This window comes from Argentina anserina, chromosome 2 (genome assembly GCF_933775445.1).
Source record: "Argentina anserina chromosome 2, drPotAnse1.1, whole genome shotgun sequence".
Classification (NCBI taxonomy): Eukaryota; Viridiplantae; Streptophyta; class Magnoliopsida; order Rosales; family Rosaceae; genus Argentina; species Argentina anserina.
The window spans coordinates 29,237,367-29,372,349 of NC_065873.1; the positions used below are offsets into that span (position 1 = coordinate 29,237,367).

Below are 134,983 nucleotides of genomic sequence, written 5' to 3' on the forward strand. Positions count from 1 at the left end.
TTGATCGAACATCAGGATGGATCTGCACAAAAAATAATTAAGTTCAAAGAAATCCACATATCAAGATGAGAATAATATTAATTAATTCTCAATATAAGAAAACAGATGAGATTCTTGAGAATAATATCATGGACAATTAGTCAATCAAAACGGTCGACGGGATTAGTCATCTTCTAAGCTAGATTAATCAGGCACCGTGTTACATATATGTTAAAGCTCCACGACCAAAACAAGACAAGAGAATCGATCAAATGCATGCACTTTGTCTACTTTAGGAATTGGCCACATATATATCTAGTTTAATTAATATTGTTAATGCATGGTACTTACTATTATAATGTTCAGCATGTGACAATATATACTGTATTTGATCACGCGCAAGATTAACTTTCCTGTGTTTATCTACTTTTCTGAATTGTGAGGACATAATCTAATCCTAACGATTCGATCTGCAGCACTGTAGATAAGCTATCGTAGTACATATATTACTTGCATTTGAGATCTTTTATCTATTATCTGTGTGATATTGCTGATCCAATTGACAAAAGCGCTTTTGTACAATCAGTTTCCCTTTTACACACGATTAATTTGGTGAAAGAGATTAGAAGAGTGTTGAGTACTATTCCAAGGACTTTGGAATTTTTTCAGCTGCTTCTTGAAGGTGGTCGGCACAGTTGCCAAAAGTTGCGAAGAGCACTAACGAACAGCTAGAGGTGTTTCATTACAAGCAAAGGCATATGAACAGTCGAACACAAAGCTAGAGCATTCATATGCTCGATCGTTCGATCGGTGCTCTTATCTCATCATATCGTCATGATAATCAAAGAAATTAAAGAGGTGAAGCAACTTGCGTTTGGTACCAACAAATTCCAGAGTTTTGGACCCCGATGTCCATCCGAAAAGCGTACATAGCTCACTAAAGCATACTTGCCACCGCCCCCTGCTAGCTACTTTTTTATCAGCTATGATAAGACATAAAATCTTCTATATAATACATATTCGGTTTCGTATGGAAAATGCACTAATATATTGTCATTTATTTAAAATGTATGTACTAAAATACAAGAATAGTCGGCTGGACAAGCTTGTTGCCTGTATAGACTATAGTCCAACTCAAATCCATCCTAGAGAAAACTACATGCTGAATTGCATGATTTTTTTTTTTTCATTTGGTGTGAGATCTGTAATATATCTTTGGAAAAGGAAAAAGAGTTCCAACAAAAACTGAAAAAAGAAATATCATGATCTTATTACTTTACCTTTCTGGCTTTCTCTGCTCCTCAATCCTCATTTACATGTTTCCATCCCATGCTTTCTGCTTCTCCTGGGCAACCACCACGTGATAGGTCTCCGACTTAGCCAGGTCTTGATCAGAGGAGTTAGGACCATTTTCCCTCTTGATTTTTCCGGTCGAATATCGTAAGGGACCATCCGTTTACACGGCCCAGGACTCGGGTAAAGATATTTGGCCCACCCATTTACAGAGATGAATCGATGGTAAATGTGCGGTTCCACCAAACAAAATTTAGGTGAACATAAATCAAATAGTATCAAAGTGGTTCGGGGGTCTCTAATTACAAACGGAAATAACTCCCAGATACATAGAGTACATTCAATGATACAACAACAACAGGCCTATATACAAAACTTTCAAGTCTTAAAACAACCACCTACACGCAGAGCTGAGGCTCACCGTAGCTTATAGCATATAAGGAAGCTATCGGAGAAGACGAAACCCACTGCTGCATGCTGCTTCAAGATTATTAGACGGGAAGCGATAAATATGAAGCTAGCCGGACAATAACCAAAATATTCACCTTTCCTATTCACACCAAAAACAGCTTCCAAGGCGTCTTTGCCGAAGCTAAGTATGTTTAGGAATACACTTCACCATTGCTTGTAACAGCTTCAGGATGGTATAGAAGCATTTCTCTCCACATCATCTCCCTTATCATCTCTTCTCCCAAGTCCTCGTCTATGTCAAGATCAATTGGTACCTCCGCCGGAGGGTTACCATTGGGATCATACAATTGAGACATGTAAGGGTGTTGGAGTGCTTCAGTCACACCGATCCTCTTTGATGGGTCGAAAACAAGCATCTTCTGCAGGAGATCGATAGCCAAAGGATCGGCATCGGGGTAAAGACGAGAGAAGGGTGTCCTAGGAGAATATGGGAGTGACTTGATGTACTTCTTCGCCTTTGGATTGTCTATAAATTCAATATCCTCCTCCCTCTGGCTGCCAAGGATGTTAATTATAAGTTTAAGTTGGTTGAGACATTCTGTGCCAGGGAAGATAGGCTTCCGGCCAAGAAGCTCAGCAAAGATGCACCCAACAGACCATACATCAATGGAAGTTCCATAGTTATCGCAGCACAGGAGGAGCTCTGGAGCCCTATACCAACGAGTGACAACATACTCGGTCATGAACTGGTCCTTCCCTTTGCTAGTACGTGCTAGCCCAAAATCACATATTTTCAGGTCACAGTTTGCGTTGATAAGAAGGTTGCCAGGCTTCAAATCACGATGGAGAATGTTTGCAGAATGGAGATACTTTAGGCCTCGAAGCAGCTGAAAATAGCACCTCATTTAGTACAGGTGAAAAATGTGAATGCAAGAACAGAAGACAATCTATCTAGTGGAGCTTTAGAAACCACTAAACTGGATATCAACCGCAGTTTAAGAATCAAGATCATGGCGGACAACTCTGATTCTATAGAAGGAAAGAAAATAAATAACAAGAAGATTCTATATTAGGAAAGAAAGTAAACAACAACAAGAGATTTTATACTAAAAGTGGAACAAAAGGCAGAGCAAAACAAACACAGTAGATGCACCATCCCACTTCCCTCTTAAGAACTTAAGAGTACCCCAATCAAACACTCAAAAACATGTCAGCAAATAAACTTCCTCCCTAGACTAATACATTAAACAGTTTCATTCTAAAGGACTGTTTCTGAACCATGTAAACAACCTAAATAATGGTTGATAATCACTGTGAAATAGTAAGCCCCCATTGAAGATCATGAATTTAATAGCCTCACATGAAAATGTCATATGTAATTGCTTTAAAACTAATTCAGAGATGCATTGAAGATTCATGACCTAATTTAACTACAAAGCCATCATTGCTAGTTGCAATCAACAATACACATAACAGCTGAAGATTTCGTAACTTACCGAAAAATAGTAATAACTTCACTAATAACAATAACAGACGTTGATGATAAGTACCTGAAACAGGAAATACTGGCAATGATCATTCGAAAGCGGCTGAGAAGATTTAATGATCTGATGAAGATCCGTATCCATGAGCTCATACACCAAATACACATCCTTGAAGCTGTTCCTCTGAATCGGCATCATCACATCTTTCAAAGCAATCACATTCTCATGCCTCAGATGCTGCAGCAGCTTCAATTCCCTCAATGTTCGCAAGGCATCGATCCGGTTCTCGAACGCATTGTTGATCTTCTTGATCGCGACTTTCTCGTTGGTCTCTCTGTTCACAGAAGAGCACACAATCCCGTAGGCTCCTCTCCCAATCGGCTTTATCGGCACGTATTTCGTGTCAATCTCAAACAGCGTCTGCCACATTGAGAAATAGTGCTTCCCTTCTGATCTCACCCCGTTTGGTGGCTCAACCGGAGTCGCCGCCATTTTCCTCAAATTCCGCACCCCGAAAACTAACTAACTAATTCCTGTTCATCATTCTTTCACCTGCTCCCCACAAATCACAATCAATCAAAATTGAGAACGAAAACTGATTTCAATTTTACAAAATAACCCAAAGATTACCTTCTTTTCTTTTCGCTCGCGTTCTCCCGTCAAACCGATACTCAGTCGAATCGATTACCCAGCCCCTAATTTCAAACCAATTTCGCGCCAGAATTGTCGCCGGAGGAGCTCTATCGAATTATGATTGGAATAACAAAGCTTGGGATCGAGTTGTGAAATATAGAGAAGCGTTTGAGATTCGTTATCTCGTCGCGATCAGAACCCAGAGAGGCGAGGAAGCTACTGAGACAAAAATTATGCGGATTTTTGTTTGTTTTCCTACCCTCATTATTATTTTTTTAATTTATTTTTAATTTCTCCAATTTGACGATGGATCTCACCGGATTTCGCTCTGGTTTAACGCGACTATTTTTAATCACCGGCGGGACCCAGCCCCAGAAAAACGACCCTACTCAATGCGTCGTTTCTTTAGTGACACCGTGACCCGTGACGTTTAAAACGTGGCGCAAAGTAGTTTCTGTTTACACTTGGCACTCTGAAAGGAGAAACCTGAGAATCTCGGAAGTGGAGAAATCTGCAAATAGAAAATTCGTCTGATCGGAAGAGTAACGATGATTTCTCACTTCTTTGTTCTATCGCAGAGAGGGGATAGTATCGTCTTCCGCGACTGTTAGTCCTTCTCTCACTCTTTTTTCCTATATTGGAGCTGATTTGAAGTTTTAGGGTTTTTTTGATAATGTGTGTTGAATTAATGTAGATCGCGGTGAAGTAGCCAAGGGGAGTGCGGAGGTTTTCTTCCGGAAGGTGAAGTTTTGGAAGGAGGATGGAGAGGGGGACGCGCCACCTGTCTTTGTAGGTATTTTCTCTGTTGATTAATTAGTTCGTATCGATCAGATGTACTGATGATTTAGTTACGGATGTAAATCGTTGTAGTTTAGTGTTTATGCTAATGGTTTTTGGTGGGGAAGGATGTGGGTGGTGTGCACTACTTTCACGTGAAGGAGGCTGGATTGTTCTTTGTTGCGACGACGAGAGGGAATGTGTCGCCTTCTCTGGTCCTGGAGCTTTTGAGGAGGACTGCGCGAGTCATTAAAGATTACCTTGGTGTTCTTAGCGAAGAATTGTTGCGGAAAAACTTTGTGCTTGTGTATGAGTTGCTGGACCAAGTAATTGTAAGTGTAATGGAGAAATGCAGCAGTGTCTACATGCAGCTACATGTTACCACTGTGACTCGCTAATCTAGCTGGTTAATTATTAACGGGTTTATCATGTGTGGCAGGATTTTGGTTATGTGCAAACAACTTCGACTGAGGTTTTGAAGTCGTACGTGTTCAATGAGCCAATTCCCGTTGATGCTGAACATTTAAAACCCCTTGGTCCTGCTGCGATTTTTATGGTAGTGTCTTTCAGGATTCAGTTCATTTATTAGCACAGTTTTCTTGGTCATTTCTATATTTTTTGTATGTGTGGATTAATTGCCTTGTCGAACTTGCATGTCTGCATTAGGCGAAAAGAATGCCTGTAACAACGATTGCAAAATCTGTTCTAGCAAATGAACGTGGTGGTAGGAAGAGAGAGGAAATTTTTGTGGACATAATTGAGAATCTGAGTGTCACGTTCAGTTCCAGTGTAAGTACCACTTGTGCATAATTTTATTTCTCCTCTTTGTTTGAATACTAGTACACATTGTTTCTAAGAGCTAGCTAGGACACCTTTTGAATGCTGTTGATTTTCTGTCACATGATAACTTTATCTTTTTTGAACCTTATTTCATAATTAATGCACGCACTCGATCAGAATTTAAAAGCAGTTATATTCGCTATGTTGTTCATCAGGGGTATATACTGACTTCCGAAATTGATGGTACCATTCAATTGAAGAGTTATCTGACAGGCAATCCAGACATCCGACTTGCTCTTAATGAGGAAGTGAGCATAGGAAGAGATGGAGGTTCAACTTGTGGTAAATCTGCGCATTAGATACTGCTTTTAGGATGTTCATAACCTTTCATTCTTATCATTCTTTTCAGAGTTTCCTGTTTTTGGTCTAACATGTGTGGATTAGAGATGATAGAACTGCTTAACACAAATCACCTACAGTGAAAACCAGAAAAAGTTTATCAACGTTTTCTAAACATATGAAAAAGATAGAAAATATACTAAAGCATAGCATGGACAGAGCTCGTCCCCATGACCCCAACAAGAAATATGCCTTAGTTTCACTATAATCTTCTTTAGCTGTTTTCTCTTATTATTGTTACGTGATTTTGGAGTGTCATATGTGGTTGATCCCCGTCTTTTCTTTCCTCTTTGTTCGGAAGGATATACTTTTAGCAGCACTGCCACATAATATCATTATGCTGCCTTTTTCAACAGATTATGGTAGTTCGTTTGGATCAGGACCTGTTGTACTTGATGATTGTAACTTCCATGAATCTGTACGCCTTGGTAATTTTGACGTGGACAGAACATTAACACTGGTGAGTTGGATTGAGAGGCAATGAAGTTGATAATCATATGCATTACTGCTGGAAGGTGGAGTCACTATATATATGTTTGATAATCTTGAAATCAATACTTTATACCTTTTTCTATGTAGGGTTCAACAGTTGGTGAATTTCCTGTCATGAATTACCGCATAACACAGGAATTTAAGCCTCCCTTTCGTATTAATGTGTTAATTGAAGAATCAGGGCCCCTTAAGGTGACTATATTACATACTCCTGTCTTTAAAATATTAATTAACATCCGGCTCATCTAACAGCTTGGTTGTTAAACTATTTTAGGCTGAAGTGACTATTAAAGTGCATGCTGAATTCCCATCGAGCATCATCGCAGATAAAATTATGGTACAGTTACCAGTGCCACCATATACAACTAGGTAAATTGGTTTCCTCTGCTTTTGAAAGATTTGAAACGTGTTCATACTTCATACTGTACAGGAATAGATTAAGTAGATAGGTTTCTTCTACGTACGTAGCAGAATGTGCTTTATGTTTCAATTTTCTTTCATTTGACCTAAAAGAATAAAGGTTTCTTGGTAATCTCTATCAGGTAGGCACATTGCTCGTAGTGATTCCAGTACGCTTGGCCTTTATCAACTCATCATTTTTGTCCTAATTAGTGATTGCTGTGAAATAACTTCAGGGTTAGTTCTGAGTTGGAACCTGGAACAGTTGGAAACACAACTGACTTCAAGGAAGCAAACAAGAGAATTGAATGGGGTTTAAAGAAGGTATGGATTTCTAGAAATTTACGTATACTGTATATTATAACTTCTATTAAGAGTTACGATGAAGCTTTAGTACATTAATCTCTGAATAATACCAGCATTCTCCCTTCCCCTGTCTCATATTTTTAGTTTTAGTATACATCTTCTTTACTATCCAAGATTAGTGACACATACATTACAATTGTAGATTGTTGGTGGATCTGAACATACTTTACATGCGAAACTGACATTTGCACAGAAATTACATGGTAAACTACTGTTTTCAGCCAGCAATAAGCTGTTTTCATTATATTTTTAAGTTTTATTGGTACAATATCTTTATGCAATTAATTAGTAAGAAAGACATAATTTGGTGAGTAAATGACACTTTGCTATGCTCATGTGTTGCGAATGTAGGTAATATTACCAAGGAAGCTGGACCTGTAAGCATGACTTTCACAATACCCATGTACAATGCTTCAAGGCTTCAGGTAAGATTGGTTCTGAACCTTGCAAAGATCTAAATTCCACTTATTGGCTTATTGCGTTGCACTTATAATAATAGCTTGAAACATCTTGAATGGTAGCCTCATTTCAGTTATTTGGAAGGCTCTAGATTCACTTGCCTTGGATTGATGACTTTTATGCAAGGTTCGAAAAAACGCTAGGCGGCTAGGCCGCCGCCTAAACAGTGCATATGCGGGTTTTGAATTATGAAATATTTATTTATTTTTATACATGTATTTAATACTATTTATATGATTTAAATATATAATAAGTAAAAAAGTGCTCAATATTAATGTTTAAAAATCAAAATAGTCTCAACTTATCCAAAGTTCATACCATAATATTAGAAATTTAGAACAAAAGGTAAATATTTTTTTACAATCACAAATGACATAACCCCAAATCCAAAAAAAAAAATTAAAAGTCAAACCGCCTAGACCCGCCTAATCACCAAACCGCCACGGATAACCGAATAGCCTAAAAACGCAACAGTGACACGCCGCCTAGCACCTAGGCACCGCCTAGATGGCATAGGCGGCCGTTTTTTAGAACAATGCTTTTAGGGAATAATCACCCGAGAGCTTGTTTGTTTTTATGAACGTGTACATGAAAAATGATTTGCCAAAATAGCTAACTAGAGGAGTTTATCTTGAATCAAACTGACAACATGTATCAGAATTACAAACTGGCATGTCAAAGATAAAATAATTTACAATTATGCGCTTTCAAGGGGGTTAATATGCTCTTTTCTCCATTTGCTTTGGTGCAGGTAAAATACTTGCATATATCAAAGAAGTCGAAGAACTACAATCCATATAGCTGGGTGAGATACATCACGCAGTCAAATTCCTATGTTGGCCGGTTATAATCTTCTTTCTTGTTCTCTTCTTTTATTGCTTTTATGACCATATACCACAGATTAACCCAATATTGATGTAGTTAAGCAAAACGATACTCTCGTTGTCTTTGTACTTTCATATTTGACTCACTAAGCATACTTTCTGCAATTTGATAGAACTTGAAAAATCCTTTAACATCTACAGTTGCCTTCTGTATTTGATTTGGATTTTCTTGCCCATTAGCCAAGTATAGCCTCTTTGGCAGTAAATGCTTTGGCCACTTAATTAAAGTACCATGCTTTGGCAGTAGTAAACTGATTACTTTGTGTTTGTGAGTACCATGCTTTGGCTGTAGTAAACTGATTACTTTGTGTTTGTGAGATGGCATTACCCCGTCTTTCTATGGAAAGATTTGAGTCACATTTGACAGTATCCAACTATCTAATTATTTTGAAAATGTGTCATGTGGAGTTCTTCTTTCTGTAGTTTTGTGCTGGAGATTAGGGTATATATACTATCAACTTTGATGGCTCCGAGGGGACTAGATTCCGTTTCAATCCTGAATGTAATTAGTTGAGATGAGGAATGGATTGGTCTCGTCTCATATTTCTTTAGCTTATCTTGGGATGCCCTTAATAGAAAGTGCCAATTACAAATGGCTAATCCTAATGAAAGTAAAGATTCAGCTGATCTAGACTGAGATATCCATGGAAAGTTTTTGCCGCCCTTGAATTCAAAGGCTTGATCATCTTTGACATGATCAATTTTCTACCCGTATATATATAACTTTAGGAATTGGATGCTAGTTCCATTACTCCCCCTTTTGTTTTTTTCCTGTCTCAGATCTTTAGCTTTTCCTTTCCCTAGTGATGAATACTAGTTATGTAGCTTTATTTTAATTTGACTAATTATTATCAACGGCAGGAATCAATGTCTTAATCATTTCAAAAGCAAAAGGTTTACTGGAGCTGGAATGATGGACTAAATCTGAACCATATATAATACATTGAGGGGTTGGAATAAAACTAGCCGCAGTTAAATACTCTCAAGTTGTTACCTATAAAAGATTAAAAGCAATCATCGAAAAATCGAGTAATTACTTTTATCAGAGCAGCCTGGGATGGATTACAATTCAATGCAGCAGAATTGAAATATCTCGAACGCCATGCTGATGATGATTCCAAGCATAAAGAGGATTCAGTTTGACATGGGATGGATTAGTGTATTATACACATGGAACCTGTAATCTTTGGGTTGGCAACAAGGTTCTTATATATAGATTATATTTATAATTAGGCTTCTGCAGCTGGACTACTGATACATCACGGTTTTACAAAAGCATTTAATTATGTCATATCAGAGTGGAGGAGAATTCTGATGCATTTGGAGAATGAGAATCTCTGTATAATCATCATCGGGAATTTGTTACATTGCAAAGACAGGAAATGGGGACGCTACTTTCTTTCCCGAGGATTTTGTTGGGTCCGGTTAACAATGAAATGATTCTCTTTTTCCATTCATGAGTGGAGCAGACACTGTTTGAAGAACTCGTAATAGAAGGAAAACGTTCAATACTCCACATAGATTTGACATATTTTCTCAAAAAAAAAAAACTCCACGTAGATATTAGCCAAGTGTTACACCCTTGAATATACCATAGGCTTATTAGCCTCGCTAGCAGTCAAATTAGCCTCGTTAGGCAACAAGAGCCAGGGTGATTAGTTTCACCTAGAGAGACAAGATGCGGAGAAGTTAGTCTCGCTGAACATACAGACAAGGGAAGCAGTAGTAGGGATATTAGCTTTGCTACAATAGCCAAGTAAGCACGGAGTCATGTGCCAAGTAATGCAATAGGTTGCATAGATATTAGCCTCGATAAATGCATGCATATTAGCCTCACTAAGCGATGACACCTATGCGACAATTATATGTGGAACATGATGCATGGAAGTTACAAAGTAAGTGGGTAGTTATCTATGCCTGCATACATGGGTAGTTACCAAGTAGTTGGTAGTTATTCACGTAGGATAAGGTCAGGTGGTTACTTTAAGTTGGAGTTGTCAACTTACATAATATACTGCTGCTTAAAAAGTAGTACATGTTTGAGATCCAAACTTAAGTAGTTTGTTCGGAGTTACTGTGGGTCTCAAACACATTTCCGTATGTAAATTTGTCTATGAATGAATGAGAGGTTGGGCATTGCCCGTAAATGTGTGTGTTGTTTATCATTGCACTAGAATAGCTTCGACTTCCACTTGAGTGATTGAGAGATTAAATACTTGAGTGTCTATACACCTTACTCTGAGAGTGTTAGGTTAGGCTGGCTTTGCTAGAGACCTATAGCGAGGCCCCATCACGGGTCCTTGAGTGTGCACACTCAACACTTAGTCAAAAACAAGATAAAAACTCCACTGTGCTAAATAGGACCGTGACACCAAGGAAGGTGGAACACTCCACATACATAGGTGCATGATCGAGCAAGTGATGTAAGTACGTAGCATTGATCATTGAAAGTTCGGATATGAGAGCTTCACACGTTCAACTAATCAAATTAATGACTCGCATTTTTCTTGTGTTCTGTCATACTCATTAAAGACATGGGGTAACCCAACTGCCCAAGTTGAATGAATGACAACCTAGCTGGTAGCTGATGATGCATGCAAGCCCCGGCCCCCAACCTCCAAACAGGAAGCACAAGGCTAGGCTTGTCTATCGCTAAGCTAAATCCAGCACTAACTTCTTCCTCTTCTGAGATTCTCTGTACCTTTAGCCTCTTCTTCTGTTTTATCTCCACGTTTAAAAATTTATCATGGAGGCTTGTCCCCCGGAAAGTTACCATTCATACTTCGATACTATACGTATTCCAAATTGTTTTTATACTTTCATAGTAGGACCGGACTCGGTGCTAACGGTTCGGTTTATGAGCACTAACTGAAAACTGATATTGAATTCTCGGTTTCATATTTTTTAAAACCGAAACCGAAACTGACAAATATATATATATAAAATGCGGTTTCGATTAACCTATAATTCGGTTTTGTTTCGGTTATAAAACCTAATATCCTTATTGACATTTCGTACTTAACTAATGAAAATAAAAAAAATTAAAAGTGAATGAGTAAGCTACAAGTTCAATACTTCAATTAAGTTACATTCAACAAATAAATAATCCATAACTCGAATATTAATCAAACAAAAATATTGTGATTTGCTGAAATACAACAAGTTAACCAAAATAAATATTAAACATCATGAGTTTCATCACAAGATGTCCAGATTTGTCTTAACATGAGGGCTAGTTGACAAAACCCTTAAGCACCACATTAGATCTTTGCATGCATGATTGTACACATACAAAAATCAAAATCACATATTACTTTGTATAAAATCACATATCTTTGCATGTATATATTTATTACCAAACATATTCTTTGCATAAACACCCGATTATATATGTTCATCAAATACAAGCTATAACCTTACCTCCTAATTCTCGGTTCGGTTCGGTTTCCACTAGTTTTCTAAAATCATATAACCGATAAACGGCACCAATTACTCAATTTGGTTTGGTTTTTGGCACCGACGCGGCGGTTCCGTCAAATTATGGTTTCTCAACTTTGATACGGTTCAATTATGGCCAGTTTCAAATTTGTTGGTGTCAAAAAATCCAACCCTACTTCATATTCGATTTACCTCGGAGTTGTACTTGATCAACGTAGGCAGCGTTATAATATTAGGTATTGCCTTTTGGGACAAACAAAAGGAATAGTTTTTTAGCCTAACCAAGCTAGCTGCCAATATGTGTGATCACCTTTTCCCTTCCGTTCCCTTTTGCTCTCTGCCACCAATTCATGGACAAATGAAGTTCTACGGAGATTTTGCTGATTTTGTCTATGAAACGTAGGAGGAATAAGCTAGGAGTGTAATTGTCCTGATTTTCTGTACCGTGATAATCAATATTTTATGATCGAGAATTCGAAAGACATAAATTACTTATCACAGTAAAATTACGATTTGATTCTTGAATGTGGTATGAGTATAAATTACCACAACTGTGGGCATATTACAAGAGCAATGCACGTGCCCTCTTACTATCTTCACCCAAAAAAAGGAATCTCATAGTACCACCGGCCCCCATATCCAACCGCAATTGTTGTTTCTCCACTCTACTTAGCCAGCCAGCTACTCCTTAGTACTTACCTTGTCTTTCAATCAATACCTCTCTCCCGTCTCTTATTTCTTTCTGCTTCAAATCTTCAAGCTTGAACAACACCACCGTCGTTCCAGATAAGCAGAGAGATCGATCGAAACTCATTAAGGATGTTAAACCCTCCAGAAGAACTACCAGATTGTTTATATGCAACACAACCAACACTAATCCGCCCAAACACGCCAACTCCCAAGCATTGCCTCACTCTCTCCAATCTCGATGACCAGAAGTTTCTCCGGTTCTCGATCAAGTATCTCTACCTCTTCAAATCTTCTATCAACTTAGACGCCATGAAATACGCCCTCTCTAAACTCCTGGTCCTCTACTACCCTCTGGCCGGGCGCTTGAGGTCCAGCCCCGACCGTGATCAAAAGCTCGAGGTCGACTGCAATGGAGAAGGTGCTGTGTTTGCTGAGGCCTTCATGGATATCACTGCTGACCAGTTTCTCGAGCTTTCCGATAAGCCTAACAGGTCTTGGAAGAAACTCTTGTACAGGGTCGAAGGAGGTCTCACTTTTTTGGATATTCCTCCTCTTGTTGTTCAGGTACTACTGCTACTAATCTACTCGATAACTCCCCCCATCTCTCTTCAATTTCCGGTTTATTCTCCTTATATCATTTCTGTGTTACAAACGTTCTTTATCCAAACCAAAAGAAAAGAAAGGGAAAAAAATGGCATTTTCAACGTTCCAACTTGTACTTTCTTCTTGTTCAAAACACAACTTGTACTTTCTTCTCTTCTATAGTTGATCGATGTTGGCTCATTCGCTAACCAGTTTTGAATCAAATGGCAAGCCAAAAAAAAATAAGGGAAAAAATAGAAATGTAACCCTGACATTTCACACTAGGACCACCCAATACAGGGTACTTTTGTCCTTTTAGAGGCAAAAATTTCAAAATTTTCCCGAATTACAGTCTAGTTTAATCAAACGGGGGTTGATATTTGTATTTTCTTTTCTCAACTAAGAAAAATTAGCAAGATCAGAAAAGAATAAAGAAAAAATAAAGAGCATTAACCTCAGGAACAAAAAAACTATACTTTATCAATCATTAATATTCTGCAAAAGTTGCATAACTTTGCCTGATTAACTATGACACTACATTACATTGCAAATAGAGAAGTGGCACATGTCCATTTATTCGTGTTGCTCTAAGATAGTGACCCGAGAGCCAAAGAGTACTAAGCGACCCCCCTACCCCTTTCATCGTACAAATGACATGTATTCATGCATGTTTCATTTCAATATTTATAGTTTTGATTACATCTAAATGAGAAAAATATAGGAAAGATATGTTATTCTTCTTTATTAGCAGCACACGATTTAATAAGCGATAAGTGGAATCGACTGTCACATAGATTGTAATTTAGACTCAAATAAACATGTTTTATTATAATGTGAGAATAAATAAAGAAATCAATGAGTAGACAAAAAAGAATATAAATCTCTCTCAAAGCGCTAAAATTGAATATAACTCAATAGAGTCAAATCAGTACGAGCATGCGTCACCTTATTGGTTACTAATTAAGAAGACTATGTTCGATCAACCATTTTTGGAAAATCTCCACTATTATTACTCATACTTTTATAATGAGTCAAAATAAAAATATACCGAAGGATAAAAAACATAAAATAGTAAAAGAAAAAGAAAATCACAAAAGATAAAAATGAAAGAGAATTATTGTGATTAGCACTATTTTAATGGGAAGTTGAATCCATGCAAATGCACGGGTAAAAGGTTAAAATGAACTGTGGGTTCAATTATATGATTGAGCAAGTTTATTATTATTATTTTTTTAATCATGATTGAGCAAGTTTATTTATTTTGTTGATATAGGTGAACTCAAATTAGCTCTAAACGGTCTTCATGCACTCGCGATCACGTGTGCTTGATGATCTCCGCTCCTTTAAAAAAACTTGATTATCTTATTTTGGATGTAGAATGTGTAGTTTAACATCATGCCATTCAACAAAAAACAAAGAGAAAAATAGAATTTAATAAATTCTGGACAATTGATAGTTAAAAAATTAACCAATCAAACACGTCAACTCTCGTTCTTGTTTTATAATAAAAGATTTTCTCTTTAAAGAAAAAAACCATAAAATCTGTTTTGCAGGTCACTAATCTCCGCTTTGGAGGAATGATCCTCTGCACCGCAATCAATCACTGCTTATGCGATGGCATCGGCACGTCACAGTTCTTAAAAGCATGGGCCCACCTAACAGCCAAACCAGATCTTCCTTCGCCAATCTCACCCGTCCACTCTCGCCACGTGTTGAGATCTCGAAACCCTCCAGAGGTAACCTTCTCTCACCCGCAGTTCACCGTAAATAAGGAAAACGCCCACGTGGACGTCCTCAGATTCCTCCAGTCCCAGCCGCTCGTCCCCACATCCTTAACCTTCACTCGCTCTCATATCCATCACCTCAACCGCCAGTGCTCGCCATCGCTAAAATGCACCGGTTTCGAAGCCCTAGCAGCCCACACGTGGCGTGCATGGGTTCGATCGCTGGACCTGTCACCTTCCCTCAACATAAAGCTCCTATTCTCCGTTAACGTCCGGCGGAGGCTGAAGCCGGAGACTCCACAGGGTTATTACGGTAACGGGTTTGTGCTAGGATGCGCACAAACCACCGTGAAGGACTTGGTCTCTGCTAACCTGCACCACGGCGTTAAGTTGGTCCAACAAGCTAAGGCAGAGCTCAGTGACGACTACGTGAGGTCTATGGTTGATTTGTTGGAGGACAAAGCGGTAAAAACAGATCTGTCGACGAGTTTGGTTATATCACAGTGGGCTAAGCTAGGGTTGGAGGAGTTGGATTTTGGAGAAGGGAAGGCACTTCACATGGGTCCGGTAACAAGTGATGTTTACTGCTTGTTTTTACCAGTTATCGGAGATGTAGGTGCGGTGAGAGTGCTGGTGTCGGTGCCGGAGAGAGTGGCGGAGAAGTTTGGATATTGCATGACTGAGTTTTTGGATAAAGAGTTCAACAATGGAGGTGAACATCATTCTATTAATGGATATCATGCAGCAGACAATGGAATTATGGAATATTAATTAGTGTTTGATGACTTCTTTTTCTTTCTCTAGTTCTGTTTCAATGCTCCCAGCCACTATATATATTTAAGTATCATAAAATGGCACGGGATCGAGCATCTCACCGTGACCTGAGTTTTTATTATTGTATCCTAATGACTGCAAATTTTTAATCTATTTGTTATTTTTCATAATTTACTTATTAACTAAAACCGATATATGAAGTATGATCGCTCCCATTCTCAGAGCCAGAGACCGATAGTGATCTTGTAAGCTAGAAGCATTTGTATCTGATTCTCCATTGTCCATGCATATATGGAAAATCATAATTAGATCCACTTAAATCGTCATCACTGTTGAAGATTGAATGTTCAATCCTTTCTGTCTTGTCTGGAAAGAGGCATTACTGCATTAGCCATTAGTCCATGACTGAGCGTAAGCATGAACACTTGCAAAACCCCGTGAATAACATGCTATATATGTAATACGTTATGTTATAGTTAGTAACCATTTAGATCTTTAATTAATCCGATAAAATCATAGAGTAAATGATTGTGCTAGCCGTGATCGATCGTTATCTCTACCTTGAGTGCTTGATCGGATCTACACTATCAGTAGCTAGAGCGATTCTCGATATAATATAATATAATATATATATATATATATATATTGATCTGAATCTTCTGATACGTCAACACTTGCACGTCTGCAACCGCACTCTTGGACGATAATGATATTCAAGTGGAAATGGCATTCATACACGTTCATCTATAGGTCTATATATAATGGAGTTAGATAAAGTTCCGGTCAGTTGCAAAAAATATATAGCAAAGCATATGGCCGGTATGCAAGATAGGTATAAGGCCACTAGTGCATTAGAGCAACATGGCACTGCTAGGTTTTCTTTATAGACCCACAAGAAACCTATATTAAAGTGTCGTCTCACAAGCTATGATGATTCAGATGTGAAAACTAGCTCTGTTGCTTCATATTGATTTATAAAACTTCCAACTATCCTCAACTCGCGATCGATCAAGTGATCGATCATATTGTGTGGCTGGTATATATGTTTCGCTTTCTTTGCTCTCAATGTCCAGAATCTGGTCGCTCTCGAATCTCTCCATGTTATATCACCTTTATAAACAAAGTAATGGAAACTAAACTAACCACGAGGAAATGTAGATGAACAATTGCATGAACATGAGGTGTTTCGCTATATAATCAAGTGATGGTTTCAGTACGGTGCATATGAATTTTATACATGTATTAAAGAATGTGAATTAGATCTTACCCACCACTATTGTTACACTATACATTCATCACTAGACTAATTAATTAAGCTTTGTGGAGAAAAATATATACCTATATAACAAGAAATAAAGTTCTTTTTTTAGGGGGTAAGAAGAAAGTTCTTTTGTAATCCTGAGTTAGCTACTTGTGAGTGGTGACATGACAATTTTGGTGATGAAGGAAAGCCGATAATTAGATAATTAAGAAAAGAAAAGGTGAGAATTCAGGAATCTCTGGTTTGGTGTCATGCACGCATGATGCATCTCCCTTTACTTCCGAAGAACTTATTTTCGTGACCAGAATCAATATAATTGCATCAGTTCAACTTACATATGTCTCCTTGATTTTTCAAGGTATTGCAGGGACTGTGATTGTTTCTTTGTTTGTTTCTTGAATAAAGTCTGCAGTCGGATCTTGGTTCGACAATTACTCGACTCGACGACAACCAAGTCTTGCCCTTCGTGGGCCTTAAATCGGAGTTCGTCTCCGTTTGTGCTTCATATGAGTTAAGGCTTGTCATGATGAGTTCAGGAGTTCATACGTTATGGCCAGTAAATTCTGCCACAATTCACGACATGTTATGTCTTCGATTTGCTTCTTTACTAATCTGAGTAAGGTACTCTGACGTTTTTCGTTTAGGGTATTTTTTTATTTGTTATGAACATAGATTCTAATCCAAAATCTTGTTTGGCTTGTTCCAAACTAAATCCCATGTATCATTGTTTCATGTTATATGAAAATAATGTTTATTTGATAAAAAAAAGTTATTTTTTTTATGACAAAATACTGGTCATTCCTTACACTTTTACAAGCTCAATAGTTTACTCCTTCAAATATCAATTTCAACTTATCACTCCTTATACTTTTTGAATTCGAGCAATTTGGTCTTTCCATCATCTCTCCATCCAATTTTGGTGTTAAGTTCCATTCAATTTACGTTTGTCAACCAACAACTTAACACCAAAATTGGATGAAAATATGATTAAAGTACCAAATTGCTCGATTTTAGAAAGTATAAGGAGTGATTAGTTGAAATTGAAACTTGAAGTAGTAAACTGTCGAGTTTGTGATGATATTCTATGGAGTGACCAACATTTTGTTTTTTTTGTTTTTTTGTTTTTTATCTCACGGAAACTATAGTACAAAGTTACCAATGACCAACTTTCTTGGTAACCAATTTTATCAAAAATAGAAACAATAGTACAATACTACTGTTTTGGTTAAAGTAAGTGAAAGCCGTGTAGTACCAGATTTGGCATAGTGGTTTCTTTAGAAGTGGGTGAGGGACTAATCAGTTGGCAATTAGAGGCCGTGTGTTGTATAACCATATGATATTGATTAAGTTGTTCTTTCAGTCGCATTTGGTAATAATTAAGGTGGTGTTACGCGTTAGTGGTCATCCAATAATGTATTAGTACGAAGACGATTTTGATATATCATCCATTATATGATAATCATTTGGTTCTGATGACTACCACAACTTCGTGATAATCATTTGGTCTTTATCTGTTGTATTTTGACACATGAATTTATTACACATAAATTATAATTTAATATATTTTTATTATATGTGAAATGACATTCATGAGTATTGATGATTTTAAATTAGAAATTCAGGTTTAAAGTTTAGAATTTAAGGTTTATGGTGTAGAGTTTTAGCGTTTAGAGTATTAGTGTACGGTATATAGTTTTAGAAAAAAAACTAAAATAACCTTTGACTAAATATTTAAAATATAATTTTTCTAATTAAATATTGCATGCCAAATTATAATTAAAATTGTAGACAACTAGACATTTCCACGTGGAATTACAATAGCTCTAAAAAATTTCTCAACCTGAAGGATATCGCACCATTTCCTAGTGAAGAATTTTGCACGCAGTAAAATTTATTTACTTACGACTCATTTGGTTCAAGGAAAAGAAGATTAAAAATATTGTTAGAATGGAAAAAGTCAACCATTTTGAGTTCCCTCCTTTTCTCTATACGGTTGCAAAGCATTTCTATCACAAACACAAAAATAAACAACTTCCAATTGATAATGTGTTCCACCTTCTGTCAGGTATTGGTGAATGCTATGTCCAATGCATGGGTCACTTGATTATTCAGAGTTAGGTTTCCTTATTTCTGATCTGTGTGTTTCTTAGTCGTGTACCTTTGGTTTCGTTACGGTTTGTTAAGAGGACTGCTAATAGAGCAGCTCCAATTGGCTCGGTTAGCTTCCTTTGATGCCTTTGGCTTCACATGAACTATACCTTCATATGTGGAATTCCATATATCGTCAGATTGCAATGATCTCCATCAATGAAGTCATTCACTCTTCTTAAAATATAAACTTCTAATTTCGTAGTCATTCCTTTCCGTGAATCAAATGAGACCTTAATGGAAAAAAAAAAAGTTCACTTAATCACATCTCTATACACTATTATTCATGCATCTCTCTAGACGTGTACTTGACATGTTAGGGAAGTCTCCCTATTGCTAAACACGAGAGAGACATAAATTAGGAAGAACAATTTCATGCTCTCAAAATGGCCCAAATCCTACGGCCCACTTGTACTACGCACTTTGCGTGCCTGCGAAGAAAAGAGACTCACTCCCCTAAAAAAAAAACAAAAAAGAGAGTCAACGCCGAGTCGGTCGTCGACTTCAAATTAAAAAGTTACCAAAGATATTTTGTTTCCCTTATCTCACCGCCCGACGGCGGAAGCTAGGGTTTTCCCAAATTCCTAATTCCCAATTGCGCCGCCTTCGAATCCGCTCCGTTCTTTTCACGTCTCCCCCACTTCAATTCGCTCCTTCTTCTTCCCGGAACTCACTGAAAGTCTAGAACTTTCTCAGCTCATCTGTACGGAATTCGATTTCTGGGTTTCTGAGAGGTCTCTGGTAATTCAATCAGCTGCGCAATTCGAATTTTCTGTCCGGTAAGTTTCGTTTTTGACTGAATCTTGGTGTTCTGAACTTGCATTGTTACTAAAGATTTGAATTTTCCAAGTGTAGTGTTTCCCTTTTCGATCATTACTGCTTGAGCTGTATAAATCAGACATCTGAATTGGGCTTTTACTGTTATGGTTTAGCTTTAAACTCTTTGATTTGGTCTTAGGTTGCTGAGTGTGTTCAATTGTTGGCTTGTTTTGTTTTGATTGAAGTTGCAGTGATGCTTATGTCAAATTGTCAATCTGAGTTTTGTATATGTGAGATTGGTGGGTTTTTCTGTTTTAGGGTCTAATGTGATGTTTTTTGAACTGATTGGATTGAGAAGGCGACTATGGGGAGGCCGGTGCCTGAGAACCCTTGTGGGCAAGGGATTGCAAAAGCTTCAACAAGCATGTGCATTACACATGAGGCTCAGTGCCCTGTGCGCAAGTGGTACTTTACGAAACAGGAAATCGAAGACTCTCCGTCCCGGAGAGATGGCATTAGCACCAAGAAAGAGTCACACTTGCGGAGTTTATACTGCTCGTTTCTTCAGGAGATTGGGATGAAGCTTAAAGTGTGAGTTTTTCAGATGCTTTGGTTTGGATGTTGATTGTATCGTAGGCCTTTTAGTTTTGAAAATTTAACGTTCTTCGATTATATACAATGGCTGCCCTCATTGATTTTAATAGAATGTCATCTATTCTCTGCTTGTATGTACTAGCTTTGCCTGGTTTAGTTGATTTGGACTTTTCAACTTCCAAGAATTGAATCAACTTCATTTACTATTTTCCCTTTTATGTAATGCATATTCTCATCATTTATTTCATTGCCATCTTATGCCATAAGTAATTAATGGCACATGTGATTGATATTACATCCTTCAGGCCCCAGCTGACAATATCATCTGCAATGATGTTGTGCCACCAGTTTTATATGCGTCAATCTCACGCTAAGAATGGGTGGCAGGTAAAGCTTTTGTATGTGAATAATGTTGATTTAAACTTTGTTTTCTATGCCTTGGGTGCACACAAAAATAACATTTGAGATTCCCCAATACTGTTTGCATTTTCTTTTAATATAGAGATGTCTTATTTAATTATGTGATAATATCTTCCAGACAGTGGCAACTGCGAGCATATTTCTTGCCTGCAAAGCAGAAGATACACCACGCTATCTGAATGATGTTGTTGTAGTTGCATATGAGATGGTGCACAAATTTGATTCAGCTGCGTTACACCGAATCAGACAAAAAGTATGTAGATATTCATTTGAGGCAATGTTTCATTGTAATCATTCTTGCTTAAATTCACCTCCCGATGTAGGGGTTTCTCAATAAGCAAAAGGAATTGATCCTAGTTGCTGAGAGACTTTTGCTGTCAACAATCGGCTATGATCTGGACATTCAGCTTCCGTACAAGATACTTGTTGCTGCCCTAAAGAAATTAGATCTTCTCCCTGATCTTGCTAAGGCAGCATGGAGTTTTGTGAATGATTGGTGAGGATACTTTCTTGTCCTTGTAGCAGAGCTATTTTTATGCCTGATGGAGATATAAGTTGGATTTTTATGTTTGTCTTTTGCATGACTATATATTTCTTATGTATGAATGGGTAGGCTCCGCACATCATTATGCTTGCAGTACAAGCCGCATTACATTGCAGCTGGTTCAGTTGCTCTTGCTGCTAATTTTCAAAAGGTGAAACTACCTAAGGAGAAGGGAAAAGTTTGGTGGCTTGAGTTTGATGTTACGCCGAAACAGTTAGATGGTTAGTGGCAATTTCTTTCTCCTTTTCTTCCATTTATTTCTTTCTGTTCGAGGATTTTCTGTTCATGTCATGTATTGATGTCTTTCTAAAATCTAGCTCAGGCCATATAAGAAACGTGGTTGATCTTTCCTTAGTGATAGTTTCCTAACATAGTATCCTCTTCTATATATGGTATAAGACTTAGGTTCTGTCGAGTAGTAAACTTATTGATCAGGCTTACTGTTCTTTTTGCATCTCTGAGTTTAAATTTGAGCAGATTTCGTATCTGATATTCATGTTGTGTCTTTGTTATTTGTCAGAGGTGATTCAGCGGATGCATAGCATGTTCAAGCCTCTACCGGCTAAAACTGGGATGGCCGTTCAGCCTGAAATTGTATCTAAAAAGTCAATTGATAGTAGCCCTCAATCATGTATATCAAGTGAAGCAATGGTAGACCAGCATCCTAGGCAAGGTGCCGCTGTGGATGATAGAGGATTAGGGGGAGAGTCTGTTATGTCTTCGAGTAGGCAAAATCTTGGAGGTGAGGACTCTGCTACTGCTGGTAAGGATGCTTTACCATGCCAGACAAATGATAGTAGTATTGTCAAGAATACTGGTGATGAGATCAAGCCAATAAAAGGGGAATTGGATGATCAGAGCTCATGCAAGATTCTTGAGGTTCCTAAAAGCTGTGGTAAGATCGATATTAACCGTATTCGAGAATTGAAGAGAAAAAGATGTGATAAAGGTGTAAATAAGAAGTTGGCAGGCTCCATACATGATGAGCTAGATCCTGAAGCCTGGATAGAAAGTGAGCTTGAAAATGGAGTTGAGCTTCAAGATGCATCTACAGAGAAGAAACAAAGGAAGGCTTGATGCATTTTATGTTGAGGAATGACGCGTTTGATGCTTGTAAACTACATTACGGCATCATCTTCCTATAGAGTGTAGCACATGTCATTAGATGGTACGTATTTCAAATTGCAATTACATTATAGCAGTAATTCTTTGCGATCATATTGCTCCTGGAAAAGTTCAGCCCTTGAATTGATGCAGGTCCTGTGTGTTTCTGATGTATGAATGATTATAAGTTCTTGTTCATAATCGTAATGCTCGAGTATACAAATGGGTTTTCAAATATGTCAACTTACTCGGAAGCTTATGTTGGGTTTGAATCTTCAGAGATACACGTTATATGCCCAAGGGGCATCACATAATTTCTGCTTATGCAGATTTAATAACCCATCTTCTGTTTCACTTGCTTAATTAATTCAGAGAGTTGTTGATTATTCTGGTATATATGAACTCTTGAGGCAGTTCCATTTATCGATGCAAATGCAGAAACAATTCTGGCACGATGAGTCGATGATGGTGCAGTTCGGGTTGCAAAAGAGGCAAAAAAAAAGGGCAGATTTTTGTTAGTGATTTGTTAATTTATATATGATTAAACTAGGAAGATGATGGAATCGCATAAAACAATGAATTGTATATGAGTTTGGTTAAGTGGTATGGGAAGCAATTAAAGAACAAGAACTATAGTGCGAGAGAACAGAGAGTTCGGCAGAGAAAAAAATATGTGGGAAAGTGAACAGAGAACAGAGAATAGTTATGTAACTTTACACAACCCTACTCTCTTTTATCAAACTATGAATTTTAGAGGCGTCAACCTAGGCCTTAGTGACAGTCCCACTTTCTGACGATGATGACCTCTAAAAGCAACTCTAAACTTTACAAGCTTTCAAGAATGATAAATTCATTTGTTCTTTCAATCTTTCTTTAAGCGGGACACCATGAATTTTAGACATCCGTTGACATTTCGCTCCAAAGACAAATGATGGTTAACAATGAAATTTCAACCATGAAATCAGTATTAAAACACAAGAAGCCACTGAAATTAGTACAAAAGAAGTAACAAAACAAGTTCAATGGAATGCTTAGCAGACTGAACATACATGATCTAGGGTTCGATGGAACTGAAAATTAACTAAACATAGAGGGAACGATCTCATCGATGTCGACAGTGAGCCTTGCACATATCTTGGCAGTCAATAGATAAATGCTGATAATAAGTGCTAACGGACATCAGATTCTGATCATCTTTTCAGATATGACTCATATGAGAATTACGCAGCAACAAAACAATCCGACTAACAAGCTGGATTTGGCAAGAAATAAACTATTACCAATAATCTGCTTAGACCTTCCCAATGTGATGGTACCAAACGCAGAGAAGGAAAGGAAATATGCAAAGAAAGGAGTAAACTTGATTAATTCATAGCTGCCTCTCAAAGGAGCAGGAGATTACAATATAAAGGCAACAACTTAGAAGAAGACAAACGACGTGGTTCTATCTGCATACAGCTCACAAGGCTAAGCCCAAACACTAGCATAGTAGCATACCACAAGGTGGGTGTACAGAGAAGATTTAGAGGGTGCAGAACGTAAGATAGGGTGAGTTGTGGGGTGGCTCCAACACAATGACTATCTAAATTCAACCTAATAGAACATTAATTGGATTCACAATAAGAAGCTGGACAAATAGATCAGAAGAAGTGCAGAAATTATAAAGAAAAGTACATACGCCAAACCTTAACATTTCTTCTTCTCGGAAGTCCCATCTCTTAGATGGTACCCTCTTAAAAATAAAATTATGAGGTGGTGCTTGCAGTTCAATAACGCCAAACTCCAATTCTCTTTGCACTTTTATAATTTTGACACCGGACTTCAGTTTTTTTTTGCACTTTTCTAACTGGAGCATGAGATATGCGAGCTTCAGCATCCCTAATCTGAACCGGTCCAGGCCTGCGTCTAAGTGCCACGCTCGTAGGAGATTGTACAAGAATTAAACTAAAATTACTAGACAGAGCATAACGAAGCATATATATTCAGAGTGATGATTGTGGCACCTCAGTGACCTCACTTTACAAATTGGCAGGAAAAACCGAAGTGTCAAAATTAATCAAACTCAAAAGGCATAAGGAGAGACCTGAATTCCGCCCAGTCATCCTTTGCACCTCCTGTTCATTGCTGATCGACAAGAGCTACTGCCAGTTCACTAACGTCATCCATATGTGCCTTTTGTTCCTCCAAGCCATCACCCAAATCAACCCCATCCAGCATCGCCATAGCTTCATTCAAATAAGACTCAACCGATTTCAGAGCCACGTCTCGGGTATTCAAACTGTGCAGCCTCTGGAAAACACGCGACATCTGACATCGCCAATACCACCTCCTCCATCCTCTCCTTGAGCGCGGCAAATACGAGCCCGCAGCCCTCAGTCTCCATCAAAGCCCTAACCCAACCTCTCCAAACCCTAATTACTGCCTCCCTGTACTTCCCTCCCGACGACAGCGCCAAAAACTTCACCGACAAGTTCGTCGCGACGGCGCAGTACGCCGCCTTCATGGAGTCCGTAACCAGAATCCCTAGGCCGCGGTCCAAAACCTCGATAGCCTCCAAGCACTCGAGCATGGTTTCGGAGACCGGACAGTCATTCAAGATTTCGGACTCGATAGAGCGGAGGAGAAGGGTCTTCTTCAACCGAGGACTTGACGACGAGGTCGACTTGACGGCAAGGACGTGCTTGGCGATCCTCCTCACCTTGTCACGCTCGCACCCTGAAACAGACGACATCGACAAGTCCATTCTTCACTGTGATTGAGAGAGAGGCGTCTCTCTCGCTATATATAAGGGTCTATACTTGGATCTGGGCTCACGTGAGTATATTGGATTTGGATCTAGTTTGGAAATCAAACGATCGAGTTGGGCTACTTATGTGACGAATCTTGTGTGTTCTTAAGAAAGGAAATTTATCCACTTTTTGCGGATATTTCAATTCCGGCCAAGGACGCGATAGGTTCAATCCGACTAATTCTTAACAATTAACAACAAGAGGAAACATTATTATATATACCCGGTATATAGTTCATGTGGCGTACCTATTTAATGTTATTAGTTCATTTTTACTGTGTTTGTTTTCAGTTTGTTACTCATATTTAAATAATATTTTTCACTTTCACCTCGTGCATGTTTACCACAACATTGAGTAATATGATTGGCTGAGTACACCACATGACAATGCCACGTGGTATTCCGGGTACACATAAGAATTACGACAATGCCCGAGCTGTCTCAATTACTGCACAGTGGGATTCATTGCAGCTCTAAAAATGGAGGGTAATTTAAACTCTTTTACTTTATATCATTTTAGTGATTTTACTAAGCAAGTATCAACACTGATCTCTAATGACTGTTCTTTCGTATCTTTGATTGTTTTGCAGACCTACACCGTGTGGATGGATTGCAGTAAAAGTTTTTCTTGTGAGAATGCAGACCTTCTACACTATTGTACGTGTACATGCATTGCTGCAGTAAGTGTTCTTTTAGATAATTAATAGCTTTACTGAAAAGAGCAACACAGAATTTCTGCTTGTATAGATTTAATAACCCCATCTTCTGTGTCGTCTGCTTAATTAATCACAAAGTTGTTGATAATTATTCTGGTATTAACTCTTGATCGAGGAAATTCCATGTATCGATGCAAATGCAGGAACATTTCCGGCAGGATGATAGTGCAGTTCTGGGTGCAAAAGAGGCAGATAATAGGCAGAGTTTTTATAGTGATTTGTTAATTTATATATGGTTAAGCTAGCTAGGAAGATGATGGAATCGCATAAAACAATGAATTGTATATATATAAGTTTGGTTCAATGGGATGTGAAGCAATTAAAGAACTATAGGTACAGCCAGCCCCTTAATTGGTGTTTGATTTCATGCTGAAACTTAACAAGCATATATTCTTCTGTTGCAGTTATTTGTCTCCTATCTCAACACTCCTTTGTTTATATCCTGCAACTTTAAGACCTCCTTTCAAGGGTTTTGCTATGAATTATTTGACCTAAAATGTACACTCAAGTGGTTAGCGTCGCCCAATAATGATCTATAAAAGATGGCCAATAATGATAAATAGTGCTCGCTTTTTAGGGTAATATATTACTTGTGTTATAACATATAGATCCTTTATGTTTACCATCACATCAATTAAAACTTTATTTCGAAAAGAGTAATGATATATTGCCCTTGGATGCAGCAATAAAGTTGTTTTAACATATAAATGGCGGGTTCAGTACATACCTGTATAACATACAGCAGAGTTTTGTAGACAAAAAGAAAGAGCATGTGAAATGCATGATGGGTATAGAGTAAAAGTTTTGGCATACAGGCGCGAACAACATATTTTTCCATAAATGGCTTAAAATCTATTTGACATTTTCACCAGCTTGTACAGAATGAGTAGATTATATACTTATAGAGAAAATATAAGAATGTTCAAGGCTTCAGGCTTCTTGCTAGCTAGCTAGGTTTAGCAATAATCAGTTTCAGTAACGAATTTGTTTCTACGGCTAATTAACCTGGAAATGTAAAGCTGATGGCTTTGGTTAGTGATTCGAATGTGAATCAAGATGGTTTTAATTCACTCATTGTACATTATCTATACAATTAATTAAGGAAACCTAATTTAACACTAAGATGTGTTCATCGTATTGTACGTACCAAACTACCGATCAAAACTACCAATTAATCTATTTAACAATAATTTGAACCAGTGTACGCTGTATTAATTAAATTAAGTTGGCATGGCTAAATGGCTAGGATGATAGAAATATTAGGGATTCAGGGTTGAGTGCCGAAGACTGAGTGTATGTCGACCTTAACGCTGACCGGCAAGGACTCCAAAAAATACAAAACCCTAATTTAAGCTTCTACTTAATTTAATTGTGATTGTGGACTCTAAAGTCGCAATTTGTTTTTATTAATTGATAAAAAAATGATGGGGGAAAAACACTAGAGTTCAATTCAATTATTGGTCATTTTGTGAAAACTGAAAACAATTTGCTTCGGATTCCTCTCCTTTCTCATTTCTATGACTCACATGCATTAAAGAAAGAGGGAATCAAGGTAGGGAAGAGATCATTCAACCGTGCTTGTTTCATCTATTGTACCAGAACTGAAAATTGTGATGGGATTTTTAAGCCCCTCCGAATTGTCATTATTGGACAAGAATGTGTAGTTGGCGTCTCGTTGATGATCACACAAATATGTGAAAGTTTTAATCCATCATGGATAAAATATATATATATGCAATATGCAATGACTCGATTCATGTTTAAATCCTACCCACATATCATCTTTTCGTACTGTTATATATCCATAAGTACATCCCACGTGTGTGTCTATATATATACAAAATTTATCAACTGCGGTCGTCCGTACGGTGCGGATTCGGCAATTCTGGCCGCATCGATGCGCAACGACGGCACCGACTAGTACAACCGCACTCCACTCCTCCCGATGTTCATGTCTGTGCCGGCCGGAGCTGCAGAGCCGGCCTACGGCGGCCGAAATCTCCACACGGTGCCCATAAATTTGAAATTTCGAGATTCCAACCGGCATAGGCAACAACGTCGGGAAGAGTGGAGTGTGGCTATGCTAGTCGTCGCCGTCGTTGTGCATCGCCGGTGGCCAGAATCGTCGAATTCACCATGTGCGGACGTCCGCAGCCGAGAAGCTCTATGTATATATATATATATATATATATATACAACTCTTTAGGTGCAGACATCTGTAACGTGCGGATTCCGCGATTCCAGTGACCAGCGGCGCGGAAGGTGTCGGTCGCACTCCCCCCTCCCGACGCTTCTGTTTGTGTCAGCCGGAGGTGTAGCGCCAGTCCATAACGGTAGGAATATGAAAATTTTCAGAATCTGCCCAAAAATTTCAAGATTTCGGCCACCGTAAGCAGGCATTACAGCTCCTACTGGCACATACAGGAGTGTCGGGAGAGGGAAGTGTGGCCGGCACCTTCCGCACCATCATCGCACGCCGCCGATCATTATAATATCTAAATCCCTACGGTGCTGACGTCCGCACCGAAACAGATTATATATGTGCGCGCGCAATATGCATGAGGCCATGATGAACTATGGATTTAGAACTAATTTACATATTGCATGTGCGCTGTCAGTTCTAGCTGCTTAATTAGCTAGCTATCAACACATTTGGATGAATTTGTACATGGAAATCTCTGAAGAATCATGAAAATAAATAATTATAGAAATTTTGGAAACCAGATGTAAAAGCAGCTTTAATGAAAATGAATCTTGGAAGATAGTAAGACTAGCAAATAAGGAAAAGGTGATCGACAAGCAAGTCGTGAAAGAAAGAAAGCAAGAGATGAAGAAAAGGAAAAGCTCACGATCGATAAAGAAGCAAAGCTTTAAACAAGAAGAAGAAAATAGTTTGAATCGAACAATACACAGGATCACAGATAAACAAATTCATGTATTGCAGTTAAAATTTGAATAGTAATAAGATCGAATTGGGGGCAAGCTGGGAGGCTAGCTAAAAAGGCAAAAGAGAAGCTAAAAGTAAAGTGAGGGGTTGCCCTTGCCCATGCTCTGATCTCACATTCCCCTTTTTCGTCTGATGTGAACTCTGTGGGGTTTATCAAATTATTATACATCACTCGCTTATATGTTTCTTTGATGATCCATAATGATCGACAATGACAACTTAATCATGCTCAAATTTATATTTAATTTCTCTATTTTTAACCCCGAACATGTTAAAAGAGGCTAGGGCCGGGTATATACATATGATCGATTTATGGAATAGGAAAGGGATTCTCGATCATACCCTCTTTCATTTTCTCGATCGATCCATATGAGAAGCAGAATACAACACGTTCACAGTATTCTCAATAGAGAGCGTCTTTTCCGATGTATATTTCTCGATCATAAGCATGAGAATAATCAATAATGGCATTGCATTCTAGTTAGAAAGAGACTGAGAAAACCCTAAACTGGTCTTGGAAAAAAGTAGCAGACAAGTCACAAGTGTAGTTACAGGGTGGACATCAAGCACAAAAATATGTCTAGCAAGAGGGTTACTGGATTGGAGGTTTGTTTGCCACTACTTATATGATTGGACAAGTAGATGAGATATCTTTTATCTTCTGTTGACATATAATTAAGAACTATTTTGAAAATTATCAAGTCTAATCTCACGTTTGCTTCAACAGGATCTAGGGCAAAAAAGAGTTTAAAACCGATTCACTCAACGTCTTTTTTCTGGATTAGGTCTTCATTAAGTACATATATAATACTGCATCGATATCTATGGATCTCTTTGATTTGTTCATCATAGATCTTTCTATCACCCCCTTAATTAACTTAGCTTGTTTGGAATCACAACGTACATCTTTGACCTAGCTATAGATTGTTATATCAGAATCGATCGAGTATATATTTGATTTAGAAATGATCGATGTGATGTTCATTTGTTATGGTTTAACCTACTCAGCTTCCATGCATACAAAAAAGGTGGCTTTAAAAAAATTAAAGATCGAGCATCGATCCATCGGATCAAAAGCTCATTAAAAGTCGACCAGATCACACAGATCAATCACCAGACCAGTCATGTAGGTTGACCAAGATAAGAAACAACTGTGCAGTCGTTGAACATATTATTGAAACTAGCTATATATATCTAGTTAGCTTCATCATACATATAAATGGAAGTCTATTAATCTTAGTTATAGACATATATATGCCGCAATAAGCTATGGGAACCAATTATATTACTGATCTATTATATATGAATTATCATGCAAGGTTGGGAAACCCTAATCTCATCAAGGTTATATGAATAGAAATTCATTATAACTACTAAAAATTAAGTTATGATTTCAGAATTCAGATGCACATATATATATGAAGCCAACTCTGTGTGTGAAGCATGGTCATTGGTCAAGGTGGTAGCTTGCTAGTTAATAACTTCTGATAGAACGAGTTCTAGGATGGGATCGAATCAAATGCAAAACTGGTGACTTTAGTTGTGAGTGTACGTGCGCATCTTAAACACCAAAAAGAGGAGGAGGGTGCAATCATCGTCCTCTTTTGTCCTCAATTGGCCTCTTGAAGATTACCATGGCCGTGTGAGTAAGACTTGCGCTTTTTTCTAATGGAAGTGATGTTCACCAATTAATCAACAGCAACATGCAACGATAGGTAAGATAGTTATGCCATAATCAAAATGTTCTCCTGGTATATGCACGCATGCATGCATGTATGGCTGAATGAACAATATTGAATCCTCGCACCTCCTAATTGTCCTAAGTCGCATTACAAAAACTGTAATTTTACCATGAAAAGAGCTGTAGTATCTCAGTAATCCGATATTAGTCTATTGTTACAAAACTCTTACTATTATAGCATTTCCATTTTGAAGTTTGAACATATATTTTGTAATTTTGTGATATTTCTTCTCACGATCGTATGTCTGGTTCTTCTAAATATATGATATTTCTTCTCACAATCTTATGTCTGGTTCTTCTGAATATATTGGAGGATGGTTGGGACTACCCAGATCTCTCCATTTGATCTCCTCATAAAAAGAAAACGTAAATAAATGAATAACTTCGATCATTACTGCAGATCGATCGACATATAGCTTCTATTTGGCATCGTGTAGATATATACTTACCGACCACCCCAAATGGGAGATCGATATATAACTCTCTCGACATGTGGGGTTTCAGAGAGAGAGAGAGAGAGAGAGGGAAATAAAATGAGAAAGAGAGCGTGGTGATTATCATTTGTCTTGTGAGGCGTTTGTTGACAGCCTTGGGATCGAAGGCAGAGCCTCACTTAATCATGACATAGTGGAATGAATATATATTCAAGTATATAATCATCTTCCTCTAATTGCAGCTTGCTTTAGTTACTTGCTAGCTAGCTACATATACCAGAGAGTGTGCATATCATATTATCATAAGAGAGAGAAACAAGAGCTGAAAAGATTAACAATTAAAGTCGATCTGATCGAAATAGAGAGATGTATGTTCCTTATATATATTGGACCGTATGGAAATGAATAAGAACAAGTAGCTCACGCTCTCTCTCTCTCTCTCTCTCTCTCTCTCTCTGAAAGTCTGCATCTTTCTTTCTTTTCAAGGTTTCTGCTTTAATTAATAAGATCGATGCGAACTTGAAAGAGAGTAAAGGGAAAACTCAGGAAAAGTGACTAGCTAAAAGCAGCAAGGTAAGGTATATATGTATATGTATGCGGCTGTCACCTGAGTACTTGGTTTTCCATCCATCTTTGATTTGAGTGAGAGAGATTTCAATTCCATGAGCATATTAAAGCTAGCTTTTATAGTTTGATTACCCTAATTAATCTTTCTTTGATCTTGGGATTTTCAAGCCTTTCAAAAACAAAAAACAGAAAATTATCTTTGCGCATATGGAGTCTGCAAATCTCCATCACCAGCTCCAAGAGAATCTTAGTCGTCTCGGGTCTTCTTCTTCCTCTTCTTTAGCTACTGCCCCATCTTACTATGGAGTTCGAATCAAGCATGCTTGGACCCAGCCTCCTACTAATACCACCAACACTGATTTGTAAATCTCTCTCTCTCTCTCTCTCTCTCTCTCTCTCTCTCATTATTGTAATTGTTTGTTTGAGCATTCAACAGTGGAAATTCTTTCTGAAAGTTTTTTTTTTGAGAGAATTCTTTCTGAAAGTATAGTTATGCTTGTATCAAAATAAATGCAAGTTAATTTAATTAATTCTTTTTTTAAATTAATCTTCTATTCCCCTATTATCCAATTTATGAACGACGTACTATTATCATTTTGAATTTACTATTATCCTTGTTGCTTCTCAGAATATGGTATTTCTGTAATGTTTGTGATAATTAGGTTCAAGGGTATGGATTCATAAAACCATGCTTCAACAATATCATGGAAAAATTGATGATGGGATAGTTATACCATATATCAAATGGAAATTAAGTAATCTAATTTTCCTAATTGATTGTTTGTGCAGGAGCAACCCATTAAATTCAAGCTTCAACGGTAGTAGTAGTAGCTCTATTAATATGGTACCTGATTTGGGTATTCACGGCTGGCCTCCTAGTAATAGTAATTTGAATAGAGCTGGAAGCAGTAGTAGTGTTAAGGAAGAGCTTTCATCATCTTCATCGGACTCAACCTTTCCAAAATTTACACAAATGCTGACCAGCCCCTCTACCACTAGTATTAACCTTGACGATGATGACTACCAGTTTTCTACTCCTACAAGCCTCAGCCTTATAAAGAATGAGCAGAAAGAAATGTTGATGAATGATCTCAGTGAAAAACTCTTGCTCAAGACCTTGTCCTCTTCGGGAATTAATCATTCATTAGCTGGGGATCATCTTCATCATCAATTTTACAGCTCAAATAACAACCATGTCCAGAACTATACCCACTTGATGCCTGGGAGAACAGGAGGGCAATACTTCAGCCAAATTTATCCAAGTATAAATATTTCCAACTTAAACCAACAGGCATCGCCGTCGTCAACAATCTCAAGCTGCAGCTCCTTAGACATGAACTTGCAGGCTATGGATCTTTTAGCTTCTTCGAGATTTAGTACTCATGAACCTTCTAATTCACATGAAGCCCTTGGCATATACAACAAGGAAGTTCGGCCTAATTTCTTTGGTCTTCAACAGATGCACCAGTCAAGAGCAGATCATCATCATAGTCTGCTATCTTGCGGTACCAATAGTAAGGTGAGTATCATATCTCCTTCTCCAGCTAGCTAGCTAGCTTCTTCTTCTCTTCCTCATGTCCAGAGGAAGTGAGCATCAACAACTGTTACCCTAGCCAAATGGAGATATCAGCATTATGTTATGAATTAAAATAATATTTTGTTCTTGCTGATTATGCAAGCCTGCAATAGTTTTTTTTTTTTTGAAATGGGAGCCTGCAATAGTATATGCGAGTGCTATTAGTTTAACTTTATGTTTTCAAGGCATATACTGTACTATTGCTAGTGCTGGCTAGCTATGTTTGTTAGCTAAAGTACGTGGCTTAATTCATTCATCTAAATATATTAAACTTAAAACGGAGAGGTTATGTATGTTAATTAAGCTTGCTAGCTAGGCAGTCTACACATGCATCTACTGAAAAAAAAACGTACTGTAACAATTTACTAAACTCGGGTCAATTTACTAAACACATTTATTAACATTAACATAATTGACCTTCTAAGTAATATGACTAATATCTGAGGGTATACGTAGATGGAGAAAATGAAAACATTATTCAATAAAACCCCTTTATTTGATCACTTAGTAATGTGGCTCCAAAAGAATATATATATATATATATATATAGCCTTCCCTTTTTGCAACATTGGGACTATAGCTTCAAACTTTATACATGCAATGTGTGTTGTTATAACTTATAACCCTGTAATTGTTCAGAGAACACTTTTCTTTCCGATCTCTTTTCTTTCTTGCTTTCAAAGACAGCTGATTTCTGTAATCGAAAGATAGAACTGATCATGTTCAATCTGTTTCTCTGTAAAGATATCTCCTTTTGAGTATGAAACCGCAGAAGTAAAGCGACCCGGCAGTTTGATAGAGCCAACGGCAACACAAGCAGCTGCATCTAAGAAATCGCGGTTAGAGTCACGCACTCCCTGCCCACCCCTTAAGGTAGCAATTGATTTATTATTTTTTCTGACGAACAGGTCATATACGTATTCGATCACTAAGACTTTAAACTCATCAATCTCTTCCCTGTTGTTTTGTATTTCAGGTTAGGAAGGAGAAACTAGGCGACAGAATTGCAACTCTTCAGCAATTGGTTGCACCCTTTGGCAAGGTAGCTAGCTAGCTTACTTAACTTTTTCAATTTATAAGGGTAAATCTTATACACATCAGTACGTGGATCTTAGCATCTGCATTTCTGTATGATACGAACAATAATTTGCTTTCGGAAAAACTAAATATCACCCCCGTATATAGTCAAGAAATCAAACCGTACGTGAAGGCCAGCCATCAAGATTCACTCTGTTAGATATTTTCACTAACTAACAAGAAAATTTGTATTTCTTTTGCAGACGGACACAGCATCCGTACTAATGGAGGCTATTGGATACATCAAGTTCCTTCAAAACCAGGTTGAGGTACTACTACTTTCACTTGCTTCCCAGTTCCCACCGATTACTATCGACATCTTGCATGCATATAAATCATACTTAGATTGTATGGCCATGATCTACTTGAGATATCAAATTTAGTTAATAATAATCATGCTTTTCTGAGGGAAACCCTACTATATACCCTACGTCAAGTACGTACCCTTTGATCTGGTTTGGTCAGTAGTACCTGTCGTCAAATTCTCATTGATCACGTACACTCGTGACAGTTCTTCCCTCCACTGTCCATAGGTTAATCCCTTTTGGCATAAAGATGTATATGCATGATTAGAAAGGAGATGATCAATAGGTCTAGTACGTTTCAATCACGAAATATGATTTGATTTCTCCTTTAGCTTGTACTGCTTTATACATAATTAGCTAAATAGTTTTGATTTTACACGTTTTGGTTTGTGCATGCAGACACTAAGCGTCCCATACATGAAATCATCACGCAACAAGTCCTCTAAAGCAATGTTGCAAGGGGTGAGTACGTAATTATTGATAAGATAATCTGACCATGATAAGTCTAATCAATCCTGTATATATCATAACCCTATCCCTTGCTAACTGATTGCTGATATATATATATATATATAGCCGAAGCATGTAAATATACGCTTCAGTGATAATGAAGTGTTTAATCGATCTAATATGGCATTAATTATTGTGCTGATCATTTTCAGAGTGTGGTAGAGATGAATGGCTCAGAGGGAAAGCGTGATCTGAGAAGTAGAGGGCTGTGTCTGGTGCCCTTGTCGTGCATGTCGTATGTCGCCGCAGGTACTGATGTCGCCGCCACCACTGCTGGTGTTACTGGAAGCGTTAACTGGCCAAACCCTAATTATGGTCATGGAGGAACTTGAAATAGGATTAGTCATGTTCTGAATTCTTTTTAATCGCTTATCTTTTAAGGTTATAATTGTAACCGCGGGTTGATGAAATCGATCAGCTCCAATATCCCTCTGCAAGGCCGCCTAGCTCTAAAGTATGCCATTTATGTTCAATAAGGCCTCTCAAGTTCAATGGAGCAAATTTTGTTGTCCTCTAAGCAGTCAGAACAGGGATGGAAGTTTGATCCATTAACCATTCATCGATGCATGTACTGTTGATTGTAGATCTTCTTATATATGCAGTTTTAATCTGATTTCAATCCGTTATAGCTAATATTATAGACACGATGTATGGATCGTATATGTCTCCGTATATGCCCATGCCCATGCCCATGCATACAGGCTATACAGCTAGTTAGTACGGTTGGCTAACGATGTACATGGCAACTGGCAAGATAGATGAGGTAGACGATCCATAAGATTATGGCAAGCCCAAAACCCCAATTCAATATGTATACGTACACTTTTAAGGAAAATTTGTTATTAACACACCTTATACATTTTTTATTACCTTTTTAATGCACTTTACTACTTTCGTTTGGTTTTTATTAGCTTAAATCATTAGTGGGGTGTGTGAATAACACCACACCCTAGAAGATATAAGTCATCTCTATAATTAAACAATCTATATCATTTTCTCACCCAACTAGCATGAAGTCATGAACTGATGAAGGTGATGGAATTCTTCTGGTTTCTATTCGTGCAAATTTAAAAATGGCTCATTCTTTCCTACTAATTAATGACATGATTCGTTGAATACTGGTTATATATACTGCAGTGGTCTCAACGGCTAGCTGAACCGTAATGTTTATCTAGTTAGCTAAGGAAACTCTTTCTTCTTCGCTCATTCTGCGCTCTCAGTAGTCGCTTCATCAATTGCATCAGCTCCAAGGTTTCTCCTCCCACTCAATTCCCCCATATCAAATCCGATCCTCACGATCTCCTCAGACGTTAGACTACCGGAAGCTTTGATAATCCGCGGGATTCCAGCGGTGATTGGTGAAACAAAGCGCTTCGGATCATCAAGGTATATGGCTCTAAGGACCGATTATGAATTTTTAAGTGGTTTCCAATAGGTGATCGTACTTAAATCATGATAGGAATTCAATATATCTGGATATGTGGTTTGATATTGACTTGTTAAACTAGCATGTCGGCATCAATCCAATTAAACAGGGGCCATGCCAACTATCGCAGAATCTGTTCCAGACTTCTAGTAGATGGGCGTGGTAGTAGGAAGAGAGAGGAGATTTTTGTGAACGTAATTGGGAAACCGAGTCACATTCAGTTCCACGGTGAGTACTACTTGTGCTTCATTTTTTTTCTTTCTCTTCTTTTTGATGAAATCCTTCATTAAATTTACCAGTTGTAAACATTGTTTCTAAGAGATTAATAGGAAAAACGAATTCAATATGTTGGAATGCTTCAATTGTTTTATTCGCCTCCAAAATAGGATGACTATAAAGATGTGCAAGCGGAGAAACTATGTCTTTACGTCACCTATACAAGGAAAGTATATATGTATCTATACAGTGATATTCAACAAAATTTCATGGACGGTGAGGGGAAAATTATTGAATATTATGACAGTCAAGGTGAAAGTAAATGCGAGCTCAATGCTCAATGCGGCATAAATGAGAGGGAAAGTAATCGCCAGATAATGATTGCAATCGTAACTGCCACATTAAGTGCGACTGTAACCGCTGTATTAAGTGCAACTACAACCGCCGTATTAAATGAAGTCATAACCGCAAACAAGTTAATGGAGACCACATGGTTTCAAGTTTCAACTATAAAAGGCATCAAAAGTTGCAAGGTAAGATATCCAATTCCATTTGTATTCGCTTCTCATATTAGAAAGAGACTGACTTGAGCGTCGTCGGAGAGTTTTCTGTAGGTACCCCCAACCTCCGACGGTTAATCCTTGAGTTTACATGATCCACGTACTTCTGTTCTAACCGAAACTTATTGGTGGGTGAAAGTCAATCCGGAATTTTCCCTTCCAACAGACGGTTTTTCATTTTCAAGAAATTTGGCCTGAAAATTTCAAAGTCAAGTGCTCTTGCATGATTCCTATTACATTAATTTTTTTTTTTTGAGAAATATCATAATGCAGTTATGTTGACTGCTATGTTGTTCATACAAGGATCTGTACTTACTTCTGCAATTAACGGTACCATTCAATTGAAGAGTTATCTGACAGGCAATCCAATCATTCGAATTGCTCTTAGTGAGGCACTGCGTATAGGAAGAGATGGAGGGTCAACTTATGGTAATACATAGGGTATTTAGTTTTATACCCATTTCTAGTACATGCTTTTAAAATAAACTCACATATCATTTAATTATATTTTTTTCTTAAATATTGTTGAATAAGATACACGATTGTCTTTCGTTTTAATAAAAATGACATATTACCACTATTTAATTATATTTTGGTGATTTAAGATTTCTATCTTGAAGGTAAATGTTTGTGAAATTTGAAAATTATTAGGTTGTTAATTTGTAATATCCTAGTCTTTATAACCTAAATTTAAGATATGTATGAATTTATGTGTTTAATCTAGTTAATAAGTATCTCTTTATTACAATCTAAGAATAAGAAAAATCTATTTATAAGGTTCACTTAGAATTCCTAGTATATATATCTATGATTCTCGCCTATAGAAATCTACCTTTTATTGAGGAAGACATTTATATAGAGGGAGTATAATATACCTCTTTATTAGATGTTATAGTGTACGTATATATATATGATTCTTGTCAAGAAAATTATATAATACCTCTTATAAAAGATTAATGTGATGATATATCTAACAAGAAGAAGAAAACAAAGATAATTCAACAAGAACGAGATGTGTATCTCATGATAAGAAACATTTACTGAATCAAGATCTTTTAGTACCTTATATACCTTCATATGTATTTCTCATAAAATCTTCATATGACTAGCTCCTATTACTTGAAAAATAAGAACTATGTAAAATTTTGCAAAATTGAATTGATAGAAGAAGAACAAGAAGTTGCAAAACTAAATTTTGTGATGAATATATATAAACACATTGATGTTAGCAACAAGAATTAAATACAATGAAATAATTATGGATGCAATTGATTTAATTCACATTCAAAATGGATGCAAAAACCTAATATTAGGAAAATTATTTAATATAGCTTTTTATATGTTAGAAGGGTAGATTAGACTTATAAAAAATGAGAATTAATAATAATAAATTATTCTGGGTGTAAAATAAAAGAAACAAAATGAGTGTGGGCTTAAATTCAAACTAGCCTTCTTGCACGTGCTACACATGTGTGGAATTCCGCGCTCGCGCGTACAAATTTGTGTTTTTATCGGGCCTAATGTGATTTTCTATTTTATACTTTATTTGGTGTATTAGACATCTTGTTAAACTACCCACATCTTATGGGTGTGCAAAAAGTAGATAGTTATCTATGTAGAAATGGTTCACAACTTATGGATGTGGAAAAAGTAAATAGTTATCTATGTGAAAAAGTTATTTATTTATATGAAGAAATAATATATTTTTTAATTTATTTAAATTTTGACTATAATATTCTTATTTGTTTGTTTGTTAGTGTTGATATACAAATGTCATTTTTATGTCCGTTCGTAATTTAGTGGTACATGAGTGCTGACTTTATAGTAGTAGAGATAACTGATATTTTATTGGGTTTAACTTTAATTTTCTCTAATATATACCGGACACCATATACTATATTGCTTTCAGGATATTATTGACCTCGTATGAATTAGATCGATCGATAAGATAGTACTGGTGGATAATATTGACGCTGCCTTTTCCAACAGATTATGATAAAAGGTTTGGATCACGACCGATTATACTTGATGATTCTCATTTCCATGAATCTGTACGTCTTGATAATTTGACGTTGACAGAACACTAACCCTAACACTGATGAGTGTGATTCAGACTTGATGAACATGAACTAGACATATGCAATACTACTGGCATGGAGGGTGGAGGCTATTTATCTGCTAATCTTGAAGCTAAACTGTATACCTCTTCGATCTTATATGTCCGTAGGGTTCAGCGGATGGTGAATTTTCTATCATGAATTACCACACAACTCAGGAATTAAAGCCTCCCTTTCGAATTAATGTGTCAATTGAAGAATCAGGACACTTTGAGGTGACTATATTCTACCCCTATATTAGAAATAGTAACATCTGCTTCAATTCATCAGTTCATCTAACTGCCTGTTATACTATCTTAGGCCGAAGTGACTATAAAAGTGCAGGCTGAATTCCAATCATGCTACGCTGCAGATAAAGTCATGCTGCAGCTACCAGTGCCACCATATACAACTAAGTATATTGTTTTCCTTTGATTTTGAAAGATTTGATACATGTTCATACTGTGATGAATAAAGATAGCTTTCTGCTAATTAAGTGGGAGAATGTATTTTATATATTTTTGTCATTAGGCAAAGGGCATAAAGATTTCTTCGTAGTCTTATCTGGTAGGCACCAAGAGCTAGCATCGTGATTCAACAGATCGAGTCTGTTAGTCTCTTTGACATATCATTTTTGGCTTAATTACTAATTACGGACGTATCATTGGCTGTCGAATAACGTCAGGGTTAATTTTGAGTTGGAACCTGGAGTAATTGGAAACACAACCGATTTCACGGAGACAAAAAGGATAATTGAACGGGGTTTGAAGAAGGTAAGGATTTACAAACTTTATCTCATGATTCTCATCCATTACAATGAAACTTATGTATATGAATCAAACTTCTGAATTATAACTTGGATTCACTCCTTGCCATATTTTACATACATTTTTAGTTTTAGTATAAATCTTCTTCGTTATCTTAACTTAGAGACTCATATACAATATAGTTGTAGATCGTTGGTGGATCTGAACATGCTCTACGAGCAATTCTGACATTTGCACCGGAATTATTACATGGTAATCTACTGTTTTGGGCCAGCATAAAACTGCTATAATATACATATATATGTTTGTTGAGGTACATTTTCGGATTTTCCTTGATGCACTTATAATTTATAATTGGTGATAATGATACTTTCGTTGCTCCTGTATTTTATATGTAAATAATACTACCAAGGAAGCTGGACCTGTGAACCTGACTTTCACAATTCCCATGTACAATGCTTCAAGGCTTCAGGTAAGATAATTGGTTCTGAACCTTGCAAAGACCTAAATTCCACAATTGCGTTGCGCTTATAATAATAGCTTGAAACATCTTGATCAGTAGCCTCCTTTCAATCATTCGATCGGAAAGGGGTTCATCTGCAGTATATTGTTGTATGTTATACATCAATGTTTTGAAGGCAAAAAGAAGGGGAACGTGAGATGCACGAGGGGCAGTGTGTGAAGTTTTGGCAAGAATTTGCTGTATGCATGGCATACAGCCGCGCACAGAAGAATTTTCCATCGGAAAGCTCTAGATTCATTTGCCTTGGATTGATGACTCTTAGGGCATCACCAACTAAGTCATCTAAAGCTAATGAAGCATAGAAAAAATTTCTACAATTAGGCGCTTTCTTTGATGTTAAATTGCTTTTTCTCCATTCGCTTTGGTTCAGGTAAAATACGTGCAATTATCAAAGACGTCGAAGAGCGATAATCCATATAGATGGGTGAGATACATCAGTCAAATTCCTATGTTGCTCAGTTATAACTTTAGTTCTTGTTTTGTTCTTTTTCTTGCTTCCATGACCATTGTCTATATAGTAAACCAAGACTGATGTAGTTAAAAATAAATATTGTGTCTTTGTCTTTGCCCTGTGTACAGTCATATTCGACTCAAATACGTACATTTGATTTATGGTTTGCTTTTCAAGAAGTCAAGTATAGTCTCTTTGGCAATGGATGTTGGTTCTGTTGCTTCATTTGCACTAATATCAACGGCAGGAATCAGTCTTATCACAGTGGGCTGGGTATATGTATTGGGCTTTCTATATGGTGCATGTTAGGACCCTGATATGAATCAGGGCGGACGCAAGTGCGTTCAGTCTTATGAAATCTTCCTAGTCGTGTGGGAATCACGTATAGGAAGAAGACGATTCTAGTGATAGGACCATGTTGATTTGATATTCTCTTTTCTGTTTTGTTTTCCATTTAACTTGTCTGCACGTACTTGAAATACCCTATAGCAAATGGACAATATTATAGCTGAACCATCCGGCCTATAAAGTATAAACATGGACCACTACTTACATATCAGTTCTTCATTCGTTCTCATATATATATATATATCGATTTTATTTCATGTTTATTAGACTCGATAATCCGAATTAAACAAGCTCATGCGTGCAATATTTGCGCTAAGTTTGTACTGTCATTTATATTTTGTTTTACATCTGTGTGAACTCCTTTGTATATAACTTTATGTTTCATATCATCTTCCTCTTCTATGTTCTTCTTACTAATTTATTTTGACGTTACTTCAAATTTCCTAGCATTATTGAACATGATAATTCCAGAAATTAAGCGTCATCAATGACTCGAATACATACAAAAAGGGGAGCAAAGGTCCATTCCCTCCATCCCCACATAAAATTAACGATTCTAAAATTAATATTAATTAACAGGTTCCTTTCATTCATTTATTTTTGTTTGTCTCCTTTTAAATATAACATTAACAAGCATCATGTAACTATCGGGCAACATTTTTTATGGTCGAATCCAGAACCCCAATTTAATTTGTAATTCCTGGTTGGTCATCTTTGTTTATGGTTCATAAGCAGGTAGAGAAGACCTATTCTTTGTACTTTTTATGTAATTCCTCATCATTTTAATATCTTTCTCACCTAACTAGCTAGCTTGAAGAAGTACGTACGTTGGATCCATTCTTCAATTCGTGCAAATTTTAAAATGGATTCTTTCAAATGGCTTGTTCTCTCATTAATTAATAGCATGATTACAGCTTTGTTATTAAATAATTGAAGCCAGAAGCCAGTGTTGGGATGGGATATTGGTTATAGTATAATTGAAGTGGACACGATCTAAATATATATATATATATATATATATATATATATTGCAATTGATGAAAACCATGCCGCTGTGTTTGAACAATATGCAAGCATACGAACAATGGAACACACCAGTGGAATGCTAGCTAGCAGATCACTTCAGGTCACGTCAAAACAATTCTGCTAGCTGTTTTGACATATCACCTTATATCATTCCTTGTGTTTTCATATGAGCAAAAGTTCAAACCTTCAAGTATTCGATAATGTTAATTATGTTTGGATAACTAGGTATTCCTTATCCGGTAAAGACCTATAATCATATAATCTACAGCCTGGTCGGTACATTCTAATGTTTAGTTTTAAACTATTTAAAGTTGAATATTAAACTCATATATTAACGATCTACGCATATAGTTGTTATCTCAACTAATACAAGTACAACGAGGTTATGCAAACACGAAGACGTAAATTAGCAATGTGCTCCAATCACGTTCCAACTACCAAAGTGTTAGCAAAGGGAACCCCATCAATAATTTCATCAATGAAAATCCACATCGAAATAGACAGAGGAACAAATAAAAAGTACAAAGTGCAAATCTAAAAAGTCCGTAGGAAAAAATATTATACGTACCCAATAAATAATATATTTTAATATTATTAATTTATTTTTACTGTATTTATTTCTACTCAATTATTTATATTTAAATAATATTTTTCTTTTATCCACATGTATATTTAACACACCATGGAAAATAATAGGATTAATTGGTTATATAGAATAATTACTTTATATTTAGAGGCAGAGGAAGAAAACAGAAATGTGATATTATTTAGAGAGAGAAGAAGAACCTTATCCAGATTTTCCAAATCATCCTGGCGAAACATCACACGTGGCGCCAATCCACGCATCCTGATCCCGTCGACCGCCGGCGTGTTATTCTGAGGTCATTAAAAAGAGGGAAGCCGCTACTTGCACACAGACTCTCAGACCCTGTATTATCCACTCCCCCCACTCAAATACCACACCTACCCCTCCTCAATTACCACATAGTCCACCCACCCCGAGGGGCACAACCGTAATGCGATACGTTTGATTCAGGGTGTCCCGCAACTACTAGTAAAACCAGTGTTCCTTATATTTATAGGATCTTTCTGACTTTTATCACATTCCTGTCTCTCTTATACCACTTTGTACAGAAAAGGGAATCTCTTATCTTCTTTCTTCATCTCTCATTCCTCGCTGTCCGAATTTCCTTCAGCTCTTTCATTTGCTTCAGCTACAAGCTTTCTCCGATCCCTACTCTATTTTCCTCAGATCAACTCCGATCGTTCCGATCTCACAATCGGTGGTTGCCGGAAGCACGGTGATCGGCGGACGAAATCGGCGAGGCTCCGGCGGTGATCGGTGATACAAAGCGCTTCTGCTCATAAAGGTATAGCGCTTTTCTGAGGCATGAGGACTGAATTTGAACTCTGATTTGGTTTCGTATTTGTGATCGTATATGATTCGTATCAATTGATATCTTGAGGACTGAATTCGAACTCTGATTTGGTTTCGTTTTTGTGATCGTATATGATTCGTATCAGTGATATATAGAAGTCGAAAGATTTTAAGATTATTTGAGAATCTTAGTGCTGTTAATTTTTCGAGTAACTAGTACAAGTGAGAGTGGACGTAATTTGAATTCACCGGTGAAATAGCTAATTAACATCCATATCGCTATGAGTAGATACACAATTGATATTTATCATGATAATTTAATAGCAATAAATTAACAGTGAATTTGATATTTTTTGTTGCGGTGAATTTGTAGGATTTTGCGATGGGGACTATGCAAGGGCCAGTGATTTGCCCGACGGTGAGCGCGAAGCAAGCCGGTTCTTACACTATGCCGATGGTAGGCCCTTTGTTGAAGGTCAGGCTTCTTAGAAGCGAGCTGTGGGGGTTTAAGGCAATCAGTGGTTGCAGCACTAAGGCAGGCTTTGATTATCGTCCTCGACATGTGAGGAAATGCACAAGAGTGCATTGTACTTACAGTTCTTCGTCAAATGGGAATGGAAGCATGGCGGAGAATTTTAATGAAAATGATGAAGACTATGTCAACTCTAGCGTACTTGAAGCCGGTATGCTATGACATTGGCTGAATTATAATTGATCTTGTTAATACTCATATGTTTTGAAATGTCAATATCTGGATTATGGATTATATTTCTGTGAGTGATGAGTATTTGGTTTGGTTTTTGGTGTAGTTGAGGTGAAGAGTGGAGCTGATGGGTTCATGATCAAAATGAGGGATGGCAGACATATGAGGTGTGTCCATAACAACCCTCAAGGTGGCCATCTGCCAGACTATGCTCCACATCCTGCAATTGTATTGAAGATGGAAGATGGGACTGGCCTTCTTCTCCCGATCATTGTTTGTATGTTGATGTTGATGTTGAATTACTAATTGAATTCCTACTACTATCAGAATCTTATGGTTGGTATTTACATCAGAAAATTTTGTTACTTCTGTTATTTTGAAGCTGTTATTGCCATTGATTGCAGTGGAAATGCCTAATGTGTTGCTCATGGCAGCAGTGCGCAATGTTCCTATTGTAAGTTTTTCCTTTTATTCCCATGTGTTTTGAGTTATTGAGCTGTCACAATTTCACCTGGCAACATTGGTTTTGCTTTGAATAAAAAACTCTACTGATCTCTGATTTCTTATTTGGTTTCCAGGCTAGGCCAACTATGTATCAAGTGGTGAGGGAAATGATTGACAAGATGGGCTATGAGGTAAATCTATGTGTATCATAATCCTGGTGTGATAAAACAATCAATTCGTCATGATTGTTTATAGTATCGGTTGTTTTCAATCTTTCAGGTCCAACTTGTTAGAGTCACTAAGAGAGTGCATGAAGCATATTTTGCTCAGTTATACCTCAGAAAGGCATGTTTTTGAGTATAACAGATTTATGATGCTTCATTTGTCTGACTTTTGAAAATCAGGGGAGTGGTTGAATCTGTATGATGACACTTGTTTTTCATGGTTACAGGTGGGTAGCGAGACAGAGTTTGTCAGCTTTGACCTTCGGCCTTCAGATGCCATCAACATTGCAGTAAGATGCAAGGTATTCTATATGTTGCTTGAAATTTATAGTTCATTGTATTTGAGTCGAGTCCTTTGCTAATCTTTGGACTTGAAGGATGCTTAGAAAATACATGTTAGTGAATGTTAATATATTGGACTGGAAGACAAATGTCCTTTCGTTCATTTTCAACATGTTTGCATATGGTGGTTTTGGATGTGTACCATGTCTGTAAATTTTCAGTCATTTAAACTATATATGTGCAAGGTTAGATGTTGCTTTACTTTGACAGACAATTTGCAAATACTGTAGGAGCAGCATTGAATTGTTACTTCATCTCTGCGGTTTTTACATTTCTTTTGATTATATTTTTTAACCTTATGAGAGGTGTTTTGTGACAAAATTGCAATAATCTAGACTAGTTTACAGTATTTTTATGACTCCTTCAATGTGAGGACTTTATTAGTAGTTGTCGACCACTTTCTGAAGTTGCTTTTACTCTGCTCAGTATACAGCAAGTAATTTACATTTCAGTAACCAATTAGCTTTTTCCTCGTCTTTGCAGGTTCCAATACAAGTTAACAAGTATCTGGCATACAGTGATGGTATGAGAGTTATCGAATCTGGAAAGCTCTCTACGCATTCCCCTGCTTCAGATGGCTTATTGTTTACTGAACTGGATCGGTAAGCTATGGATGTGTTGGATTCAATTTTTATGTCTTGTCTCCAAGGGAGCATTTTCGAGCCTGTCTTGATTATGGTTTGGTTGATCAATGACTTGGTATCGTATATTTAGTTTTAAACATAACCAGTTGGAAATCTCTGATGGTTATCAGATGGTTTACTGTTATGTCTTAAATCTAAGCTATAGTTCTTTCTAGAAGAGCAGAGAATAGCTTAGTGGTTTGCATTTTAACCTGGATATAGAACTAATTGGTTGATCGTTTTCAGGCCAAATGGTCAGCCATGCATTGAAACAAAGGAGTTTAACCTTGTGCGTAACATGCTAATTGCTGCTGTTGAGGAACGTTACAAAGATGCTGGTAAGTTTTCTTTATGTTGTATTTAGTAGGGTTAAATTGATAGATGTTATAGTTGCCTGGCCAAATATTTTTGAGCTCGTAAAATCTCATATTTTTTCATGATCACTTGCAGCTCAGTGGAGGGACAAACTCCTCCAATTTCGTGCTAAAAAGAACTTCGCATAGCAAGTAAGATAATCGTGATCTTCTGAAAAATTTGTTGATACTTGCAGGACTAGCGGTTTAGCAAATTCATTTTTTTCCTCTTGTTTTCTGTCGAGGGCTACAGCTGAACTAATTAAGGTTATTGCTGCAGGGTTGGAAAGATGGCCCCGGAGGTTTAGAACATTTGTACATAGACACCATTCCTCCGATCGCACTCCTAGTTCGCACGCCTCTTCTCTTCCACTATATATACGCATGTAAAAGGCTTGTGAATATCTAGCTATATATACATAATTAGTATGTAGAGAAGAAGTTACTGGCAGTGTAATGATCAAGGCAGATGGCACCCGTCAGTTTCTGTTTATTATATGTTCCGTCACTTATAACAGCTAATTGATCTTTTAATGGCTGATGTTGCATCTCACTGGTGACCCCTTGTGACTTGCATGTTCCACCATGTTGAATTGTTGATGTTGGTATTTAGAATTGCTTTGCTCGCTGTCTTAAACCGGGTGCTCTTGAGCACGTACCGTTGCACCTGATGAAATAATCTGGGGTTTTTCTGTCACCTGTGCTCTCTCTCTGAGTTTTACTCAGAGCATTGTTTTGTGCCAATTACCAATGTGTAAATAAAACACCAAGGCTTAACCTGCTGTAACCTGTAACCAAGGTAAACCAGGCCGATTGTCAAATCTCTACTCAGATAACGGCTACATCCTTTTTTTAAGAGGATCTAACGCGTTCACGAAAGGTCAAACTTCCTATAGGGCGTGACAGATAATAACAACCAGTTTGATTTAGCTTCACGCTTCCATGATTGATGCTACACTGAGAGAATATAATAGTTCCACATATGATGCTTCAGAACAAATTGAAGGGACATCTCGATGACTATATAGGAAGAGTCCATAATAGCTTCAGCCGAGGAGGAGACATCAGAATTTGACGTCATTGATTGCACCATGTTAGGCGGAACCTATCAATGGGATTGAACAACCACCAATTAGACAAATCCTCAAGCATGGCTCTACCAACGTGGATAGTAGTGCGACTAGTGCCGACCAATACCATTCATACATTTTAGATTTTAGCGTAATAATGGCACTTGTCGAAGTTGATTTTGTGTAAGCTACAGGTAGGTTATGATATTCCGCCTTTTGTTTTTGACTTCCGACCAGATTGGGAATTTTTTTACCGAGCAGTGGCGGGGCTGCCGACTGAAGATTTACTACCGAGCAACAGAGAGGGTAGCACTCGCGCCATTAACCGCGGCCGCGGCTTCATCGATTTCCCGCCAAGTGGCAGCTAAGGTATACCGTGGGCCCATACGTATCGATACCGTATAAATTGTCAACCCTATTAATTAAATCTTTTATTCGTTATTAATCCACTAATCTCGATTAAAGTGACCCGTTATTACTATTTTGTCACCCTCATAAATCCATTAAATTCGCTCCGACTCTTCTCCGTCTCACCCTCAACCTCGGTTTCCTTCAGCTCGGAGACCCCAAGAGCCTGAAGCCAAACCCCCTCCAATTCCGGCGTCAATTATCCTATTAGAGATTTTAGTATTAGATTACTACTTAGTTTGTTTTGTTTTTGGTTATTGAAGCATCCACACAGTTCTTGAGCTCGCAGCAACGTCGCCATGTCTGGGCCTCTGGATCGATTCGCCAGGCCCTGTGAGTTCTTCTTCTTCTTTATCTTTATTATTGAATTTTTTTTTCCGCTCTATTTTTGTTGTTGAAGTTTTCCGTTTGATTTGGTCACGCAAGGTTTGCTTTGCTTTTACTGTTTCTTGTTCTTTATGAGCTGTATGTCTTTGAATTTCGAAGAAACTAGGGTTTTGGATTGGGGACTGGCTTTTTCGGTATCGAAAATCGGAATTGAGTCGAGTTTAGTGAGATTGTTGTGGAAAGTAGGACTGATTATGGTGATTTTGTGACGTTTGCTTAGGTTTTGAGGGGTTTTCTAGCCATGAGGAAAAGAGAGAGAGGAGTGAGGAGAGGAGAGAGAGGAAGTCGGACTTTGAGAACTCGGAGGAGGATAGGAGGACCAGAATTGGATTGTTGAAGAAGAAGGCGATCAATGCGTCTAGTAAGTTCCGGCATTCGTTGAAGAAGAAGAAGAGGAGGAAGAGCCTTGGCCGCTACCCTTCGATTGAGGATGTGCGAGACGCCGAGGAGCTGCAGGCCGTTGATGCATTTCGACAGGCGCTTATATTGGAGGAGTTGCTGCCTCCAAAGCATGATGATTATCACATGCTGTTGAGGTTTGTGTATTTTTGTTTCTAAATTTGGTGTGGTGAGTTTCGGATTTTGTTTCCTTGTTTATACTGTTATAGTATGTTTCAGGTTTTTGGTAGCGAGGAAGTTCGATATAGAGAAAGCAAAGCACATGTGGGCCAACATGATTCAATGGAGGAAAGATTTTGGTACTGACACGATTTTGGAGGTATATTTATCTAACAAGTTACTTTCCTTTTGCGAACTCAGTTCGTCACTTAGATGACCTTATAATTGACATTTTTGACATGTTGATCTAGGATTTTGAATTTAGCGAGATGGATGAAGTTCGGAAGTACTACCCTCAATGCTACCATGGTGTCGACAAGGAGGGAAGACCTGTATATATTGAAAGATTGGGGAAAGTTGATCCCAATAAGCTTCTGCAAGTGACTTCTATGGAGCGATATGTGAAATACCATGTGCAGGAATTTGAAAAGAGTTTTACCATTAAGTTTCCAGCCTGCTCTATTGCTGCAAAGAGGCATATTGATTCAAGTACAACGATCTTAGATGTTCAAGGCGTGGTATGCTGTTTGACATGATATCTAGTCTCTGCATTTTCTATGTCGAAAAGACTTACTTTTTATTTATTTTTAATTTCTTTTATTGCTCCAAATATATTCAGGGATTTAAAAACTTTACCAAGTCTGCACGAGATCTCATCCAGCGACTGCAGAAGATTGACAATGATAACTACCCTGAGGTATGCAGATCATTTCAGCAATTCAGTGTTTTGAATGTGTTTGGCTATTGTTATTTTAAGTTTTTAACCATTAAGCATATCTTAATATCTAATATTCCACATTTGCAGACACTTTGCAGAATGTTTATAATTAATGCTGGTCCAGGTTTTAGGCTGCTTTGGAATACTGTTAAAACTTTTCTTGATCCCAGAACAACCACCAAAATTCATGTATGTTTGAAACTCTCCATCAAGAATGTATGTTTTTATTGACTGAAGTTAGCAATAGGGGCAACTGACATTATTACTTTTCAGGTTCTGGGTAACAAGTACCAGTCAAGATTACTTGAAGTAATTGATGCAAGGTAATTGATGTTTTTCTTCGCAAATTTCCAGGTTCTTTCTAGTTCAGTTGTTCTAACCAATGTGCTGTGTAAATACTTTGTTATTTTTAGTGAGTTGCCAGAATCTCTGGGTGGTAAATGCACCTGTTCCGATGCAGGAGGTTGTATGAGGTCTGACAAGGGGCCATGGAAGGATCCCAACATATTGAAGGTGTGACTTTCCTGGTTATTATTTTGGCTTATTATTGTGTTTCATTCTTTTTTCTTGATCTCCCCATGTCAATGATGCTTTATATGGCTTAAATGAATTTATTATTGTGTGCAGATGGTACTTAGTGGCGAGGCGCAATGTTTCAGACAAATAGTCACAGTTTCAAACGGTGACGGGAGGATAATTGCTTCTGATAAGCCACGTTTTGTAAATGTATGGACCACTGGACAATCTCACTGTGTCTATGATAGATATGTGTCTATTATGGAAGCTGAGCTTTATATGCAATCTCGTAATTTTTTTTCTGATTCTTTGCTTATATATTTTTAATTCAGATGAGAAGTAGTGACACGTCTACTGCGGAGTCAGGTTCAGAAGTTGAAGAAATGGCTTCACCCAAAGCAACTAGAAGTTACCTGCAGCCTAAGTTGACTCCTGTTTGTGAAGAAGTAAGTGTCTGAATTTGAAAAACATCTGTAATTTAGAATGATTGGCATCATAATTATGAATAAGCTTTAGACTTATAGTCACCATCACTTGATGCTTCTTTAGGCTAGGGCGGCTGGGAAAGGAAGTGGTGCCTGCGGGTTGTCTGAGTACGATGAATATGTTCCCATGGTTGACAAAGCTGTGGATATGGGGTGGAAGCAACAAGTTGTGCAACAAAGTACACTTCATCCTGGAGGTTTGTAAGTCTAAACCTCTATTATGCATTGATATTTGTTAGTTATTTTAGGTTTCAGTAATTTTTGTTTATGTGTAACACATTCTGATTTGACTTTGAGAGGGTGATGGAACCAGTGACTTATATTGCATCCTTACCTAGGTTTTATGGCTCACAATCAATCAGATTTCATTTGTGTATTTGTTAAAAGTTCATAGTTGACTAAGTTATCAGTTGGAATTCATTGCAGGGGCATCTTCTCTGCAACTTGAGGAAAAGACACCAAGTGGAATTTTTGCTCATGCCTGGACTAGGATTACGGCATTCCTTCTTACCCTCGTTACTCTCATGCATACTGTTTCCTTTCACACGAAAAAACTTCCACACTCAGTTTTGAATTCCAACCAAATTGAACCTGCCCCGACTTCTGAATCAATTCAAAACGAGGAGTTTCGGCCTCCATCACCGGCCCCAGGGTTGACCAGGGTAGATCTTCTCTCATCCGCTTTGCGAAAACTTGGTGAACTTGAAGAGAAGGTAGACATGCTACAAGCAAAGCCTTATGCAATGCCTCACGAAAAAGAGGAGTTGCTGAATGCTGCTGTTTGTCGTGTGGATGCATTAGAAGCAGAGTTGATTGCAACAAAGAAGGTAATTGTATCTTTCACGATTGCTCAACCATTTTAGTGACGGAATTATATGAATGTTGTTAACTTTTTAAGCAACTTTTTTGGGGTTATTTTGGGGCTTGCATATACAGTATCATCCATAAATTTGTTGCATTTATTAATGACTTGATTATTTATGTATCTTTCTTGACCAGGCTCTGCATGACGCTTTAATGAGGCAGGAAGAACTTCTTGCATACTTGGACAGGCAAGAACAGGCCAAACTTCGGGTATGTTAAAGTTCTGCTGCTTCATCTGCACTCAACATGCTTATTTTTTTGTCTTGCTAATGAAACCGAGAATTGTATGTCCATCTGATTGAAACAGAAAAAGAGGTCTTGCTGGTGAAGACAGTATCTGGCCTTTCTTGGTGGTGTGTGTTGTCTGGCTTTGCATGCAAGTTTGAGGTGTCTACAGTGTGCAGAATTAGTTTTCCAAAGTTGCCGCTGGTTCTGTTATGAGCCCTCTTATTGTAAGTCTACATTATTGTAAATATCGAATAGTACTGTTCAATAGTGCCAAGGTCTTCTGTGCTGTGTGTATGCAATCTACGGTCATTCTGGGTCGTTACAGTCTTGTATCAAATTTTACCACATAAGTACTTGTTGAATTGTTTGGTTTGGAAACGTAAAGATGAAATGGAGACCATAGAGCTGTAAATTGATGATAAATCAAGAGTATCCGACTACATCAAATTATCGATGCTTGATAAGCAAAACTTATTGGTTTTTAGCTTAAGGGTATCGGTTTCTGTTTTGATTTTATGACATCCTATATGAGCTACTTGCTTTGGAGGAATTTGATAAGACCCTGAAGGGAGAGTTGAACATCGTCGCTCTTCATTAGCTCTCCTGCTATTTCAGCAGGAGTAGCTTCCTTGTGATTTAGCAATTCTTCAACGTCTGCAAAGAGTGGGTGCTCTTTGATCTGCAAATAATTATAGGCTAGTGTCTTGAAGCCACTGAAGGTGCAGTAGGCCATGTGGAGGTGCAGGTCCATGCGACCAGGTCGGAGCAACGCCTGATCAAGTCGGTCCTTGTGATTCGTTGTGAACACGATGATTCTCTCCTCTCCACAGCTTGACCACAACCCATCGATGAAGTTAAGCAGACCAGAGAGGCTCACCTGAAATAGTAAAGATTAGACATGCATTATGATCATGTATTGGAATGTTGTAACAGACGAACATGGCACTGGGATTATGTTACCTTATCGTCCTCGACAGTTTTAGATTCATTCTGATCCGAATCCCTGTTCTGCAACTCGACCGAGCAATCAATATCCTCTATCACCAATATCGATCTGCTTTTCGTGCCGATCAGCAACCTTCTCAGATCAGAATTGCATTGAACCTCCTTCAAATCCAAGTCGAAAATATCGAACTTCAAATAATTAGCCATGGCTGCAACCAAGCTTGATTTTCCAGTGCCGGGTGGTCCGTACAGAAAATACCCTCGTTTCCAAGCCTTGCCTACTCTCTTGTAATACTCCTTCCTCTCCCTAAACCTATCTAGGTCCTCAATCAATGTCTTCTTCATCTCCGGCTCCATTGCCATGGTGTCGAAACTCGCGGGGTGATCAAGGTTGATGGAGCCCCAATAGTCGGTTCCACTGTAATCAATGGTATGAAGCTTCACCACCTTTCTCTCCTCCTTGATTTCTCTATGCTTCTTTAAGACGTAGGGCAAGTAAGAACTGAGCACCATGTCCCTATGCTTCTTATGGAAGCTGATCTCGAAGTGTCGAACCTCCGACTGCGACCCCTGATCACGGGTTTTATTAGACGCCGCCGGTGGCTTTTCGGTCACCAAAACCCACTTGAATTTCACACCGTTAAAAATATCGACGAGGTCTTGGTTCCTGTCTATATTGACCTGCAGCTGCTTCTCCTTTTCGGGTTTGTTGACCTTGATTCTCTGCGTTGAGGAGGAGAGCTTGGTGCCCAAGTAGAGGTTGGCCGCCTCGAACATCTGGTTGGGGGTGAGGCCGTCGAACTCGTCGACGACGATGGTGAGTTGGGAGGACAACTTCTTGAGGTGGGTGGAGAAGAAAGATTGAACGGCATCGGGGACGAGGTCGTTTGCGACGCTTTTGAGGACAACGGCGGAGGCGGCGACGGAGGCGGCCACCGAGAGAATGGTTTTTGGGGACGGCAAGTTTTCCTTTGAGCACCACATTGTATTCGTTATTGGGAGACCGGAAGATCGAGAGGTGGGTGATAGTTATAGTCACGAGGGTTTTAGGGAAGGGTTTTAGTTTTGAGTTTTGCTCGGGGAGAAAGAATATCCACGAGAAGGTTCACTTTCAGAAGTTGAGACTTCTCTGGTCGGGTTTTCTAGACCTTCTAGGATGGAAGCCACACGTGGGCTCTTCTTAGGGGGTATGTACCCATAAAGGAGTCTCATTGATGGAAAATATTAGGCCCATAATAAAGCCCAGTTACCCTTGTCATGACCAAGCGTTTTTATTTTATTTTTAAATACAATATATTTTTTCATCAAGGGAACTTAGGGAAGAATGCATTCATTCATTGATTGATTAAAAATATATATCAAGAAGTACCTAACCTAGTGACCACTGCTCAAGAGCGTAGCAAAATGAGTACAACATTGGCACTTTCTATTATCTATTATTCAACTCGACTATGTGAGTCTTATGCGATAGAGGATAGTGGTCACACAATTATCAACCATTTGTAAATGTAAGGAACAAAATTCTTACTCCGAAGTGGAAAAGAACTTGTTAAGGTCAAAATCTTAGCTTCATCAAGCAAGGCTCCATGATGGCTGGTTTCCTTCTTGTTTTGTTTTGCTAATAATAGAAATATGGGTTCATTTCATTATTGAGATAGATGAAATGAAAGGTTTTTGTGATTTAGTGAACAAGATCTAAACATCGCTTCTATAGTCTTTTTCTTCAGAAACGTTGGGTAGGAGCTTTCATTTCATGGTTTAGATAGGCATTGATTTATGGACATGACATTTTTTTATTATCAAACTATTTCATACATCAAAATCAAATTGAAATGTTTAGGTACCAACGACCAATGACAATTTGGTCGGAAACCTACACAATTATGGATTTTGCTGAATTAACACAAACACATACACGTCCAATCCAATTAATTACAACAAGAAGTTCAAGAACAATAGGAGCCCTTTTTGGCCTTTATTATTTAGCTCATCAGCAACAATTGAATTTAACATGAAAGACAACTCGGTGTTATCGATACATGATGTTCCACATATATTCATATAGAACACAGTAACTATAATTACATAATGGAACAGTAATTTTTATCGCCATCTTCAGCAACTACGTACCAGACATCGCATCTTTGACATGTCTTCGGTATGCAAACATTCTTCACTTCTGGCTTCGGAGGACCGATACTCACAACCGAAGCAGATCTTCTGAACTTCCTCACCTTGTGAATGATCTTTACCGGATCAGCTTCCCCGGTTACTGTCACGGTATTTTTTGACGGGTCAAGGACAATGGAAGTTATCCCTTCAACTGTTGCAACCAACTTCATCACCTTTTTCCTGCACTTTGAACACAGCAGCTCCACTGACACTATAGTTTTCTGCAGTACAGAAAACCATAAAATGTCATATCAGATCAGATCAGTTATTTTGTACTTCTGTGCTCAGAAGAAAAAATAAACTCCATCTGAAACTATTGCAGTGTCAGTGAAAGACGACAGTAGCTAGTCAATAACTAATTACATGGCAAGAAAGGAGAGGAAAAACAAAACACATGATGCGGACAAAATAATTTAATGCAGATACAGTGGTAGAAATGAAACCTTAGACATGATCGTGATAATGAATCTTGGCTACAAATGAAAGAAGAGAGATATAGAGGAGAGGTGCTATATATGAAATGCTCTATCACACTATTCCGTCTGATTATACTTTCAGCATTTGGGATCCTTCTATATATGTTTAGTACAATTTGACACTAGGTAGTTGGCCAGAAGTAAATGCCAGTCAGAAAGGCTCCAAGATGCCCATCATTTCCTACTCGTCTATCTCTTATAAAGTTCAACAACATTTTACAGCACATTTAAAATAACGCTGGTTTGAATGTTCAACAATATTAAGAACAGAAATTTGACAAGAAAACTGTGTACAAACACAGATGTGTCAGTCTACAGCAAGTTTTAGATCAAGTAAACATTCTGATTGCCCTGAAGTACACAACCATTATGGACAAACTATTTAGTCTTATGTGATTTTATCATTTAGGATGTCAGCAGAAAATAATGAGGACCTGACATTGCAAAATGTTTTGGTCACTTGGGAATATAGGAATGTCATTCAGCTTCTCCTATCAGCTTTAGTGGGTTCTGTTGAATGGGCAAACATGACCCACTTCTGGAACCTAATTACTCCTCTTCCTGTCCTACCCGAGCCAGCAACTTCAACTGGTTTAAATCCACCCGCACAGAGATAAAAAGATGGAGAAGAGAGGAGGGAGACTCTGACCTATAGACAGTTGAGAAACTCTGTGTCCATCACATGGATTTATATTTCACATAGCAAATACTAAGCTGATCAAAATAGCACAGTTGATCCACCAGAGTGTACAGAATCTCCCATATTGGCCACACTTTCCGGGCTATAGACGTGTTCCAGTATCAGGCTCACTGATTCTTCCAATTCAGGTGCAGTTTGCGGTTTGACAATGCAGTTACAAATATCAGCTGCAAATCAAACTTGCAGCTCAGAGAGTGCTGAGAAAGTTCATAAGTTACTGATCGCAGATGGTTCCATTGTCCAAAATTGCAAGATTCTTGTGATAAACTGATAAGCTGCGAAATCAATGAGAACAGAGAAATATCTGGTTTGTCAATGGACTCCAATCATATTAAGAGTCATCAGAGCTAAAAGCAAATGTAAAAGAAAACATTCTAACTGAGGGAAAATATACAAACTCAGATAGACAGACAGTCGATGCCCTGGGGAATTAGTTACGAAATCAGAAGCATATGGCAGTTCAGTAACTTAAAAAACACCATGAGTAAGTTGCTGCATTTTTTTTCCCTTTTCTCTACAAGTTGATCCAGCTGTATGAATTAATAGGCCATGTGAGCTTTGATGGATCCTTCTATAGTTGGTTGATACATCAATTTCCCTGTGGAGCCCCAAATTTCTGTTCCATCAATCTCCCCTCATCTCTCTTAAACTCCAAAAATCTTATAAACAAGGTCGGTTCCATTTTCACTTCCCTCTCTTCAAACTCCATTAAGGAAGCAACGAACATGCCTGTATCATAAAGTTGCCTTACATGTGTGTGATCAACAGTGTGCGGCTCAACATAACTATCAAACATAGAGTGCACTAAGCTGTATCTTTATCTATTCAACACAAACCCTTCATGCAAACACCAAAGTTGCAGTGCACAAGTAATTGGACACACAGAGTTTAGGGTTGTGAGAGAGAGAGAGAGAGAGAGAGAGAGAGCAATAACCATTTTTTGGATTATTAACTTTTGAGAACCAAGAGAAATACAGAATTGACGGCCAAATTCCATGACGTTAACATCTGATTACTTTTTTTCTTTTGCACAAAGCATTACAATTCTTGATACACATATGACATTCTTTTTGTTACACATTACACGTAGTGACAACAATAATCTACAATATAACTTGAACTTACTCACAGTTTTTCAAGTAAAGCATCCTCCATGGCACTGTAACTAATCTCAGTCCGCACTTTGACGAGTCTCTGCACTTGTAGTTTTAGTCTTTCCTTAGTGTTCATCATTTCATTGTAGCAGCTCACGATCTTTTTGTCCAACTCATAATATGTTTCCAAGTTCTTTAAAGATTTCAGATCTAGGTCAATGAAATGCACCTACGGAATTGCAAGACAAGCTGTTAGGAATAATTTCCCGAATCAAGAACTTCAAATTCAACTTGAGCAAATTAATCGACGAGCTTTTACATAATCATCAATTCAGCTCTGAAATGCTATGATTGAGAAAAAAATGTTATAAAAGTCATTATACCTTGTAGTCATAATATTGGTTGGTAGATTCCAGGTACACATTGTTATATAGAGATCCTATACTCCCGTCTTTCCTTGGTCTAAAGCTAAACATCAAACTGCAGTCCTTGGCTGTGGCAGCTATCAGAAAATCCTTCACAATCTTTAACTTTTCATCTAAAGGGAGGGAATGCAATGCAGAGTATCTGTTTGACGCTTTGTCTCTACCCAACTCTGTACATACCATGCAAGGCTCAGAAATAATGTCATAATATGCATGTATAGCCCCATCTATGTCAAGATTATCAAGTTTCTGGATTTCCAGGAGCTGATCCATCACCCCGGATTTATGAACTATCTCAGCAATAAGCTGTAGAAAGTTCACTGTACGGGAGCCATCACCTCCTTGAATGACACCCTCAAGTGCTGTTTCAAATTTATCCTCAATCACCGAATCGGTACTTTCTGCACCACCACCCAAACCCCCAAATATTAGAGAACCATTAACGAATACCCGCAAATTATTCTGTGGGGTGGCAAAGAGATCCTTGATAGCTTTATGTATTCTGTCCTTTGATCCGGAGAAGAGATCAAGTGGATCATAGTCACTATACTCCGATACCTGTACAAAGTTTCAAAATTAAAATATGAAGTCTAACAGCACAAAGAAGGACTCGTTCGGTAAAACTTGTGCAGTACTCGATCTTTGCTAGATTATACAACATTCCCATTAAATACATGAGACACATATGAGCAATTCAATTCCTGTTTCATGATGACTTGACCATAAGATAGACAAAAAATAACACCTTTCCATCATGCAACTTCAGTGCTTGGTGCATCCTAAAACGCGTAATCCTCCGTTTGATGGCATCTCCTTCATCTATATACTCTGAAGATGGCAGAAATCCACATTTTGGCTATTTTGGAGAAAACGAAAAAAAAATAGAAATGAGAAAGTAAAATTCAAAGGTCTTCTCATGTCTATGTAAACAGAAATTTGCATGACAATTATGAATAAGAAGCAAGGGGCAACTAATGGAAAAGCACCTTTATCTCTACAGATATACAGGTTTCGCCTTCTTGAATACCTGAAACATAAATGGCATATTCACCATCACACTATCAGGAATTTACAGTAAGATAAAGTGATAACCAATACTGCTCAAACTATTATGTGGTAGAAAGGACGGAGCTTTCTCGTACAATCGTTAGTAAAAAGTTAACCTAAAGTAACATATCCAATTGTATGCATCACAAAACAATATAAAAAGGCCAGGGCTGTCTAAATATTATTATGAACATCCCTAGAACACCAGCTAGAATACCATCTCCAGGCTTCTCTTACTGCTCCTGTAAGTTGTAGTGTATATACATGTCTAAGATATCTTATATCGTTTTTTAGAAAAGTAAAAGAGGGAGACAAAAGTTCTAAGTGGTAGCAATCAAACCAGTCGTGGAAAACAAAAATTTGATTAAAGCCAAAAATATAATGCATTGGATTCTTAGCTGGACCAAATTATATATCTAACCAGCTATGCTTGACGAGTACAGAACAGAAAGTTCAAAATGTTTTCAAATGCAACACAAATGAAACTTGTAATAGACAAAGGATTACCACTAGGAAAGATAGAATGATCAGACATGAGGAGCACATAATCACACTCTGTATCAACTTTAGCTGCATCAACTCGGGACGCTGGACGCTGAAAATTTACATTCTTCTCCACCGTCTCCAATAATTCCCGGGTAGCAGGGACATGCATCTGCCAAAATCCAAATTGAAAGTTAGACAAACTAAATGCATCATAGTATGGTACTCTAGTACAGCACATACCCCAGAATCGACGAACTTGGTACCCAACAAGGGACTCATGACATGCTTCACATACAACTGGCTGGCAAGCTCTTTGTTAGAGGAACTGACTACATCCTCCAGGTCCTTCCACAAGAGGCGTTCATGCATTGTCAGTGCCGTGGGACTGCTCGAGCGTTTGGACCCATTTCTTTCCGCCTTCTGTATCCGCATTACTTTCCCAATCTACGCACACCAACAACACCAAACCATCCTAAGTTCCTGACCTTTAATCAACACTATAAAGTTCCAATTTTTTTTACAGGTACATATAAAGCTTCAACCTTCCAATACCAAAAAGGCTTTCATAGTACTAAAAATGTTAACAATTGGAATGAAGTTTAAGATGGGAAGAACATACAAAATCTGGGGAGGAACCACTGTAAGCAAGAACAAGATTGGCAGCTCCTTCGCCTCTGTAAACCCAGTCATCTGCGTCTTTCTTCTCCAAAATGACCTCCATGCAGCTCCTACTATCACTACAGACTTACAGAGTTACAATGCAACCCCAAAATCGAGTATTTTGAAAACGAAAAATCTCAACTTTGAATCGGAATCTGAATATACCTGATTAAAGTTTCCTTAAAACGCAAAAATGTGATGATGGGTTTTTATTAAAAGATCAGAAAGCAGAGAACGAAGACGAACCAAGTGAAGCCAATGGGGATTGGGGAATCTTCTCAATTGCAACAGGTCATATACACTTACATGGATAGCTGGCTTCACCCAAACACCTTCACCTTCAAAGACATGACCTTCAAGAATTCTTAACCCGAAGTATCGCAATTTGATTCAGGTTGCTGCTCTCTAGGAGCCACAGTTGCTAGTTGCTACTCCAAATTGGGCCGCCCATTTCATATTTTTCTTTTTCTTTTTTGGTGAAATTAACTCACTTTCCTGATTTTACCTAATAAGCACCAATCATGTCAAAATCTACTATCAAAGTAGACGTATGTTCGGTAGACTATATTAGACGTATGTTTTAGCATCTTCTGTATTCTCAAATTATATGTATTTACACACAAAGAAACTAGATGAACCTCAAGAGTATCTTGTTAGTAGCTGATTAACTTTAAAACACAACATGCATATATAGTGGATCGATCTCATGCTTTAAGTATAGGGTCCATAAAAATTCTTGGAAATAAACTTTATAAACACAGTAATATCGAGCATTCAATTAATGTTCTCTAAATTATTCAGCGTGTTAGTGCATTGTATTCGAATTGTTAGTATTGATTCTTTTAAAGTCCAAATCATGGTTGGAAATTAGAGCAGTGAGCGGACATTCTTATATGCTCCAACCACTTGTGTTTCCCTTGCACGATTGATGGTCATTATAAGCAATCCACTTCTCAGTGTACTTAATTATGTTTTTGCTAGAAGAGGAATATTATTTCTTTTATAACGAAAATGGAGATTCTTATAATCAGTGGTAATTGCCAAAAAGCATACAGTGAGGTTGAGAATTGTCAAACAATATGGTTACGTCAAGAAATCGGAGCCGCATATATCGTACGTTGTTACGTTCATAGAAATCGATAAATGCATCAAGAGTAATGCAAAAGAACGATACTCGCTACCTCAATTCATATTGTAGGCTGATCGCTGGGTCACCTGGGTGTTTAGGATCAAATGGAAATATGCATGGACACGTTTAACTGTTTGAGAATGCAGAATATGTTAAAAATTGTCAAACAACCCCTTATATTACTCGACGTACGACGTAAGAAAATGTTTAGAAATTAAAGATTATATATCGATACAAGTATTCCGCCTTTCTCGTTAGTAACTAGCAACTAGCTTAATTATGTAATTTTTGCAATAACTTTAAGTACCCAACTAGCTAGTACGTTTAGATTAGAACTTGTGTTAGAAATAGAACTTGTGTTACATTACCATATCATGATCAGGTGGCATCAAGTGTCAACCACCAAGAGATCGACTCTATTCGATTTCGATAGTAATATCACAAACACGGAGTACGCACGTCAGGACCATTTTGACAAATTTGCATGCAAAAGATTCGCGGCACGTTTAAAATAAGCTAGTACTGGGGAAAAAATAAGATACGCATGTATGTGATCAATATCATGCAGCACTACGCGATAATTATTTTTGGGCAACGACAGCTGACGAGGAAGACCTAAGAGCATCTCCATGGTCCAATAGAAATAAATGGCATTCACAATCCCTTCAACGGAGTAGCTAAATCTGAGATAGACTTGACATCCTAAATTTGACATTTCTCAAGGCTATAGTCAATTCTCTTTTTAGTATTTCTCTTTGCCTTATGTCTCTTCCTCCCTCTTTTCTTCCTCTCTTACCGAGCCCGAGACAATTAATTAATATAAATATTTGGCTATTATTGGGTTGGAGTTGAGATGTGAACAAATTGACAAATACCACATCAGAAAGGGAGGTGTCAAATTCAAATATAAATAAATGATATTTGGCATCTCTATTATGTGTGGATGAGAAAATTATGAAATCTGTAAGAATTTATAAATAATAGCATCTTGAAGTCCATCAATATAGATTCTGTTAATTGTAAATTCTATTGTTTGGTTATATTATTGTGAGATTTTGAATTGTGTAATAAATTAGGAAAGTTTGAGACATATTAAAAAACAATTAAAATTTAAAATGCTTTTATTTTGGAATGATAATTGAACCTGGAAAGAAATTTGTAAATGATATATATTTAGTGGGGAATTCAACTGAGAAATTTAAATATCAAATTCCTTCGTTCCCTTTTCCTCAAACTTTTATAATTTTCTATTTAACAATGTCAAACGTGGGAATTGACCACTATGAATTATAGAATCCTCACTTCAATTAAATTCCTTCATGTTTGCTCTCATCCAAACACATTGAGAGATGCTTTAAGTCCGTCACCTGAGAGATTTGACGCAACGGAGAACGAGGTTCGTCATGTGAGGAAGACATTTTGTCGCTCAAAACCCTCTAGAGCAACGAAAAAACGAAGCCGTCCCACAATGTTGATGACGCGACAACACTGAAGTGACGAGTTTTATGAATACGCTATATCCTCATTCTTATTTTTTTTATTTTAATAAAAAAATAAGCGACGATTTTTCATTGATAGGAAATATATGAGTACAAAATAAACATGATCCACCCATATTAGGGCTTCGTCAAATTAATGGAACCATGCGAAAATAATCTAAAACAAAGTCAAGCAATCTCGATGTCGTAAACCCTAAGCTTGAAATCCAAGAAAGAACCAGAAACTATGAGACGAGGCTCACTTATTTCGACTATGTCGAGAGCGCCTTTGAAACATCTTATAGGAGCCACCCTCAAGAGGAGCCTCTTAGAAATGTGAAGAAATCAATATGCAAAAACCATCCACCATAATCCCAAATACGGATTCCGACTATGTCAAGAGCGCATTTGAAACATCTGATAGGAGCCACCCTCAAGAGGAGTCTCTTATAAATGTTAAGAAACCAATATGCAAAAACCATCCACCATAATCCCAAATACGGATCCAGATCTGACCCAAAAACAAGTGGAGCACAAGTTGGGGCCATACCCAAAGTAGCTTCATACCATAAACTCATGCAGTTGGGCATTCCTAAGGAAAAGCCCAGGAGTGTGTCCTCATACCACCCGCCCAGTTGGGCACCCATATGCCCTCACCCAATTTCTTCGCACGAGGGCACATCATATCCCACTGGCCATCACTCTTGACAGGAACGAAAAACCTCTGCCAATGACTTGAGATCTCCAGCCTCGCCGGATCTGGTCGATGACCTAGGTCCTAAATGCAGGTCCAAGATTTCCGATCTAATTTGTTTTTGTTCCAAGTGTCCGATGTCGCTGCCCAACACGAGGCAATCCCTCATTGCTCCTCCGATTGCCGCACAAACCGTGCCTCACCCAACGAGAGATTTCGAATATGCAGCTAGAAGATCTGGATACCGATCCACTAAAAGAGACCTCTTTGTTCCCCAATGAACAATGGAGAATTTGACGGAGTGGTGAAGCCACCTACGGCCGCCATCCCCTAACCCTAGCAGAACACTGCCAGGTTTTGACATTAATTGAATTATTATTTCAATAAATTGATAGAGTGAAACCTATTAGTAAATATTGACATCCTAGTACATTGTAATTATGTCATTAATAATGAAATTTACGTTGTCAAATTGTAATTCCACGTGAAATTACACAAGTGAGAACTTCATTACACCAATGAAGACATGTGCTTTTTTGTTTTGAGAAAATGAAGACACATGCTCTTTTGTTCAAAATGAGTTTTCATTCATACCTCCAAAAATGACACTTAGACCTCCTTGCTCATTAAACCTCTAATTAACTTGTATAAACAGATAAAACGTTGTTTGCACCTTCTTAATTTTCTAAAACGCCCATATATTCCAATAAAATCAATAAAACTTTGTTTTTCTTCTCTTTACTTCCATAATCCAATCTTAGACCTCCATCAATTTTAGATTATGTGATAATCATATTTTTCTTTAAACACTCATCTAGTTGGTTCAGACCTATCTATTTATTTTCTTGGACTACCTACTCTTCGTCATCTCTATTATAAAATATATAGAATTTTAATCTCGGATCCAAATAAGATAATTTGAATATAAAATGAGATTCACATATTTATTTTACTATGATAAAAACATAATTACAATTAGGAACACAATAACGAACTTGACGTTTTTTTAAACTGCAAATTCAAATTAGAATAGCATAAAACCAAATTTCGTATTTATAATATTTTTCTTGGTGTGAGTATTATTTATCTGTTGACGTTCGATTTGTGAGATTTGAAGATATTGCATTGAAGTAATAATTAAAATGAAATAAAAAAGGAAAATGTTAAGAAGAGAATTCTACATAGAAATTAATTGATACAAGTAAAATTTGATGCATTTGATATTCATGTGTCTTTGTTGGTAATTTTACATATGTTGACAAAGTCAACATTAATTTAGAAAATAATTGAGGTTCAAATAGTATTTTTAGAGGTATAAATAGATGCTCACTTATTCAAAACACGATGGTTTACAATTTGATAACATATTGTGATAATATTTAAAAATTAATTCAAAAATTTATAAGTTGTACGCGGAATAATTAGCAATTACTACATGTAAATCAAATATTCCACATTAATTGACGTGATTATCGTAAACACGCATGTAAAACGAATTAGATATAGTAAAGGAAACTCTAACGATAGAATTAATTTGTAATAAAGACTATGAGTAAGAAGGTTATGATAGATTAGAATATTACATAATTATATCTAATTAAGCGCCCCATGTTACGTTAGAATGTTTTTATTTATTGGTCCAAAAGATAAGAAAATTCAATTTTAAAAAGAAAGAAGGATCTTGTTTAAGAAGAAAAATGTATTCAAATATTATCAAAACAGTAACTAGTTAATGAATACATGTACGTGATGACAAAGATGGGAAGTTTTTTGATTTTTTTTTTGTAAAAGGAAAAAACGCAAGTGAATGGCCAATTGATAATCAAATGCTAATTGGGTTTATTGTTTCCCTTATATCAATTTATTTATAGCGGTCCGTACGTTGATCCTTGAAGAATTTCTTTAAAAATTATTTGAATGGAACAAAAAATAAGTGTGAATTTATCAAAAATATGAATGTTTAATTGATAATCAAATATTTATTGGCTTTCTTGGATCACCACAATATTCTTTTTGTGAAGATATGGTAAACAATTCAAGTATTTAAGGTAATTCTCTAATCACATACTAATTAAGCCAGTCCTTTTCCAACAGGAACATCCTCGTCCATATGCTCAGAATTCTGTTAGCATAAGTTCTTATCTACGTACAGCTTAGATTGATAAGCATGTCACTCTAACAGTCTAACTTATATCACATGCACAAGGGAAACGTATATCACATAATACCAGGTACAACGTAGTCACTGCCAAGTAACGGCCACCACATACAGATGGTCCTATATGGAAGATTCATCAACGGCCTGCGAGGTCTATGCTTCTATAAATAGAGCACCATCGATAACACCATCATCTTCAGCAACGAACTATCTAACTCCTTCTCTTCTCTTCTCGATTAGACTCCGTCGGAATCGAAATGGAGGTAGTGCAAGTACTCCACATGAACAAAGGCAACGGTGAGGCCAGTTATGCCCAAAACTCCAAAGTTCAGGTAACTCTATATATACAAAACGGATCAAGGATCTCTTTCCTTCGCTGTATATCATTACAGGCGCATATGACTAATGTGTGTACGGTTCATTTTTGCAGAACAAGATATTAACAATCGCAAAGCCAATCATCGAAGAAGCCTTGTTCGAACTCTTGGGGTCAAACAATGTTATGTCAATAGAGAGTATGGGCATAGCGGACTTGGGTTGCTCATCCGGACCTAACGCCTTGCTTATCGTATCGGAGATCGTGGATTACATACATGCTCAACTCAGCAGTGGCCTGCTACATCCCTCGTCGTCATCAGTGGAGTTTAGAGTGTTTCTCAACGACTTATTCAGCAACGATTTCAACACCGTCTTCATGTCACTCCCTGCATTCTACAACAAGCTGAGGGAAGATGATCGCTACAAGAGATTGTTGGGGGCTAACCACAACCTCTTCATTTCCGCTGTGCCGGGCTCTTTCTACGGCAGATTGTTTGCCAGAAAAAGCCTGCATTTCGTGCACTCGTCCTCCAGTCTTCACTGGCTCTCTCAGGTCCCCCCCAGCTTGGACAGCAAGGCCTTCCCGGCACCGAACAAGGGGAAGATCTATATTTCTAAGAGCAGCCCGCAAAGTGTATTGGATGCGTACTCGCGTCAATTCCAGGAGGACTTTTCAATGTTTCTTAAGTCTCGGGCTGAAGAAATAGTTGGAGGTGGAAGAATGGTCTTGTCATTCATGGGTAGGCCAACACTTGACCCTACAACTGAACAGAGTTGCTACCAATGGGAGCTCTTGGCCCTTGCACTGATGAGCATGGTTTCAGATGTACGTGGTTTTCACTTTTTGATTCTACATTTTAGCATATACAGTACCTGCAACCAGCAGTTTTAACTATTCATAGCAAAACATACCTAAGCTTTATATGCGTGCGGTTTTCAGGGTCTTGTAGCAGAGGAGAAAGTTGATTCCTTCAACGCTCCGTACTATGCTCCATGCGCAGAGGAACTGAAGTTGGAGTTGCAAAAGGACGGGTCCTTCATACTGGACCGGCTTGAAGCGTTCGAAATTGATTGGGATGGTGGTGCTGATGTTGTTGATGATCATCAAGCTATTCCCGTTAATGGATATGAATCAGTTGATTATGATCAGATGGTGGCTAAGAGAGGGAATCGGGTAGCCAAAACCATAAGAGCGGTGGTAGAGTCAATGATCGAAGCTCATTTTGGGACGGAAATTATGGATGAACTGTTTCGAAGGTACGCGGAGCTCGTCACCAATCACTTGTCAAAGACGAGAACCAAGTATATCAATTTGGTCATTTCACTTATCAGAAGGAACTGAACGTTGGAAGTTGGAACTTCTGTCTTCTATGTCTTGGTTTCGTAGGGCTCAACTTTCCCATTTGTGGCATGGTACCATTGGTACGTTTGGTTTAAATTCAGTTTTCTGTTATGTATAATTCTCGGCAAGTTGGCAACCACAGATTTTCTTAGGGTAATTGTTACCAAGTACTCCTTAGTATTGATAATGATGTACGAACTCATTTCTTCTTCGTGTATGATCAGTGATTAGTTACAAAAGCATGTTCCTATGGTATCCTATATATTTCAACGTACAACCTAGTATTCTTGTTCGCAACATCCAAAAACTCCAATTTCTTCCAGAATGACAATTGGTCGCACGCTATTGCACTACTAGAAAAATCCACTAAAACTGATTTTACTCACTGATATACCTATTCATACACTTAACCGTGTGAACTAAGTGTGCGTGAGTCCATATACAATCTCTAGACAAACAAGAATCACTAAAGTTAGTGTGTAATAAGAATATATACAAATTTAATTACAATCTCATGGTTATATGTGAGAAAATTAATTCATGTAGGTATGAATTATTACTTTATTTCAAAATTAGTATTTGCGTCCAAATCAGTGTGCTTTAAATTTCAAATTCATCAAGCACGGATTTTGGTAGGAATGTAACTAATTATAGAGGTATATTTATTTTATCCACTCCAACAACTAACCCTAAACATTTCAATTTCATTTCATCCACCCAAACCACTGAACAGCCAAAGCCTCTCTCCTTTTCTCTCTAACCTCGTTGCTCTCTCTTAGTGGGTTTTGTGTTGTTTTCTCTCTCAAGTCCCAATCCTCTTCGGCTCTTCCTTATTTTTTTTCTTTTTTTTTTTCTGGAGAAAAAGATAGAGAGGAAATTCATCATCATCTTCTCGCCTAATTTGTCCTCTTTCTGGAACATAGATCGGTTCATTCATCTGGGTATGTTCATGCTTTTGTTTTATTTGTTCTGTTTTTTGTCTTAGTTTTGAATCAGTCTGTTTGTTTGTCTTGGTATGACCAAAAAAAAAGAATCGATCGGTTGGTGGTGGTAAGATTGGATTTGAAAGACTTGAGTTTTGTTCTTTCTGGGCTTGTTGTGTTTAATATCTCCCCAGCTGAATTGTAAAGGGTATGATGAGGCTTTTGAAGCCTTCACAGTTCTCAAACAGTCCCAAAGATTGTTACTTTGTTACTGTTTTTTTGGGTTTTGATTGCTGTTTTCTGGGTAATGAGCATTAGCACCCTTTTCCAAATCGCACAAATAATTCATCTGTATGCGTAGCTATTAATTTTTTTCACATAGATATCCTTGTGTGATACCCTCATTTTACACTAATTTTAATCAGTGTGAGAAGTGAGGAGTGTATTGTATGCTCTAGCAGTGTGTGCACACCTACCCAATTTAATGCTTTAGATGATATGGTTTTCAACTTTTGATATCAAATTAATACTTTGTTTTAAGTTTCCATTTTTACCCTCTTATTCATTATTATCTCACATGTATATGGGTTTATGATCGTCGTCATCGTGCCAAGCAACAATGATCAGCATCCATTAGCAGTGGTCTTCATTCTGCATCTACTTCAGCAAATTAACACAATCATCACTTGGGCAATGAAACTATAGCTCGTCAGTCATCCATCTCTCCCTTAATCTCTCTCTCTCTCTCTCTCTCTCTCTCTCTCTCTAAACAACACACTCGGCTCTTCCGCTTCTCGTCGCCGCTCAGCCGCCGACTCGTCACGACATCGTTTCAATTCCCGGCGTGTTGTGGTTTTTCCGGAAGGAGCAAAGCAGAGAGATCTCGACTGTGTGACTGTTCGGCTCACCGGAAAAGATCGATTGAGGTATATGTCATGTGGTAGAACTGTAGAAGAGTTTTACTGAGTGGAACTGTGAATGTTTGAAATGTCTCACAGATCAAATGACGAAAAGGATGATGAGAATGATGGTCCGGCAGCACCGTTATCCGACTAATCCAAGAATGATGCCCAGAGAGATACGAGATTTGATTCAACAGAAAGAGAGAGAAAATGGGGCAAAAGAGTAATCTAATGACAAAATAAATGATTAACTTTTTTCAGTTGTTTATGGAAGACTGTGAAAGACCATGTGTTACAAATATATTAGCTGGTGTGCATACACCGTTAAAACGGAAGGTGCATCGAATCCGTTTTCCCATGGAAGTGAAGCAAATACTTCATATGAACCTACTTCATTATCAATCTGGGGAGCCTATTTCACGCACTGCTAGAGTACCAGCACTTTCACATATTAACGGTGCGTGTTTGCACGTGCCGTTTGAAAAACAATTAATTGAGCAACCACACGCACGTGTCTTCCTCTCCTGCAGTCCTCCCTCTGTGTTCTTCATCAATCCCCTTCTCAATTCTTCTAATTTTCCTGAAAATCACAGCTAATGCATGATAGATGAAAACCCATAACCAAATTCACAAACCCAGCACAAAATAAAATCGACCAAAGGTTTCTCAACATCAAACACACCATATTCAAATTCGAACCAAATTTGAAGCAATTTAATCCAAGAACCAATTTTGAATTTCAATTCAAAAATAAGAATATAAAGCAATTGATGTTGTCTATATAGGGAAGTTGATGTTGCCACAAAGTCGGCGGAGGAGCAAAGAACTGAAGAAGATGACTATCACAACTGTTTCTTATTTACTCGCGTAACTTACAAACTTTAACGAGACGTTTGTCGACGTGTATAAATGTACGGTTGAGATTTAATGGTGTACAAATGTACGATTGACATTTGACGGTGCTTGTACTCCGTGTTGCATACAATACATTTCCATCAATCTGCTCCATTCAAATCTTTGCAAAGACGTACAATTTTCGAGTTGTTTTCTTTTAAATGACTTACCATTTGTTCAATATAATTACATTTGAGCGCATGGTGGCAGCACCATGCATAATGGTGTTCTAGGAACAAGTGAACAACAGTGGGAAATTTCGGTGGATGAAGCATTAGAGCTCCATCAAGTACGTCATTCTTCGATCATACAACAAAAGTTTCTCAAAAATTCATAATGATAAAGCTACGGCACAAGTTAATTTGAATTGAGGGTCCAAATAAACTAAGCAAATTGTTTGCTGTTAGCTCTACTTCGGGACCTCATTGCACTAATCACTAGCAACTCTTGTCGGCCAAAATCCCACTGGCTCTACCGTACACGTCTCTCGCGATCTCTTTGCTATATATGAATATTAATTAAGCTAGTCGATCAAGGGTTTAAGTATATGGTAGATCGATTGCAGCACAAAATTTTTATTTGATTGATCATTCTTTCCAAATTATATAGCAGCGATAGCTGTACAGCAAAATAATGGCTACAATTATGCCTCCAGAAAGTCTTTGCTTCTCTTATTGGGCAGGGCTAGTTGTGTTAACTGCCTTAACATTCCTGGTTTACCAGATTATGAATCCCCTGCAGTACTCTCAACAAGAACCAAAGGCTGATATTCCTCCAGGCAGTCGAGGATTACCATTGATCGGAGAGACCTTACACTTCATGGCTGCCATCAACAGCGGTAAAGGGTTTTACGAGTTTGTAAGACTACGCCGTCTCCGGTATCAGCTAGCTACTCCATCTCTTTTGTGCATATAATACATGCATGCATGGCATAAATTCACAATCTAACAGCATAGTTTGCATGTAATTAAACTGTAGATATGGCAAATGCTTCAGGACCAACATATTTGGGGGGACGCATGTCTTTGTTTCAAGCACCAATTCAGCCAAGGCAATTCTAAACAACGACTTGGGAAACTTCGGGAAGAGATACATAAAGTCTATTGCGGAGCTCGTAGGAAATCAAAGCTTGCTTTGTGCTTCGCATCAGCACCACAAACGACTTCGTGGCCAACTGGGCAGCTTGTTCTCTACAAATTCTCTATCGGTGTTCATCGAACAGTTTGATCAACTCATTATCGCAGCTCTAAAAGGCTGGGAACATAAAGGCACTGTCGTTATACAAGATGAAGCATTCAAGGTACAGTGTTTCATGGGCCCTGCAAAAGCCCACAATAATGGATACAACCCAAATTTTTGTTTTGAAAGATTTCCTTAATCTTTTTACTAGCTTAGAGTTAAACATCCATGATTTTTAAGCAGATAACTGGAAAAGCAATGTGTAAGATGTTGTTAAGCTTGGAAAGTGAACACGAGCTAGAGGTGGTGCGGACAGAGGTAGCTCATGTTTGTGAAGCTATGCTAGCATTTCCTTTGAGGTTGCCTGGTACTAAATTTTACAAGGGCCTTCAGGTAAAGCTCATCACTCAAATGAAGCCCAAAAGGCTTTTTCTGTTTCACTTAATGGACTTCTAGCCCAAATAGACAAATTAACCATATCATACTCCAGGGGAGGAAGAAAATCATGAGCATAATTGATAAAGCAATGAGAGAAAGGAGGAGAGGAGGGTTAGAAGCTAATGTAGATGATCTTCTACAACAAATATTGAGAAATGGAGCAGCTGGCCATGGGCTAACAGATGAAGAGGTCATAGACAATATATTAACCATGGTAATTGCAGGTCAAGATACCACAGCCAGTGCAATGACCTGGATGGTAAAATTCTTGGGTGAAAATCCAGATGTGCTTCACACTCTTATGGTAAATGAGTCAATGCTTGACGAACATTATTTGTCGATTGTTTCTTCTTTGATTTTTTCTGGTTTTTAAGTCAATTTTTTGTACTACGTACTTCTTTGATTATAACAGAAAGAACAACTTGACTTGGGGAGAAATACTTCGTCAAAGTCACTTCTAACACTGGAAAGTATTAACGAGATGCCGTATGCTTCTAAGGTAGTAAATTAATCATATCAGCTAAGAAAAAACCTTCGTTCTGGACACATTTAATTGATTAGTTTGAATAAATGAGTAATGAAGCCGACTGTGAATTAGGTAGTGAAGGAATCCCTAAGGCTGGCCTCGATCGTGCCTTGGTTCCCAAGACTAGCTCTTGAGGATTGCGAGATGGAAGGTTCATTGCATTTCTTTATGCTTATCTCTGGTTCATCATTTGATTATTCATACCCTATAATTTATTATAATTAAATGAAATATTAATTAGCATATTTTCACATGGTATGTGTTTTTGTTGATGAAGGTTTTAGGATCAAGAAAGGTTGGAACGTAAATGTTGATGCTAAATCGATACACCTTGATCCGACTGTGTACATCGATCCAGACACGTTCAATCCCTCGCGGTTTGATGTAAGAAATCATTCAATTATTCATCTCATTCTTGTATAAAATGTTGTGACTAGAGTAATTTGTAAGAAATATAAACATGAATGCAGGATGAATATCCAAAAGGAGGATATGGCAGGATCTTAGCTTTTGGGATGGGAGGGAGGACATGTTTGGGGATGAACATGGCTAAGGCGATGATGCTCGTTTTTCTTCACCGTCTCCTCACTACTTACAGGTCAATGTTTTTCAACTTCTTCAGTTTTTCTTTGTCATTGAATTTGAGACCCCAGCTGCTACTATATAATATTCAACATGCATGGAATATTAGAATTTCAAAATGATTCGGGAGGAAACTATAAGAAATTTGTACTAGTCAGTGTTTGATGGCGGTGGTGTGTGTGCGTTTATAAAATAATTTTGAAGATCAGTTTTGCAAACTTCGTGCTTGATGTTAAGAAACATTTGAACTTTATAACGTAACCTATAAGCTCTTAATCTAACAAAGTTTTGAGTTTAGCTACATAATCGTACCTCTTTCGAGCTTCACTATCGCTTATTATGTGAAACAACTATCACTAAGAGAACCGTCAATTATTTGTAGTCAACTATTCTACTAGTAAAGCTCATAGTGAGTGAATTCATATATATAATCAGGTGGAAGGTGATCGACCAAGATTCGAGCATTCAAAAATGGGGTCTCTTCTCAAAGTTAAGAAGTGGATGTCCGGTGACTGTAACTAGTATCAAAGAAGATATATACTAATGCATGTAATCTAATATATTGTGTTCGAAGTTGTTTTGGGGAAGATATTAAGCATCATTTCAATTTATGGTTCGTATTAAGGTTGAATCATCGACCAGAAACTCGTCCTCTTCTCATTTGGGGTTTGGGGTACTGAATGAAAATACCCCTCCAACAAGGAGCAAAAGACAAGGACACCAAATTTGACCCTAGAATATTTTATCCGTCTGTCATCTATTCCCATAATTAGTTTTTGATATAAACTTTGGGATCATTCAACTAGAGGACAGCACAAGGTAGCTAACCCTAACCAGTCCAATTTAGGTTTAGGGTGGTAGAAACACCCACCAAGCCAGTCCCATTATCATTGTCGATCTTTAACTTTTTATACAAAGACATTCTCCTCATTGCAAAAGCCATTGTCCTTAAACAGTACCAACAGACCCCAATGGATTCTCTTCGGGAATTTTTTTTTAAAAATTCAGACCCAAATGGATGATGACTCCCCAAGTATATTATATCTAGGTTTTTTGGATACTAATTACCCTAAACAGCTAGTTGTGAAAATAGAACTCTTGGTGATCTTTTCATAATTTCATGAATGTTTTCTCTCAAAATCTTGGTGGCGGATTTTCAATAGTTTATGGATCTATTTTATTTCTGTTTTCTTATAGTTCTTAAAAGAAGTTGGTGGATTTCATTCTTTATTCATGATTTATCTAATCTTTACTAAACATATATAGTAGAAGCTCTCCTATCAATTTATTCATCTACTTCACCATCTCATGGATGCTGCACTTTTCATTGTTTAGCCCTAATCAATTATCAATATATGGAATTGCATGTGAGATTGTTAGGCAAACTAAGTTATTTAAAAAGCAGACTGTGAAATAAAAAATAATTAGACTAAATCGTAGCTCAATAATCCAATTACGCACACGATCCCAAAAATCGACAGTTAAAAAGTCTAAGCATTTGGGTTTACAGATCTAAGAACCTAATGTTATATTGTATTTTGTTTGTGATTTGAAGTTAAGTTGTAATTGAATGTTTAAAGATGTTCATTTGACCTTTGTCCATTTTCACTTTGTGTATAAAATGATGATTGAGCCAAACTTGTTAATATTTGGCCCTTAATAGTGTTTGATGTCATAAGTGTGATATTTACTATGCTAAGTTTATAGGATGACCTTTGTGATTCCTTAATATTCCATGCATTTAGCTAAAGTCTAAATATTAACATTGTATTATGATCCTAGTGATTCTTAAAATGAGCAAATCTTGGTTTGTAGAGATAATCACAAGAGTTGAGCATATGGTTTTAGTCCATTTGTGCACTTAGTTGTTAAATAAGGTTTTCTAAAAGATATTCACAAAGTGCTTTCATTTGATAAAATATGAAGTTATTTGTTGTCTTACTATCTATTCTCTTGCATATACTTATGTGTGAATTATAGCCATGAATCTGAGTGAAAAGAATAGAGTATGTCTTGTGAGGAGGATTATATTGACTAAATATATTAAGTGCATATTGTCTCGTTTCTGACTTATTCATACCATGAAGGATGTTTATGAAGCTTGAAATTTATGTGCTTACCTTCAAATGCTTCAACTTGAAAACTATGTGTTATGATATTATGAGACAATCATTTAGGGGCAATAGTGTTTTTATAGAGTTTTTGTTTTGTTTTGCTAAGGGACTAGCAAAAGCCAAATGTGAGGTAGTTGATAAGAGCACTTTGTGCGACGTTCTTAACATGTTTTTACCTCTAGTTGTACTTTGTTTTACTCTTATTGTTGTAGTGTTGAGTCATTTAGTCGAGTTAGAAGTCTATGGTGGCGTTGGTTGCATTTTAGTGCTAAAACCGGTTGAAACACACATAAATTGTCGAGAGTCCTATTTAGAGTATGATTCCTTGTGTAACTATGAAACCTAGTTAAATTAGGAGTATTCATTAATCGGCATTTCTATAACATTTGTGATATATTGAGAATCCTACTTGCATTAGGAATCCTTTTTAGACTAGGAAACACACCATTTGGGAAAATCCTACTTGAACTGAAACTTTTATTCCGTAACTTTCCTAATCGTACTTCCTACTTCGTAATGTACTTGTATTTATTATTGTCTTTTATTATTTTCAGATTTTAAAGATGAGATTGTGTAGCTAGAATGAAGGAAAAAAAAAGAGGAAAAAAAAGACACCTAAAAAGGAGAAAAAAAATGAATTTATCAAAGGATATTGCACTCACCAATGACAAAAATAAGTGAAAGAGAAAGAGAGAAAGAAAAATAAAGAGAATAAAAAGAGATAATGCAAGAGAGAAAGAAGAAGACACCTAAAAAAAGAAAAATAATGAATTTATCAAAGGAGATTGAATCCACCAATGACAAAAATAAATGAAAGAAATTGAGGAGAAAGAAAAAAGAAGAGAATAAAAAGAGATAATGCAAGAGAGAAAGAATGAGACACCTAAAAAGGAGAAAAAAAAATTATCAAAGGAGATTACACCCACCAATGACAAAAATAAGTGAAAGAAATTGAGGAGAAAATGTTCAAGCTATAATATTCAAGGAGCCAAAACTCTTCTATAAATAACATATCATTCACAAAGAAAAATCATTACTTCTCATTAGCATTCAAGAGCCAAAACTCTACCGCTACACCACCATAAACTTCCCTCACAAATCAGCCAAGCCGTCCACTCAAAACCATCATCATCTCCACCGAGTTTCACCTATTGCAGCCGTACCTCTAAGGTTCCACAAAGTGTGATTCTCGCAACTCATCTCTATGGCTTCGTTTATTTGTGTTAATCTACAATTCTTTGTTTATGAAGATTGTAAGTTGTTGTTTATGTGGAAGTATTGGTTTTGTATTTGTTTTAGAATTTTCAGATTGTATTTGATATGTTTTTGACACTGTGCCGAATCTATGTTCTTATAATTATTGAAGTTTGTATTTCTATTGTTGTGTTCTACTCTTCTTTTACTTGCTCTTAGATAATTTTCAGATATGTGCATACGAATTTAGTGCTTGAATGCAGTCCCTAAAATTGTATTTGAGTGCTATCTTCATCATCCATATTGACACAAATTGAATCATGTCCTAAGTAGGTTCGGTTTGTGTTAATTAAAGTAGGAAATTCTGGAAATTTACATGTACCCCATGGTGAGTGGCGCCACCGTGAAGCATGTCTCTAACAAAAATTTGGTGGTTAAATGTAATCTTGTTTGATTTCTACCCTAAGTGTTGTTAAACTTGATTGCATGCAATTTAGGTGAGGCCCTAAGTCAACTTAAATGTCAATAGAAATATTGCATGATTAAATGTTTCCATAATGCTCTAATTGTATTGGTGTCTAAAAGTATGTAATCAGATGAATTAAAATGCATGATAGAACCAAACTTGTAATTATATGGTGCATTGGTGAATTTGATTTAGTTTGGTAAAGAGAAGTGGATCATGTAAATAGTAATATAGGTTTTATTTTAGTAGTTAATAATTAATCTCAAACCCCCCTTGTTAACACTAAAAGTTTAGAGTTTCTTTCAATTCTCCGAACTGAACGATCCCTGTTTATTTTATATTGACGATGACATTTTACAGGGTTAATTGTGTGACGCTCGCGCGCTCCATCAAGATTCAAGGGACAAAAATATCATTGCTGAATTGTTTTGTGCCGCTCGATTTAGTATATATAGCTATATACAAGGAGAACAACTAGATGTTAAATAAAACAACTTTTAGAACTGGAATATTGCTCCAGATCAATAATGTTGGGGTTCTTAACGTTTTTTGCTGCTGTATTCAACTTGTTTTGAAGTTGGAAAACTGATATGGTAATCCAATCTAACACACATACACGTGTCCTATTTAGGGTTCTTCGTTTTGTGGATGGGGGGTTTCTGCCCTTCGGGTTTAGAGGTCACTGTACGGATGGAGTGGGTTGGCCAAGCAAACTAGGCAACGCAGAAATAATTGAGAAGGAAGCTTGAAAAGCTAGCATGCACCAGCACCAAACACCAGTGCAGGTTGTTCGATGATCATAAACAAGTTTGTAAAAGGCTCAAGGCCTGAAAATATATAAAGCCTCTTTTCTATTATGGATTTTGAAATTTGGTTCTTGTTAGACAAGTGCTGAAGTGCCACTATGATCAAGTGGATAAGAAGCAAACTGCTTCATTGTAAAGAACCCTCTAGCTCTCCTAATAATTTTGAAGGACTAACAAATACGACTTGTACTCCCACACCACACCAAAGGGAATTGTTTTCTGCAACCACCAATAAATAACAGGTCTCCTTTCTTGTTTCTTCAATAAATCGGTCTCCCTAGCCTAAACCACTGAAATAGATGGGATCCAGAAAGCAACACTTGATAGATCAAACGATGCAAAGAAACCTTAGAAACTAATAAAAGGTACTTGGAATGTGAAAAGGGCGTAAAAACTAAACAAAAGATTCAAGAATTGCAATCAAAGACGTTAAAAAATAATTGTGTGTCATCCTGAATAGGTTACTCTTTGGGGCATTTAATCAAACTTATCAGTTGCATATCAAGTAAGGGTTGCACAAACTGAATCAAGGATTGCAGTATTATGTGTTATCTATATGGTTTAATTTATAACTCTTTCAAGCATTGTATCAAATACGTACACTCAAATTTATATATGGTCGACTAGTTTTCTAATGTCAAAAAAAATTAGCGGATGACGGGTATATATGAAATTTGAAGGAATTGATATATCGATCAGGTACCTAGCTAGCTAAGTGCAGGTATAATTAGTGGTGGCTTTGCCATACCTGCACTACATCTTGCCAGGAAAAGCTTTAGAAATCACAAAAGCTAATTAAGTGTGCAAGAGATTGACAAACTAGCCAAAGCTTAGTGTAAACGTAATCATGAGAGACCCAAAATGGAAGACATGGCGGGTAATTGCAATAAATAGTTTAATTCAATAGAATGCCTAAAGTACAAAACAAAGTGACTTTCTGCAAGAAGAAGATTACATCAATCCAATTGAGTATGGTTAATCATTCCCTACATTATTAGCTACTATAGTTTAGTGCGATCATGTGCTTGCAAAAAGCCACAAAATTAGGCTTCAAAGTGAATCTCGATCATATACGTGAATGGTAATTTCAATCGCTGCTACTTCAGATTAGAAAATTGGGAACAATATAATGATGAAGTGGCTTCATTGGAAGCTTATAACATTGTCTCCAAAATTGAGTAGACCGAGCAATATCGTGGAAATTTCAGAGAATTGATGTGTGAATTGATTTTCTTCTTTGCTTCCGCCAGTTAATTTGTTTTTAGTCTGTAAAAAGTCTTCTCACAATACATTTTGCCCCAAAACTAAGGCAACTTAAAAGCTCCAGTGGTCTTGACTATTGACCTTTGTTCTGTTTCTAAAACCATAAACCATAATTGGTCTCTTTCTTATTACAGACAACCAACAATTCAACACCGTTTGGCTATTCAATATAGACCAAGTTTGGTAGTTCGTTTTCAGAATCCTACAGCATCATTTCAAAGTAGTTTGAATATCTATTGATCGATAATCATGCGTCTTTCATCTTCGTCAACTTCCTTCTTCCTCCTCAAGAATGTACACCACTGATGCACTATCACTAATGGACCGAGTAAGCCAAAAATACTTAGCAAGAAGAGATACAAAACCCAGAACCAAGAAAGATAGATACCAACATGCTCAAACTGCATAGGATTTTGATTACTTTTAATCTCAGAGATTGAGACGATGGTAAAAATACATGATGATGATGATGATGCGCACGATGTCTCTTCTAAGCCTTGTAAAACAGGCCACTTGCTACTAGATTATACTTAGATTATAACTTACCAGTGAAATATTACCAGCAAATTACCTCCTTCACTACTTATTTAAATTTGTACTAGAATAAACAAAACAAACAGAAGCACTCTGTTTATTTCATTTATCTGTTCTCAAGCATCTGAATCCTCTTGTTGGAATTAATGAATAATTCAACTTGACGCTGGAACTCCTCATCGGACAACTCCTCCACCGAGCACCGCCTGTCCGGCTCATTTTTCCGGTGCTTCTCTGTTACTGATCGCTGCAAACCCCTCTTAGGCTCCCTCCTCTCCTTCTTGAAACTCTCCGAATGTGTCCTCCGGTAACTCTTCACCTTTTCGCTTTCCTTACCGCGACCACTAGTTTTTGTAGTAACTGCGGAAACCGGAGAGACCACAATTTTACTTTCTGTAACCGCTTTGTCTTCACAGACCGGAAGCAGAAACTCCACATTCACATTCTCATCAGATTCAGTTCTTCTAAAGTTTGAAATATCCGCCGGCAACGTGGTCGTATCTCTTTCCGCCATAGACTCATATCCGAGAAACATACTCCGGCTAGGAACAACGCATCCCACTTCTTTGCCGTTCACTAAATCCTCCTCACCTTCCGGACCGGCTAACTCCTTCAATCCGGTGGTGAGGCCACCACTCCGGCGAGTAAAATCCACGTTGGCGACGTACTCATCGTAAATATCCGGCTCCGCATCTCCTCCAGAGTTGTCGCTGCCGGAGAGACTTTCACCGGACAAAACACACGTGACAACAAGCAAGGCATTGAAAAGCAAGAAAACGCAGAGGTTGCTGCTGAAGACGGCGATAAGGACTTGGCGGGGAGCCTCGAGGCAGAGTACGTAAGAGAGCGGCGCAAGTGGCAGACACGCCTTCAAGAACCACCGGAGGTTCTGGCGCCACCGGTAACGTCTCATGGCATTGGCTTTCTCGGTCTTGACACTGTCGAAGACAGCTCTCTGTGAATCCATGGTTTCAAAAATGGCAGAGATAGAGAAAGAGTGGGAAAAAAATTGTGGATGTCTTGAGGGTTTGGTAGTTGCTTCGTCTCTATTGGATTGTGATGTTTTGGCCCCCTTTATATAGAGCTCAGGGAAATCAAATCGATATGAATGGTGGATTTTATTTGAAAAATAAAAAAGGAAACTTTGTGATAATAATAAAAAATAGGCGTACAATTAAGAGATTCAATGGAAATTTTTAAAAAACTCTAATATACATTTATATATGTTATATATTTTATATATGACGATTTATATTATTTTATGAGTGAGATTAAAAAAAATATTTATTATCGACAGTGATATATAATTTATTTTCATGTATATCAGACTAAGTTGAAAATTTCATAGAAAATTTTGCCAAAACGAGGACTGCGACTTGACCAGATCGAAGACCGACCGACCGAGCCCCGTCAAGAACGTTAATTAGGGTATCTTTAGTACTACGTGTCATTACGTGATTGGAGAAATTATAGATAAGGTAACTTGCCGGAAATTATCGTTCCGATTTTACCTGCATGGCAAGTTGAAGATTATTTTGGCAATTTCTCAGTAGAGACAGGAGATCATGAGCCAGAAAGAGAGGTTCTCCATCGGATCTCAGAAATTCTGATTGTTTGCTAACTTCACATATTATCGGAAGAAGGTACATAAGTTTAACCTTTCAGTGATCTAATCAAATCTTGGTATCTTACCATGGAGTCAATAAGAAAATTTTGATTGATAATCAAAACATGTAATTCAATCTTGTTTTTGCACAGGAAAAAGATTGGATATTTATTGACTCATTTGAGTGTGTGTGAGTGAGTTAGTTGAAAAGAAAAGGGAGACAAAGTTAGGAGATGGGACATGAGTTTGATCGAGGGAGATGATGAAACCCATGAGAAACAAACTTTTAATTTAGTTTTATTGACAAGGAACCCATGAAACACTGTAGTAAGTTGGGGAATAGTTGAATAAGTTGATGTGCCAAGGAAGCGTTAGAGATAAGAGAACAACCTTCCACGGGCAGAGACACAGAGAATAAAAAGGTCACTTTTCGGGCTCTAGAGGTTCTAGTTCCTTCTTATTCTATGGAAATAGTTGATTACCCTAGATCGTTCTGATGCAAATAGTAATTAGAAATTGCAACATTTCGCTCCAACTTCCATGCCTTGGATTATGCAATATACCGATCATCACGTACTGTAGTATTTTTACATGTTATTCCGTACAGGCAAATACAAAATAAAAGAAGTTCGTGCGAATATCAACGACGTAGTTTTGGTAGGAAATCTTCCATTGACGTCGATTTCTGATACTAAAGATCAAACCAATACTTGATTAATCCTGATCTTGACAAATTACATGAACATCCAAAGCAATTCTCATTAGCCGAAACTTTAGAGAGCTTAATTATTGCAAACTTTCCGCTCCAAACAGATTTGGTGTTTGTTTAACACAAGAAGTAATTAAGATTAGGTAATGGTCGTATTTGATTGTTAAAATATATCCTCGTAAAACTTTACGGTTGGATTCGTATGCCCTATAAGATAAAAAAAGAGGTTGAGATGAATCTATTAGGGTTTATTTGTAGGTCCACCAACACAATTATGCAACAAAAATACGGATGAGGATAGCCAACATTGGATGGATCATGTTTCTTTGAAATCACGATGCTTTACCACTCCCTCTCTATTATAATGTAATTTCACTTAGCTGTCATTTTGTTTCTCTAATCCAGCACGTCATGTTCTCAGTTAACAATGATACATTTCTCTATCGATCATAAGCTAATCGATTCCTAATCAGGTAATTTAGAAAGAGAAAAACTCGATGATAAAGAAGAAGAAAAAGATTGTAGAACCATCTTCTTTTGATACTTTGTTTCTTGGACTTCTAAACGTAAATACACGATCTCCCCTGAGATCGAAGAAAACTCGCCAGAAGAGAAGAAGAAACACAGACAAGATCATTATGTACTCTTAAAATGGCAAAGCATTTCGTTTGAAAATGAGAGGGGAGTTTGCCTGTTTAGGTCGGAGGCCACTGGTCTCTTTTGCTCAAGGGGGACCAGATCAAGGTGAAGGAGAAAGAAAGAGATTGGGCCATTGGCACTCCAAATCCAGCCACGTCTATGAGATTGATGAACTCGACCACAAGCAACTGAATTATTACATCCTTTTCTTTTGGAGTATTGTATGGATTTTACTGTTGCTATCTCCGTCGTGTCAAATTTTTAACGGAAGCAACATGATGAAATGAAAGTATGAAACCTATTTCGTTGGGGTACATATTGTCTATGTTTTCGATAGTTGTAAAGCTAACAAGTTACTTCAATCACTTCATTATAGTTCATTAATGTATCTTTTGGGTATTAAATCAATAAATCGTGTGCTTAAGGATGAGCTTAGACTTGAAGCAACCTTTTAATCTTCGACTTCAACTCTGCTGCCGCTCAACCAGCTATGAATTCCGATCGATTCGGTTCGTGATAGTGCGGTAGTGCCGGCAAAGGTAAGGTAGGCAGAGATGGTCGTCTTCTTTTAACTTAACCCTAACCTAAATTGCATTGATCTTCTTTTAGCTTAACCCAAATCTAGATTTCATTAATTTGATATCTTGATATCAGATATATTGCAACCTCCGAATAGAACAACAGAGGACGTACCTGTTAGGTCCAAATTCAACCATTAAACTTTACGTAGTTCATACGTTTTGGACTTTGGGTCTCTTTGGTCCATAATGTAGTCTGGGCCATTCTTAGCTCGATCTCATAGGGGAGCTCATTCTATCATTATCACTAGTCACTACATATGATAATTGACGAAGTGTATAATGAGAACAAGCATGAAGGCATTTCAAACATTACGACCTACTAAATTACAGTACTGAGCACTAGACAGTTGAATTCAACAACATGCAGCTAAATTCTTCATGCTCATCGAAATCGATCAGCTTGCATGAATCTGTCTGATTCACCTAAACGAAATCAATCCACCTGTCTCCGGCGAGAAGGATTGGGTTTGGATAATCACTGGTTTCAGACTAAATAACGACAACTCAAGGCCATTGGAACTCAGTCTCTGCATTACACTCGGAGAGCAAGAGATCAGAAGCAAAAATGTCTAAGCTACTTGGTCATCACCTCATTTCTTCCATCCTCTTTCTCGTCATCTTCCTCCTTGCATCGACTGGTAAATTACCCATCTCAAAGTTTCTGTGTTATGTGTGGTTGTGTGATATATGCTCAAACTAACTGTCTTAAGTGATTTTTTTAACAACTCCTGACATGCAGAGATGGGAACGGCGGAAGCAAGACTCTGTCAAAGGCGGAGTAAACCATGGACGGGGTTATGTGCGAACACCGGCAACTGTCAGTGTAGAAACCGGGAAGGTGCTAAGAGTGGAGCTTGACATGCCCAATTCCAAGGGTTCGCCTGCTTCTGCTACTTTAATTGCTAATTCTCTAGAAACTACAGCAGCAGCCAGCAGTTTCTCTAAACTCAAGCTATGATACCCAGTTAGTATTTCGTAAACAAAACCCACAGTTGCTTCGACCCTGCTAAATAAGCTAGCCTCAGCAGACGGGGTGTGCAACAACAACAACATCAACGCTACTTCAGGTGCTCTTTTTTATGTTAAACAACACAGGGATACTAATGCAGAATCACTACTTCGGTTTCAGATAGCAGCATAGTATCACTACTGCAGATCTACTACGCTGTGTTAGAACTTAGATAGAAATAAGCAGCAAAACACTGCTGCAAAATTACTACTACTGCAATATAGCCTGCACCAACAAAATACAAAATGCTATTGTCTAACACACTAACATGAGCAAGCAAAACAAAGAAATCTGCTAATCTGGTAATGCCATAATGGTACCAATATGTATGCAAAACTAACGATTTATCTTCGAGTTCATACTAACTGAACCTTAGCTGCTAAACCAATAATGCTGCCGCGCACCATCTTAAGGTTCTACTAATGCACACAATTCCTTAGATTCAAAGTTACGCTACATAAGAACAAGAATAAACATGCTCGAAACGCAATAATAGATTGCAGAACAGAAATGCAAATTGCGAAAAATCGGAGTATATGCCAAGAATTAGCATTGAAATTCAATTCTATTCCATTTCACAAAAGACATACCTTCAAGCTTGAATTTTCAACATCACCTAAAATCACAAATAGTTGGACCAAACCAAAAGAAGCATAGAGAATGCACATAGTTTGATGGTGGTTCTTCTTCTACTTCTTCTTGCCTCCTTTAGAAGCCCCCTTTTTCCTAGAAGGCAGCACAATCTCTCCTTTGAGCACCGGAATCTCCATAATCTCGGTGAGCCCGCCGTACTTCTTCCTGAACTTCTCGACCTGGTCATCGTCGACCAGCAGACCCGACCGGTTGCCGAGGTAGAACGGGTGGTTCCCCGACCAGACATCCACCACGTACTCCTTCTGGGTCCCACCGGCTGTCATCACCAGCTCTCCTTTGCAGTACACTTTGGCGTCCTCGTAGAACTCCGGGTGTATCTCCTTCTTCCTGCACGTCACCACCGGCCGGTAGCTCCCGGAAACAACATTGGGGGCCTGAATAGACATTTACGGAGGGGTGAATTTGATTGTGGGGGGAAGTGAAATGAGGGGTGTTATGGGAATTTTACCTTCTTGGGAGGGAGGAGTGGTGCGCAGGAGTGTCCTTGGAGGAAGGTGTTGGTTAGACTGAGCGCCATTTCTGTCTCCGGAAGAAGATGATGACGACGTGTTTGATGATGAAGAAGAAGATGAAGATGAGGTTTATGTGGCTCTGTACTGTGGGCTTTGTGAAGCTGATTGGGCTAATTTGGAACTGGGAATTGTGGGCTTATGGGCTTTTATTTCGCCCCGGCAAACCTGTGGGAGAGATTGGGTATTTGGGTTTGATGTTAGCCCAATAAGAAAAAGCGAAAATGGAGCAAAACGTATGGCAATTTGTTGTTTCCATTATTGGAGAGAGTTGCTCTATACGGAAACCTGTACCTTCTTTGTGCTTGGAGCCCCACTTGAGGTGGTGCCACGTGGTACAAAGCTCCACCAATGGCCGCATTGATGAGCATGGTGACACTGTGACCCGTACACAGAAGTATTATTATGTGTAATTGATTTAGACCTACTTGATGAGCATGTGTATTGGAACCGAGAATTGATATGCTGGTTGTGACTCACAAGCTAAACAGGCAAAGTGGTAGGTTTGGATATTTCTTATCTCGTCCGGAATATTCCATATATTTCACGACGAAATTGTATGTTACGTGGACGGCACCGATGAGACTTTCTATTGCCAACATGGACAAGAAGAATGGGATTGAAAATTGTGTTTGGCCCTTTGCGTCTGTGTGTTACATGCTTAGCATTTTCGATCATATATATCATGTGCCCGCCATGTGATAGATAAGGCAAGGAAAAGACTACTAGCTAGAATTCATATGGCAATGACTCATTTCCATGGCGGGTGTTTGTGTTACCTAAACAATTCTAGCTCCCCATCTCACCATGTGCAAATACCAAAACTTAGAAGAAATTTGAACAAAATTTAATTTCGGGAGACCAAACTGAGCGGATGCACAAAATGTGTCCCTCATATACTACTAATGTTCTTTTGATTTCATACTGAGAGTCTGAGATGGTACTAACAATGTTTTTTTTCCACCCCCTAAAAAAACAATTTTTTTTATAGATAATATGCGTATTATATTCCGTAGAAACAACAACGAAAAGAAAACAAAATAGACTTCTGGCTGCTTTCCTTGTGATTTGTTAAATGCAGATTTGGTGACCAATATTAGCTATATAGAAGGATAATTGTTGCTAAGCTATCTGACAAGTGCAGAGATTCACTATTTTTCCTTGCAAACTGCAGAAAAAGAGGTACACTGATTACTGAAAAGGATCTGAGCATGACATCTGACCATACGGTCGTGGCAAATATATGCCGTTCATTTCTCTACGGTTCATAAGCAAATATGGGTCTCTTTCAAGTTTCTGACTTGACGGTCCACATCGCCACTGAGGTTAATTTCTTCCAACAGTAGATGCATTATCATATGGTTTTTCTTTTGTCTTATGGCGGGAGATTGAGACAAGAATCCTCCAGTATTTCACTGGAAAAATAAGGTTCTATTTTAAGGAGGATGACTAGCCAAGTAGCCATGCTATTCAACAACACGTTGCTGCCACTGTCAAATGTTCATACCACAATAGCCTTTAGTGTTTAGCGTTTAGAGTCGAGAATTAGAATATGACATCGGATTCGGATCAAAATCACGTCCATTGATACTTATGGTCAGTTCATGAATAAATGTACAAAACTGTGTCCCATTTTTTTGGAGCCATTTCCTTTTTTAGTTTCTGGGACGAAAATATTAAAGGCTACATTGACCTATGAGAGAAGTTGGTTTGCATAATAACTAGTGTTGAACAAGGACTCCTTCGAAACAGAGAAGCCGATCGAGTTGGAGAAGTAGCAAAGCTAGACCGTTGAGTCACTTTGGGGAAATCAGAGTGGCATTATTGAGAATCTGCTAGGTTTTTCCTGTTCTGAATGGAATTGGAATTGAGTTGACAACAGGTTGCAACACACTCTATTATTAAAAGGGCTGGTCATAGTCACCATTGAGATTTTCCTCGTGACCTCTCACTATTTTCTTCACCAATCCCCACCATCTTCATCTCAGCCTCATTGCTCCGGCATTCACTCTCTTCCACTTGCCACTTTTGGCTCGTTATCTCACTCTGATCATTTTAAGCTCTTCTCAACTCGTGGTGATCGATCAAACCAAAGTTTTCATCTTTTATTGGCTTCTGGGGTGTTTCTGCTTCTCATTCTTCTAATAATAGAATCCTTTCTGATCCGGGAATTGCTGAGTTTGGCCTCCGATCTGGGGCTTTCTTTTGTTTATGTCACTCTTGTGAAAAGTCATTCCTTCCCTTTTACATAAAGCCGAGTTAGCGGTAAACCATTTTTCCAAGATTCCTCTATTTTGCATTTAGAGCAATAAGAGTCTCTGTAAACTAGTTTGCACATTCAAATATGGATTCTTGCTGTGCGACTCTGAAGGCTAATGCCCTTCCGGCTGAAGTCAGAGGAGGGGGTTTGAAGAACCAAGGTAGTAGCTTTTGGGGTGAGAGTATCAGGAGGAGTATAAAAGGCAGAGATTTGAATACCAAGTTGTTCAAAAGCTTGAAATCTGAAAGAAAGATTAAGCCCGGTGTGGCACACTCTATTCTTACCTCTCCTCATATCACCCAAGAAAATGCGGTGAGTTCCACAATGCTCAACATTAACATTTGAGAATCAATAGTGCTTATAATTTTATCATTTGGGTAATTATTGAGAATCACAGTGTTTGGTTGTTTTGGTTTCAGACTTTTAAGGAACCATTATTTGAGACTCAAAATAGTGCTTATAATTTAATCATTTGGGTAATTATTGAGAATCACAGTGTTTGGTTGTTTTGGTTTCAGACTTTTAAGGAACCATTATTTGAGACTCAAAAGGCTGACCCAAAGAATGTTGCTTCTATCATTTTGGGTGGAGGTGCTGGAACTCGACTGTTTCCACTCACCAGCAGAAGAGCCAAGCCTGCGGTAAGATATGATTCACTATCTCTTTGTTGTTCAGTATAAGGTTTCTATATTGCTGAATGGTTTCATATTAGAACATAAAATATTGTGGATTTGATTGACTAGGAACTATAGTTCAAAAGTTTATACACAATTGGAACTTGACAATATACTGTGGGCAGTAATGCTTGCATAAAACGGGAGATTGATGATCTTATCTGTTTGCAGGTTCCAATCGGAGGGTGTTACAGGCTTATTGATATCCCAATGAGTAATTGCATCAACAGTGGCATCAAAAAGATATTTATACTTACACAATTCAACTCTTTCTCGCTCAATCGCCACCTTGCTCGTACTTACAATTTTGGAGATGGTATGAATTTTGGAGATGGGTTCGTGGAGGTAAGATGACAATCGTATGTGTTTGCTTGTTGCAATGTGTATTGAAAATGTTTGATGAATCAAAAGGCTAATGTATGGAAGCAACAGGTTTTGGCCGCCACACAAACACCAGGAGAAGCTGGGAAAAAATGGTTTCAAGGAACAGCTGATGCTGTAAGACAATTTGTATGGGTGTTTGAGGTATGTTGTAATCAATGTACATTATATATCTGTTGAATTAGATGCTAAGAAACTAATGGGGCATTTTGATGACTTTTGCAGGACGCTAAGAACAAAAATGTCGAGCATATAGTGATATTATCCGGGGATCACCTCTATCGGATGAACTATCTAGATTTTGTGCAGGTGTTTATTTGCTACTTACTGGTGCAATAGTGCTTAACTATAACCTTCTATCAACACTTTCTTATTGATGAGTGTTATTCTTGCAGAAACATATTGACACAAATGCTGACATTACAGTTTCATGCATACCCATGGATGAGACGTAAGTTACTCATATTTTGATGTGTTTCAGTTTCATAATTAAAAGCTTGCTGACTGCCTGATATTGTTACGTATTTCATGATTAAATGGGAATAAAGTCTTGACTTGCATGTACTACAGGTAGTAATGAACAGTTCCTTGTCTTGTTTTTTTCTTTAACTGGGGGCTTTCCTTAACTAGTCCCCTGGTTCCTTGTTTAGTTGAATTCACGCTGGAAACTGACAACTATATTGAAATTTCCTTGTAGCCGCGCATCAGATTACGGTCTTATGAAAATTGACCAGTTCGGTCGTATAGTCCAATTTGCTGAGAAACCTAAAGGCATCGATCTAGAAGCAATGGTAATTACTGTTTATTTTGCAAGCTTTTGTGTCTTGCTCCAAAACTCGGAGTTCAATTAAGGACTTCTGTATCTACTATGCATCAACCCTTTCCCTAATTGTTGTTGTTGTTTTTTGTTTTGCATATGATTCATTTTCATGCTGCAGCAAGTTGATACCACTGTACTAGGGCTTTCTGAGCTTGATGCCATGAAAAATCCTTATATTGCATCAATGGGTGTTTATGTCTTTAGAACTGAGGTCCTGCTAAACCTATTAAGATTTAGCTACCCATCTTCCAATGATTTTGGGTCTGAGATTATTCCAGCAGCTGTGAGGAGCCACAATGTCCAGGTGAGAATTCACACAAAATTGCTTTCTTCAATGAATTTTGTCTTCCTATATTTTGGGGAAATGTTTTTACTTCCAGCTCTATTTGTTTAGCCACTAATACACTGTATGCTCTTACATATCAGGCATTTTTATTCAATGACTATTGGGAGGATATTGGAACTGTAAAATCCTTTTTTGATGCCAACTTGGCCCTCACAGAACAGGTTGGTAATGAATCACTAGGATTTATAACTCTCAGGTTTATGTCAGATAAGATCAAGTTTCTTTCAGTTAAATAGTATTTAAAAAAAACTTCTACAAATTAGTATCTAAAAAAGAAATGAAAATGGTTAGCATACTGATTCATTGTTCTTTCGTGCAGCCTCCAAAGTTTGAATTCAATGATCCAAAGACACCTTTCTACACGTCTCCAAGATTCTTACCTCCTACTAAAGTTGAAAAATGCAGGGTACGTTGGAAAGTTATATTTCCTTAGTGACTGTAATCCATATCTCTGCGACTCTGCAGCTCACTGCCAGTTGATCTTTGCAGATTATGGATGCGATAATATCGCATGGTTGCTTCTTACGAGAATGTAGTGTTCAACACTCCATAGTTGGTGTGCGCTCACGATTGGAGTACGGTGCAGAACTAAAGGTGAGGTTCTGCATACTCCTTTATTTAGTGGGTAGATAATGGTTTGATCGTGTACTAAGTAATGTTTCTCCTTGCTGTGGAATGAGCACTGATTAACTTTTTTTTTTAATACCAAAATCACCTTTCAGGATACTATGATGATGGGTGCAGACTACTACCAAACTGAAGATGAAATTGCCTCTCTACTAGCTAATGGAAAGGTTCCAATTGGTGTGGGAGAAAATACCAAAATCTGGTAAATTTGCAAATAGTACACACAACTAAAAGATAAAGATCTTAGCATATCAGTAACATGGGTTTGTTAGTTCTTGTCATTTCTTCTGTGTATTCATTTTGCTTGACAAATTTTTCGTAGGAATTGCATAATCGATAAGAATGCCAAAATAGGAAGAAATGTCGTCATAACAAATACTGATGTAAGTATTTATGGCTCTTGAAACTGAAGGGAACTGTTATATCTAATCGTTGCTTTGTATATATGCATCTCAAACACTGGCGAACAAAATGCTTTGATTTCTCAGGGAGTTGAAGAAGCAGAGAGGCCAGAGGACGGGTTTTACATAAGGTCAGGAATCACAGTCGTACTGAAGAATGCTACCATTAAAGATGGAACTATAATATAAACTACAAACTCTTGTACTGGATGCTTCTTCACACTGAGCCACATTTACAGTACTTGGTTTGTGGCTTTATCATGCAGCTGGAATACTAAATTTATGTAAATTACTAATTCCTTTCATGTATGTAAAACTGATAGTTACTTGGTAAAAATAAAAGTGCTATCTTTCATATATAATAAAGTTCATGGGCTGTTACTTATAAGATTATAGAGAAAGTATCAACTTGCTCCTTTGGATGAACAAAACTCATCTCAAAGTGAGGCATCACTTGCGTTACACGCATTACAAGTTTGTAAGTTCCAACTTTCAACTACCGAGTCTTGCTTGTTTTATTATATTCATTTCAGTTTCCTGTATCATTCACCTTATTCCCAGACCACCACTGAGCCCTTCTGATCTCCCTAGCTCTCTTCCACTTCTCAATGTTTCTCAGCCTGGCATACTTCTTGCGAATCTCAGTAAGCCTCCGAGACTCCTCGGCAATTATACCAACTGTTGAGGAGCTCTCACTCAACACTAGCCCATATCCGTCTTGAAATGAGTCCATTCCTTCAGCTAGAAGTTGCCAGAATAAGCCCCCAACAGCTGCGCCTCCTCCCCTAGCCGATGCATAGATAGCCGAGTAGACAGTGTTGAAAATCCGGTCACGTTGGCTGGTGGTATAGCCTGACTCTCTCAAAGACCTTCCAAACTCAGCAAAGAGAACTGGCTTGTGAAGAATGTTGTGTGCATCTTGGATATGATTATCGATCCAACTGCTCAAGAAAGAGACTTGCTCTTCATAACTTGACCCTGGTAGCCTGCATATCATCAATAAACAACCCAATTCAGACTTATCATCTTTATAAAATTGTAAAATGTTAGACAACTGTAATTTGTGAATATTACCATTGGTCAGGGTAAGAGTGAACAGTGGCAAAGTCAATCCCGGGAATCTGATTGTTTGCAATAAAATCTGTACCAACTTGAAAATAGTTTGGATTAGTATGCTGCTTTGATTCTCCATAGAAGCCTTCAAGACCAGCTTCTAGCAAATGATTTCCATCTATAGATTTCAAGTAAGACGCCATCTCTGTAATCCAAGCCTGTCAGTGTCACAAAAACACAAAATTTGAACATGCTTTATGTTTATTATTAAAAAACATAAAGAACTGAAAGGCAAAGAAATTATAAGAAAAGAGATGGCTTAATTTGTGAGTAGACCTGAATGGTTCTTCCTGATGGATCAGAATTGCATCTTGGTTCATTCATCAGCTCCCAAGCCATAATAGTTGGTTCATCTTTGTACACCACTCCAGTGAGACTATTCCTTCTGGTGAGTACAGTCTATCACACAAACTCAATATCAGAAAACTTAATAGTATCCTTGAACAAAACTTAATCTCGATACCAGTTTTGATTTGCACATATAACTGAAAATTAGGCCCGGTAGATCACAAACAGGAATACCAAAAAAACAAACACACACACAAATGGAGCCTCTGAACAAATTTTTCATCAGATCAATAGGAGATTTACCTTGATATGATTTCTGTAGTAGCCTTTCACAACATAGTTGGTGAAGAAATCATCCTCAGAATTTATAGACTGATGTCCTTGGCTTCTTGCCCATTCCACATACTGCTTCCTGCCTCCAAAATTCTCATAGCTATTCACCAAACTCAGCACCAACTTTATCCCATACTTTCTTGCCTCAGATACAACAAAATCCAACCCCTGTGAGTATCAAGCCACAATCTTTTCTTCAGTAAACTTAACAAACATGGACTTTGATTTATTCTACAAAACTATACAAGATTTGGTAACAAACTTAACCTGGAAAGTTTGCTCATTGTAAGAGCCAGGAGAGTTCTGTAGAGCTCTGTAACCACCATCATTGAAAGCCCAGGTTCTTGCAATTGTGAGGCCATTTTTGGAAGCTTGTTGAAAGGCAGAGGAGACGAGGTTTCTCTGAGACGGATCAGAGGCCATGTACATTAACCAGTAGGCATTGAACCCATTGGCATAATAAGGGATTCCATTCAGGACAAACTGGACTCCATTGGTTTTCACAAATCCATCTTCTGCTTCTACTTGTTGGAAAAGAACTCCATGGCTTTGAAGAAGCAAAAGAGCAAAGAAAACCAGACCCCAAGTCTTCATCTTTTCTGTGTTGCTCTCTTTGTTGCACTTTGTGTGTTAATAAATAAATATGGTTTGGAAGGAAGTGTAACTGTGTAACCTATACTTTGAACGATGTAGAGCTGAAGGAGTCTCTACGGTTGTTTTGTTATGATTGGACTCGTGGGAGTAGATAATTGTTGATTTCCTATTATTATTCGCCTTTAATTTTCTTCTTTATTGGTCACCCTTTTGGGACAAAGTTTTGAAGTTCATAACAATATGGGAAATTGGATATAAAAAGCCAATTGCTCTCAAAATGTAAAATAATAATGACAACAAACGTCATGGTGTTATCTAAAAGACTAAAACTATTACGTTATTTTTTACTAAACAATCACATTATCGGCGGTTTTCCATATGAAAAAAAATAAACTACAAAATTGTAAGAACATGAAGTACCACCTTGACATGATCATACATGTGCTTGTGTAATGTGATGAAAAATATGACAATTTGGACATTTAATTTGGCGGAGACAATTTGGTGACCTAATGTGATGGGTAAAATGGACCAACAGTAAAGGTGGTGCTCCTCTGCCGAAAGTAAAAGCGCGTTGAAATTTGAAATAAGAAGGATGAATCATTCACCGGACATCACGGCGTCGATTCGTATTTTATAACGGCAACCACCGTCACTGCCCTCCCCTACGTGTCCACTGGTGTTGTATTAGGAATAAAACCCTAAAACAGAGAGAAAAGGAAATGTAAGAGAAATGAGCTTTGATATATATTGATCCCCTTTCTCACTACAGCTGAGGGAATAAGAACCTCATTTCCGATCCAACAACCAGGACACATGTCAATAGCTAATTGGTTCCACTTAAAACAAGCTTAACAAATTCTAACGACTCTTAATTAACCATAACAGACTAATTAACACTGATTTCATAACAATGCAACCCTCTCCACAAAAGCTTGACCTCAAGCTTTAAAATTAGGAAAGCGTTTGTTGAAATCATCTGCCTCTTCCCATGTAGCTTCTTCCTCAGAGCTGCCAATCCACTGAATCAACCACTTGGTCAATGCAGCATTGTCTTTCTTGAACATTCCCCTTGCTAATATCTTTGCAGGGTACCATCTCGGGTTGTAGGGATCAATATCTGGAGGTAAATGAGCAACCACTACTGTAGAGTCACCCAATTTCTTCTTGAGTAAAGACACATGAAACACTGGATGCACCTTTGCTGTAGCAGGAAGCTTGAGTTTATAAGCCACTTTGCCAATTCTCTTCTCAATCTGATATGGCCCATAGTACTTAGGTGAGAGTTTGTGAAAAATTCTCTTCTTTACTGACTGCTGTCTGTATGGCTGCAACTTTAGGTATACCCAATCCTCTTCAGAAAATTCCCTCTCAGTATGCCTCCTGTCATAGTATAATTTCATTCTAGCTTGAGCAATTTCCAAGTTCCTTTTCAAAATAGCCATCAACTCATCTCTACTTCTAAGTTGTTCATCCACAGCTGCAACAGCAGTTGAACCAGGCACATAAGTTCTTACCACAGGTGGTTCATAACCATACAGTGCCTGGAACGGTGTCATTCCAATAGCAGAGTGAAAGGAGCTATTATACCAAAATTCTGCCCATGGGAGAGCCTCAGTCCAGGAATGTGGTCTTTCACCAGTGACACATCTTAAGTACTGCTCTAAAGTCCTGTTTAAATTCTCAGTTTGGCCATCAGTCTGAGGATGATAAGCTGAACTTTTGTTCAATGTAGTGCCTTGTAGCTCAAAAAATGTAGACCAGAAGGAACTCAAGAAAATAGGATCCCTATCTGAGATGATAGACTCATGCATGCCATGCAGTTTGTATACCCCCTTAACAAATTCCTGGACCACTATAGCTGCAGTGTAAGGATGGGAGAGAGGTAAGAAATGAGCAAATTTAGTAAACCTGTCAATTACCACCAGAATAACCGTCTTCCCATTTGAGCTTGGCAAACCCTCTATGAAATCAAGTGAAATGCAGCTCCATGCCTTGTCAGGAATTGGATTAGGTTGTAGCAAACCAGGTGGGAGGATTGTCTCATAGTGATTTTGCTGACAGATGTGACAAGTTGAGACAAAATGCTTTATGTCACTGCTCATTTTCGGCCATGCAAAAGCTCTAGCCACTCTCTTCATTGTTCTATGTCTGCCTGCATGTCCCCCTTCATAACCATTATGGAACTCTCCAATGATCTTGCTCCTCCAACCATCTTGTTTAGGCACAAATACCTTGCCCTTATACAGCAGTTGCTCATTCACCAGCTGATACTGAGGATTTGAATTACCATTAGCTTGTAACTCCTGTATAATAACCTTAGCCTCTTCATCCTCCAAACAAGCTATCTGAATGTCACTGATAAAATTAGATACTGGTGTAGAAACTCCTGTCACAGCCTGCAAGGTCACATATTTTTTGATAATGTCCTTTGCATCCATTTCCAAATTATCCCTTCTAGATAAAGCATCTGAGGCTACATTATGCTTGCCTGGCTTGTAATGAATGGAATAATTGTAACCAGCCAACTTGAGTAGCCATTTCTGCTGTGTTGGTGTTTGAATCCTTTGCTCCAAGAAGTACTGAATTGTTCTATGGTCTGTGTAGATCCTAAAATGATTTCCCAATAAGTATGGTCTCCAATGCTGAACAGCAAACACCACTGCCATCATTTCCTTGTCATACACAGATAAAGCCACATGCCTAGGGGCTAAAGCTTTGCTTAAGTAAGCAATTGGATGTCCTTCTTGGGATAAAACAGCTCCAATTCCAATACCAGAAGCATCACATTCTACAGAAAATTCCTTAGTAAAATCAGGTAGTGCAAGCACTGGTGTTTTCATCAATGCCTGTTTGAGAGTCTCAAAAGCCTTTTCTGATTCCTCAGTCCACTGAAACCCCCCAATTCTCAACATGTCAGTCAAAGGTTTAGCAATTAAACCAAAGTGCTTCACATATTTCCTGTAATAGCCAGCTAACCCTAAAAACCCTCTCAGACCTTTCAATGTCTTAGGTTTCTTCCAGTCTCTGATGCATTCAATCTTCTTAGGATCAACAGAAACCCCTTGAACACTCACCACATGTCCCAAGTATTCCACAACTGTAACTCCAAAACTACATTTGCTCATCTTTATCTTCAATTCATTTTCCTGCATCAGTGTGAACACCCTTTCTAACATGGTAATATGCTCATCCATAGTTTTACTGTAAATTAGAATATCATCAAAAAACACCAAAACTCCTTGTCTAAGCAACCCCCTGAGTATTTCATTCATAACTGACTGGAAAGTGGCAGGAGCATTAGTGAGGCCAAACGGCATAACCAGAAATTCATAGTGGCCATTGTGAGTTCTAAAAGCAGTCTTACTCACATCAGCAGGGTTCATCCTAATTTGATGATAACCAGACCTGAGGTCCAGTTTACTAAAAATCTTCGCTCCACAAACCTCATCCAGTAATTCATCTACCACTGGAATAGGGTATTTGTCTTTCACAGTAGCAGCATTTAGGGACCTGTAATCTACACACATTCTCCAAGTACCATCTTTTTTCTTTACCAAAAGTACTGGAGATGAAAAAGGGCTTCTGCTGGGTCTGATCACTCCATTATCCAGTAATTCTTGCACAATTTTTTCAATTTCAGATTTCTGGAAGTGTGGATACCTATATGGCCTAACACTAATGGGGGGAGTGTTAGGCATTAACTCAATACTGTGGTCCTGCTCCCTTTTAGGGGGTATGGAAGTAGGTGGCTTGAATAACTCTTCATATTTAGCTATCACCCTTTGAATTCTTGAATGAACTTGTGGGTGTTCTCTTACTGGATTATGGATGGTCTTCATCTGCAATAACATTGCTCCTCTTTCTTTTTGATCAATCTAGTCATTGCCTTGCTACTTATTAGTGTAGCTTCAGTGGTATCTTGTCCCTGCAGTAAATATTCATTCTTATGCACAGTAAATTTCATCTTCATCAGCTCAAAATTCCACATGATATCCCCCAAAATCTTGAGCCATATAGTCCCCAACACCACTTCACAACCATTCACTGGTAAAATATAAAAGTCCTGTGCAAATTCAAATTCTTGAAGCTTGAGTGCTAATTTAACTTCTCCACTTGTTTTGGCTCGAGCTCCACTAGCCATGGCTACACTCAAGGGAGTGGAATGGTTAATATGCACTTTGCTGCCTTTCAACAAACTTGGATGAACAAAGTTATGAGAAGCTCCTGAGTCTATCAGTACCTGCACTAATCTCCCATTCATGCATAACTTGCCCTTAAGCTGCATAGTGTCTGAGTGTTGTCCTCCAATAGCTTGCAGTCTAATCAATGGTTCATCTAAATCTACTAAGGGAGCTGCTTCAATCAACTGATTGCTCATTTCTTCATCATCCTCTTCATCATCATTAGGGATAATTTCAAGGCGCATCAACTGCCCTTTTCTTCTACATCTGTGGCCCTCCTTGAATGGTTCAGGGCAAAAGTAACACTCCCCATTAGCCTTCTTGGCAGCAAATTCAGCTTCAGTTAATCGTATTCTAGTCTCTTTGTGGTTGTTGTAACCATTGGCTGGCTTAGCAAAATTTGTTGGTGGCTTATTGTAACTTGGTGCAGACTTAATACTTGGTGCAAACTTGTTGTAACTCACAAGACTAGGCTGTTTTGATGGCACTATTGAGGCTGTACTGCTTGACTTGTGAGACACTTCACTAAAACTGCTAGCACCACTAGACCTATGATGATTGACATGCCTTCCCCCTTTCTCAAATAGCCTTGCCAAATCACAAGCTTCATAAAAGGGTTCTAGGCTTTAATGCCTGCACAACAGTTTTAATTTCCTCCTTCAAGCCCTCAATGAAACATGAAAGGAGTAGGTCAGGAGGGAACCCTGGTGCTCTCCTTGACAATTTAGTAAAATTCTCCATATATTCTTCCACAGAACCAATTTGGTTCATTCGTGCAACAGCTGCCTGATATTCTGAACGATTATAGAGACTAAATTATCTCATGAGTATATCAGTCAGACCCTGCCAATTGCTAGGGAACTCATGCTTGAACATGTACCACCTATCAGAAGCCTTGTCAGTGAGATGCATGGTTGCAATAGATAGCTTTCTCTCTTCCGGAATTTGATAAAAGTCAAAATATTGCTCAGCTTTGTTCAACCACTCAACTGGATCCCCTCCACTAAAAGTGACAAACTCAAGCCTCATTTGTTTCATGGTGGGTAAATTAGGATCCCAAGTCTGTGGTGCACTACCTTGCACATAATATGGATTGAAAAAAATGGGTTGGTACATCATTTGAGATGTAGGATTTGGTTGGTTTGGCTGAGTACCCAGGCCAACTGTATGAGCTACACTTGTAGATGGCATGGTGGTGGTGAAAGGTTTAGGCATATGAGTTTTTGGTGGTGTGGCAGTGTTAACTGAAGTGTGGTATGGTGTTTTGTTGCAGGAATTTTGGTGAACAAAACTTGTTGCAGGTGGGTTTTTGTGTGTAGGTGAACCAATGGACATGAGAGATGGTTGTTGTATAGGAACAAATTGTGGTACTGTACCAAACATTGGCAAACTATATGCTCCAGGATGCATACACGAAAAGTGCTCAAAATTAGGCATGCAAGTAACCTGAGGTTGGAGATCATGTCCCATGTTCATATTAAAACTAGGTAATCCATCACTGTTTAAAGCATTTGTAGATGTCGACTTCATGGTCGTATGCTTAGATTTCAACACTAAGTCCGTACTAGTGCCACTCACCGAGAAATCAAACAATTCATCAACATCATGAATATCTACTCTATCACCAGTGTGGTCAACAAACTGAACAGGAGAGTGATTACCCTCACAACGAGCAAAAGTCGACGATGAAGCTGAACCACCTTCGATTGTGGTCATGCCTTTTTGAGGAGTGTTGTTCGTCGAAGTGAACCCTGGTTTGAGCTGAGCAAGCTGCTGCTGCAAACCCTCCATCATCATAGTCTGAAACTGCTGCAGCTGCGCCTGCATCGAAACCTTCAGATCTACGAGTTTAGCGTTGGTCTCCGCCAGCTGAGCGCGCGTCTCGTTGCGATGAGCTTGAAGCTCCATTTCGAACTGAACCAAGTCATCGGAAACAGTAACCGCGTCGGAATCGTTGGTAGACGGAGGTTTGGTCTCCTTGTCCCGGAGATTCACCATGATCGGTGGCTCTAGATACCAAATATTAGGAATAAAACCCTAAAACAGAGAGAAAAGGAAATGCAAGAGAAATAAGCTTTGATATATATTGATCCCCTTTCTCACTACAGCTGAGGGAATAAGAACCTCATTTCCGATCCAACAACCAGGACACATGTCAATAGCTAATTGGTTCCACTTAAACAAGCTTAACAAACTCTAACGACTCTTAATTAACCATAACAGACTAATTAACACTGATTTCATAACATGTTGCCACGTGTAGCTACATGGTTGAAACTCTGCATTGAATGTGACGAGAGACTGAGCTACCCATGGAGACGAGGACGATGAGAAAAGCCTCGTCCCAGGTTTTGGTATTAGATTGCCTTTTAGGTGGGTTTATATAATTAGGTGGTTTTATATAATACTTTTGCTTATTTTGGTATTCTGAGTTTGGAACTTTGGATCAATGGAGACAAAACCCTAGATTCCAAGTTGAAACAGATGATTAACCTTTAACAATATGAAAGAAACCAAATGCAATGTGCAAAGCAAAGAATATAAAATCATGGATAGACTGCTCCAAGTTTCTAAGTTGCTTTCATTTTCTTCCCAGTTCTCACTCCACTGTGAACCGGTGATATACACCTGATCGAGACTCTCAAGTACTAGACGATCATATAAATACACGGTCATACACACCGGTGATATCCACAAGATCTAGTGAGCACATCACCTGTGCCAGAAAACCCTGTGCCACCTCTCAAAATACGAGGATTGTTTCATTTTGTTAGTGTTCTATGAATTATGAAGCGTAAATTCACCGACTCATCTCTATCGAGTTAGAGCCTATCTTGCTAGGAAGCAGAATGCCCCCACTCCCTCACATATCAACATATGTGCTGTGAGTTTTGTAAACAATACATGTGAACCAAATCCAGGAGGCACCACCATGACCTTACATATAATAAATACAATAGCTAGATTGAGGATACCCTCAAATCTGAAAGAAGAGATCGTGTACGAAGGAGAAGAAGATAAAGGTCGGTTTCTTATTAAAGTCGGAGTATAATAATTGATTATGATAGATACACAATGTGATAACAATTATCCGTACATTGTATAAGAACAGATTAACTCAAAGATAGAATTTGCATAAGTACGTACTTTATCGTTATTCCAAAAACTAAAACCAGAGTAACATCAAATTAAAATCTTGATAGTTGCAGCAAATTGAATTAGAAATCTTAAACTAGCTAGCACGTCAGAACGTGAAGATCAATTCAATAAAGACTAAAAACTAAATAAAAGTATAAGACGTAGAATTCATCATACCAATTCGTTATGGATCAATCAATCATCTTCACTATTCTTTACTTCTGAAGTTCCAAGTTGTGTTGAAACACTCGAAATATTCATCGGGTATGGAGTGTACGACAGAGGCTTCTGTATCAGTGGAGCTTCGTGTCTCATAGAAGAACTTGGAGTGCCATTAAACATAATTAAATTCTCGGCAGGAGACTGGATCATCTGATTTTCTCTTCTTAGATCATAGTAAGTGCTTGGATATTGCATCAATGGATCAGTCATCATCGAATGCAGATTTGAATCATATTGAAACATCTGAGAATAGCTAATAGGTTGATCAAGTGAGAAGGGCATGTGCATATCCATCATACCTACACAGCTAGGCTTTTCCTTCTCATATTCACCATGGTAGTGTGCATAATCGTATATATGATCAGAGAGCTTTTGGCTAGTCCCATTAGCAACATCGCTTCCACCCAGCAACAATATTGATGGTGCCCTGACTGCCCTCACATTATTGAGTGTTCTCTTCCCGGATTCAATCTTTTGATCCAACACATGTATAAGCTCTTCCATTTGATGTTCTGAAAATTCATCGATACGATCATCCCACGTCGGGTACTTGGTTTCATACATATCACTCCTCAGTTTATAAATTTTAGCATCCATCTTGCCTTTTTGCTCAAGCAACCAATCAGACAAATTATAAGTTTTGGTAGCTGGTTTGTTATTGAGCTTGAATCTTTCAATAATGCGATTAACTTCATCTGGGTTTTGTGGTCGGGTGTAAAGTTCGGCAGGTCGACGATCAGACTGTTTTGGGCCATAGATTATCAAGCACGTATCTACTCCACAAAGTATTGAAAACTCATCAGCTTTCTTTAAAATGCCATCCTTTCTCTTTTTGAACGTAACCTTGCGAGATCGCTCATCGGAAATGAGTTTCATGTTCAGTTTTCCACCACCACGACCCATGATATCTAATCAACGAAAGAAATAGGTTCCTTTATATATATGTATAAAAAAATAAGACTATAAACAACACTTTCATTGAATCACATATTACTACAGAAGCAATTAGGCCAATGTCAACAATTCAAGAGCCTCGAGTAGGAAATTAAAGCATACCCCAATATATAGATATTAACCTAACAAAGACGTTCAGGGCCAGAGATAATAAATTGATAGGCTAATAACCACACAGTGCATTTTGAATAACAAAAAAGACCACACAAGTTGTGTGCATGGATTGCCTCAAGTGGCTATTAATGAAACGTCCGATCTCTAAAAACACAATCAATGCGAGGATCTCATAATTTCATGTTCAAGAAAATTTGAAGACACAGATAGATAGCTTACAGAGTATAGAAGTAATATGCGTCAGTCCCGAAACGGAAGCACAATGAAAGCAACTATTATGCACGCAAGAAGCCAAGCAAGATGATCAATTTGAGAGATGTCCGACCTCCAACTCTTGGTAAAAAGCTCCAATCGTACTACACAAATCCTAGAAGAACAAGAAATAGAGTGTTTAAAACCCTAAAACTGTTTGGAAACCCTTGAAATTGTCGACTAATCGAGGGTTTTGAGGATCCATTATTTATTTTGGATTTAGCAAGCAAAACTATGGAGACCATAGATCCAAACAAGTCGGCCAATACGAGAGAACTTTGAACTATACTATGTATTAAATTACTTACTGAGATTCAGCAACCTCCCATCGGTCGGGAACTATATCATTCCTCACCCGCTACCTTCATTCATTCCAATCACCGTGGAAGCGATTCAAAAAAATATGAAAGTTTTTTCATCGGCATCAGTTTTTTAACCTGTATGATGTGATGCTTTGTGGACTTCGTCTGGTGTCTATGTTAAGCGTGCCCTAAGCCCAAAATCCTTTAGCAGACACTTGGGTCACCTTTGTGTCTCAATACTGGATCCTATGGGCCGAATTTCAGATAACCTTCCGTTTGTCAGAACAATGTTTAAGTAATGAAGTGGTGAGTGAGAAATATTTGTTTAATCGAGCTAGTGGGTTGTTGAGATAGACCAAAGTCTCACTACCAGTGAGTCTTACACTCTTACATGGATTAGGTAATAATGCAATAATTGGAACTCCTCATGAGAAAGAATGTTGTAAAAAACAAATACCAAGTTAGAAAGAAAAGAACGCGCAACAAGCTACTGAAGCCAGTAGTTTGAAACAAACTTTATGAAGAACACGAACTGAACTATCAACCATCCCGTTTATGTTTTGTAAATATCGATTTACATGTAAGTTTGAAAACACATCCTATGATCTACCGCAATTAAGTACGTATGCAAGTGTCCCAGATACGAATCGACTATAAAGTTTGGGCTGGTGACTGTCACAAAGAATTCTTAGTAGGAATTCATGAAAAATGGGAGGGATTTCATTCATTGGATGGGGGTTGTTTGGCTTTAGAGTTTCAACAACCACACACGTGCATCCATCTAACGTTAGGAGACCACGTGATCGACCGGGAAGCTAAACCAAACCCTAAGCACGAGCGTGTTAGCTGGGTTATACAAAGGTCCATTTCATTCATCACTATATATACACATTTGGACGCCCTCCGATATACCATCATCAATATTAGACATTAACTCGGGAGAAGTCTCCGATATACCATCATCTCCATATTTGATATTTTCAAGCAATGGGATCGGAGTCCGAAACCGTTTGTGTGACCGGAGCCTCCGGTTTCGTCGGGTCATGGCTCGTCATGAGACTCTTAGAGCGTGGCTACACTGTTCGAGCCACCGTGCGAGACCCTAGTACGTGCAACCTTTATATAGCTTAATGTCTTTCATCATTTCAAGGTTCGTTTGATCATGTTTTTTTGATCTAGTAAACTGTTGTGACAGCTAACGCGAAGAAGGTGAAGCATCTGCTAGACTTGCCGAAGGCGGCGACTCACTTGACGCTGTGGAAGGCGGACCTGGCGGACGAGGGAAGCTTCGACGAAGCCATCAAGGGATGCACCGGAGTGTTCCATGTCGCCACACCTATGGATTTTGAGTCCAAGGACCCTGAGGTATAGAGACATATGTATATAACTAACCTTTTCCGATGTCAGTTGTCAAATATCATCGATGATCTGTAGAGTATGTAATTGTATCAAAACACTGACATGCACGGTGGTCACGGTGGTGATGGAGCTATAAGTAGTTGCCGGAAGCTTGTTTGTTAAAGCATAAATAAAGTCAAACTCATAATGAGATAGAAGATGAGATGAGGTCTGGTAGCTTTTGTTGGGAGAACACTATCATACAATTAAAAATTCAATGATGCGCATTCCACAATCCACAGCTCTATTATTTGAAGGTTTATATATTTTGACAAACTAGAAATGGCTATTACTGTAACATCACTAACATGCATGTTATATTATTACAGTTCTAACTTCTAACTAACTTTCTGCATCAAAAAATAAAAATTATAACGTTCATATCTGATTAATTATAACCATGAAAAATGACAATTTCACTTAAGATATTTAATATTGTCGAGATAGCAATTTACGAGCACTTGATCGATAGTTGATATGTATGTTTTCTTTATGTGGATTTGCAGTATTTGTTATGAATTATAAAGTTGTAGTTTCTGATCATTTCTTTTGTTTGGCAGACTGAAGTGATAAAGCCAACAATAAATGGGGTATTAGACATCATGAAAGCATGTCTTAAAGCAAAGACTGTTAGAAGGCTGGTGTTTACAGCTTCAGCTGGATCTGTCAATGTTGAAGAGGTCCAAAAGCCGGCCTACAACGAAAGCAACTGGAGTGATGTCGAATTCTGCCGGAGAGTAAAGATGACTGGCTGGGTAAGTACTAACTAAGAACATGAATGTTGATCAATGTTTTTGATCTGTAATTTGTTCACAAAACTCTAACTCTGCATTTGATGTTGTTCTGTTGCAGATGTACTTTGTATCAAAAACTCTAGCTGAACAGGCCGCGTGGGAGTTTGCCAAGCAAAATAATATTGATTTCATTACCATCATACCGACTCTTGTAATCGGGCCATTTCTGATGCCTGCTATGCCGCCGAGCCTCATTACCGGACTTTCGCCACTCATGGGTAACCACTAGCCAGTACTACACTGCATTGTTGTTAATCATTCGTAAATTAGAGAACAGTAATTAATTAATTACGTTGTGTTAAACTGTTAATTGTGACAGGCAATGAAGGTCATTATTCGATCATAAAGCAAGGCCAGTTCGTGCATCTAGACGACCTTTGCCAATCTCACATATACTTGTATGAGAATCCGAAAGCAGAGGGTCGTTACATTTGCTCGTCACACGATGCTACGATTCATGAAATCGCAAAGCTGCTAAAGGAAAAGTATCCCGAATACAATGTTCCTACAAAGTAAGCAATTCCGCCCTCATGATATATAGTATTCCTAACTAAATTGTTGTTAACGAACAATGAATTGAGAAATTGGTGTGTGTGCAGGTTCAAGGGCATTGAAGATTACTTGACAAAGGTCCATTTTTCTTCAAAGAAATTGTTGGAAACAGGGTTTGAGTTCAAGTACAGCTTGGAGGACATGTTTGTAGGAGCAGTTGAAGCTTGTAAAGCAAAGGGTTTGCTTCCACCTCCTCCTGAAAGAGTTGAGAAGCAGGAGGCTGGTGATAACACTGTTGTCCATGTCAAAGTCACTGGCTAACTATTTTACCAGTGTTGGTTACATTATCTATTGGCCTAATTAATCTATCTTTTGTTGAGAACTTCAAATAAACTGCTGTTTGAGAATTACAACATCGTTTCCCGACTTTCCCCGTGTGTGAAAACTGAGACTGCATATGTATAAGTATATAGTAGAGCATATGTTACTCACTATCCATATTATCAAATTAAGGTATTTTGTTCCAAGGAATCAAAACTTCTGTTAATACTGATGCCACTTAGCACATGCTAATGTTGCTAAGTCCCTAAGTCCCTTTCCTTCAGGTTCGTCTGCTGTACAACTTAGGTCTCGTCAACGTGCTGGACCTTAATAAATTTAAATAAGTGGCGGGCCGAGTCGGGTATTTTCACAATTATGAAGATCCAAGCCCGTCCATCTAAAGCGGGTTTTTGCGGGCCAGGTTTTGCGGGCTTGTATTAGAAAAAAAAATACTCTAATTTAAGGATTTGAAACAATAAAAGAATTATTATAAAACATTCTAAAAAAAGTCACAAATAAATTCTAGTTTCGAAATATTGTCGATCGACACCAATAGATGTGATCGATATATATATTTAGGGACATTGTAAAAAATTTATCCACTTCGGACCTTGTTTGACCGTCATAATTTTCGGTCAACTAAAAAGAGAGGCGTTTTCACATAATAAAACCTTATTGACCGGGCTTTGCCAAATGAGTTTTCTCGTTACGACCACGCACGATTGGTGATAAAAATTATGTGATTTCAAATATGTAAACATTTTTCCGCATTCGCATCTTGATAATGGGTCCCCCTTAGGGCATATTAGTGTTGTTTTTGGTTTACCGGAAATTCCGACGGTCAAACGAGGTCCGAATTTGATGAAATTTTAAAATGATCATTAAATATTTATATTGATCACAGCAGATGGTGTCGATCGATTCCGAGAAGTTTACTTCATATAATCACTTCATAATGTGATAGTTTTATTATAAACCCAATATAAAGATTATAATACATTAGTGGACACTTCGGCGATCGACAACTTCAATTCAAAATATGGTCGATCGACACTAGTAGATGTAATCGGTATATATATATTTAGGGAACCCGTAAGAATTTTGTCCGTTTTGGACATGATTTGACCGTTCGTACCAACGATCAACTAAAAAAGAGGCGTTTTGACATATTGAAACTTCATTGACCGGGGCTTTGCCAAATAGATTTATTCAGTGCGACCGCGCACGATAGGTAACAAAAAATAAGTGATTTAGGATATGCAAACGGTTTTCGGCGTTCGCATATTTGTAATAGGTCCTCCCTTAGAGCATATTAGTGGTGTTTTCGATTTACCGAACATTCAGACGGTCAAACGAGATCCGAATTGAAAGAAATTTTAAAATGATCACTACATATATATACTGATCACATCGGATGGTATTGATCGATTCCGATAAATTGCCTTCATATAGTCGATTCATAATGTGATAGTTTTATTATAAACATAATATAAATATTATAATAAATTAGTGGACACTTCGGCGATCGATAACTCCAGTTCAAAATATAGTCGATCGACACCAATAGATGTGATCGGTATATATATATTTAGGGAACCGGTAAAAATTTCGTCCGTTTTAGATATGGTTTGACCATTCGTACCAACGGTCAACTAAAAAAATGTGTTTTGACATATTGAAACCTCATTGACCGGGGCTTTGCCAAATAGATTTCTTCAATTCGGCCGCGCACAATAGGTAAAAAAAAATAGGTGATTTCAAATATGCAAACGGCTTTCGGCATTCACATATTTGTAATAGGTCCTCTCTTAAGGCATATTGGCGATGTTTTCGATTTACCGAAAATTCGGACGGTCAAACAAAGTTCAAATTGGATGAAATTTTTACAGGATCACTAAATATATATATCAATCACATCGGCTGGCGTCGATCGATTCTGAGAATTTTATTTCATATAGTCGCTTCATAATGCGATCGTTTTATTATAAACCTAATATAAAAGGTTATGATACATTAGTGGACGCGTCGGCGATCAATAACTCCAGTTCGAAATATGGTCGATCGACACCAACAGATGTGATCAGTATATATATTTAGGAAACCAGTAAAAATTTCATCCGTTGTGGATATTGTTTGACCGTCCGTACCTACGGTCAACAAAAAAAAGGCGTTTTGACATATTAAAATCCTCATTGACCGGGGCTTTGCCATATGGGTTTTCTTGGTGCGACCACACACAATCGGTGACAAAAATTAGGTGATTTTAGATATGCAAACGACTCTCGGTGTTCGCATTTTGGTAATGGGTCTTCCCTTATGACATATTAGTGTTGTTTTTTGTTTACCGGAAATTTCGACAGTCAAACAAGATCTGAATTGGATGAAATTTTTAAAAGGTCACTAAATATATATATATATATATATGCAGTCCCTATCCAGAGTGAAGGTTCACTCTGAAGTTTCAGAGTGAAGTTCCAATTTTGGCACACTTTTCGGTCAAATTTTTTCACCATAAACAATTCAATATTTAGGTATGTTATTCAAGATCATCTCTACAAAATTTCATCTAATTCGGACATCGTTAAGGTATTGAAATTAGATTAAATCAATGAATGAATTAAAACTGTTCAACGTGAACCGTTCGTGTAAATCTCAATTTTGAAAGCTCAAATCATTGTCAAATTGGATGAAACTTTATAGAGATGATCTTGAATAGCATACCTAAATATTGAATCGCTTATAGTGAAAAAATTTGACCAAAAAGTGTGCCAAAATTGGAACTTCACTCTGAAACTTCAGAGTGAATCTTCACTCTGGATAGGAACTGTATATATATATACCGATCATATCAACTGGCGTCGATCGATCCCGAGAAGTTTCCTTCATATAGTTGCTTCATAATGCGATAGTTTTATTATAAACCTAATAAAATATGTATGTATAATATTTTATTATTTGACGGGCTTTTACGGGTCGGGCCTTGCAGGCTTTTAACGGGCCAGGTCCACGGGTCATGTCGGATTTCACACCTCTAATTTAAACCCATCCCTCTATCAACGAAAGTGGGCTTTATCGCGGGCTGGGCCGGGTAAAAGCCCGTCGGGCTTGCGGGCCTCCGCAGAATTTTCAGATCCGCGAGCTAAATAATGAGGCATAGTACAACTTGTGTATGTCATACAGCATAATCAGACAGTGGATAAAGAGGGAAGAGGCTAATGCACGTGGGGTGATGGTGTGAATATGTAGTGGATGTTGTTGTTGTATGTCATACAACAGCGCACCTGCCTATTTGTATTGTCATAGTTATTGACCAATTGATGAGGTCATATTTTGTCCTAGAATTTTCTATTTCTTTTCTCTATTCCTTAAATCTATACTTCAGTCGTAAAACTAATTATTAATGAAATGAACATCATGTTTATTTAGTTTATCTGCTCGTATTTCTTTTAATTTTCTTCCTTATCTATTTGATGGATTACAATCCTAACAACTTTCGTCGATCAATGTGTATTTGCAATATTAATGCCAGATGTCCGCAAGCACAATTATCTATGCTTTTAGTTTCTTTCACTTCTCAAAATTGAACTTTGTAATAATGAAATTCTTCTACAAGTACTTCCCGGTCAAGGCTATAAATTTTAAATGTACGGATAAATTCCAAAATCCAACCGAAGGACTAATAGATAGCTAGCAGTAACGATCACACTTGTACTCAGAATCTCATATATGAGAAATATTCTTCAAATCAACATTTCCTATGTTTTAATCTTCACGATATTGCGCAACTTTTGTATGTTAAAGTGTGACAGTGAAACGTCAAGGCAAAATTGCATGCATAATGCATAATTATGTAATATGATTAGAGGATTTGGTTGCACAGCTGATGGCTATTCTTAAAGAGTTAAAGGAATAGAATGGGCTGCACGACTCCAGTGGTCGAATTGTGAGGTTTTCTGGCTACTTATAGTATAGAGGCAGTACGTAACTACGTATGGTGAATGATGATGATGTGTGCCTTTCTAATGGAGGTGGTATTCTGATGAATATAGAGCTTTATTGGGTCAGGGGAATACCCACAGTGTATTCTATGTGCATAGAGGTGCAAACATTGTTGAACGTGAGATTGCAAATTATGTAGCATGAATTGATGGGCGAGTGAATGCTTCGGGGTTGGGCCTACTCGTGAATCTTGTTCACAATGATAGTTTTAATTTGTAACTGATGTTAGTGCTCGGGAGGAGAGTGGCCGGCCGCCAGCGTACGTAACTATGTCATTTGATATAATTATTTATATTAAATAATAATAATAATAATAGAATGTCTCGCATAAAAATAAAATATGAAGTTTACATAAAAAACCAATTATATGTATATTATAGAAAAATATTTATATTTTCATAAGTTATATCTTATTTCTCCCAAATGTTCTAGGTGTAATATTCTCCGAACTCAACCTACATAGTATCTTGTATTACTGAATCATCAAAATTTATCTTACATGTATCATTATAAGGTTAGAAACCACCTAAGACATATGCATGTACTCCTCAAAGGAGTGGAATTACTTTGCTTATTATTTGAAGAATTAGAAAAATACCATTCAATAACTATTTTCACTACTCTCTCCCAGACACTAATTGTTTTACTCAAATAAGACCAATTTTGTATCAGTAAAATTTACGATATACCAAATATACCCTTGCAACTTTAGCCAAAAAGCCAAAACTCTCTCTCTCTCTCTCTCTCTCTCTCTCTCTCTCTCTCTCTCTCTAAATTTCCAATCTAGTTTCTCTCTCCAACATTCTCTCCCTCTCAATCTGGTTTCAGGGAAACGATTAGCTCCTTTGACGCTTGTGACTCATCGTCAAAAACCAAGTCATGCGATGCGACGACAGAGAAGGCCAATTAAGGCGAGAGTGAGCCGACCTCAAGCTTCCTGGCACGGTCCTCGGGAGAAGCTATCTTTCTCGTCCAGCCACTATATTGGGTCGCCAAAGTCGCGATCAGAGAAAATGAGGGTGGCAACGACGGCAGAGACTTTAGTTGAGGGAGACGCGATCTAGTGGGAAGAGTGGCGTCGTTGGAGACACGATCCAAGGAAATGAGGGAGATGCATTCCGACAGGAGGAGCAACGGCGCCAGAGGATGAGTCGAAGGGTTGGAGACGCATCGTCATTCTCACCGAACTCGGCCTCCGCCATTTCTATAATGTAAGTTTCTGATTCAACTATTATATTTTCTCTCTTTTTATTTTTATTTTTATGGTTGTTGTTTGTGAATTTGTGATTTGATTTGGTTGATGATGATGATGAATATGACATTTTAGAAATAATTATAACTTTTAACATTATATATAGAAACGAATTATAAATGAATTCAAAATCTTTTGGGATTAGTTTTGGATTTTTGAATATCTGTGGTATTTGGGATGCTTGCTGTGTAATTCTGAAGGAAACTATGAGTTTTTCAAAGGACTAAAAACGTTTGGTTCAGTCTTGAATTATTAGTATGATAGATTTATGAACAATAGCTTATTATAATCGTTGCAGTATCTTTTTGCTCCTATGATAGTATCTTTATATGCTTGGGGTAGTATCTATGTGTACGGTTGTCAGTAGTATTTAGGACTATGTTAGTATATTTCCAATTCATTAGTAGTATTGATCTATCCAACGTTGTGATATGATATTTAACACGTTGCTGGTGGTGGTAGTTTTTTTGGTAACAACAGTTTTTGTTGTGCTTAGTAGTATATTTTGTTTTGAATGGTAGTAGCTATTGTTGCTGGTGATCATATTTTTTTTCTGCTTCGTAGTAGTTTTTGTTACTAGTGACAATAGATTTTGTTGCCGGTGACATTAGCTTTTTATTGTCATTGACAATAGCTTTTGTTGTCATTGGTATTTAGGACTTTGTTAGTATCTTTCCAATTCATTAGTAGTATCCATCCAACATTGTGATATGATATTTAACACGTTGCTGGTGGTGGTAGTTTTGTTTTTTTGTAACGGTAGCTTTTGTTGTGCTTAGTAGTAGATTTTACTTTGATTGGTAGTAGCTATTGTTGTTGGTGACAGTATATTTTATTGCCATTGACAATAACTTTTGTTGCCATTAGTATTTAGAACTATATTAGTATCTTTCCAATTCATTAGTAGTATCTATCCAATATCGTAATATGATATTTAACACATTGCTTGTTGTGGTAGTTTTTTTTTGTAACGATAGCTTTTGTTGTGCTTAATAGTAGCTTTTGCTTTGATTGGTAGTAGCTATTGTTGCTTGTGACAGTAGCTTTTATTACCATTGACAATATATTTTGTTTCCAATAACAATAGATTTTGTTGTTGGTGACAATAGCCTTTGTTGTCATTGACATTAGTTTTTATAACCTTATAGGTGGTTGTTGGAACTCTCATAGTAGTAGCTTCTGGTGATTGTGGCAATATCTTTTCTGACGTCGATGAAAGTTGTGGAAGATCTCGCCGGAGACCTCTTAGACTTGCCGAAGTGTGGCCGAAGATGAGAGTGGTAGTTTTGATTTTTAAGGAATTTAGTATTAGTATGTAATTTTGTTCAATTTTATGTCTAAAATAAGTATTTTTATGATACAATAGTCTTATATGGATAAAAACTAAAAATATTTAGATGTTCTTATCTAAAAACATGAGTTATGAATTTGCCTTATGTAATTGGCCAGAATTAACATTATGAAAATAGCACATGCACTGCAGGTATAGTTGATCGAGGAGGAGATTTTGGCATTTTGCCTATGAAAGTTGCATCATTAATTCCTTGCCTCCTGAATCTGCCAGAATCCGTACGTTGTTGGTGACGACCCTACATAACTTATAATTCGTTTGCATTCGAGATTTGAGAGCGCGCTCCTAGATTACGCACATGATGCGTGTTACGTACTTGATTAATTAGTTTACATTAATAATGAATTTTATGCTTAAATATCCATCAATCAGACATGGATGATTATTACATTTACATGAGAAAATTCTATGCTTAGTATGATAGATTTATGAACAATAGCTTATTATAATCGTTGCAGTATCTCTGAAGGAATTGGCACCACCACCATCTGCGTAAAATTATGGTGCGCTACATACATGAGTAACATCCACCACACATTCACACCACCACCATGTGCATAAACATCTGATGAACCCATTTCCATGCACATGACAGGAATCACAGGATCCGATCCTAGTATCCTTCAACCTACAAGTAAATATTTTCATGACTGTTGGGATTGGAGACTATTACAATTTATCTGAGCAACTAGGTAATTAAAATAATTAAGTCATGGTCAAAAGTAAAAGCGTAAGATCGAAGTGAACGATCGATAGGAGCGGCCACCAACCACAGCGCATGTTGAACTAACCGGTCAGGAGCAGCTACCGTGTGCATATATAGCTAGCTAACCATGAAGAAGAGAAAGATCGAAGTTTTCTCATAATGTCTATATATATGCCGGAGAGTACGTACGTTCTTCATTCACTCTCATCCCAGGCAGCAGCATGGGGTTGCAAGCAGAGTCCGGAACCGTCTGTGTGACGGGCGCCTCTGGTTTCGTTGGCTCGTGGCTAGTCATGAGACTGCTAGAGCGCGGCTACACTGTCCGAGCCACCGTGAGAGACCCTGGTTCGTCGATACAATTAACTTGCATGCATGCATGGATATCGTATATGTTTATTAACCAATTACTGTTTAATTTGCAACTGTAACATGCAGATAATATGAAGAAGGTGGGCCATCTGCTGGAGCTACCGATGGCGGCGACGCGTCTGACGCTGTGGAAGGCGGACCTGGACGTCGAGGGAAGTTTTGATGAAGCCATTAACGGATGCAGTGGAGTTTTTCATGTCGCCACGCCTATGGATTTCGAGTCTGAGGACCCTGAGGTATATTTGTGTGCGTGTGTGTATATATATGCAGCTAATGGGTAACACCAGTGAGGAATTGATCCTATATATGTAGCATACTTCCATAGCATATACAAGTTAATTTGGACAGTACAGAGATTAAACTACGTACGTACGTACTTAATTAAGTGAAATTTTAGTGTCAATTGGTTTAAGTTGGTTGGCACGTAATTGGCAGAATGAAGTGATAAAGCCAACAGTAAATGGGATGTTAGACATCATGAAAGCATGTCTCAAAGCAAAGACAGTTCGGAAGGTGGTGTTTACATCTTCGGCCGGAACTGTCACCATTGAAGAGCATCGGAAGGCGTTTTACAATGAGAACAACTGGACCGATGTTGAGTTTTGCCGGAAAGTGAAGATGACTGGTTGGGTACGTAGGTGACAATATGAGCGATCTATTCGATAGTTTCTTATTTTGTTCACAAACCCTAGTTTTGAATTTTGTTCTTCTGTTTCAGATGTATTTTGTATCCAAAACTCTAGCCGAGCAAGAAGCATGGAAGTTTGCCAAAGAAAACAACATCGACTTCATTTCGATTATCCCAACTCTTGTAATCGGTCCTTTTCTCGCGCCATCTATGCCACCAAGCCTCATAACTGGACTTGCACCACTCACTGGTATTGCTGCTATACAAGGCCATCACTGGCATATATGTTCTGAATATCATATAACTTATTGTGCAGTGCACACCGCAAGAAAATAACTAACCTAGCTTATAATTCCTAGCTCTGAATCTAGAATTTCAAAAACCCGAAAATGAAAAGCTATCGATATGTTACAGGAAATGAAGCTCATTATGGGATTATAAAGCAATGCCAATACGTTCACCTAGACGACCTCTGCCTATCTCATATATTCCTGTACGAGCATCCGACAGCCGAGGGCCGCTACATTTGTTCATCGCATGATGCTACGATTCATGAAATTGCAAAACTGCTAAGCGAAAAATATCCCGAGTACAATGTTCCTACCAAGTACGAGCCTGCACGCTAATCACCCTGTCTACGATCGATTTTATTCATTAAGCTACTCAATTAGTTATTCATAATCTTTGTATATGTGCACACGTACAGGTTCGAGGGCATTCAGGAGAAGTTGACGAATATCCATTTTTCTTCAAAGAAGCTGAAAGAAACGGGGTTTGAGTTCAAATACAGCTTGGAGGACATGTTTACAGGGGCTGTTGACACTTGTAAAGCAAAGGGTCTGCTGCCAATTCCTTCAGAGGAAGAAGAAGCCGAAGAGCGCGGGGCTGGTTAATTAGAACATGCTGCGGGCGGTTCGTGTTAATGCCTCCGGCCGGCTAATAATATTACCTTCATTATCTCTCTCTTAAAATTTCAAATAAATCAATAATTGTTGTCTAATTAATTAGACCAAAGTGTTTCTATTGAGAATCCATTCAGACACTTTGAATAATTCGGGATTATAATTATGTAATCTATGATTTGCAGTGCCATTTTGTAATGTTAACGTTGAATTTGGCCACCATCTGTATCACTTTGAAGTTGCATGCTAGGTCTGAGCTTAAACAAACCAGAATTTTGTACGTAGACTGCTCCTTCTTGCTGTACGTTGAATTTATTGATTTCCCTGAATCTTTCGCTTCCATTTCTTCTCATTATCCCCAACCAAGTCATCATCTAAATCATCTTCATCTGTCTCCAAAATCCAAATCCCCTCTATGCTTTGTCTCATCAACTGGCTCTCGCGCGCAGACCACAGTTTTTCATCTGATCCGATCCCTCAAGGCCCTCAAGCGTACATGATCAAACCCTTTTCCTTCCTAGTGCATGATCACCATTGCAAACTGCTGTGAGCTTTGGCTTAGTCTAGTACTTGAAGAAGGCATCATAAAGTAGTATACCTGATAAACAATTTCCACTACTCCCAATTTAATTAACTTGTTACTATCTTCCCTCTGAATCTGTCCAATCTTCCCTATTCCACCTTCAACAATGTAACTAGAAAGCTGATAAGGTGGCTTCTCTTTTCTACTTGCACACCTACGGATGCTCTTCTTCGCACCCTGCAAATAGTAAGTGTAAAACGATACCGTTTTCTACTCTTCATCAAAGTTCCGAATAAAAATAAATAAATAAACGATTTAATCGATTTATTTAGACCGAGGGTGGAAATGTAATTTCCCGAGCTGTGTGATGAGCCCCCACACTATAAATTCCTTAACCCTTCCTACTGTTTTACTCTGTTGCAACTTTGAAAACTCGAGCAGCTCTCTCTCTCTCACTCAAAATGGCGGCGGCGGCGATTTCTTCTTCCTCTCAACTCCTACTCCGATCAGACAAAGCCTCTTCGTTCTCCGGCCAGAGCCTCCGACGATCGCCTCCATTTACCGGCAAGTTCGCTAGCATTTCCGTCTCTTCTCCGGCCTCGTCCCCAAGAATATCGTGCCAGGCCTCCTCTACTGCCTCTTCGCCGTCGTCGGTGGCGACCGGAACAGGTTAAGGCTCGCCTCCGATTCTTAATCTGATTCCTTAGTAGCTCTTAACTATGATTTTAATATTTAGTTATAGGCATGTGCACAATTTTGTACAACATGAAATTGCAATTGTGAACTGTGATGTGATCGGATTAGGGATTGGACATGAGTTGCTCAATGATAATTGAATCGAGTGGTTTTCGAATAATGTAGGCTCTGTTCTTCAATAATTTAAGCTAGTATATATCATGTTGTGTGGAAAATTAGGGCCTCTTTTGATTGAAAAGTTGAGTGTAACTGTGTAAGTGATGTACGCATGCGATTAGAATGAATATGAACTATTGCTAATGAAGAGATGGATCGATTGTGTTTTAACTCCACCGCATTTACTTGTATACTTGTTTTCCAGCTAAAGCAGTGCAGAAGGATTTTTTGCACATAGATGATTTTGACAAATTCACGATTCTAAAGATGTTGGATAGAGCTGCCGAAGTGAAGGCACTGCTAAAATCAGGAGAGAAGACATATCTCCCTTTCAAGGGGAAGACGATGGCTATGATCTTTGCAAAGCCATCCATGAGAACTCGTGTTTCATTTGAGACTGGGTTTTTCCGGCTAGGAGGGCATGCTATCTACCTTGGACCTGATGATATCCAGATGGGAAAGAGGGAGGAAACTCGGGATGTCGCACGCGTTTTGTCTCGCTACAATGACATTATTATGGCACGTGTATTTGCTCATCAGGTATGCTGGTGAGTTCTTATGTTTGCAATTTAGTAAAGGTGATACTATGGGGATCACTTTGCCCAAGCGTTCTTAGTTTAGGAACTGGTGGACATGGATCCCTGTGAAGCATGTTCTTAGAGTGCATTCTTACTTTAATACTGTTCTCTTGCAGGATATCCTTGATTTAGCCAAATATGCAACTGTACCTGTTGTCAATGGCCTGACAGACTTCAACCATCCATGCCAAATTATGGCCGATGCACTCACTATCATAGAACACGTTGGCCAGATAGAAGGAACTAAGGTTGGTCCACTGTTTTGCTCGCTAAATATGGTTTTCTTAACATGCATATATATTCTGATTTTTGTTTTTGGTGGTAAAATCTACACAATATTCAGGTGGTTTATGTTGGAGACGGAAACAACATTGTGCACTCTTGGCTGTTGTTGGCTTCTGTTATCCCTTTCCACTTTGTTTGTGCTTGCCCCAAAGGTTTTGAACCAGATAAGGAAACTGTTGAGAAGGCACAACGTGCTGGTATCAGCAAGATTGAGATCACACATGATCCCAAGGAAGCAGTCAAAGGAGCAGATGTAGTGTACGCAGATGTGTGGGCAAGCATGGGGCAAAAGGAAGAGGCTGCGTATCGCCATCAAGTATTTCAAGGATTTCAGGTACAAGCTTTTCCAAAACCATTTCAATCACATTGTACATGATATTTTCATTGCAAACCTTCATTTTGGTATCTGTTGAGAAGAATTTTGTTGTGATTCCATTTAATACCTGACAAGTAATACTTGATGCTCAGTCCAAGGTGCTATAACTGCACGAGGGATTAGGGCAGTAAACACAAGAAGAAAAATTACTTCTAGGATAGTAAGTTTCTGGCTGCAATATATACACAATTCTTCTGGGAAACTTGAAGTTCCAAAATTCCTGAGGTTTATTTGATCTATGCTAGGAAATAACACAGCTTTAGTCTGAACTTGATTGATATTGTCGGTTTCAACCTGGAAATACTGACTCTAGAGTGATGCATCATTTTATTTTATTTTTTTGCATAAAAAATAGGTCGTGAACTCTTCAAATGTAAGTTTTATCAGTATTTCAAGTGCTTGTCAGTTATCTAATTTGATTTGCATGCTTTATTTTTACAGATCGATGAGAATCTTATGAAGATAGCAGGGCCAAAAGCTTATTTCATGCATTGCTTGCCAGCGGAAAGAGGAGTGGAAGTGACTGACGGAGTGATTGAGGCTCCAAATTCCATAGTCTTTCAACAAGCTGAGAATCGCATGCACGCACAGAATGCCATAATGCTTCATCTGCTTGGCGTGTAATTCTCTATCAGCCGATTTGGATTGACAAGAATATGAGAGAGCAACTAGGTTCAGAGTCAAGAGGAAGAATGTAACCTTAATGTCGTTTGTTATTATATCTGTGGCTTGAAAACATGCCAACTTTAACTTTGAAGTACTTAATGAGTATTGAAGTACTTAGTTTTTACACTATGGAAGTAGCTTTTGAGCATATGTTAAAACTTTTGTGCGCATACCTGAAAAAAAAAGTCAGGGGGCAAATGCTATTTCTTATTTCTTTGGAAGAGGATAAGCTTAATAGTGCCAGTGTCCTGTCTGATGCAAATGCTTCTTGGAGTTGCAGCATGAATCTAGGTAGAACTGCAATAATGTCAATAAAAGAATGCCTGGAATACATTTCCTAATAACTATTTATTCCAAGATGCACGATTTTGCTGCTGGCTTGGGAGGTGAAGTGTTTCGCCATTCTTCTCCGAAATGGTTTGCTTTATTGACCTATGTTCGTATGTACACAATGAACAGTTTATCGCTCGTCCATGCTGAATCTGTTCCAAGCATCCTGGAGGCAAACAGAAACCAGAAAGATTAAAAGTGCGATTAAAATCTTGATCTTAATTATTCAAAAAGACAGATGAGATCTTAAGATGTTGAGACCTGTTATAAGAAACAAAAGTTCCTATAAATCTCAACAGCTATGGCATTTCTGTAAATGTAATAACAGTTGAGACAGTAAATCTATGGTTCTTATCTCTCCTACTTGTACATGTATTCCTTCATGCTTCTAATGTAAATCAAGCTCACATTCAAGGACAGATCAGCGACTTACCTTAAGAAGATCAAACACCTTCTCACAAGTGTACTTCTGCTGAATGCTTGCACCACGTTGCTGTAACTTATCAGGATGAACAAACAATGCAGCTTTACGGTAAGCTTTCTTTACAGCAACGGCGGTAACAATATCAGTAAGATGGACCGGCTGCCAACCACTATCAGGCCCAAGGATCTGCAATTATGACCATTCAGCCAAACCAGCTAATTAAAAATTTAATTGGCTCAAACTCACTTTATTGCAGAATTCAACACTTGGGGGTAAAAAATAAAGAGATCACATACATATTGTAATGATGAGAGCAATGCACGCAAATTCCTCTCCTTCCCACTTGACCACCTTTTGACCTCGGCATCAAGAACTTCTGCTAATCTCTGCCAGAAAATTAAACTCACAATAGTGAGAACTTGCGTTGTGTTTGAGAAAAAAGTTAAGCAAGGGTATATTACATTTCTCTCGGCTTGCTCTTGTTGTACAAGAAGATCACGATTATTCTTCTCCGCGAGAGCTTTTGCCTGAAGGAGACAAGACGAGCACATGAAGTGAACTCATTATTAATCAGCAATCAATATTTACAACTAAGCAATGTCATTATTTTCTTATCCAAGCAAAGATCCTGGAAGCATACCGCACGTTCTGCTGTCCGTTGATTCATCTCCAACCTAGCCTTACATCTTTGAGCTGATTCACCATTAGTTCCATTAGACTGCTCGGCTGGGGAAGGATCTTCAATAAGAAGTATACAACGTCTTTACAAGTAGCAAAAAATTGCATGGTCGAATAACCTATAATAATGAAATGAATGTATACAATCACATGCATGTAGAGTGAGAATCACATACCAGGCTGATATGAAGAATTTGGGGATCTTGCTGTGCTTGAAGAGAATGAGCCTTTCGACTCTAGATCCTGCAAGAAGTTCTTAAGTTGTTAATTTATGATGCCACAGGAAAAGCTTTTTGACGCTCATGAAGAATATTCTAACAGAAACGCTCACCAAGGACCGGCTCAGCCCATTATCTCTAGAAACACCAGCAAATTTCTCAGAAACAGATCTTTTAGCCTGCATTCCATCTGTAGAAGCACCAGCATATTTCTCTGGAACAGATCTTTTTGCCTGCTTACCTGCCTCGGCAGCAACCTTCTCAGATAATGCTTTCTCTAAGGCACGATCCCGAGCCTCTGTTGTTGCTCTTTCAACAGCAGCACGTTCCCATTTTTGTTTGGCTTTGGCTTCCTTTGAAGCCTTCTCAGTTAATGAAGTATCATTAGCCTGCAAAGGAGTCTTCCCTAACCTTCCTTGGGCCTCAGCCATAACCTTCTGACGAGTTTCAGCAAATGATCTTTCACGAGCTTCACGAATCACTTGTGCAACAGCTTTTTTCTCCTTTTGTCTTTCCCTTTCCCTTCGTCTTTCTGCTTTCCTAATTAGTTGTTCATTCTCCGGCTCCAGTACCTTTTGTGAACTAGCACTAATTTCAAACTCATTTGCAGTCTGAGGTTCTTGTTGACTCTCCCTTTCTCCTTCCACTTCTATTTGAGAGGTGAAGTTTGTTTCGTTCTCTTTTGCTCTCAGGGTTGATCGACTCTTTTCTTCCACTCCCTGCGAATTATGGTCAGTTTCACTCTCTGCTGCAGATGTTTGTGGATTTGCATTGTTTTCTTGTTCCAGTTCTTTCAGCGAACTGGGAAAGGTTTCACTCTCTTTCGGCCTCATGGTTGCTTGTTGGCCATCCTCATTCACTTCATCTCTCTTTGTAAACAGGCTTGTATCCACGTCAATATCCAGTAACACACTTCCTGCTTTTCTACCAAAGATATGAGGAGCCTGAGCTACTTTTGTATCCTTCCCATTGTCAAACCATCTTTTCCTGTGAGAAGACTTGGTACTATTCACGTTCTCCTCCGGGTTCACAGCAGCAACTTCAGGTTGCATCATGCCCTTATTAATATCTCTACATTCTTTATCATGTTTTTGTAAGTTGCAGGATACTTCAGATTCTCTGGCAAGCTTGGCATCTTGCATTTGCCCATATACACTTGCCCCATTTGTGTCAGAAGAATGGAGCTCTATTACATCTTCCATTTGCTTCAGTATCTCAGTAAGTTTGACACCTGAAGCCAAGCCCTCTATTTCACATATCACTTTCTCTTCCACGACGTCCTCCTCTTCAACTAATTCCGACTGATTCCCATCCTCCTCAAGTTTAATGAAAGTTCCGGAAACGTCATTAGTACCAAACCATCTTTTCCTAGATTTGGAAACATTCTTGTTCCTTTCCTGAGTTACACCAACTTCAGCACTCATCATATCACTATTGATATCTCCTGATTCTTTACATTCCTCAACCTGACTGTCTGCATTGTAGTCTACACTGGGCTCTCCAGCAAGATGGTCATCTTGTTTTTGCACAAAGCTCATATCACTTTCACTTGTGCGTATTTCATTTTCGTCAGAATGGATCCCTAGTGCATCTTTCATTTGCTTCGACCTCTCTGGAAGTTGGACACCCGGAGTCGAGCAATCTGTTTCACATGTATCTTTCTCCACCACGTCACTCTCCTCTTCAACTAGTTCTGTCTGGTGCTTGTTTTCTTCGAGTTGAACCGAAGTTTCAGCTACTTCCTTCCCCCCTCGATCCTCTGTGTTTATAGGTAACTCCAGAGTATCTTCTACATCTTGGTTGCACTCTATATCTCTAGCTGATCCCTGTTTGCTGTCTAGGTCATCATGTACACTCTGCTCTTTTTGGTTATCTGCTGCCTCAAAATTGCAATCCAAAATCTTTTCCTCTTGAGTCGCCCGCACTTTCTCACTTTCTGTGCTCTCATCCATCTGTATTTTCATTCTACCAGCATCCACAAATTCAAAACTCTCTTCTTGGCGATTCTGACACTCCTGACAAGTAGCCTCTTCAAGTATCTTCTGATTCGGTCTGGTGTCTTGAAGATTCTCTCCTCCTTCAGACATGCTGTCATCTTCATGTCTCTTTTCAAAACCTTCCTCATGAAAGCTGTACACTGTCTCACTAATCTCTTCCTTATCTTCAGTGAGATTTCTGTCAGTGTCTTCTTTACTCTGGGCACATGTTTGTTCCATATCATTCTGTTCCAGCATACAACCGTCCCTGTCAATCTTCTCATTTTCAACCCACTCCTGAACCACAGATTCTATTTTCACAGGTTCAGTCTCCTGTAACTCCTGAGGTTCATACCTCTTTTCATCTCCATCTTGTTTCTCTTCACATGTTTCCTTTGCACGTGTTGTTTTAAACTTCCCTATTTTGTCATGATCTGTGGTAGTTTCCTGTGGCTTTTCATTATCTTCCTGATTAGAACACTCTTGAGGTGATGCTAAATCATCATTTTCTTCAAACTCAGATGCATCTTCAACAGCATTGAATATATTCTCCACTTGTCTTTGTTCTTCTTCTGTAGCTGCTTTTAATGTATTGCCAACTAGCTCTGGATTTTCGAAGGCTTCCCTGTCCGTGTTCTTCTCCTGTTCATCTTCATCTACAGATCGGAAGATTTGCCTTGTATTAGTGGCTTCTGCTGCTTTTTGTACTTCTGCTGTAGCTGCTTTTGATTCCTTGCCATCCATTTTCTTCTCCTGTTCATCTTCATCTACAGATTGAAACATTTGCCTTGTATTATTGGCTTCTGCTGCTTTTGATGTCTTGCCAACTTGCTCTAGATTTTCCAAGGCTTCCATATCCGTCTTCTTCTCCTGTTCATCATCATCTACTGATCGGAACATTTGCCTTGTATTGTTGGCTTCTTGATTCTCTAATAATATATCATGGTGTGCATTTGAGTCAGCAAATTCATAAAAATCTTCTGTTGCTTCTGATACATCAGGTTCACTGCTGTCAGCAAATTCATAAAACTGTTCTGCTCCTTCCGACACATCTGGTTCACTTGTGTCAGCAAATTCATAGTACTGTTCTGCTGCTTCCGAGTCATCAGCTTCTTCATGCTTGTGATCTGTAGGAACCGGTTCAAATTCCTGTTCACGTACTTTCCCTCGAGCTTCCACACCACAGAGTTTATCCGTGTCTGCAAGTGCTACAGTTACTTGTTCTGGTAGAGCAGAGACATGAACTTCTTCTTGTAATTCATGGGTCTTCTTCTTTGTAAATGTGCTGGCATCATCTATGATTTCCTTTCCACGTATTTTTTCTCCAGTAAACATCACATCACGAATTGTAGATGCACTTTTGCATGCCGGAGTTGCGGAAACGTGGGCAATATCCACTTTCTCATATAGTTCCCGAGTCTTTGTCTCTTTTGATATGCTAGCTTTGCCTGCAGATTTACTGACCTTCCTCGACTTAGGTTTCATACTGTTGTCAAAGCTCAGTTTCACTCGACTTTGAGGACCAACTTTCTTTCTATCCATCAACTCCTTTGCCAGTTGTATACTTGCTTGAGCCTCCTCTATTGCCTTTGTCAAAGCAGCAACAGATGCAGCTGCAACAGAGTTTGTGTCTACTTCCTCGTCAAAGTAAGGTGGTGAGGAAACACTGTCAGCACCTTTAAAAGCATCATGGTTCAGCCCTCCAAACATAGACGCCACTGATTCCTCAAATTCACCCTTCCCATCAAAACGCTTGCTTGAAAACGGAGGCACGTCTGAAGGACGAGTTTCTTGCGCAATTTCCCCTGAATAAAATAACTTATCGATTGAGCCAGAACTTCTCGACTTGGAATTCCTCTGAACCTTGGAAACTCCTGCAGAAGTCTGTTTACTTTCATCCGAAGCTGGCTGGTCCCCTGCAGCTTTCATCTGAGGGTTGCCCCCCATGTTCCTCTCAACACTATTGACAATGCAAGCACCATTTGCTCCTAAAGATACTGGTTTATCAACTTTAGAAACCTGACTCGGAAGCGGAGGCTTGCTTGAAGGATGAGTTCCTTGCCCCGACTTAAATAACTCATCAATCGAACTCTGCCAATTAGAATCATTCTCTGCCCTCACACCTCCTCCTCCAGAAGCCTGCTTTCCGGCATCACCAGCCGGCTGTTCTCTCATGGCTTTCGCAGAACGGTTCCCCTCCATTCTCCTCTCTTTCGCCACGGACGACATTGACACTGATTGATCTCTACCTCCCTCCGTAGCGCGCGACGGAGAGGTCTCATCAACCAAGCAGGTATACGCCGGAACAGAATGCACACCTGCAAAGCTTTTGCTTCTATTGTTGCTCCGATTATACGACATGCTGAACTTCTTAACACCATCAATAGATTCATAGACTCCTTCATTTCCTAAATCAATATTCTCCTCTGAACATGAACGCTTTGCCTCTTTCGGAGGTGACACTCTTTCAGCTTGTCTCCTATTTTAAAATAAATAAACAACAAATTCAATCACCACTATCAATCAATCGATCTAACAACCACCTCTCACTTCTTATCCAGATTTCTTAGTGCTGATCTATTTCAGCAACAAAACTCATAGTACTAATTGTATATATCAATCTTGAACCGAACAAAATTAGACTCTGTACTACTCAAATAGAAATGTACCTGGATTGTTTCTGCAACTTAGTCTTCTTCTTCGGCTCAGCGATGAGCTCATCATACGGCACGGCGAAATCGGAATCGGCGAAGCCGCCGAAGACGTTGGAGTAATCGAGCTTCGAGCTCCGGACGTCCACTGAGGATTTCTGCTCATTGAGCTCCGGAACTTCCAGAACCGGAATTGAAGAGGCTGCGGCGGCGCCGAAAATCTCGCGGTAGTCTTGGAGTGTGGAGGAGAAAGACGAGACGGTGAGCTTGGAGGGAGCGGAGGAGAAGACGCCGTCGTAGACGGAGTGGCCGGTGGAGAGCTTCTGCGATAGAGACGCCGATGAAGTCTGGTAATCCATTGATGAATTGAGCTTCTTCTTCTCTCGCTCTTTCTCTTCGGACCGAAATTTACAGAGAATTAAGCGGAGAAGAGAGAGAGGGAATAATTTTTTGTTGGCGAGTAAATTGTGGTTTAACAGTCTGGGGGGTACGGAAATCGATTAAATCGGCGATTTGGCGGGGGGGGAGATCGGCGAGGAGAGTGAGGTTGCGAGTCTCACTTGTACCGAGAAACTGATTGGCGAGTGTGCCGTCGTGTAGTCTGAGGGACACTTCTTTCCAGGTTCAACGCGTCGGTCCGAGCATGGACACCGACACGGTGCAGGGGTAGACTAGTAATACTCTCGCAATTGAAGGGTGGATTTAGAGGTATTTATTTTACTTATTAGTTACTTTTTTGATGGAATATTGGTGAATTATTAGAATTTAGGACCCAACGGTTATTTGCGACTTTGTGAGACCAAGTTGGACCAGCCGACCAGGGTTGGTATCCATGAGCTAATATTTCACGCCATCATTTTGTATTGGAGTGATATAACGTGAACAATTCTACATGCAAGGTCGGTGTGATGTGATGTGATCATTGTGATGTGATTTGACATTGGAAAGAGGTTATGAGAGTTTCGATTTTGATGACATTTTACGGATGATGTGAGCGTATGAACTAATTAACGACAATTATTTTGTGATTTGATATCGGAAAGAGATTTATGAGTTATGATCATTCGTGTTTGGCTCGCTCAAATGAGTCTAACTGGTCCTAGTTAAATAGTAGTGCAACAATTAACTTGAGCTTGCTTGATCTTGAGAGAGACATAGAGCTGCATGAAGTACATGAAAGAGCTAGATAGATATGCACATATGATGACAACTAGTTACCAGTGCAATGCTTGAAAGTTTAGAACCTCGGTATAAGATAGTACATAGATTATAGATAATAGATTGTATCACAATCACAGTACATTTCATTATAAGAATGAGATTTAGTACGTTAAAATGCATCTTCACAATTATCCCTTGTGTATGACTAACTATACATTATCTTCTAAATTTCTAGCGATTTCATGCTTGCACAAGTAAACAATGAACTTTGACTATATAGAGAGGGACTGGTATAAAAATGCACACGATTTGGATTGAGAAGACAGATCTTTGGTGGAATATTGTGAAAATCTTAGATCAAATGATTACTTAAATGATGTGACAATATAAAAGCACAAAGCATGTGATCATTAGGCTAATATTAGCTTCAAATACCATGATTCATGCCTTTTGCTCTTTTGCTTTCCCTTTAACTAGCTTGGTGACTACCAACTCGGCACGGCAGACACCAGACTTTGCTCATGGAATCTGACGATTGAATCGGAGGGAAATGTAATGAAGTAGATCTATAGTAGACTATAAAATTTGAGGAAATGGGAAAGTGGGGGGACTCGATCTGCAAAAGGAAGAAGATGACCCTGTATATGCTTCTTGAGCTGTTTAAAGTGAAAAGAATTGAGGGAGAGATGTGTTTAATACTGATGTTCAGAATCATTGATGATTGATAATTCACACTCTCAACTGATCACCATGTTCAACTTCGTACGTAAAGATACTGCATAGATTATTGCTAACATTAGGAATATGCATGGATCACATATAGAAGTTATTGATCTCAATAGTCACTAATGGACACAAAACACTTGCTTCTCCTTCCAATACTTCTAAGCTCTAATACTGCATCCATATTTCTCACTTCATATTTTCCACCGTACGAACGATATAACTATGTTTTAATTATCCACTAAAGTAGTAAAACATACTCAACAATGTATGTTTGTACGAAAAAATTGACAATCTAAGCATCAATATGCTAACCACTTGCAAGAACACTAATCAGTTCTCTGTATCAAGGCATATACTAAAATCCGCATCAAATTTACACCACAACGAGGCTGAGTTTGTCCCCGAGTTTGAGTTTAAATTCTCAAATAATCTAACTAAAATGTTTGGTGAATAAACTTATTTCATAAGTTCACGAACTCAAATTTAACTTCTAGACAAATTATGAAAGCTGCAAAATAGAACTTTTAAAAACTACTGCTGAGTAAATCTGCAAACAAATTTTTTCAATCGCACCTCGGTGCTAACCTGGGCCTGAAACATATGAAATGTAATTGATGAACTAGGGCCCAACAACTACTTTGTAACATTAGGCCCAAGTATGAGCCCAGAAGCCCAACATTTACCAAAGAGCAGTAGAGAGGAAAAGCAAAACCCCTCCTCCGTTTATCTCAGAGAAGAGAAAGAGAGAAAGTCACAGTTTGCCTTGAACAGAAAGAAAAACCTCACCATAAAAATCCAAACTTTGGCTCACTCTGAACCCAAAAACCCAAAGCCTACAAATTTAGGGCAAACGTTTTAACCATGTTCAGGAACCAGTACGACACTGACGTCACCACATGGAGCCCCGCCGGGCGTCTCTTCCAGATGGAGTACGCCATGGAGGCCGTGAAGCAAGGCTCGGCGGCGATTGGACTCCGATCTAAGACCCACGTCGTCCTGGCGTGTGTCAACAAGGCCAACTCCGAGCTCTCTTCTCACCAGAAGAAGATTTTCAAGATCGACGACCACATCGGCGTCGCCATTGCCGGACTCACCGCCGACGGCCGTGTCTTGTCCCGCTACATGCGATCCGAGTGCATCAACTACAACTACACCTATGAGTCGCCTCTCCCCGTCGGACGACTCGTCGTTCAGCTCGCCGATAAGGCGCAGGTGCTTGTTCCGAACCCTAAATTTAATTTTTTTAACTGGTGTTAATTTCCGTAATTTTTTGGTCATTTTGGATTCGGAATTGGGGTTAGGGCTTTTGGGGAGCTAGGGCTAATTGAAATTGGGGTTATTTTGTGGAAATTTGATAGGTAAAGGAGTAAATTTGGTGTGTAAATTTAGTGTTTTTACTTGATACAGTAGAATTGCAGACTTTATTTGTGCTCAACCAGCTGGACTGAGCTGTGGGACGGTTATTGTTCTTACTGGAAAACCAGAGCATGAATCCATATGTTTACGAAGTCGAAGTTTTCTAGGCTATGGTTTTTCATTTGTAGATTGTTCAGGTTGAACACTTGCCTTTGTAAGTGGAGGTGGTAGGGGTTGGTTTTGCTGGTAACTATAGATTTTTGTTGCATTGGTTGTGTTTGAACTCCTCAATTTGTTGGATTTCAGACTATAAGACCGCTTAATGTGTGAAGAACTACGTATTTCAATGCAAATTATTCTGTGTTGGTCTTTTATATAAGCTTTTGGAATTTTTTTTTTGTGTAAATAATGTAACCAACCTGAACCAATTGTCGTTCACCCTTGTGCTACCATGGAGAACCAAGGTTGTTTGCAATCAATAACCTGGTCATTCAGGACATATAGTCATATACAATATGGATTTAACCACAATCCCCCAACATGCTATGAGGACTGAAGAAGGTTAGGTCCCCTTCGAATCTTACCATCTTGAACTGTAAAAAGTAGCTAGGTCTGGCTTCACATGGGAGCAAATCACAGGCCTGACTCTGCGGCAATGTTGTCCTAATGTTAATTTGACTGGTGGAGTTAATTGCTGCACTGCACGCTGTATCCTGGCATTTGTTATCTGTGTGTGCAGATCTATGCATAGGAAGACATGCACGAATATATGTATTCCAATGTTTGAATCCTCTAACTTTCTGCTTAAGTTTCTGAAGCTTAGCTTTGCGCTGTTCTAATGTGTTCACCTACGCAAGGATATAAGTGATGGATTGAGTAGAATAGTAAATGATTTTAGTTGCCATATCTTTCTTCATCAGTGATTGTAATTGGTGTACTTACACTTTGTCTGTTAGCAACCTGCAACTTTGTTCTGCTGTTATATTTTCCATTTTTTTTGTGTAAAATCTATTTGTTTTCAGAAGTTACTGATTTGTATACTTGCACATTGTCTGTTAGCAACCTGCAACTTTGCTCTGCTGTTATATTTTTGCAGTTTTTTTTTTGGTGTAAAATCTATTTGTTTTCGGAAGTTAATAATTTGATTCAAAACTGCGAGTTATTAAGTTCTTCCCAGTCAGATGGTTCTTTCCTTGTTATACACATTTGTTGGATCATCTTAGACTCTTGTGTGTGGCAGGTTTGCACTCAACGCTCATGGAAACGACCATATGGGGTGGGACTTCTAGTAGGTGGTTTGGATGAATCTGGAGCCCATCTATATTACAACTGCCCAAGTGGAAACTACTTCGAATACCAGGCTTTTGCAATGGGGTCTCGCTCACAAGCTGCAAAGACATACTTGGAACGCAGGTTTGAAAGCTTCGCAAATTCAACACGGGATGATCTGATCAAGGATGCACTCATTGCGACAAGGGAAACCTTGCAGGGGGAAAAACTCAAGAGTTCCATATGCACAGTTGCTGTGATGGGAGTTGGGGAGGCATTCCATATATTGGATCAGAACGAAGTACAAGAGATGATTGATAGATTCGAGATTGTGGCACAGGATGAAGCGCCTGCTGCTGAACCTGATGCTGTGGTTCCAGCCGAGCAGGGTGCTCCTGCAGAAGGGAGTGCTGGAGCTGACGGGGGTGCTGCTCCTGAGGCCGATGTAGCTCCAATGGATATTTGAAGATGCTGGAAGTAGTTGTCTTTCCATCCTTTCAATGAGATTTTATCACGTGTTTCGTAAGATTGAATTGTATTGGGAAGATAATCATCTATTGTTGGACCTTTGCTTTCTCCTTTTTCTCTCTCTTTTTCTTACAAGGCTATGCGTTTACCTGGTTTCACTTGTGCAAACAATTAAGGCGGCCTATCATTAGATGAAGTTTATGCTCAAGATACAGTTTATTTATCTAGTCTTATCGAATGGATTTATATCCGTGTGGTGTGAGTTGATACTACAGGTGTGTTGAGTCTGTACATGCTGAAAGTCGAAGGCAGAAGATTTCAATCATGTCAAGTAATCACAAGGGAATTGCAAGTTAAATTTTCTTATGCAACTTTTGGTTTCAAATTCTAGTTGAAAATTCTTCCAAGTTGAGAAGAGATGAACTGATCAAACAGATCAAAATGGTGTGAGGTGAGGTGAAAACTGAGAATAATTAGAATTTTGCATTAACCAATACTTGTAAAACAAACAGAATTGCAGCATACAATAAAAAGGGAAGCTATTCCGAGAATCACAGTGCCTCCCAACTATAAATCTGCCGGAGCCTGGTCTAGAATCTGTTGAACCAGTCCCCGAAATGCTTTGATATGATATTTCTAGCAACCGTGGTCTCAAAAACAATTTCCTTTAAAAAAGATTTATAGTTGGATGTCCGGAAGAGGGAGGCCTTTGATCTGCATTTGCTTGTACATCCATTGCCAATTCTCAGGTGGCACCTCACCGCCAAGAGAACGAATAACAGTTCCCCCACTGCATGAGCCAACTTTGCAGCATTCCTCTAGAGACAATCCCTTCACCAATCCGTACAAAAACCCACCGGCAAACAAGTCGCCTGCTCCTGTGGCATCTACTGCATTGGCTGTCCCAATGGCTGGAACCCTCGCAATCTAAACAGTAAATGAGAAAGAAAACAAGAAAATTCATAAATACCATTGTTAGGCAACAATATTCAGATATAATTGAGGAAAATCTTTTGAAGTGACCCAACCTCTTTTCCGTGCTTTGCGATGCATCCATTACTGCCTAATGTCACCACTGCCCACTGGCAGTGTTTCCCCAAATATTCGAGTGCAGCCTCGGGGTCAGCATCTTGTTCACCATTACAACCTCTGCATGACAAAATAAACATCATTTCTAAGTTCAAAAGGAGAAGAACAGAAAAATGAACCGGAATGGTATCTACTGGAAGGAAAATCCTTAATTGCCTTATCTTGACTTTATATCATTTAAAGTGAGTTGATTTTATCAACTGGTTAAAACTGTAGAACGAAAGTCACCTTATCAGCTCTGTTGCTTCATCTTCATTAGCAAAGCAGAGGTCTATATTACCTGACTCCAGCAACTGAAGAAGAGGTGATTTATAGTTGCGAACCATCTGGATAACGTAAGAAACTACGTAAGTATATACATCCCTGAGATTTGATACGAAAGAAAAGGTAAGAAATAAAAAATAGTCAAAGATAGCTTTCACTTGTATTCTAAAGTAGACACCAATATATATACAATTCATTTGCTTTTAGTTCACATTTAAGGTTCAAATTTGATTCAATTACTTGCATAGACATGTAGCAGATGCTAGTACTTGGTTTTGATTTCCCAATACCCCCCATTACTTAAGCTTCTGGTTATATGGTACTACAGCACTATAACCTCCACTATTTTTTTGTTTTTTGTTTGTTTGTTAGTAAGAGATACTAGTACCTCAAAGCTGGCCAAATCCAATGATACAAGTAGACCCTCTTGCTTGGCAACCTGTATAGCTGCCTGGATCACTTCTATGTAAATTATGCCATACCTCAGCAGCAACCACTGAAAGAAAAGAGGCATTTCAAGTTCAGCGAATGAAAAATATCACTGAAGAAAGGCATTGTACTAAACTAGGAGTAGAAATGTAGAATTATACGAACTATGAAAGAGACCAACCTTACATCCTTTAAAATCCGCTCTTGTTAAGCCATCCTCCTGGTAAACAAAATGTTAATAATTCTCATTATCTCATCTGAAAAACCATTCAAGGAAAACGATAGCTAATTATCCAAAGAAAATGATAGCTCAACACACAGATTGACACAAACAGACGCATGTACCTTTGGATGAAGTTTCACAGCACTAGAGAGACATGGACGCATTGTCCGATTACCAGACGCATCAACCAAGCAAACACACTACATTACACCAATCACCAACACACCTTCAGCACCAAGCAATATTGATCAACAAGAATGCCATAAACAAAACCCGAAAACAAAGCGAACCTGAGCTGTATGTCCCTTCTTCATCCTCAACCTCTCAAGGTTCACAGCATGAGAGCTCATGTTACTAACAAACAGCCGCCCTTGCTCATCATCCCCACATGCACCAATAATCCCACTAGAGATTCCAAACCCTGCACTCAACCCTCTAATAGTATTGGCCACACTCCCACCCGCCATGGTTTTCATTGGCAAAGAATCCAAAGATTCATCAGGGGATGATATAACATGGGTCTTCACCTCTCTCAATATATGCTCAAGCTCTTCAAATTGAACCTAAAAATAGTCAAAATAAAACAAAAGCTTGAACCTTTTCTCACAAAGCTTAACTCTTTTGGCACAAAACAACAAACCCACCAAGAGTGAGCAGTAACCACTAACTAGGATAGCCATGAACTCCAAATTGACAACACCCAAGTTTTACTTAGACATGAAGTAGAGTTAAGAGTGAATACTGGGATGGAGCCACCGCGCTCGCCGGGGAGTTGGTCGAGCAAGGACCAGTCCACGCGTGCCACGTGGTCGACGAGGGCGGCGGCTTGAAGTCCGAGGACCAGAGGAGCCTCGCCGCTGTTGGAGTTGGTGGTGGTGGTGAACAAGATGGCTTCTGCTCCCATGTTTTGCGGGCCCCTCTGGGGATTTTTTCCGGCTATGACTCCTCGGTGGATTTCAGTGCCTCAAGTGTTTTAACTATATATAGACACTGGGACCAAAGCAGCATGAGTCTTGCATCAGGCCATCAGCTGCAGGTCCGGTCCGGTCCGGTCCGGTCCGGTTTTTATAATGAAGGGCTCTTAACGACGACTTTTGACCTTTTGTCGTTGGAATTCTGGAGATGCTATCTTATCTCAACTTGGACTTCGTTGCAAATGTAAGTTGGTTTTTACAATTATACCAAGTGAAATCGTTACATCACAAGTGAGGCAAACACCCCATTGGTTTTTCTAGTAATATGTGGTTTATGGTTGGCAACTATAAATTGTGAAAAACATCCTTTAGGAGGAGCCAATCTCGACCGGAGTTGTAGCTCACTCGACCGATACTTTCTACCCTAAAAAGTATATGTTCTTGTTTTGGTTGTTGTAAGTTTTACTAACGTTCGAAATATGAGAAACAATCAGATTATCCGCATATATCTCTCTTATTTGCAAGAATTGTTCATACTCGTTTACAAAAATGCTCAACTCGCTTATTTTCTTTCAGACCGAAGAAAATTCGATTGACAAAAGCCCATAATCTTTGTCGGTACGAATTTGTCCGCTTCGTAGAGGAGAGACTTCGGGCAACAAAATACTCGTCGGAAGTGTTGGCCAATAATGTTGGTGTGAGAAAGTGTCAGCATTGTCAAGTTGCCACAAAAAGAAATAGGAATACACTCAATAGTGTTGGAGGAAAGAAACGACGAAGGAAACAAACAACGGAGCCGATAACAAAGATTCACTGGGGTTATGATTGATTGGTGGGGCGACATTATCTATTCGTCGCTTTCAATCGAAATTGTGTTTTTTAACTTTCTAAGATTCCGATCAGCCAACAAATACAAAACCCCAGAACTTTATCTTCATCTGCACTATACAACAACATTCATAGGCTCACATTGTGCAGTAGCTAATGTAGCTTGTACCTTGGTCGTGAATGATTAGCCTTTTAACTTAAAAAACGCATCACAAGCTTTAGTTCTTAGGCAAAGTAGGTTTGGGGTCAAGTGTATAGCTGCAACATGCCAAGCAGTGACGATTCTTCGATCTCTATGGACCACAAAAGATTCTAATGTTTAGTCTGCAATGTTGCTTCACAACAATAATTTCACCTGCAACATCATTCAACATCTCAAGCGCAAAGCCCTGAGTCAAGGTTTGAAGTATGCTCTTTGTTAATGGATGAATTTAGTTTTGCATGTAGCAATAGACCAATACTTTCATAGATAAATGTATGAATCAAGAGTACTACAGCAGCATTTAGAAATAGTACTTCGCATACAAAAATTATCATCATCATACAACCTGCCACAGCAGAAATAATAGTTTCTGAAAAGCCGCAGAAAGAGTGGATCCAATGGCTAGAAAAGATTCATAGTTCTGCCCTAAAACATGTTGGGTATTATTAGGAAAGGAAATGATACCTTTTCCACATATTTGCACTTAACAACAAGTATTCCATGACACCAAATCTCTCAAGATTTGAGTTGAAGAAGGAAAAAAAAACTCACGAAATTATTTTTCAACCTTGAGTGCTTTATCTGGTAATACATTATCTGGAAGTATAAGTTCTGGGGGAATTTCACGCACAACACCCAGCATTGAGTCATACTCCTCATCACGTCGAGCAAACTTCTTACGAAGGGCCTTCTCAAACTCAATCTCATCAAAGGACTTCCCATTCTCAGCTGCATGGACTTGTGCAAGGTTGGTATAATTGGTGGCTGACTGGGAGATGAAGGCTATTTCTTCATCTGTGAGCTTCCTCAAAAACTTGGCTGGATTTCCTGCCCAAACCTGCGATACATTTTACAGTATTTTATCGCTTAATCACAAAATGTTCAATAACCGTACAAGTACAATTAAAATAGCAAAATTCAGATTGCATTGATTAAACTGCATTGGACAGCATGACACCCATGTCACAAAGCCGTTACTTTTATTAACAACAAACAAATTTAAAAGGTATACAATAATCATTTAGCTCTTAAAATCAAATCAACTAGCATGTTATCTTATACTTATAAATAAAAATCAACTTTTCAAACAATAATAATCCCAAGCATTTACAATAACAGTATCATAAGGTTGATGACCGAAGGCAGATCATAATGATATGAAAGATAGAAAAGAAAGTCGAGACTCCCAATCCACTTATCCGTATTGTTACTTTATGCAACTCTAGTTGAAGATAGGGTGTGTATTACAAAAGATGGTCTTTATTTTGACTTCTGATCAAAGATAGTTTTATGGTTTTTCTAATCCAAAGCACTATATGTACTAGATCAGTGATCTGGATGCCTGATGGTGGTATATGCAATATACGTCCAAATTCTGAGCTACTTTTGCTTGCTTGATACAATCATCATACTTTCCAAAAGAAAATGATCAAATTAAGAAGGGGGTTCAGTAGGCGCGCATCTAGACATACCTCTCCACTAGGGATCCTTGTATTCTGTCTCACAAGGGATCCGGCAGCAACCATAGCATGTTTCTCAACAACGACACCATCAAGCAGTGTTGCTCCCATACCAACAAAGGCCTCATCCTCAACCGTACAGCCATGTACAACAGCACTGTGACCTGACCAATTATAGATTGTATACGTAAATCATCAGGGAAATTCACATAATATGAGTCGACGATACCATTCATCCTCGGTCAACACATTACTCACCTACAGTGACATTATCACCAATAATGGTTGGCAACACCTTCCCACTTAAATTAGACTTTGCCACATGAACAAGGGAGTTGTCTTGTATGTTAGTTCCAGCTCCAATAACAATGTGGTTCACGTCACCTATGCATAGAGACATATATATGCATTGTCACAAGACCCGGAAAAATAGATAAGCAACAATTCATTTGAGATTATCCAAAATTCACTAACCAGAGTCTTACAGATCATTACTTAACATAAACTTCAAACTCTATACCCCATAGGCTAATCCTTAACCATTGTATGGAAGCAAACTAAGTGCTCAGTTATTTCAATGATTTATGTACTCATGTCAATTAATTACATGGAATACAGTAATCTATTTTAATCCAGTTGCAATTCGTCTTCTTACTCTAGGAATAACTAGGCAGGCAAATCACTACTTAGCTCTCTAACAGTGATAGCCATAAGATAAAATCGAAAAAAAATGCAATTGTAAGCTATGAAAGATGTGAACAAGTACATTGAGAAGTCTGAGATTACTCATATTTGCTAATGTAATTCAGTGACGAGTTAAAATAATGAAATGTTCCGAACCATCAGCTCATACAAAACGAACTTGCAATTTCCGAAAGTACCAAAGCATGTATCATTTAGCTGACATTGCGTCTCAAAAGAAGTTCTTACCTCTCAATACACATCCATACCAAATAGAAGATCCTCTTCCCACTTGAACATCACCAATGACAGAGGCACTTGGGGCCACAAATGCATCCTTGTCAACCGCGGGAGCTTTATCAAATACATTCATAAGAGTCCGATGCCTAGACACTGCACAAAAGAACATCCTCAATACAACAGAGGAAGTTCATCTACATAACAGAAATAAAACCAGTGCACATCATAAATACTCAACATTCTCAGTCTCTAATTCCTCCCCTATGAAAAAACATATAGCTCAATACTCATCCAACCCCAAAACCTTCCACCATTACCACAAGCAAGACACCTAAAACGGCTTCCAAAACTCCAAAAAACATTCCTAATATTTCTACATTTCGCGATTCCAATAGAGCCCATTTACAATTGTTTGCCATCTAAACCATCTTGCATCACTTTCTCTGTAAAATGCTATACAGTAACGATCAAAATACAACA

At 38.3% G+C, this 134,983-nt stretch overlaps 23 protein-coding genes and 1 pseudogene across 26 annotated transcripts in view; 14 read left to right on the forward strand and 10 right to left on the reverse strand.

The window, feature by feature from the left end:
• Positions 1 to 1,545: 1,545 nt before the first annotated feature.
• LOC126782449 (mitogen-activated protein kinase homolog NTF3) lies at positions 1,546 to 4,040 on the reverse strand. The gene is made up of 3 exons (XM_050507699.1): positions 3,798 to 4,040; positions 3,234 to 3,719; positions 1,546 to 2,570 (listed from the first exon to the last, which is right to left on the reverse strand). Exons 2-3 carry the CDS (start codon positions 3,657 to 3,659, stop codon positions 1,875 to 1,877), a joined length of 1,122 nt encoding a protein of 373 aa, XP_050363656.1. The 5' UTR covers positions 3,660 to 3,719; positions 3,798 to 4,040; the 3' UTR covers positions 1,546 to 1,874.
• A 308-nt stretch (positions 4,041 to 4,348) lies between these two features.
• On the forward strand, positions 4,349 to 8,343 carry LOC126782448 (AP-4 complex subunit mu-like). The gene is made up of 13 exons (XM_050507698.1): positions 4,349 to 4,406; positions 4,495 to 4,589; positions 4,706 to 4,909; positions 5,017 to 5,133; positions 5,244 to 5,366; positions 5,573 to 5,699; positions 6,113 to 6,216; positions 6,336 to 6,440; positions 6,523 to 6,617; positions 6,884 to 6,971; positions 7,156 to 7,216; positions 7,365 to 7,438; positions 8,224 to 8,343. Exons 1-13 carry the CDS (start codon positions 4,349 to 4,351, stop codon positions 8,320 to 8,322), a joined length of 1,350 nt encoding a protein of 449 aa, XP_050363655.1. The 3' UTR covers positions 8,323 to 8,343.
• A 4,098-nt stretch (positions 8,344 to 12,441) lies between these two features.
• On the forward strand, positions 12,442 to 15,673 carry LOC126783421 (alcohol acyltransferase 9). The gene is made up of 2 exons (XM_050508891.1): positions 12,442 to 13,048; positions 14,620 to 15,673. The coding sequence occupies exons 1-2, from the start codon at positions 12,614 to 12,616 to the stop codon at positions 15,559 to 15,561; spliced, it is 1,377 nt and encodes a 458-aa protein (XP_050364848.1). The 5' UTR covers positions 12,442 to 12,613; the 3' UTR covers positions 15,562 to 15,673.
• Positions 15,674 to 19,532: 3,859 nt separating this feature from the next.
• Positions 19,533 to 22,655, forward strand: LOC126782959 (cyclin-T1-3). Of its 2 annotated transcripts, none has more exons than XM_050508318.1 (7): positions 19,533 to 19,752; positions 19,978 to 20,323; positions 20,632 to 20,713; positions 20,865 to 20,999; positions 21,070 to 21,242; positions 21,360 to 21,511; positions 21,811 to 22,655. In XM_050508318.1, the coding sequence occupies exons 2-7, from the start codon at positions 20,097 to 20,099 to the stop codon at positions 22,365 to 22,367; spliced, it is 1,326 nt and encodes a 441-aa protein (XP_050364275.1). In that variant the 5' UTR covers positions 19,533 to 19,752; positions 19,978 to 20,096; the 3' UTR covers positions 22,368 to 22,655. The 2 variants fall into 2 exon arrangements, with proteins under 2 accessions (XP_050364275.1, XP_050364274.1); XM_050508317.1 differs by having other exon boundaries at positions 20,091 to 20,323.
• Positions 22,656 to 31,453: 8,798 nt separating this feature from the next.
• On the forward strand, positions 31,454 to 35,681 carry LOC126783250 (transcription factor bHLH110). 2 transcript variants are annotated; one of them, XM_050508684.1, is made up of 8 exons: positions 31,454 to 31,593; positions 31,756 to 31,949; positions 32,377 to 33,106; positions 33,908 to 34,036; positions 34,140 to 34,205; positions 34,444 to 34,509; positions 34,945 to 35,007; positions 35,208 to 35,681. In XM_050508684.1, the coding sequence occupies exons 2-8, from the start codon at positions 31,795 to 31,797 to the stop codon at positions 35,385 to 35,387; spliced, it is 1,389 nt and encodes a 462-aa protein (XP_050364641.1). In that variant the 5' UTR covers positions 31,454 to 31,593; positions 31,756 to 31,794; the 3' UTR covers positions 35,388 to 35,681. The 2 variants fall into 2 exon arrangements, with proteins under 2 accessions (XP_050364641.1, XP_050364640.1); XM_050508683.1 differs by having other exon boundaries at positions 31,454 to 31,949.
• Positions 35,682 to 37,532: 1,851 nt separating this feature from the next.
• LOC126784341 (AP-4 complex subunit mu-like) lies at positions 37,533 to 41,108 on the forward strand (annotated as a pseudogene).
• A 2,402-nt stretch (positions 41,109 to 43,510) lies between these two features.
• LOC126785001 (bifunctional nuclease 1) lies at positions 43,511 to 47,097 on the forward strand. The gene is made up of 11 exons (XM_050510567.1): positions 43,511 to 43,838; positions 44,220 to 44,529; positions 44,656 to 44,826; positions 44,954 to 45,003; positions 45,128 to 45,184; positions 45,273 to 45,338; positions 45,445 to 45,519; positions 46,043 to 46,161; positions 46,429 to 46,520; positions 46,633 to 46,688; positions 46,816 to 47,097. Exons 2-10 carry the CDS (start codon positions 44,229 to 44,231, stop codon positions 46,683 to 46,685), a joined length of 984 nt encoding a protein of 327 aa, XP_050366524.1. The 5' UTR covers positions 43,511 to 43,838; positions 44,220 to 44,228; the 3' UTR covers positions 46,686 to 46,688; positions 46,816 to 47,097.
• Positions 47,098 to 48,097: 1,000 nt separating this feature from the next.
• Positions 48,098 to 52,164, forward strand: LOC126784998 (phosphatidylinositol/phosphatidylcholine transfer protein SFH8-like). Its single transcript, XM_050510564.1, has 14 exons — positions 48,098 to 48,346; positions 48,621 to 48,936; positions 49,019 to 49,118; positions 49,210 to 49,476; positions 49,578 to 49,655; positions 49,764 to 49,865; positions 49,950 to 49,999; positions 50,090 to 50,189; positions 50,304 to 50,402; positions 50,525 to 50,638; positions 50,742 to 50,874; positions 51,104 to 51,504; positions 51,677 to 51,751; positions 51,849 to 52,164. The coding sequence occupies exons 1-14, from the start codon at positions 48,313 to 48,315 to the stop codon at positions 51,867 to 51,869; spliced, it is 1,890 nt and encodes a 629-aa protein (XP_050366521.1). The 5' UTR covers positions 48,098 to 48,312; the 3' UTR covers positions 51,870 to 52,164.
• An 80-nt stretch (positions 52,165 to 52,244) lies between these two features.
• On the reverse strand, positions 52,245 to 53,920 carry LOC126785000 (AAA-ATPase At3g50940-like). Its single transcript, XM_050510566.1, has 2 exons — positions 52,730 to 53,920; positions 52,245 to 52,646 (listed from the first exon to the last, which is right to left on the reverse strand). Exons 1-2 carry the CDS (start codon positions 53,696 to 53,698, stop codon positions 52,302 to 52,304), a joined length of 1,314 nt encoding a protein of 437 aa, XP_050366523.1. The 5' UTR covers positions 53,699 to 53,920; the 3' UTR covers positions 52,245 to 52,301.
• A 2,613-nt stretch (positions 53,921 to 56,533) lies between these two features.
• LOC126784999 (inositol-pentakisphosphate 2-kinase-like) lies at positions 56,534 to 59,851 on the reverse strand. The gene is made up of 8 exons (XM_050510565.1): positions 59,734 to 59,851; positions 59,355 to 59,558; positions 59,136 to 59,283; positions 58,568 to 58,608; positions 58,327 to 58,437; positions 57,540 to 58,139; positions 57,192 to 57,385; positions 56,534 to 56,791 (listed from the first exon to the last, which is right to left on the reverse strand). Exons 1-8 carry the CDS (start codon positions 59,833 to 59,835, stop codon positions 56,761 to 56,763), a joined length of 1,431 nt encoding a protein of 476 aa, XP_050366522.1. The 5' UTR covers positions 59,836 to 59,851; the 3' UTR covers positions 56,534 to 56,760.
• A 5,464-nt stretch (positions 59,852 to 65,315) lies between these two features.
• On the forward strand, positions 65,316 to 67,145 carry LOC126784950 (probable jasmonic acid carboxyl methyltransferase 2). The gene is made up of 3 exons (XM_050510504.1): positions 65,316 to 65,565; positions 65,664 to 66,377; positions 66,492 to 67,145. Exons 1-3 carry the CDS (start codon positions 65,491 to 65,493, stop codon positions 66,891 to 66,893), a joined length of 1,191 nt encoding a protein of 396 aa, XP_050366461.1. The 5' UTR covers positions 65,316 to 65,490; the 3' UTR covers positions 66,894 to 67,145.
• A 3,027-nt stretch (positions 67,146 to 70,172) lies between these two features.
• Positions 70,173 to 73,155, forward strand: LOC126784945 (cytochrome P450 85A1). 2 transcript variants are annotated; one of them, XM_050510498.1, is made up of 9 exons: positions 70,173 to 70,490; positions 70,609 to 70,912; positions 71,035 to 71,184; positions 71,282 to 71,533; positions 71,642 to 71,728; positions 71,828 to 71,906; positions 72,033 to 72,139; positions 72,226 to 72,353; positions 72,773 to 73,155. In XM_050510498.1, the coding sequence occupies exons 1-9, from the start codon at positions 70,246 to 70,248 to the stop codon at positions 72,879 to 72,881; spliced, it is 1,461 nt and encodes a 486-aa protein (XP_050366455.1). In that variant the 5' UTR covers positions 70,173 to 70,245; the 3' UTR covers positions 72,882 to 73,155. The 2 variants fall into 2 exon arrangements, with proteins under 2 accessions (XP_050366455.1, XP_050366454.1); XM_050510497.1 differs by having other exon boundaries at positions 70,591 to 70,912; positions 72,773 to 73,154.
• A 5,424-nt stretch (positions 73,156 to 78,579) lies between these two features.
• LOC126784956 (uncharacterized) lies at positions 78,580 to 79,685 on the reverse strand. Its single transcript, XM_050510510.1, has one exon. The coding sequence runs from the start codon at positions 79,679 to 79,681 to the stop codon at positions 78,821 to 78,823; it is 861 nt and encodes a 286-aa protein (XP_050366467.1). The 5' UTR covers positions 79,682 to 79,685; the 3' UTR covers positions 78,580 to 78,820.
• A 3,967-nt stretch (positions 79,686 to 83,652) lies between these two features.
• Positions 83,653 to 84,460, reverse strand: LOC126784964 (50S ribosomal protein L31, chloroplastic). Its single transcript, XM_050510528.1, has 2 exons — positions 84,361 to 84,460; positions 83,653 to 84,286 (listed from the first exon to the last, which is right to left on the reverse strand). Exons 1-2 carry the CDS (start codon positions 84,427 to 84,429, stop codon positions 83,948 to 83,950), a joined length of 408 nt encoding a protein of 135 aa, XP_050366485.1. The 5' UTR covers positions 84,430 to 84,460; the 3' UTR covers positions 83,653 to 83,947.
• A 1,910-nt stretch (positions 84,461 to 86,370) lies between these two features.
• Positions 86,371 to 90,318, forward strand: LOC126784943 (glucose-1-phosphate adenylyltransferase large subunit, chloroplastic/amyloplastic-like). Its single transcript, XM_050510494.1, has 14 exons — positions 86,371 to 86,993; positions 87,200 to 87,322; positions 87,527 to 87,700; positions 87,788 to 87,880; positions 87,962 to 88,045; positions 88,132 to 88,187; positions 88,434 to 88,527; positions 88,675 to 88,860; positions 88,983 to 89,063; positions 89,222 to 89,308; positions 89,392 to 89,496; positions 89,625 to 89,731; positions 89,852 to 89,912; positions 90,018 to 90,318. Exons 1-14 carry the CDS (start codon positions 86,766 to 86,768, stop codon positions 90,117 to 90,119), a joined length of 1,581 nt encoding a protein of 526 aa, XP_050366451.1. The 5' UTR covers positions 86,371 to 86,765; the 3' UTR covers positions 90,120 to 90,318.
• Positions 90,262 to 92,309, reverse strand: LOC126784947 (mannan endo-1,4-beta-mannosidase 7). The gene is made up of 5 exons (XM_050510500.1): positions 91,932 to 92,309; positions 91,635 to 91,832; positions 91,320 to 91,442; positions 91,005 to 91,201; positions 90,262 to 90,916 (listed from the first exon to the last, which is right to left on the reverse strand). The coding sequence occupies exons 1-5, from the start codon at positions 92,256 to 92,258 to the stop codon at positions 90,460 to 90,462; spliced, it is 1,302 nt and encodes a 433-aa protein (XP_050366457.1). The 5' UTR covers positions 92,259 to 92,309; the 3' UTR covers positions 90,262 to 90,459.
• Positions 92,310 to 99,775: 7,466 nt separating this feature from the next.
• Positions 99,776 to 100,705, reverse strand: LOC126784345 (agamous-like MADS-box protein AGL82). The gene has a single exon (XM_050509808.1). The coding sequence runs from the start codon at positions 100,703 to 100,705 to the stop codon at positions 99,776 to 99,778; it is 930 nt and encodes a 309-aa protein (XP_050365765.1).
• Positions 100,706 to 102,351: 1,646 nt separating this feature from the next.
• On the forward strand, positions 102,352 to 104,521 carry LOC126784953 (bifunctional dihydroflavonol 4-reductase/flavanone 4-reductase-like). Its single transcript, XM_050510507.1, has 6 exons — positions 102,352 to 102,529; positions 102,620 to 102,789; positions 103,383 to 103,577; positions 103,675 to 103,834; positions 103,936 to 104,128; positions 104,216 to 104,521. Exons 1-6 carry the CDS (start codon positions 102,412 to 102,414, stop codon positions 104,427 to 104,429), a joined length of 1,050 nt encoding a protein of 349 aa, XP_050366464.1. The 5' UTR covers positions 102,352 to 102,411; the 3' UTR covers positions 104,430 to 104,521.
• Positions 104,522 to 111,958: 7,437 nt separating this feature from the next.
• Positions 111,959 to 113,932, forward strand: LOC126784968 (bifunctional dihydroflavonol 4-reductase/flavanone 4-reductase-like). The gene is made up of 6 exons (XM_050510533.1): positions 111,959 to 112,082; positions 112,173 to 112,342; positions 112,542 to 112,736; positions 112,825 to 112,984; positions 113,149 to 113,341; positions 113,441 to 113,932. Exons 1-6 carry the CDS (start codon positions 111,959 to 111,961, stop codon positions 113,625 to 113,627), a joined length of 1,029 nt encoding a protein of 342 aa, XP_050366490.1. The 3' UTR covers positions 113,628 to 113,932.
• Positions 113,933 to 114,588: 656 nt separating this feature from the next.
• Positions 114,589 to 117,074, forward strand: LOC126784951 (ornithine transcarbamylase, chloroplastic). The gene is made up of 5 exons (XM_050510505.1): positions 114,589 to 114,828; positions 115,217 to 115,551; positions 115,706 to 115,837; positions 115,933 to 116,208; positions 116,692 to 117,074. The coding sequence occupies exons 1-5, from the start codon at positions 114,621 to 114,623 to the stop codon at positions 116,872 to 116,874; spliced, it is 1,134 nt and encodes a 377-aa protein (XP_050366462.1). The 5' UTR covers positions 114,589 to 114,620; the 3' UTR covers positions 116,875 to 117,074.
• Positions 117,075 to 117,135: 61 nt separating this feature from the next.
• LOC126784938 (auxilin-like protein 1) lies at positions 117,136 to 123,588 on the reverse strand. Its single transcript, XM_050510488.1, has 8 exons — positions 123,212 to 123,588; positions 118,680 to 123,021; positions 118,525 to 118,591; positions 118,311 to 118,408; positions 118,132 to 118,197; positions 117,967 to 118,056; positions 117,680 to 117,856; positions 117,136 to 117,412 (listed from the first exon to the last, which is right to left on the reverse strand). The coding sequence occupies exons 1-8, from the start codon at positions 123,550 to 123,552 to the stop codon at positions 117,377 to 117,379; spliced, it is 5,217 nt and encodes a 1,738-aa protein (XP_050366445.1). The 5' UTR covers positions 123,553 to 123,588; the 3' UTR covers positions 117,136 to 117,376.
• Positions 123,589 to 125,821: 2,233 nt separating this feature from the next.
• On the forward strand, positions 125,822 to 128,396 carry LOC126784957 (proteasome subunit alpha type-1-B-like). Its single transcript, XM_050510512.1, has 2 exons — positions 125,822 to 126,292; positions 127,677 to 128,396. Exons 1-2 carry the CDS (start codon positions 125,942 to 125,944, stop codon positions 128,169 to 128,171), a joined length of 846 nt encoding a protein of 281 aa, XP_050366469.1. The 5' UTR covers positions 125,822 to 125,941; the 3' UTR covers positions 128,172 to 128,396.
• A 241-nt stretch (positions 128,397 to 128,637) lies between these two features.
• Positions 128,638 to 131,173, reverse strand: LOC126784952 (uncharacterized). The gene is made up of 8 exons (XM_050510506.1): positions 130,921 to 131,173; positions 130,469 to 130,741; positions 130,301 to 130,378; positions 130,137 to 130,175; positions 129,915 to 130,022; positions 129,491 to 129,588; positions 129,202 to 129,322; positions 128,638 to 129,100 (listed from the first exon to the last, which is right to left on the reverse strand). Exons 1-8 carry the CDS (start codon positions 131,080 to 131,082, stop codon positions 128,852 to 128,854), a joined length of 1,128 nt encoding a protein of 375 aa, XP_050366463.1. The 5' UTR covers positions 131,083 to 131,173; the 3' UTR covers positions 128,638 to 128,851.
• Positions 131,174 to 132,424: 1,251 nt separating this feature from the next.
• Positions 132,425 to 134,983, reverse strand: part of LOC126784958 (gamma carbonic anhydrase 1, mitochondrial) — a 3,027-nt gene continuing 468 nt past the window's right edge. The window contains exons 2-5 of the mRNA XM_050510513.1: positions 134,513 to 134,656; positions 133,841 to 133,966; positions 133,595 to 133,746; positions 132,425 to 132,960 (exon numbers count right to left, since the gene is read on the reverse strand). Coding sequence (XP_050366470.1) covers positions 132,679 to 132,960; positions 133,595 to 133,746; positions 133,841 to 133,966; positions 134,513 to 134,656 — 704 coding nt within the window. The 3' untranslated portion in view covers positions 132,425 to 132,678. The remainder of the gene's footprint in view (positions 132,961 to 133,594; positions 133,747 to 133,840; positions 133,967 to 134,512; positions 134,657 to 134,983) is intronic.

What these genes read in the sequence shown, in the direction of transcription:
- LOC126782449 (XM_050507699.1), bottom strand. Translation starts at nt 3,659, where the DNA reads ATGGCGGCGACTCCGGTTGAGCCACCAAACGGGGTGAGATCAGAAGGG. An exon ending in GCCAGTATTTCCTGTTTCAG is followed by an intron (nt 2,571 to 3,233) that starts GTACTTATCATC and finishes TGCTATTTTCAG; the next exon opens with CTGCTTCGAGGCCTAAAGTA.
- LOC126782448 (XM_050507698.1), top strand. Translation starts at nt 4,349, where the DNA reads ATGATTTCTCACTTCTTTGTTCTATCGCAGAGAGGGGATAGTATCGTC. An exon ending in AGTTGCTGGACCAAGTAATT is followed by an intron (nt 4,910 to 5,016) that starts GTAAGTGTAATG and finishes CATGTGTGGCAG; the next exon opens with GATTTTGGTTATGTGCAAAC. An exon ending in AAGAATCAGGGCCCCTTAAG is followed by an intron (nt 6,441 to 6,522) that starts GTGACTATATTA and finishes AAACTATTTTAG; the next exon opens with GCTGAAGTGACTATTAAAGT.
- LOC126783421 (XM_050508891.1), top strand. Translation starts at nt 12,614, where the DNA reads ATGTTAAACCCTCCAGAAGAACTACCAGATTGTTTATATGCAACACAA. An exon ending in TTCCTCCTCTTGTTGTTCAG is followed by an intron (nt 13,049 to 14,619) that starts GTACTACTGCTA and finishes TCTGTTTTGCAG; the next exon opens with GTCACTAATCTCCGCTTTGG.
- LOC126782959 (XM_050508318.1), top strand. Translation starts at nt 20,097, where the DNA reads ATGGGGAGGCCGGTGCCTGAGAACCCTTGTGGGCAAGGGATTGCAAAA. An exon ending in ATTGGGATGAAGCTTAAAGT is followed by an intron (nt 20,324 to 20,631) that starts GTGAGTTTTTCA and finishes TACATCCTTCAG; the next exon opens with GCCCCAGCTGACAATATCAT. An exon ending in ACGCTAAGAATGGGTGGCAG is followed by an intron (nt 20,714 to 20,864) that starts GTAAAGCTTTTG and finishes AATATCTTCCAG; the next exon opens with ACAGTGGCAACTGCGAGCAT.
- LOC126783250 (XM_050508683.1), top strand. Translation starts at nt 31,795, where the DNA reads ATGGAGTCTGCAAATCTCCATCACCAGCTCCAAGAGAATCTTAGTCGT. An exon ending in AATACCACCAACACTGATTT is followed by an intron (nt 31,950 to 32,376) that starts GTAAATCTCTCT and finishes TTGTTTGTGCAG; the next exon opens with GAGCAACCCATTAAATTCAA. An exon ending in CTAAAGCAATGTTGCAAGGG is followed by an intron (nt 35,008 to 35,207) that starts GTGAGTACGTAA and finishes GATCATTTTCAG; the next exon opens with AGTGTGGTAGAGATGAATGG.
- LOC126785001 (XM_050510567.1), top strand. Translation starts at nt 44,229, where the DNA reads ATGGGGACTATGCAAGGGCCAGTGATTTGCCCGACGGTGAGCGCGAAG. An exon ending in TCTTCTCCCGATCATTGTTT is followed by an intron (nt 44,827 to 44,953) that starts GTATGTTGATGT and finishes CATTGATTGCAG; the next exon opens with TGGAAATGCCTAATGTGTTG. An exon ending in GGAACGTTACAAAGATGCTG is followed by an intron (nt 46,521 to 46,632) that starts GTAAGTTTTCTT and finishes GATCACTTGCAG; the next exon opens with CTCAGTGGAGGGACAAACTC.
- LOC126784998 (XM_050510564.1), top strand. Translation starts at nt 48,313, where the DNA reads ATGTCTGGGCCTCTGGATCGATTCGCCAGGCCCT. An exon ending in ACAATGATAACTACCCTGAG is followed by an intron (nt 49,656 to 49,763) that starts GTATGCAGATCA and finishes CCACATTTGCAG; the next exon opens with ACACTTTGCAGAATGTTTAT. An exon ending in AGGATCCCAACATATTGAAG is followed by an intron (nt 50,190 to 50,303) that starts GTGTGACTTTCC and finishes TATTGTGTGCAG; the next exon opens with ATGGTACTTAGTGGCGAGGC.
- LOC126785000 (XM_050510566.1), bottom strand. Translation starts at nt 53,698, where the DNA reads ATGTGGTGCTCAAAGGAAAACTTGCCGTCCCCAAAAACCATTCTCTCG. An exon ending in AAACTGTCGAGGACGATAAG is followed by an intron (nt 52,647 to 52,729) that starts GTAACATAATCC and finishes TTACTATTTCAG; the next exon opens with GTGAGCCTCTCTGGTCTGCT.
- LOC126784999 (XM_050510565.1), bottom strand. Translation starts at nt 59,835, where the DNA reads ATGGAGGTCATTTTGGAGAAGAAAGACGCAGATGACTGGGTTTACAGA. An exon ending in CCAAGTTCGTCGATTCTGGG is followed by an intron (nt 59,284 to 59,354) that starts GTATGTGCTGTA and finishes GGATTTTGGCAG; the next exon opens with ATGCATGTCCCTGCTACCCG. An exon ending in TGAAGTTGCATGATGGAAAG is followed by an intron (nt 58,140 to 58,326) that starts GTGTTATTTTTT and finishes AACTTTGTACAG; the next exon opens with GTATCGGAGTATAGTGACTA.
- LOC126784950 (XM_050510504.1), top strand. Translation starts at nt 65,491, where the DNA reads ATGGAGGTAGTGCAAGTACTCCACATGAACAAAGGCAACGGTGAGGCC. An exon ending in CCCAAAACTCCAAAGTTCAG is followed by an intron (nt 65,566 to 65,663) that starts GTAACTCTATAT and finishes TCATTTTTGCAG; the next exon opens with AACAAGATATTAACAATCGC. An exon ending in TGATGAGCATGGTTTCAGAT is followed by an intron (nt 66,378 to 66,491) that starts GTACGTGGTTTT and finishes TGCGGTTTTCAG; the next exon opens with GGTCTTGTAGCAGAGGAGAA.
- LOC126784945 (XM_050510497.1), top strand. Translation starts at nt 70,246, where the DNA reads ATGGCTACAATTATGCCTCCAGAAAGTCTTTGCTTCTCTTATTGGGCA. An exon ending in ATGTGCTTCACACTCTTATG is followed by an intron (nt 71,534 to 71,641) that starts GTAAATGAGTCA and finishes TGATTATAACAG; the next exon opens with AAAGAACAACTTGACTTGGG. An exon ending in AGATGCCGTATGCTTCTAAG is followed by an intron (nt 71,729 to 71,827) that starts GTAGTAAATTAA and finishes ACTGTGAATTAG; the next exon opens with GTAGTGAAGGAATCCCTAAG.
- LOC126784956 (XM_050510510.1), bottom strand. Translation starts at nt 79,681, where the DNA reads ATGGATTCACAGAGAGCTGTCTTCGACAGTGTCAAGACCGAGAAAGCC.
- LOC126784964 (XM_050510528.1), bottom strand. Translation starts at nt 84,429, where the DNA reads ATGGCGCTCAGTCTAACCAACACCTTCCTCCAAGGACACTCCTGCGCA. An exon ending in CACTCCTCCCTCCCAAGAAG is followed by an intron (nt 84,287 to 84,360) that starts GTAAAATTCCCA and finishes ATGTCTATTCAG; the next exon opens with GCCCCCAATGTTGTTTCCGG.
- LOC126784943 (XM_050510494.1), top strand. Translation starts at nt 86,766, where the DNA reads ATGGATTCTTGCTGTGCGACTCTGAAGGCTAATGCCCTTCCGGCTGAA. An exon ending in TGAGGAGCCACAATGTCCAG is followed by an intron (nt 88,861 to 88,982) that starts GTGAGAATTCAC and finishes CTTACATATCAG; the next exon opens with GCATTTTTATTCAATGACTA. An exon ending in ACTTGGCCCTCACAGAACAG is followed by an intron (nt 89,064 to 89,221) that starts GTTGGTAATGAA and finishes TCTTTCGTGCAG; the next exon opens with CCTCCAAAGTTTGAATTCAA.
- LOC126784947 (XM_050510500.1), bottom strand. Translation starts at nt 92,258, where the DNA reads ATGAAGACTTGGGGTCTGGTTTTCTTTGCTCTTTTGCTTCTTCAAAGC. An exon ending in ACAATGAGCAAACTTTCCAG is followed by an intron (nt 91,833 to 91,931) that starts GTTAAGTTTGTT and finishes TGATACTCACAG; the next exon opens with GGGTTGGATTTTGTTGTATC. An exon ending in CACTCTTACCCTGACCAATG is followed by an intron (nt 90,917 to 91,004) that starts GTAATATTCACA and finishes GATGATATGCAG; the next exon opens with GCTACCAGGGTCAAGTTATG.
- LOC126784345 (XM_050509808.1), bottom strand. Translation starts at nt 100,705, where the DNA reads ATGGGTCGTGGTGGTGGAAAACTGAACATGAAACTCATTTCCGATGAG.
- LOC126784953 (XM_050510507.1), top strand. Translation starts at nt 102,412, where the DNA reads ATGGGATCGGAGTCCGAAACCGTTTGTGTGACCGGAGCCTCCGGTTTC. An exon ending in CGGACTTTCGCCACTCATGG is followed by an intron (nt 103,835 to 103,935) that starts GTAACCACTAGC and finishes TAATTGTGACAG; the next exon opens with GCAATGAAGGTCATTATTCG. An exon ending in GAATACAATGTTCCTACAAA is followed by an intron (nt 104,129 to 104,215) that starts GTAAGCAATTCC and finishes GTGTGTGTGCAG; the next exon opens with GTTCAAGGGCATTGAAGATT.
- LOC126784968 (XM_050510533.1), top strand. Translation starts at nt 111,959, where the DNA reads ATGGGGTTGCAAGCAGAGTCCGGAACCGTCTGTGTGACGGGCGCCTCT. An exon ending in AAGTGAAGATGACTGGTTGG is followed by an intron (nt 112,737 to 112,824) that starts GTACGTAGGTGA and finishes CTTCTGTTTCAG; the next exon opens with ATGTATTTTGTATCCAAAAC. An exon ending in GAGTACAATGTTCCTACCAA is followed by an intron (nt 113,342 to 113,440) that starts GTACGAGCCTGC and finishes GCACACGTACAG; the next exon opens with GTTCGAGGGCATTCAGGAGA.
- LOC126784951 (XM_050510505.1), top strand. Translation starts at nt 114,621, where the DNA reads ATGGCGGCGGCGGCGATTTCTTCTTCCTCTCAACTCCTACTCCGATCA. An exon ending in CACGTGTATTTGCTCATCAG is followed by an intron (nt 115,552 to 115,705) that starts GTATGCTGGTGA and finishes GTTCTCTTGCAG; the next exon opens with GATATCCTTGATTTAGCCAA. An exon ending in GCCAGATAGAAGGAACTAAG is followed by an intron (nt 115,838 to 115,932) that starts GTTGGTCCACTG and finishes CACAATATTCAG; the next exon opens with GTGGTTTATGTTGGAGACGG.
- LOC126784938 (XM_050510488.1), bottom strand. Translation starts at nt 123,552, where the DNA reads ATGGATTACCAGACTTCATCGGCGTCTCTATCGCAGAAGCTCTCCACC. An exon ending in ATGGGCTGAGCCGGTCCTTG is followed by an intron (nt 118,592 to 118,679) that starts GTGAGCGTTTCT and finishes AACTTCTTGCAG; the next exon opens with GATCTAGAGTCGAAAGGCTC. An exon ending in AAGAGCAAGCCGAGAGAAAT is followed by an intron (nt 118,057 to 118,131) that starts GTAATATACCCT and finishes ATTTTCTGGCAG; the next exon opens with AGATTAGCAGAAGTTCTTGA.
- LOC126784957 (XM_050510512.1), top strand. Translation starts at nt 125,942, where the DNA reads ATGTTCAGGAACCAGTACGACACTGACGTCACCACATGGAGCCCCGCC. An exon ending in AGCTCGCCGATAAGGCGCAG is followed by an intron (nt 126,293 to 127,676) that starts GTGCTTGTTCCG and finishes TGTGTGTGGCAG; the next exon opens with GTTTGCACTCAACGCTCATG.
- LOC126784952 (XM_050510506.1), bottom strand. Translation starts at nt 131,082, where the DNA reads ATGGGAGCAGAAGCCATCTTGTTCACCACCACCACCAACTCCAACAGC. An exon ending in AGAAGGGACATACAGCTCAG is followed by an intron (nt 130,379 to 130,468) that starts GTTCGCTTTGTT and finishes GGTGTAATGTAG; the next exon opens with TGTGTTTGCTTGGTTGATGC. An exon ending in CGGATTTTAAAGGATGTAAG is followed by an intron (nt 130,023 to 130,136) that starts GTTGGTCTCTTT and finishes CTTTTCTTTCAG; the next exon opens with TGGTTGCTGCTGAGGTATGG.